The 144,179-nt window shown below is 35.8% G+C and overlaps 1 protein-coding gene across 1 annotated transcript; it reads right to left on the reverse strand.

The window, feature by feature from the left end:
• Nucleotides 1–12,771: 12,771 nt before the first annotated feature.
• Nucleotides 12,772–106,436, reverse strand: LOC149844800 (uncharacterized). The gene is made up of 27 exons (XM_089995288.1): nt 106,294–106,436; nt 99,496–99,654; nt 96,734–96,826; nt 84,260–84,374; nt 83,967–84,129; nt 75,842–76,013; nt 72,342–72,470; nt 71,637–72,245; nt 70,881–71,510; nt 68,862–68,930; nt 68,083–68,199; nt 67,734–67,985; nt 65,189–65,236; nt 64,850–64,984; nt 46,737–46,901; nt 46,564–46,626; nt 46,315–46,425; nt 46,028–46,111; nt 45,834–45,881; nt 38,430–38,504; nt 16,132–16,227; nt 15,964–16,044; nt 15,823–15,894; nt 15,474–15,518; nt 14,248–14,331; nt 14,065–14,168; nt 12,772–13,463 (listed from the first exon to the last, which is right to left on the reverse strand). The coding sequence occupies exons 2-27, from the start codon at nt 99,625–99,627 to the stop codon at nt 13,349–13,351; spliced, it is 3,807 nt and encodes a 1,268-aa protein (XP_089851414.1). The 5' UTR covers nt 99,628–99,654; nt 106,294–106,436; the 3' UTR covers nt 12,772–13,348.
• Nucleotides 106,437–144,179: the final 37,743 nt, after the last annotated feature.

Below are 144,179 nucleotides of genomic sequence, written 5' to 3' on the forward strand. Positions count from 1 at the left end.
GTTTCAACTTCTTCTTAAAGATTCATTTGCACCCAATAGTAGAACTACCATAAGGGAGGTCAACTAGTTCTCAAATGCCATTAGAGACAATGGAGTCCAATTCACTCTTTATGGCTTCTTTCCAATGCCTTGCTTCAGGTGAAGCCATAGCATCTCGAAAAGTGGGAGGATCATCCTCGATAAGGTAAGTGATAAAATCACTTTCCAAATCCTTGGTAATTTGTGGTCTCTTTCTCCTTCTAGGTTCAGCCACTTTCTCAGATTCAATGGGTCTAGGATAGGAACAAGATGGTTCTACCCTCACATTTATCATTCTTTCTACATGTTCAGGAATGGAACCAAAAGTTGAAAGTATATCTAAAAAAAGAAAGATTCTGAGGTACATAAACTTTCATGGGAAATACATCTTCAAAGAATGTAGCTTCTCAAAGCTCAACAATAGAGTTTACATCTATGCCAGATATCTTAGACTTAATTACTAAGAACTTATAGTCATAATTGTTCTCTACATAACCCAAAAAGACAACATCTACGATTTTAGGACCCAACTTCTTTTTGTTGTGCTCTGGGACAAGTACCTTTGCATGGCACCCCCACACTTTAAGGTATATCAAGCTAGATTTTCTATTTCTCTAGAGTTCAAAAATGCTACTATCCTTATGCTTCTGAGGAACTCTATTCAGAATATGGCAAGCCGTATTCAGAGCATCCCCCCCATATAGGTAGGTAATCAAGAACTTCCAAGTAGAGCATTAATCATGTCAGTTAGGGTTCTATTCTTTCTTTCAGCAATCCCATTAGATTGAGGAGAATATGGAGCAGTAAAATCATGAACTATGCCAACAGATTTGCAATATTCATCAAGTTTATTAGAGGTATATTCTCCCCCTCTATCAAACCTTAATCTTTTTAGTTTTTTACCAAATTGTGTTTCTACTTCATTCTTAAAAATAAAAAATTTATCAAAAGCTTCATCTTTTGATTTTAGCAGATACACATAACAATATTTAGTGTCATTATCTCTAAAAGTGATAAAATACTTTTTATGATTTCTAGTTAACACTCCGTTAAACTCACAGATATATGTATGCACCAGATCCAATATTTCAGAATCTCTAACAATCGTATAGAATGATTTTCTACATTTTTTGCTTACACACAAATTTCATATTTTTTTAGTTTTATCAATGGAATGCTCAGGAATCATTTTTAAGTTCATCATGCATTTTACAGAATTGAAATTCATATGACATAATCTATTATGCCATAAATCAGATGATTCTATGTTATATGCAACATTAGACAACGAATCAAAAGAAACATCATTTTCTAATTTATCACTGCAAACATGTTCAACACGAAGTTTAAACAAACTATCATCTAAATACCCCTTGTCAATGAATGTTTCAGAATGTAAAATAACAACTTTATTACATTTAAAGTTAAATTCATAACCCTCTCTAACAAGACATGAACCATTTAGAATGTTCCTTCTAACTACAGGCACATGGTGCACTCTGTGTAAAGACAAAACTCGTCCTGAAGAAAACTTCAGATCCACACGTCCAATCCCTAACACCTTTGCAACCGTTGAATTGCCATAGTCACGGATCTGCCTGCAGCAGCCTAGTATGAGACAAAGACAGACTTATCAGCACAAACATGCACATTAGCCCCAGTGTCAACCAACCACTCAGTTGACTCATAAACGTGATAGATTTGTGGGTTAACATAAACATATCCAGTACTGGTCCCCACGACCTCAGTCACCATGTTGACTTGAGGCGTTCCATCTGTGGTCCCATGAGCTTTGGCCTTCTTGGAAGGACATTCCTTAGCCTAGTGCTCAACCTGCCCATAGTTTCAGCATGGTTTGTTCTTTGCATTTTTCTTTATTTTGGCCTTAGGTTTAAATTGGTTTTTCATTGTAGATTTCAGTTTTTGTCCCTTGCCCTTAAAAGATCTGGTTATCATGTTCAGTTTAGGTTGTTCAGTTGGCATCACGACTTGTTTCTGGCTTCTATGCTCTTCTTTAATGGCAATGGCTACCATAAGATCATCCAGGGAAATCTTCCCTCTACGGTGCTTGACAGACACACTTAAGTCTACCCATGACTTAGGAAATTTCTCCACGATGGTCATAACTTGAAACTTCTCAGAAAGTTTCATTTTAGCCTCAGCCAAACTATGAAGCAACAACAGAAACTCGTGTGTCTGCTCAGTGGCCGGCTTACCCTCTACCATCTGATATTTCAAAAACTTGGCAACTGAGTATTTTTCAAGACCTTGGTCTTCGGTATTGTACTTTTGGTCAAGTTGATCTCATAGACCCTTAGTAGTGGAAGATGAGGAACAGTATACATCAAACAACGTATTGGACATAGCCAACAGAATGCAACCACGGCATATACTGTCATTTTCTTTTCACTCTATAGTCGCAGTGATCGTAGCAAGGTTAGGGTCAGTATCAGAAACTGAAGGGCAGTTGAGTTCCAGAACAGACAATAACCATATCGTAGTAAACCAGATCTTCATGTGTTGCTGCCAACGCTTGAAATTCTGACCGGCAAACTTTTTTGGCATACCAGACATGTCCACTTTTGGTACAAAAGCAGAAGACGACAACATGCTTCGAATCTTATCTAAGACTGATGGTTCATTTTTCAGATCACGCAGTTTCACAATCATCATCATGATATAAAACATGATATAAATCAAGAAATATAACAGTATGGATATCATGATTAACAGACGATCGAAACAATAACATGGAGCAAACATGTCAGGTTTCACCATATACCAAAATCCAGACATATGCAAATGAACAAACATATGCATAGAACATAATATAAACAACAGAAGCATGTTAAAATTATGTAAAAGGCTAAGGCGTACAAAAGTACTCCCCTTAGAGAAGATTTGCTCCCACATAGAGTGCAAACAGGGTCTGACATCCTTCCCCCAGGATACAATAGCCTCGACGATCAGAATCGGTGCACTCTGACGAATCGTCCTTCGAAGACAACTTCTATGAACCGAAGTTGCAGAAAAATCCCTTCAGGGAAAACTCAGGAGAGGGAGAGAGAGCAACAGGGAAAGAGAAAACCGCAGAGCCTTTCTTCAAAATTCTGTGCGTCTAGGATGTGAGTAACCCCAGCCCTAACCACGCTTTTATAACCCACGAATGGTTATGAAACATGGAAGGAGCCCGTTACGGAATCTAAAGCGTCAAGGCCCGTTAACGAACTTCGAAGAGTCGAGATCCGTTACGGAATCTGAAGAGACAAAACTCTTTAACAGACATGGACTACGAGGAGTCGTGACCCGTTATCATTTCTCTTAACCCATTAAAGAATTCAAATATCCACAGAAACTTTGGGCAAAAAGATACTTTGGTCTTGATTGGATATGGCCCTAAAAGGCCAATTACCCGAACCCGAGCCTGGCTCGGCTCAGCATGGCACGACACGACGGGCGTGTGTGTGTGTGTGTGTGTGGTAGTCATCCCAACCTCTTGTTCTCAGAAACAAGTGTAAGAGTTTACATGTGGGTTATAAAGCCCACAACAAACTCAAACACCATCAATATGGGACTATTCCACGTCACCAAGTCCAACCTTTTCCAAACAATCCATGTTTTCATATTTGAATTCTCTCACCTCTTCTTTTTACATCCAACAGCAGTGCCACCGGCAAGGTCTCTGTCATGGCGTAGGCCTTGAGCACAGGATCGCCAAAGGCCTCCTACAATCGCTCCAGCACAGACGATGCAAGTGAGGCATTGCAGCTACGGATGAACCTCAGTTTTAGGGAGGCAGGCTCAAGTTCTTCCCGAAAGGCCGAGGCACATAGGGAGGAGGAAGCAATGATGGTGGTGGTCTTCTGGTAAAGGACAGCGGAGTTGCAGAGTAGACAATGGAGACCCCTCCACCAGATGGGCGACCCCTGCGGCCCATTAGGCGGTTGTGCCAGAACTGATGGCAGAAGCCGCAGAGTAAACTACGAAGGAAGTAGAGAGAGAGAGACACACACCAAGAGTAGGGATGGCAGTGGACTGGGGCGGGGGCGGAGGACAAGGTCTTCGCCCCCGCCCTATTTCAAAATTCGAACCTCCAACCCGCACGGGGATGGATTTTAACCTCCATCCCCGTTTTATGTCCTCCATCCCCGATCCAAACGGGGGCGAGGCAGGGCGGGCCTCGTTTTTCCTTAGTCTATAGTCATTCCTTAAAGAATTGGGGATGGGGCGGGCAGGGTGGGGCTAAGCAGGGATTGGGGTGGGGCAGGGCGGAGAAAAGCGTAAGTCCATCCCTACCTCCATCCCCGCACGGGGATAGATTTTAAACTTCTTCCCCGCCTCTATCCCCATTTCGTGCCCTTCAGTGAAGCTTGGTGAGCAAGAAATAACGGTGGATGATTGTTTCAAATATTTGGGATCTATCATTCAAAAGTATGGAGAAATTGATGGAGATGTAAATCATAGGATAAAGGTTGGGTGGATGAAATAGAAAAGTGCAACTGGAGTGTTGTGCGATCGTAGAATGCCATTACTGTTGAAGGAAAAGTTTTATAGGATGACTATTAGGCCCGCTTTACTATATGGTACGGAATGTTGGGCTGCCAAGAGACATCATATTCAAAAAATAAGTGTAGCTGAGATGCGTATGCTTAGATGGATGTGTGAAAATACAATAAAAGATAAGATTCGAAACGAGGAGATACGTAAGAAGGTAGGCGTTGCACTCATTGAAAATAAGATGAGAGAGAATCGTTTACGATGGTTTGGACATATTCGACGAAGGCCTAATGATGCTTCAGTTAGAAGGATGGAGAAATGGGAAAATATATTAGTTAAAAGAGGTCAGGATAGGCCTAGGAAGACATGAATAGAGATGATAGGAAAGGATATGAATGCTTTTAACCTCACCGAGAACATGGCATTGGATAGAAATGATTGGAAGAGAAGGATTCATGTGGAAGACCCAGAATGATTTTCTTTTTTGGTTCATATCGCCGACCCCAATTGTTTTGAGATGAAGGCGTAGTAGTTGTTGTTGTTGTTGTATGTATCAATATTGGATCATGAATACTTTTTGTGATTGCATATTTTTTTTATATACTTTATGTTTTGTTCATGTATGGATCATATTATATATGGATTCAGAATCACCTAGTATTGGTCCAGTGTTGATAATGGATTTGAATAGATTCAGTGGAATGTTTTTGGATCCAAGAAACACAATTGAACATGCTTGTACACTTGAATGGGTATCTTATGAGTCTTGAGGTTATTTGATCAAAGAATAGAGATCCAGTTTTGAAACCGATTTTGACTTAAAACTTTTGGTGCAACATGTACCTAGTTATTGTTTGAATGAAATCTATACATGATGCAGGTGAGTTGGATCCATATTGACTCTATGAGATCTAAGAATATTTTATACGATTGCATGTTACTTTATGCATGTGTTTATGGGCAGCTCTTGTTTGGTCTTATTATATATATATATATATATATATATATATATATATATATATATATATATATATATATATATATATATATATTGTGGTTTCAAATTAATATAATGGTGTTCAAGTTTATTTAACTTGATTATGTAGAACTATGGGTTACTGCATGTATGCGTTGGGTAGTTCTTTATTTGGCCCTCTTATTGTATGAATCCAGTGATGGATTCAAAAAAGTATAATGCTAGATATAGGGTATAAATTTATTTGAATTTAGAATTTGAGGATATGTATTTGGACTACAGTCAAATCCTATAACTTCTAGTTTTGCTTAAACTTGAATGATATTCATTTTTTCTCTATAGAACATCTCAAGTTGATTTTATATAAACTCATACAAATCTAATAAATTTGGATATAGATTTTTTTTTATCCGGTAATGAATCTGAACTTGTATGTTGACATACTCGTAGTTTAAATTGTTAAGATTAAAGCGTTGGAATGAGCTTATCATGATTGACTTGTCTAAATGATTATGAGACAAGAAATATAACTCCCATTGAATATGGATATGAGGACTCATGCTTTACTTCTAATGCATATTGCTTTTAGTTTATGATGTCTTTATGCACATATTGCTTAATTGTAATACGTTAGAAAAGTGAAAGCTAAATTATAATTTTGCCTATGCATGTGGATATTTATTTGCATATGACGATAAATAATCATCATAAATCATGCACTTTATGGTTTGTTTGCATGAAAGCATTAAGTGATATTTTTATCTTTTTTAGGAGCATTATGCATGGTATGCAACATCATATTTATGTTTTTATATTTATTTGGATCTGGATATCGATCAGAAAATGATCAAGTGGTAGTTAACCCGATATGAGTTCAAGCATGTTGCATGTGACAATGATGCACATGAATAGCGATAATATTGTTTATGGTGAAATTTTTGAAAACTAACAATATTTGCTGTGTGGTAAATCATGATTTATCATGAATCTATGAGTTGATAAAAATTAATAGTACTCTACCATAATGATGTTTGATGGTATGATCACAGAAGAGTCATAAGAACTCTATGGCTAATTAAGAAAGTGAGATCCACAATATAATGTATTTGTTTGAATATAATATTGCACATTAAAAGTTATAATCTAAATTATGACATATGAAAAATTATATGGTTATGTGAAATGAGTGCATGCTAGGATGATATCATAATTAAACTCATACCATATATAGAAAAAATCATGATTCATATGATGATGGAAAGACTATGATTATGTGAGAAATAACTTATAGCATGTCTTAAAAACATTATACTTGAAAATAAAGGATGCTAAAATGAATGATGAAAAACCCACATGACTGTAAAAAAATAACCTATAGTATATCAGAAAAACATCGTACCTAGCTATTAATATAACCCAAGAAATTATGCAAGTTTATTTAATGCATGTTTTTTGTCATTAAGTACTATATATGATGCATCCGTTATAATCTAATATGCGTGTTCACCTCATATGGCTAAGTGAAAAATATTGAATTTCGATATCGGATCCAAATGTGACCATAGGATCTCATATTTGAGAATCCAAAAAGTCACAAAATGGTGGGCTCCTAACTCATGGAAACCCAAAATGTATGAAATTAAAACTATTAAAATAGGCATTCACATCAGGAAAACAGCTACCCAAATGTGTGTATTTAACCCTTTGCCCTGAAGAAATGAGGATTAGCCTAAACGAGATCCAATCCCCCTCGATTGCAAGACACTTCTCGAATCACCCTCTCTCTCTCTCTCCTCTTTCCTCTGTTGTTCTTATCCTTCCGTGCACACACCCCAATCCGGAAAATCTAATACTATCTGCAGCAAAGGTAAGGCAAAGCACATGGGCTGGCAATGGACTCGTGCCCATAGTCACAATCGTTGGCCACTTTTTGTAAATCTCACGATTTCATCATGGGATTTTTAAAAAACCGATATAATACCCAAAAATCTGACATTTTCAAAATAGTTAATGTGTTTTTATTGCAATAGTGTTGCATTATTAATGCAATATTCATATTATTTATGTATTTTTATAAAAAATAAAATGTTTTCCCTTGAAAAACAATATTTTAAGGCCCGTTTGGAAGCAGGAAAATGATAAGAAAATAGTAAGTTAAAATGATAACTTTTTTATCCATTCCAAATAAACTAAAATTTTCGAAATGATTTTGATAGAAAAATAATTTCCATCTTAGAGTTGAGAAAATTTTCGTATAAAAAAATAAATGATATTCATTAACTTCGGCGAGTGAATTTCCATCATCTAAATCATGTTTTCATGAGATTTTATAGGATCTTTACACAACAAACGGAAATAAGATAGCTTGGCCTTAAGTTCTAAATCCATGATGGTGGGTTCTGCTGCATGCATTAATTGCGATGCATATGTCAAGCCCATCCACAGGGATGCACTTCATTAGGTACCGTTTGGAAGACACCCAAAACTCAACTTTAAACTAGACTTTGATGTAAATTGGGTTTTGTGCCCAACCAGGTTTTCTTAAACCTGATTAAATAAAAAAAGGTACCCCCAAGTTTACAACCTGTTTTATCGCCTCTCCCTCCCTTGCACCACCCCACCCCCACACTCTCTTTCTCTCTCCCCAGTCCCCACCTCCCCGGACACTTCGTTTGAGTAAAGCCATTTTCCGGCCAGTCACTAGCTGGAAAATGGCCAGAAAGATTCAAGTATTTATTCCCCTTTTTTGGGGGGGTTTCCATGTAGTTAATGGATGGATGGCCATTTGGTAGGCTATTTTTTTCTTTTTTTTTTGGTTTTTTGTGACCAAGTTTTTGGTCACCCTAATAATCTAGTTAGGTTGGTTTTTGATTTGAAACAAAATCTGGTTTGCCAAAACTAGGTTTTGCTCCTGTCATCCAAACAGGGCCTTAGGTGACACTGTTTAGAACTTGTTCTTTTTTATGTATGCCTTTTCAAACCGAAAAACATATTGGGACTATGTCACAGGGGCGTGCCATTTTGGTTGCTCAGGCATTGGCACGTATGACATTACTATAATATTTTAATCTTACTTCAATAAAAACCCATTTTTTAATGTTAAAATATTTTTTATTGATTACTTTTTTTTTAAATCTGTTGTCCCATATTAAAAAAAAATCAAATTTTTGAGTGGAATCAGAATCCCACGTCCTCCGGTCCCTGAATCATTGTGACAGATTTGGAGAATGGTGGAGAGAGAGATAAAGAGTTTCAACTTCAATATTCTAATATTATGTCACACAAATAAAAAAATAGTTTTCTATATTGTTTCATGTCACTCAAACAAGAGAATTTTTTTGTCATTAAGGGTGTGTTTGATGATGCTGTAAATTTTTTTCACGAAAAACCTTTGGTTTTTTGTGGGCCAATGTGCACCATCAAACGTGTAAACAAAAGGGTCACTATCTCCTCCTCCCTCCCCCAGGTAGAGAGAGAGACTTCAATTTCAATTTTCTTATATTATGTCACACAAATAAGAAAAATAGTTTTCTGACATTTTTTTCATGTCAAACAAACAAGAGAAAATTTCTTTCATTGGGCACATTTGAAAGTGAGAAAAGTAGGAAAAGTGGAAGTGGAAGTGGAAAGAAAAAAAGTACACCCTTTCTGACGGTTCCAAATGAGAGAAAAAATTTCAAAAGAAAAGCTTTTATAAAATGTACAATTTTTTATAAGAAAAATTCCTCCACCCAAAAGTTCTCTCATATGGAACCGTCAATCTCCCCCAGCCCTCTGCTCATCTCGGCCATGGCTGACTAAGTCGAACCAGAGGCCGTAGATCATCAGTATGGCCATGTTAGGGCAACCTCTTCCTCCCATGCCAGATCCACGTTCGCTCACCAAGTGTTCGACGAAATGGTTGTTCTAAATGTTGTATCTTGTGATGCTGTACCTGATGGTGCTTGAAAAATCATGATTGAGTGGATTTATGAAAGCACATCTTGAATTATGCTTCAAGGTACACAAAAGCAAAGAAATTTTTTTTTAGTGCCACGGAAACTTGTTTATGTTGGGTACATATGCGGTGGAAATTCAGTTGAACTGACCGACATTAACAAAGGTGTGAGCTAGACCCAAGGGGTTTGGTGTAATGGGATGGGGCCTAGACTCTTTGACGGGCAGTCTAGGTTCAAATCTCATGGGCATCACCTCCCTAGGTAAGCCGAAGCTTGGCGACTCCTTAGAGTCGAAGGGTAAGCCCTCGGAGTTTTATGCTGACATGGACAGCGACTGTAGCAGGCTGAGCCAGTGCACCCCCCGTTGGTGCAAGCAGTTTGTTTCTTGGACCTTGATATCATCTCCATGATGTAGATCCAACATATGTGCTGCTTTTTAACTTTCCAATCAAGTTCACATATGTATGAGTCAATAGAATTATGCAGTTTATGTTATAATGTTTGAAGAACTATTGTTAGGTTGATCCTGAGGATCCATAGAATTTCATTGAAAAATTATACGATTTAGCTATTGGACGAAGTCCATAGAAAATATTTGAGAAAGAGAATGAAATATATTTTGAGGCGCCTATGACTGAAGTTGGTCTCAGCAGCCTATGAAAAATCAGAAGTGATGTGGAGATTAAGTAGAGAAAAGATACAGTTGAAAACTCTTGTTGATCACCACTTATTTATTGTTAAGTAAATTCCTTGTAGATTTGTCATCATCATTTCTTAGAAGTTGACATGCCATTGTTGACAAGTTTCTTCTCTGTTTAGTCATGAGCACCGAAATATGATGGTGCCCAAGAAACTACAAAGAACAGAAACAAGTGTAGGTTTGATAATGTGGTAATGGGGAGATACCATGGTTGGTAAAAGCTTCTACATATCCTTGAAAGCTCATTTATCTGGAGGCTGCTTCTGAAGACAGAAACTGGGAACTTCCAAAGCTTTCTTCGCATGTTCTGTTGTGAGAAGCATACTTCATCCAAAAGTAACATATTTACACAATTAAAGAATTGTGGTTCCTATAAGAAGGAATATTTAGTTGACTTATTTTAATTTAACCCTTTAATTTTTCTTCCTTCTCTTTGTGTCACTGTAGTATCTTCCAATGAGCTATGAGGATCGATCTGGCTGCAGTTCTGAACACCTCTAATATGTTGAGCCAACCTACTCAAACTCTAGCTAAGTTTTCCTACTTTTTCATTGCCAATGATATTTCATTTTTCTCTCAATACTCCCCAAAATATTAGTAGTAAGTGGGATCATTATTTTGAGTTTGTGGAGGCGTTGGTCGTATTTTATTCTGCTTCTTTCTAACATGAATTTTATCTCCAATTTCTTAGTTAAGATTATGTGGTGGACAGATTCATGCATTTTCTAACTCAGGTGTTCTCTGATAAACTTCATATTTTCACTTTAGAGGTGTGAACTTGCCACTGTCTGAAATCTTGCAAATTTTGGTTCTTCATTTTTCCCCTTTTCTTCATAATTTGAACGTGTTTCAGTGGAAAGGTTAGTGATGACAGTTAGCTGTTATCATGGCGACAAAAGTTTAAACCAAGGGCAAAATATTGGCAGCCAAAAACTTGCACGAAATAGATTTTTTTTGAAAAATATCGTGCTTTTTTCAGCAAAATATCAGCAATAATAAACAAATAAAAAAATTTAGAAAGTAGATTTTTATGAAGATATATACATAAAAAATATCTAGAAAATAAAAACATGATTTTTTGTGATAAATAGCTGTTAAAAACATAAATATTACATTAAAAATATGATATTTATGTTTTTTATAAAAAAAATCATGACATTTTGAAAATATCGCAAGAAATCACTGTTTAAAACTTTTAGGTAATTTCTGATGATATTTTCATAAATCCCGCGACATTTGTTACATTGGCTGTTATATAGGTTTTTTGTTCACTATGAAGCGCTGTATAGAAAGCTCTTAGAGGCATCTCTTCTGGTTGCTCACCGCTAGATTCACACAAACAAGGTTGCCAGACTAGGAAGCTGACTGCGAGAGAAATAATATAGGAAGTGAAAGCTAGAAGCGCTGCATTTTAAAATGTATAGGACACAGAAAGCAAAAAAAAATAATATAAGAATTGAATGAGAATCGAAATTGAATGCAAATAGAAACTAAAATAAAAGCAATTATTGTTAAATTTCATGATTTTTTTTAGTGTAAGAATTAAATTTTTAACAAATTCTAAAAATGATGACTGCCAATTTAGTGAGTGAGAAGCATGAGACATAAAAAAACATGAAAAAGTAGAGAGAACATATAAGAATAGATGAAGCATGTGAAACAGAAAAAACATAAAAAAAATCAAGATTCTCATAAGTTTTGAAAGCAAAGAGTCTCGTGTTTTAAAAGCAAGTTTTCAAGATGATGTTTTTCTCAAACCACTCGTCAAATCAAGGTCATCTTTAAGGAGTTGAAAAAATACACACCAATCTGTCTATCCTTTTTAATTTGTTTTCAAAATTCTGACATAGGTTGCACAAAAAATCACGTGAATCCTTAAATTTTTGGGTCAAAAATCAGTAGTAAAGTATGTTATAAAGGAAATTTGCATATCTCAAGGTTAAAATAATCATTTTAATACCCAACATTTACAGTTTTGAACATGATTTGGGCAAATTGTAAGGTTTTCAAGAAACGCATCATTTTTTATGTATAATACGATCATTTTTTGTTAAATTTATTTGATCACAAGCCAAGATTCGAGCAAGTCAGAGTCAAGCCGATTTTCTAGTGAATGTGATTAAACCAAGCGAACTGCTCTAACTGCCTTAAAAGCTAACAGTCTTCTAAATGTAAACATTATGTCAAGAAAAACCATCAGTGTGCCCTCTTAACACTACATTAATAAATAATAAGAGAGTAAATTCCCTTTTTTCCTTCTCTAGTTTTTATTTTTAGTTTTGTAAACTAGTTGGTTTATCCCTTCTCTGTAAGAAGAAACTGTCCAACCATACCATAAGAGGGTGTTTGACTGCTTGTTGCCTGTCCAAGCTTGGACAGAACACACTGTCCAGCACAGATATGACATTACTCGTCCCGGACACACTGTCCTGCAGGACATTGTTATTTATTTATTTAAATTTTTTTAATACTATTCCTCCCCCACCCCCTCGTCCACTTGATTTTTGTGAATTACTGTCCCTCCCATGGTGACGGTCGGAATGGAAAATCAACATCTCACTGGACATGCGGAACAGCTCATCCACTCGTCCCGTGGGACACAGTCAAACGTGGAGTGATGCCCAACTCATGTTCTCGTAAGAGCAGAAAAAGCCCTCCACATTATAACATGGAGATATATTCAATTTGTCACTTTCCAAAAAATGTTTAATGCCATCTTTTTTTTTCTTCTTTCCTTTCTCCCTTTATAATCTCAGGGTTATATCTCATTCACTAGGGGGGGAAATATCATGGTCTTTGGAGACCATATTTCACAAAATTACAGACTCGACCGTTTCTATTATGCAGTCAGCTCCAAACTGAACAGGTAAAGAAGCAAATGCAGGAAAAGAAAATAATAAGAGAAACAAGATGAACCTGCCTAGCTCAAGCTATGGATACAGCTACTGTACATTTGAGAGGATTTAAGAATGCTGGTGATTTTTTGCGGCCAAAGCCCTTCTGAAACAAATTCCCGTTGTAGACCCCATCTGTTCCATCTGGACCAAACACAAACATGCTAGAAGCATATTGTAGCACTGGAGTTACCTTTGAATGCTGCCACAAGCTGACCTAATTATCTGTCAGCCTCTGCAACTGGATGAGAGCACCTTTCACCCATGCTCTTATATATGGAGTTAATCCACCATATTAGGAATCTTTAACTGAGCGTTTTCAATCTCAAGTTGGAGTTGTACTCTGTACCGAAGAGCATGTCTCTGACGTGTGTGATGGCACTTGAATAAGTGTGGCTGGCAACTTTTCATTAACAAGTCCCAAGACAGCTAGCGTAGACCTGTTGGAAAAGTCTGAGAATCAACTCAAAGTACACTACTGCTAAGCAGTCTGGTTTAAGCAATCTATCAATATCAGAAAAAGAACTAACAAAAAGAAAGATGGAAAGAACAATTTGTTACAAGCATTTCACAAGAGGCATACCAAATAATCTTTTTTGATAATCCAGGCATACCAAATAATTCAACCAAAAATAGTAGCAGTGTTTCTCTGCTCCCCAAAAAGGAACACTGCTAATCTATGAAAGCTTGGGGAATGACTAAAAGTAATTTTTTCGCTCTGTTACAAATGCAGGTTTGCCTAGTTTGACAAATCAACGAGGTAATGCAAAAAAAGTTAGTGTATGACGAAAAAGCCATCAATGCCTATGGAGAAATGTACCACCTTGTTATCATTTTGTGAATACTAGCAAGGGTATGTCTTAACGAGGTTTCATTCCTGATATAAAATTCTTAGAGCTTCGAGACAAGCTAAACCTCCAATATATAGAAGTTCAGTAGAAAATTATGCTTTTTGACGGAAACAAAGGGAAGCATACCTTCAAGTTCCTCCTCCCCCTTCCCTCAGAACGTAAAAATGAAAACATTGACACAAGAATATACCTAGGCAATGATGTTTGGATACTTGGCTGATTGGCATATGCAGCAAGCGGAATTTTGAGCAAAGTGTGTCTATTCAAAGCACTCTCAAGTTGCGGTGCTGGTAACTGTAACAGGGGGAACAATGTTAGCCAATCAATAATAGAGGAAATCTTTATATGATTTTGGCTAAAAGAGAGTCAAAACCTGTAACAACACATTAAAAGAGTGTGGTTGCGTCTGAGCTACACACTTCAAAAATCCAACCCACAACTTCGGCATCTGCCAGATCTGTGAAAAATAATTTCAAGAAGCTCAGCATATACTTTGACAATGACCTCTGAATTAAATGAAAAGGTAATTAAGGAAAACAATATTTTGAGGTATTAGAAAAAAAAGTGAGATTCTTTATCTGATTTATGACATTCAACAAATGGAACCATTAGATGTAAGATGAGAACAGCTCAAAGCAAGAGGAATTATTTACATCAAATTCTGGTTGAAATTGAAGTCATAAGAATTGACAATTTAAAATCTTAAAATCATGTCCAATTAAAATCAAACTTCTTTCCGAATCATTCACCTTTGGTGGACAGTTTGCCTATAAAAAATAACACAAATCCTACTGCTAAAATCCATTTAGGGAAAGTTTGGTTTGCTGAGGCTGAGCCACGTGACTTTGGAGTCATATGAATAAGGATAAGCAAAGGCCCTTGTGATTCTGATTCATGTAAATGAGAAAACAACTCTCATTTGCCTTTGCAAATGAGAGTTGGTTTCTCACCACTCAGTTTCTGATGTTTGGTTAGCCAATGCTAATGGAATTCACTCTCTCATTTGCATGAGTCAGAATCTCATGAGACGTTACCAAACATGCCTTAATGTCAAGTTTACTGCTTATTTTCTGTCACGAGCAGTTCGAAGATGTAGTAATTGAGATCAATGATTTAAAGTCTTCTAAACCATGTCTACTTCATTTCAAATTCCATCTATCAATTACTCATTTCAATTCATTCCTTATGGAAAAAAATTTACTCATTTAATTGATATTTCGAAAGGTGGAATCCTAAGCATTACTCAACGTAAAACTATGCCACAAGGATATTCCATTTTTAGAGCCATACAACCCCTGTATACTAGTTGTATTGGAAAACTTCATGCAATATGGACCAAAATTTTAATAAGTTCATGGAAAATGGAGCTGTTACTAGTTCTTGCAGATCCTTTAGCCTCTTTCCAAAGTTCCATATGCTCTGTATACTGCCAGACTAGCATATAGTCTACTATGCTTACTAAACAGTTGACTACATGTAACCTAAAATTAAATTAATCAAGGAAAAAAATTCAAAGAACCAATGAACAAAAATTTGAAGCAAAAATAACACTGAATACATCTTAATAGAAGTAGAAACAATATTTTTTGCCTTACATACCTGCTTACTTATTAGTCTGGATAATATTCCCATTACAAAATCAACCTGCAAAAGATTTAAACATAATGTCTCAGGAACCCACAAGCATGCACGTGTGCGCGCACACACACAACCCATTCTCATCCAAGCGGTTGAGAAAAGAACAAAATGACTCCATGTAGCCTATGGTCTACTGACATAAAAATGTACTATTAGCTGTTACCTCCATTTCTCTGACGAGCAGAAGTCAGCAATTAGTAAAGATCAGTAGCTAAAAGCAGGACTCTATTATTCATGTTAGAGAGCCATTCTTATGTCCTCAATATATGACAACTGTCAAAAAAGGGAAAATATTGTGAAGGAAAGTTACCAGTGCAGGAAAAGCGTCAATTGCCTGAATAACAGTCCTCATGAATAGCAAAGGAAGTGGAATTTTCTCCACCTGAAAAAGGCAACAATCAGAGCCAACTTTTCTTCCCATTAACATGACAGATTTCTGCACAGAACTTACCAATTGATTCAATGCTTTGGCTAGAACTTGTTGAGTGAAAACAGTGCGTTGCACAAAACATGCTGTACATGCATCAGTTATCTGGAAATTTAACGAGCAACTTAATATATGAAATGCAGAAAACCTAAAACAGGAGTAATTACATAGCAAAAGTTTAATAAATGATGCCTTCTTAAGTGCAATTCCATCTTTTTCAGGATCAACCCCATGGATGGCAACCAATACTTCAACAGGTGTCAAGGCTGGGCCTGTATGAGCTGAACCCTGCAGGGAAATATCCAAGCGACTGAGCACATAGCCCATATTCAAGTCTTCTTTTGCATATCTAGAAATATTACAATTTTTTCAAAAATGTTAATTTCATTAATATTAACTTGATTAATCCAGTGATGTCCAAAGGTGTACAATAATACAAACAAATGATGTCCTAAAACACCCAGAAGAAAGAAAAGGAATAGAGGACGATTGGTTCCAAATGGCATTCTCTTTGGGATAAGGCAGCTGGGGACTTCCGCATGGAGTTGAGAGTTGCAGAAAACAAGGGACTCTATGGGGGCACTTTGTAATACCTCCCTTTTCAAGAGATGTGCAGCATGCCATTGACAGAAAGTGAACAAAAATCAAATCCATGTTCCTCAACCCAAATCCCTCCCAAATTCCGTTTCAGTTTGTGCACCAAGACAGGCTTTCATATGAATTTTGCTATTAAAACAAATACCAGATATGATCTGTTGATTTGTCCATAATATGTTGATAGTGCAAGACCTCGATTATTTTATTGGTGCCTTTGCTTTTACTGGTATCATAAATGTATTAGCAAAGAACCTTTCTGTCAATTGGCCTATAGGCTGTAGGCTGTATAATTGCCTAGAAGACATTTTGTTCTAAAAGGAATGCCAATGTGGTGAAGCTTGACCCATAAAATCATGAGTTAGTTATCCATTGGTGCAGCACTAATGCTTTTTCAGGTTTAGAAATAAAGATTCAAAAAAGTCCACATTGTTGTTGCAATAATCATACTAAAATTATCTACTTTATTTTTCTATTTTTATTTTTCTATTTTTTGTTTTTAGTGTTGTGCCCATTAGGGGCATATTGGTCATTGATGGGACCAGCTAGCCGTTAGAAAGCTCTAACGCTTGTGCATTCTTCTGACTAATAAAATATTTTATTTTTTTAGCATTGTGAGTGTGTGCACTTGTTGTCTATATGCCTTTGTGAGTGTATTCTTGCCCTAGTGGGCATCGTTACTTCTTGAGGTTTCATTATATGGCATAAGAGCCATTGGCTCTTGATTCTCTTTGCTTGTGTTCATGATCAAGATTGGGTGTCTCTTCATCTTCAAGTGTTTGTGGTGCTCAAGTGTTCGTGATACCATGTTTGTTTGTGCATCCTTCATCCTCCATTCTCTCTCTTTCTCATCTATTCTTTTCTCCACATTTTCCGTGGCCGAAAAGGAGGTTGTCACCATCATTCCCATCAAGTTCAATGGGAACAACTACTTCATGTGGGCCACCGCAATGAAGTGATTCCTTGTAGGAAAAGAACTATGGCATTTAGTTGATGGCTCCACTCTATAACATGAACTTGTTCTTACTAAGAATGTGAATGGAGTTGAAGCACTAAAAGATGGAGAAAAAGAAAAGACTATGTCTGATTATCAAAAAAACTTCAGGGAATGGGAAGTGGGTCACACTAAGGTTCTTTCATGGTTCATGAATAACATGGATGTGTTGGAGAAAAGAGAAAAGGGATAGAAGAAGAAAGGGGTTGCGGCTGTCACGATTTTAGTAAATGAAATCGTGACCTAAACATTGTATTAATATGCTTAAGTGTACAGTATGGGTTCAGGTCTGGTATAATGCCCAGACCCGAAGGAAATGAAATAAAAAAAACTGTACATACAATGGACTCGGGTCTTGATATCCAGACCCGTACGCCTAAACACACTTTCTCACCCCCCCACAAGTTGATCATGGTTTTGAACCATGAACAACTTGCCTTTAAACATCCAAAAACGATCTTTTGTCAAGCCCTTTGTAAATATGTCTGCAACTTGTCTTTCAGTATTGACAAACTCAGGCTCGATCTCTTTTTCTTCAACTTTTTGTCTTACAAAATGTTGGTTGATCTCAATATGCTTAGCACGACTGTGATGTACTGGATTGAATACCATGTTGAGAGCACTTTAATTGTCACACAGCGAGGTAGAGTGAGAGATCGTTTCTCCCACTTCAGTTAGTAGATGCCTGACCCACGTGGCTTCGGCAGTAGCTACAGCCATGGATCTATACTCAGCCTCAGTGCTTGATCTAGCGACAACCTTTTGTTTTCTACTACTCTAAGAGACTAAATTTCTTCCAATAAAGACACAATATCCTTATGTAGCTCTTCGTTCATCTGGATCCCCTACCCAGTCTGCATCACAATATACAGTAAGTTCGCGCTCATTCTTGCCAGACGACTGTGGTGAATATATCAACCCGTCCCCAATGGTCTCTTTCAGATATCTAAGAATCCTCTTAACTGCTTCCATATGTCCAGTACGTGGTGCATGCATAAACTGAGACACTTGATTGACTGAATAAACAATATCAAGACGAGTGAATGTGAGATACTGTAACATCCCTATTAGACTGCGATACCTGGTGGGGTCCTCATACAGATCTCCATCATGAGTGCTAAGTTTTTGGTGAAGCACACTTGGAGTTCCTAGAGGCTTGCAGTCTTTCATACCTGCCTTGCTGAGAACATCTATTGTATACTTGTGTTGAGTGAGGATTAAACCATAAGCCTGGTTATCAACTTCTACACCAAGAAAATAGCGCAAGGCACCAAGATCTTTCATTTTGAACCTCTGACCTAGTAGTTTTTTTACTTCTTTGATGTAAGCTTCAGAGTTTCCTGTGATGACAATATCGTCAACATAAATTAATAGTAGGGTGATCACATCCTGACTTCTGAAAATGAATAATGAGTGATCCAGTAGAGAACGTGAAAATCCATGCTTTTGAATCTCAAGCGAGAAGTTGTCAAACCAAGAACGAGATGCTTGTTTTAGACCATAGATAGCTCTTTTTAGCATGCACACATGGGTTTTACAATTTTGCTCTTGATATCCAGGGGGTTGTTCCATATAGACTTCCTCATTCAAATCCTCATGCAGAAATGCATTTTTTACATCAAGCTGACTCAACTTCCATCCATGTTCAACAGCCAAGGAAAGAATAATTTGAATCGTTCCCATTCTCACCATCGGGCTGAAGGTCTCATCATAGTCTTGCCCTGCTTCTTGGGTAAACCCTTTTGCCACCAGTCTTGTCTTGTATCGTTCAATAGTTTCATCTGGCTTATACTTTATTTTGTAGACTCATTTGCATCCAACAACATTTTTGTCAGGTGGTCTGGGAACAATTTCTCAGGTTCCACATTCATGTAAGGCTTGCATTTCATCATTCATGGCTTCTGCTCATTTGGTAGAAGTGGTTGCCTGATAGTACATAATAGGTTCATCTTCCTTATTGAAGGCAGTTAAAAAGAGCTGAAAATCCAAGGAGAAGTTGTTATAGCAGACCCACCTATCAACAGGATGTCGTATGTGATTTGATCTTCTGACATCAAGAGTGTGAGAGGAAGTAGGATTGGTTGCTGGGGAGCGATTTAGAAGGCTTGATGTTGTCGTTCTCTGTCTAGAATAGGAGATGCCCTTTATCTGCCCGGTACCGATGATGGTACTTCTTTCTCATTCTGTGATCACGATGTCCTAGTGGTCTCAAACATTTCTTCTTCTTGTTGCACACAATCTGAAGGACAAACTTCATTAGAACTAGCAAAAAGTTCTGAATTCAGCCAAGGATAACAAACTTCAGTTGTATTAGAGGGCATTTCCGTTGTGCCAACTCTGTGATCAAAATTTTGCTCATCAAAGACAACATTTCTTGAGATTCGGATGCATCTATTGATAGGATCATAACACCTATATCCTTTGTAGTCGTCTGCGTATCCCACAAATCTACACTTCTGAGCCTTGTCCTGAAACTTGTTTCTCAGGGACCGATCAATGTGCACATAACAAACACATACAAATCATGATAACTAGGATGAGCTCCAAAAAGGCAGTAATAAGGAGACTTATTTTCCAGAACAACCATAGGCAATCCATTTATCACATGTACGGCAGAATGAAAAGCTTTTGTCCACAGATTGATGGGAAGGTTACTGTCATGAAGCATACTCATGGCACTTTCAACGATATGCCTATGTTTTCGCTCAGCAATCTCATTTTGTTGAGGGGTGTGTGGACAAGACACCCTTCTTCCTATCCCATTATTTTGGAGAAAAGAAATAAAGTCACTAGACGAGAACTCCCCACCTCCATCACATTGGAAAAATTGGATGGACGCAGAGAATTGATTTTTTACTAAGGAAAGAAAATTTTGGAACAAAAGGAAAACTTTCAACTTATTTTTTATGAAATATATTCAGGTGTATCGAGAATAGCTATCAACAAGGATTAGGTAGTATTTGCTTCCAGATCCAGAGGCAACTGGGGCGGGTCCCCATACATCAAAACATATTATCTCAAAAGGTTTTGAAGCTCTTTTATTAATGGAATGAAAAGGCAATACATGACTTTTGCATAAAAGGCAACTGGAGCACTTCTGACTTTTCTCATCCCCATTGAGACTTTCTTTTAGAATGAGATTAATAGAAATAAGTTTCTCAATAAAATGACTCCCACAATGTCATAATCGACTATGCCATAAGAAAGGCTTATTACATTCAGAAATACTAAAAACATTTGCACAATAGTAGAAACAGGACTCTAATGAAGACTTTGAATCCAGATGGGCAGGGCGGACGGAATGACATAGAGCTTCTTCAAAGACATACATATTGCCTCATCTCTTTCCTTCAGCGAATGTTTCCCTCGTGCGAAGGTCCTTGACCTGCATAGAGAAGGGAGTGAATTCGACTGAAGCATGATTATCATTAACAAGTTTAGAAACAAAGACAATATTTTTCTTGATGTTGGGAGCATGAAGGACATCAGAAAGTTCAAGAGTAGAATGCGACATAGGAATGCCAGTTTTTCCAACATGAGAGACAGGATGGTGGGATCCATCGTCGGTGACAATTTTACTTTGGCCAAAATAAAGAATAGGGTTAGAAAGTTTACATGCATCACCAGTCACGTGAGTTGCTGCCCCTGAGTCAACAAACCAAGTGCCTTGATCATTCTGCTTTAATTTCAATTCTGACAAGACGGATATCAACAGATCTTTAATCTCTCCATTGTCTTTGATATTGGTGGACTTTCTTTTGGGTTCTGTTTATGGAGCCTTTCCTTTATTTTCTAGATTGTGTCAACAATTCGCCTTGATATGTCCCCTTTTATTACAAAGGAAACAAGTGAGAATGGATCTTTGTCCCTGTGTATGAGTTAACATATTTGGGGTGGGAAGCAATACACGTCCTCCGTGTCCACTTCGCCCTTGTCCCCCTCGTCCTCGATCGTAAGTCACTCCTATGGCAAAAACTTCTTGGGAATTTGTATGAACATGGTTTCTTCACAAAAAACCTTCAGAGTCATTTCGTACTGAATTAATTTAGCTCGCAACTCATCAAAAGTAGGAAAGGCAGGCAGACACAATAGTGAGGTGAAAATCATATTATAGTCGAGTCCCAATCTACTCAAAGTTTGTTGCACCATATCACTGTCACTCACGGCACATCCTATAACTGCAAGTTGATCTGTGACAGTCTTCATCTTGTTAAGATATTCCATAATGGTCATGGAATCTTTTCTCAGTAGCTGAAATTTCCTCTTGAGAAAAACCATCCTCGCTTGTGAAACTTGTGAATATGTCTGAACCAATCTCTCCCAAAGTTGTAGGGCAGTACAATTGTCAGGGATTGCAACAAAAACCTCTTGAGACAAGGTAGAAGTGATGTCTGCAACTACTGATTGATCTTTCCTTTCCCAGTTGAGATATTCTGCATTTTTGACATACACAATTGAACTCGCCCCTTTATCACCTTTCTCTTTTCTTATAACAAATTCTAGCGGGACTGGAGTGGTTTCATCCAGGTAACCTAAGAGACCTTGGCTCCTTATAAAAGGAATGATTTGTGTCTTCCAAATCAAGAAGTTTGAGGTGTTTAACTTTTCGGAAATGAGTTGATTGAGAAAGCTTGAAGAAAGACTCGATTGAGAAGAATAAGAATCCATGGAGAAAGTAAATTTAACAAGAGTGTTCACAAAGTGCTCAGTCTTCTGCCAGGGAAGTTTGTTGATCGCCTTTTTTTTTGCGACTGAGTAACCCTTAAAACTGGTGATCGGAGAGGGTCAGATTTAAGTTTTCCCTTGCACTTTTATAAGATTTGAGATTGACGTAATGAAAAAAAAATTTACACGTTGAATCAGAGTATTAATCTAAAAGTATTTTCAGTTGTGACAGCGAGACAACTGCAAGAGGAGACACTTGAAAAAAAATGAGAATCAGATTAAAAAAAACCGTTGTCACACAGCAAATACGAACAACAAAGAGGGATTAATATCTCAGATCTGACACAACTTCACCGTCAGATCTGGATACGCAGAGTAGATGCATAGAGGGGAATGTGCAAAAACAAACAGATCTGGTGCACCAGATCTGGAAATACCAAGCGAAAGGGAAAGATGAATCGGGGTTTCACGTGAATGGGTGAATCGACTTCAGCGATTCACGTGAAATAGAATTTCCCTTCGTTTTTTTCTATGCACAGGATTTACGTGAATAATGATTCACGTGAATATCAGACCCACGTGGATATCAGACCCACGTGAGACGTGAATTCACCAGAGAGGAATTAGAAAGGAGAAGGAGAAACGAGAGATAGAAAGAAGGTAAAAGAAACTGAAGAAGAGTAGAAGACAAGAGACAAAGGAGTCCTCAAACCTCTGATCGGTCGGTCGCACCTTTCGGAAGCCTCTTCAACCCTAGATGGATCTTCGCTCTGATACCATGTTAGAATCTTCTCTGGAACCTGTGGAGAAAAGAGAAAGGAGATAGAAGAAGAAAGGGGTTGCGACTGTCACGATTTCAGTAAATGAAATCATGACCTAAACATTGTATTAATATGCTTAAGTGTACAGTATGGGTCCGGGTCTGGAATAATGCCCAGACCCGAAGGAAATGAAATAAAAAAAAATTGTACATACAATGGACTCGGGTCTTGATATCTAGACTCGTACGCCTAAACACACTTTTTCAGGATGAAGACCCATGTGCTAATATTTTGAACTTTTAAAGGGCCAATGAAGCATGGACTTTACTAAAAAAAATGTACACAAAAAAGATGCCATTTATTTGTGGGAGCTTAGAGACAAAATACATTCATGCAAGCAAGGAGAGCAAACTGTTAGAGAGTATTATGGAAAACTAAAAAGATTGTGGGATGAGATGGCAAGACATGATCCTATATGGAACACGCATAATGACACAACACAATGGAAGAAGTGTGTTCAAGAACAATTCTTTCAATTCATGAAAGGATTGAGAACCAAATATGAGCAAGTCGTATTGCCTATAATGAAATTACAGACAAAAAATAGCACTCTTAATGTCACTAAGAGTATACAATAAAGTGCATAAGCACAAGCTCTCAAAGTCAAGAACACTAGCCACTAATGGGCAATTACACAAGGACACTAAGACACACTCACAATAGCACACGAGAACAAACACAAAATAAAAACATAATAATTTATTCACCAATAATGCTTAAGAAAAGCATACAAACAATGTGAGAGAGATCCCCTATTTATAGGAGATAGACTACATGAAGTGGCTAGCCCAACGGCTAGTTGGGCCAGTCCCAACAGGTAGAAGATTTAAAAAATGCAAAAAAATAAAGTTACAAAAGTGCCCCTAATGGGCACTACCTATTACATCAATAACAACAACAACAACAACAACAACAACTACGCCTTCATCCCAAAACAATTGGGGTCAGCGATATGAACCAAACAAGAAATTCATTTTGGGTCTTCCACATGAATCCTTTTCCTCCAATCATTTCTATCAAATGCCATGTCCTCGGTGAGGTTCAAAGCATTCATATCCTTTCCTATCATCTCCATCCAAGTCTTCCTAGGCCTACCCCGACCTCTTTTAACTAATATATTTTTCCATTTCTCCAACCTTCTAACTGGAGCATCATTAGGCCTTCGCCGAATATGTCCAAACCACCGTAAACGATTCTCTCGCATCTTATTTTCAATGGGTGCAACACCTACCTTCTTACGTATCTCCTCGTTCCGAATCTTATCTTTTATTGTATTTCCACACATCCATCTAAGCATCCGCATCTCAGCTACACTCATTTTTTGAATATGATGTCTCTTGGCAGCCCAACATTCCGTACCATATAGTAAAGCGGGTCTAATAATCGTCCTATAAAACTTTCCCTTCAACCGCAATGGCATTTTACGATCGCACAACACTCCAGTTGCACTTTTCCATTTCATCCACCCAACCTTTATCCTATGATTTACATCTCCATCAATTTCTCCATACTTTTGAATGATGGATCCCAAATATTTGAAATAATCATTCACCGGTATTTCTTGCTCACCAAGCTTCACTACACTCCCATCACTACTTCGTTGCTTACTAAACCGACATTCCATATATTCAGTCTTACTCTTACTCAACTTAAAACCTCTAGCTTCCAATGTCTGTCTCCATAATTCTAACTTAGCATTAACCCCAGCTCTAGACTCATCAATCAAAACAATATCATCAGCAAACAACATACACCACGGTACATTTTCTTGAATTGATCTCGTAAGCTCATCCATCACTATCGCAAATAGGAAAGGGCTTAAAGCAGATCCTTGATGTAACCCAACCGTTATCGGAAAATTGGTTGTCACCCCTCCACAAGTGCGGACATTGGTTACTACTCCTTCATACATATCTTTAATTATACTAATGTACTTTAGGGAAACACCTTTCTTCATCATTGTCCACCAGAGAACGTCCCTAGGTACTCTATCGTATGCCTTCTCTAAATCAATAAAAACCATATGCAAATCTTTGTTCCTCTCTCTATATCTTTCAATAAGTTGTCTAAGAAGATGTATAGCTTCCATAGTTGATCTTCCAGGCATAAAACCAAATTGATTCTCCGATATCATAACCTTCCTCAACCTAGACTCAATCACCCTCTCCCAAAGTTTCATAGTATGACTCATGAGTTTTATACCACGATAGTTTGTGCAATCTTGTATATCACCCTTATTCTTATATAAAGGCACCAAAGTACTCTTCCTCCACTCATTAGGCATCTTATTTGTTCGCCAAATCAAGTTAAAAAGATTTGTCAACCATTCTAAACCTTTCTCTCCCAAGCATTTCCAAGCCTCGATAGGTATACCATCTGGTCCAACTGCCCTTCTAGATTTCATTTTCTTCAAAGCCTCTGCAATTTCTTTCTTTTGAATCTTGCGCATGAAGTCACGATTTATCTCATGAAAAGGAATGGAGAAGTCTCCAAGATCTTGAGCATGACTATCATTAAATAGCTTATCAAAATAATCTTTCCATCTCTCCTTAATCTCCTCATCTTTAACTAAAACCCTTTGTGTTTCATCTTTGATACATCTAACTGTTAGAAAGTGACTTGGAATACCTTGGGTTCAATAATGAACCCATACTTATGCACGTAAAGTGCAAATCTACCCATTAAAGGGAAACAACACACGCACATAATGTGCCAATACATAAAACCCATAAAAAGGGAAAAATATGACTTAAAGTCATAAGTTACTGACTTGGAATACATTGGGTTCAATAATGAACTCATACTTATGCACGTAAAGTGCAAATATACCCATTAAAGGGAAACAACACACGCACATAATGTGCCAATACATAAAACCCATAAAAAGGGAAAAATATGACTTAAAGTCATAAGTTACATATCATTGAAGAATAATGGAGAAGGGGTGAAAACCCCATTACAATGGAGCATAAGCTCCCCCAAGAATGCAAAATACAAAGAGGAAATCCCCTAATTATAAGCATGAAAAGGGACCACCTTGGGGTCTCCCAAAGGGGACGTTGGAGATCCCCCAACGGTCACATTTGTGACCGTTGGGGGCTCCCAACGTCACTTTTGGGAGGCCCCCAATGTGGTACGAAACCCAAAAATATAAAAAACAAAAAATAAAAATAAAACAAAAATTACAATGCATATTCCAATTGGAATATGCGTAAAATGCTTATTTACAAGAATACCCTTGAGGGTATTTTAGGAAGATAAAATATATATATTTATATATATATAAATAGAGATATGTATACATATATATATATATATATATATATGTATACGTATCTTTATATATATATAAATGTATATATGTACATTTAAGGATCAACATATTTTAACACCCCCCCTCAATCTTTGCGGGGAAACAAAAAGATTGAACAAAGGGCAACACTCCAAGAGGCTCCGGCAAGGATGCAATAGAACTTGAAAAGGCCTTCCTCCTATTGTCTTCAAATTTCCCGAACTATCCAGGGTACTTCTCTTTGTCCTATCTCCAAGATCCTGTGAAATAACAAAGAAACAAGTAAAACAAATCTTTGTACTTTTATTTAAATGGAACATTTCTAACTAGCACAGGTTAGAAGAGATGCAAATTATACAAAAATGACCCTAAAGTTTCAAAATCATATATCATGTTTAAAACAGAATGAGCGGAAGCAAATTATGCAGAAATAAATTGCAAGAATGCATAATGCATTCATAAGGTCCAACGTTGGACAAATATAACCCTATAATGGGGAATAACAAAATGGTCCACTAAGGGACACCACAATAAGCCTACGAAGAGGCATGATATACATAAACATTATTGAATGAGGGCCCAAAAAGGCCATAAAGAGCATATGCATATACTTATCATGAAATGAATTAATACTCAAAGAACTCATTAATGAACATGCTTCAAACATGTAATGAAGTGTCAAACAAGAGAAACAAAGTCTCCAAGCATACTTTAGGCAAAATAAACCCAAGAGTTCACAAGGTTTTAAAATCATTTATGAAAGACATACTTAATACACATTTTGCATATAAGGGTGGCAAAAACCATAAGCACTTAATATATAGATTAAATGCTAAGAAATCAACTTGATATGCATATCAAAAATATGATTTGCTTGAAAAACACAAGTCATGAATGAAATTTTGCAAATTTCAACAATAGTTTATCCATTACAAACATCTTCTTCATTAGTCCTCCAAAACCCATAAATCAAGTGTATAAGCTACTAGATCAAGAATATAAAGCCATTAAAGGCCAAAGACACACACAAAGGTGTGTAAAAGAACCTCTTGTCTACATATAATAATACTTGAAATAAGTGCATCTACGACAAGAACAAGAGAATACATGCCAACATGGACTAAAAAGTATCTCTTGTCTACGTAAAAAGAATACACTTAAAACCAAGTATGTTCAGCTACTAGAACAAGAGTAATAAGCCAACCATGGGCTAAAACATAATACATCTCTTGTCTACATATGATAGCACTTGAAATGAGTGAAATAAGCCAACAATGGGCATACATCTTAAGCGACTAGAACAAGGACACAAACGCCAACATAGGCTAAAAATCACACACCATGGTGTGAATCAACGTGCCTTGTCTACATATAAAAACACTCAAGACAAGTGTGTTCAGCTACTAGACCAAGAGAGCAAAAGCCAACAAAGGGCTAAAAACACACGAAGGTGTAATAAAATTCTTGTCTACATATGATGACACTTAGATAATGGGCATAAAAGGAAAAGACTTTTGAGGCAATAAACTTGTAATGAAAATAAACCTCGAATGAAACAATATTCCTTTTAAAACATGAATACTCATAACAATAACATTTTGGAATAAATGCATGTAAAAGTATCTTCAACAAGATGATAAAATAATATTCTTTAGAACAAATGTGTGAACATACACACACCAAGAACACTTGTGAAAAAACACGAACACATGTGCACAATAAGCACAACATTCGGAATCACAAATGTGCAAATGCACTCATAAGATTCATAAATAAAAGGTTGGGTTATAATCCCAAAACACCTTGATTTTAAATATACCTTAAAGCATTTAAGGTTTCAAACACGATATGTCCATCACATTTACATAGAAGCATCCATAATATCAATGGCCACAAGAGAAAAAATGAGTGACACACTCATAATTAGAGATCAAATAACAACTCATTTTAGAGTCCCAAGGTGCCCATAACTCACCTCAACAACCATCTATAATATGGAAGGTGGACAATCTAAAATGATACAACACGAGGTGCCCATAACTCACCTCGACAAATATCTCTAATATGACAATAATAAGGCCAAATAAATGATGCATTAAATAACATGTGATGGGCAAATATAAATGCCACAAAAGGGCAAAAAACACATAAGGAATCATTTTCCAAAAAGTTTTTACAAAGATGACCGATTAACAAATTGAATCAAAGGTCCAATATAATCCATCAAAAACAATTTTGCATAAACACGAATTATGCCTAATCTTTAAAAGAAGTCTTGTATCAAAAAGACCACAACATAAAGAATTCATCAAGACAATCAAGCTTTTAATCAAAGAAATCATAAGAACCGTAATGGTTCCCAAAGAAGGCTTTAACACAATACTCAAGGAAAAAGTACTTGAAAATTTATAGATTTGGGATTAAATCCCATACAACAAGTTTTAAATATTCTTTGATTGAGATGAGATATGCGGAAACGTACAAAGTGCTATAAGCACTTACAATGATTTAAAAAGGACTCAATATCTAAATTCATTATGTTTTTCACAATAAGAAATGTGCATAAAGGCTCCATAATGCAAAAATGTCTACGAAGAGACAATATACATGTAAGCACACAAGGCTTTATAAAAGATGTGCACGAAAGCATTCATACAATACTTGAACAAATACACACCAAGGTGTAAACAAACATGCACTAAGGCATGTATATCATAAAAAAAAGGGAATGCATACAAGCGCAAATATTTTGAGAAGCAAATGTGCACAAAATACAAAAATACACAAAAGTGAGCAAGTATGCACTTTATAAGAAGAGCAATGCTTGAAATTCTCAAGTTTTAATTATGTAATTACATGCTTGACAAGTGCAATTGAGGACAACTAAAGCTATATTATGGCCAATGTAGGCATTTTTTAAAGATATTATTAAGAGATTTCAAAACCTTATGAAAAATACAAACCAACAAGTTTATAAGGATGAAAAATGAAATCATTTATACCAAAAAAGGATGCAATAGATGACCTATGCATTCTATGTGGGAAATTCCTTTTTTTAAAAACAATCTTTCCTAATGGTTTATCATAAATAATTTTTCAAAAAAAAAACATTGAAAAACTTTTTAGGAGTTCTTATAAGTTATCATTAACAAGAACTACTTTAGGATTCAACAAAGATTTTAGATGTGAGAGATTCTCATATAATGATTATATCAAATTTTTCAAAAATGCACTAAAATCCATAATCAAGAGAGGAACTCAAATCAAATTAGGGTTCATATGAGAATTAAGAAATTTTAAGCAAAGATCATTATTTTAGTAAGAGATCATATATAATTTTAAAAGTTAACTTATAGGTCAATCATGAAATACTTATTTAAGAACTATAAATCTCACATAATTGAAGGTAATTTTTAAAAACATAAATTACTATTATATGCTATGAGTAGTTCGATAAATAGAGACGAATTTTATATTTGGACAACAAACGATTTCACCAAATTTAGAAGGAGATATTTTCAAAATATATAAGCACACGAAATGTGAAAAGAAATAATTCAACTATCATGACCATCAAAACGAACAAACTATATGCAAGAAACATACTTTCAAATGCATAATACTTTTTGAGAAAAGGGATACATACCGAATAACTTCAAAAGCATAATACTTTAGGAAGAGCAATGAATACTTCACCATTTCTTGAACGACACGCTTTCCGTTGCACCAAGAGACAACCCCATCGTGACCTTGCTCTGATACCATGTTAGAAAGTGACTTGGAATACCTTGGGTTCAATAATGAACCCATACTTATGCACGTAAAGTGCAAATATACCCATTAAAGGGAAACAACACACGCACATAATGTGCCAATACATAAAACCCATAAAAAGGAAAAAATATGACTTAAAGTCATAAGTTACATATCATTGAAGAATAATGGAGAAGGGGTGAAAACCCCATTACAATGGAGCATAAGCTCCCCCAAGAATGCAAAATACAAAGGGGAAATCCCCTAATTATAAGCATGAAAAGGGACCACCTTGGGGGCTCCCAAAGGGGACGTTGGAGATCCCCCAACGGTCACATTTGTGACCGTTGGGGGCTCCCAACGTCACTTTTGGGAGGCCCCCAATGTGGTACGAAACCCAAAAATATAAAAAACAAAAAATAAAAATAAAACAAAAATTACAATGCATATTCCAATTGGAATATGCGTAAAATGCTTATTTACAAGAATACCCTTGAGGGTATTTTAGGAAGATAAAATATATATATTTATATATATATAAATAGAGATATGTATATATATATGTATACGTATCTTTATATATATATATATATAAATGTATATATGTACATTTAAGGATCAACATATTTTAACACTAACCATACTCAAATCCCTCGATTTCCTATCTCTCATCTTTGCAAGCCTATAAATATCCTTCTCGCCTTCTTTGGTATCCAACTTGTCATAAACCTCCTTATATACCTTAGCCCTCGCGTTTCGAACTACTTTTTTAGCTTCCTTCTTTGCTATCATATACTTCTCCAAATTCTCATTATCACGACTCTTACTTAGATTTCTATAACACTCTCTTTTAACCTTAATAGCTAATTTGACATCCTCGTTCCACCATGATGTATCCTTACCTAGTGGTGCACCGCCTTTAGACTCACCCAATATCTCCTTAGCCACTTTTCTCATGCCACCCGCTATCTTATTCCACATTGATTCTGAATCCTCCTCGAGACACCAATCAACTTCTTTAACTACTTGCTCTACAAACATTCCTTGTTTAGCTCCTTTCAGTGCCCACCACTTAATTCTAGGATCTATCCTATGTCTATCCCTTTTGCGGCATTGTCTAATTCTAAGATCTAAAATTAAGACTCTATGTTGTGTAGCTACACTTTCTCCCGGTATAACCTTACAATCGATGCAACAACCCCTATCTCTCTTTCTAAGTAGGAAAAAATCTATCTGACTCGTATTAACCCCACTTTAAATGTTACTAGGTGAGACTCCCTCTTCCTAAACCAAGTGTTTGCTAAGATCATATCATAGGACAAACAAAAATCTAAAATCCTTTCTCCACTTTCATTTCTTTCTCCTATACCATAGCCTCCATGGATACTCTCAAATCCATCTCTACTAATGCCTACATGTCCATTAAGGTCACCGCCGATGAAAAGCTTTTCTCCATAAGATATCCCTTGTACTACTCCATCTAAATCTTCCCAAAATTGATGCTTAATGGAATCATCTAAACCTACTTGAGGTGCATAAACACTAATAATATTAATAATATCCGTACCTAATACTAATTTAATAAGTAAAATTCTATCACCCTTCCTACGAACCTCAACTACATGATCTATAAACTGACGACTCATAACAATCCCTACTCCATTCCTATTCCTATTTATTCCTGTATACCAAATCTTATATCCCCAAGGTTCTATCACTTTTGCTTTCTCACCTACCCATTTGGTCTCTTGTAGACATAAAATATCAATCTTTCTCCTACACATAACATCTACTATACCAACTTACCAGTTAAAGACCCTATGTTCCAAGTGGCTAACCTAATTTTATGGTCTTGGACTAACTTCTTTACCCCCACCCGTCCAACAAAGTGAGGGAACCCTTGCCTATTTGACACCACACCCGGGCGCCGGTGTGACGCGTCGCTTCTGGGCGACGACCTAGCAACCCTTGCCCATTTATCACTGCCTCCGGGCCTAGAGAGTACAGCGCGTCGCTCAGTAGGGAACGCCCCAACGAAATTTTCATATTGGTTCATTTTCATAGGGTATGACTAAGTTTTTATGTTGGCTGTCACAGGCCTACCGCAACCCTCCTCCTTTATCCGGGCTTGGGACCGGCAGTGTATAACTAAACACAGGCGGACTACCTATTACATCAATATGAAAAGAAAAAAATGCCCTTAATTGGCATAGCCTATTATAAATAAAAATAAGTATATATATAGTATATACACTAATAAATATGTATATACAATGTTACAGCAGGGAATGTGTTAAATCCATTGCTCAAGGATCTAATTGCCACCTCACCAAGTCAAGAGGGATTCCTAAGTCAAAGTGGGGCCCAAGGAAATTATGTGGTTGCTGAAGTGGTACCTCTCCATGAGGAAAAGCCAAACGATACATGTCCACACCAGCTTGAACGAGAGAAAGCCAAGTGGGGCCCATAGGGTGTGGCGTCAAATTGGAAAGAGAAGAAAAAAGAAATGGAAAGTGGGGGGTGCTCCTACTTTCCAATATATGGCCCTTGTTCAGCTTGCATGCATAATTAACTGGAACTTTTTCACCATACCCTTGAGGTTTCTCTATGTATACTTCTTTGAGATCACCATGTAGGAACACATTTTTTACATCTAGCTGACTCAAGAACCAGCCATGATCTATTGCCAAAGGGAGAATAATTCTAATAGTTCTCATTTTCACCACTGTACTAAACGTTTCTTCATAATCGAGCCTTTGTTCCTGAGTAAATCCTTTTGCAACCAGCCTTGCTTTGTAGGTTGAACGAGAGAAAGCCAAGTGGGGCCCATAGGGTGTGGCGTCCAATTGGAAAGAGAAGAAAAAATAAATGGAAAGTGGGGGGTGCTCCTACTTTCCAATATATGGCCCTTGTTCAGCTTGCATACATAATTAACTGGAACTTTTTCACCATACCCTTGAGGTTTATCTATGTATACTTCTTTGAGATCACCATGTAGGAATGCATTTTTGACAACTAGCTGACTCAAGAACCAGCCATGATCTATTGCCAAAGGGAGAATAATTCTAATAGTTCTCATTTTCACCATTGTACTAAACGTTTCTTCATAATCGAGCCTTTGTTCCTGAGTAAATCCTTTTGCAACCAGCCTTGCTTTGTACCTCTCAATGCTGCCATCTGCTTTATGTTTTATCTTGAAAACCCACTTAGAACCTTACATTTCCTTGTTCATTGCCTAAATTTATCTGTTAGATTTTGCAGCTTAACTGTACGATTTTGGTTCCTCATTTTTTATGACAGCAATTATGAAAAGTTGTTGCTTAATACTGAAATTTTCATAACTTACCCAGCGATCAATGGGATGTCACACTCTTTCAGATCTTCTAGGTGTTTGAACACCTACGATGTCTGATGCAGCAGTGTTCCCTTGTTTCAGATTATTTTCTGTTATTGTCTAATCCCTGCACTCATACACAATACCTTTGAATCTTCTGTCCATCATGTCTAAATTGTCGGTTGGCTGATCTGATACATTATGCTTCTCTATTAGGCCTTCTGAGTCATCAAACTTATCATCATATCCATACAGAATAAACTGTCATCTAACCAAGGCTGATATGATTGATTGGATTGCAGTCTGACACCGCTTTGAATGTTGTCCCCATTTCTAAAATTTTGTTTATCAAAAATGATGTTTCTTGAAATGTGAATGCGTTTATTTTCAACATCATAGCATCCGTAGCCCTTGTAATCATTAGCACATCCAACTAACATGCAAATATATGCATTCTTGTCAAACTTAGTTCTCAAAGACGCATCAATATGAACATAACAAATACATCCATACACTTTTAAAAATCCATAGTCAGGGTGTTGTCCAAACAGTTAGTAGTATGGTGATTTGCGTTGAAGAACTTTCATAAGTAGCATATTAATTACACGGACTGTTGTATGGAATGCTTCAGTCCATAAATAGAAAGGGACACATCCTTCATGCATCATAGTGAGGGCACTTTCGACGATATGTTTATGCTTCCTCTCAGCAAGGCCATTTTGCTTAGGGGTCCGGGGACAAGAAATTGTTCGATTAATTCTATTTTCCTTAAGGTATTCAATAAAATCATTCGAAGAGTACTCGCCTCCACAATCACACTGGAAGTTACGAATGGACAATGAAAATTCATTGCGAACATATGCATGAAAGTTCTTGAATATTTTGAAAACTTCATGCTTATGTTTTATGAAATGTATCCAAGTATACCGAGAATAATTATCAATGAATATAACATAATAATGACTTCCAGAAGAAGAAACCTTGAGAGTTGGTCCCTATACACCAGAATGAACAATATCAAATAATTTAGAAGCTCTGGAATTAAAAGAAGTAAATAGAAGTATATGAGTCTTTGAAACTTGGCAACTAGGATATATCTTATTTGACTAGGAACTCAAACTGGACAAAGGAACTAAACCATCAAATACAAGCTTCTCAACAAAAACCTTATTACAATAAACTAGGCAACTATGCCAGACTCTTGGTTGTTTAGACTCAGACTCATTGACAAAACATGAAGATAAAAAACTTTTGAACTTTTCTACAGGATTGTCGAGGACTTAAAGTAGAGGATTCTCCATGAAGAGATACATATTCTCTCGTCTCTCTCATTCATTCAACGTCCTCTTCATGTGAAGATCCTTCACATAAACAGGAGCGAAACAACGCAAGAATTTGTATCATCAACAAGTTTAGAAACAGACAAGATTTTTTTATATTAGGAACTAGAAAGACATTTGACAAGCACATATTAGGATCAGACATAGGAATGACAACTTTTCCAGTGTGAGCGATGGGATGATGAGTCCCATCTCTACTAATGACTCTATCTCTATCAAAATAAGGACTGAAAACTTGAAATTTATTTTCATCTCTGGTTATATGATTGGCTGCCCCAGAATCAACGTACCACATTTTGCTTTATGTTCAGCCCTGCTATAGCAGCCAGAAGGAGTTGATTATCGATCGGTAACTGTACTTGATGCCCTGGTTTCCCATATGGACTTGATGCATTCTTTGCTCGAGAGTTTGCCTCCCTGAAATATCTCGAGTCTTCTTTGTACCAACAGTTAGCTTTGACATGTCCCGACTTCTTGCAGATATAACAAGTGGAAATCCTTTTATCTGCGTAAGAAATGAGAGTATTCGAGAGTGGGAGAAGTCTACGACCTCCCTGATTTTCTCCCCGGCCTCTGCCTCATCCTCCTCTCATACCTCCTCTTCCTCTTCTGAATTGGGTATTCGACATAAGCACCTGATGATTATTTGCAGAACCTGATGAACTTTCCGTTGTACCTGTCAAACTCATTTTAAATTGAAGAAGCTTTAGCAATAAGGCTTCAAATATAGGAAGAGCATTGAAACAAGATAAGGTGGTATAAAAAAACACTGTATTCAGGTCCTAATCCGTTTAGGGCCTGTTGTAACTTGTCCTTATCAGGAACCTCGTAACCTCATATCCGACCATGGCAAGTTGATTTGTAATCTCTTTCATCTTGTTAAGATACTCGATAATGGACATAGAGTCCTTAATATTCAAAAATTCTTTCTTCAAAAACATCACCCTTGCCTCTAAGACTTGGGAATATGTCTGCACAAGCCTACCCCATAATTCCATGGTTGTGCAGTCAGGAATGTTGTTCAAAATCTCTTGTGATAGCGTAGACGTGATATAAGCAACTAGTGCTTGATCATGTTTCATCCAAGAAACAAAATCTGAATTTCGAACGTGCCCAGTAGCAACCACAACCCTTTTTCATTCTTTTCTTTCCGCAAAATGAATTTTGTTGGAGTCTTGACTCATCCATCCAAGTGTCCAGAGAGATCTTGGCTATAAATAAAGAGAATTATTTGACGCTTCCACGTCAAAAAAAATCATATGCTTAACTTTTCAGAAACTAGCTGATTAAGAAAGCTAGCTGAGAGAACAGATGAAGATGAGGATTCCATGTCTGAACAATTCAAGATAGGAAATTTCTGCCGACACTTGCTGCTGACACCCACAAGTCTGACTACGTTTTTTGTTTTTTTTTTTGTTTTTGTTTTGGTATATCAGATCAGAAAAGATAACAAATAATCATTTTTATTAGCAGCAAACAGGTAAGACAATAATAAAACAAATATGAAAGAGTTTGTAATGGAAATAACTGAAGAAATCTTTGGGATAACGGAAATATTTGACTCAGATCTGAACCAAAGTGAAACAACAATGAAAAATATTTGATTCAGACCTGAACAGAGATTTGATTCAGATCTGAATGAAATTGAAACAGCAAAAAACAAGAATTAGATAATGAGAATATTAAAGGAATAGGTAGCCAGAAACTTTGGGATAAGGATGAGTATTTGATTCATATTTGAATAGGTAGCGAGAATACAAAAGAGGAAATTTTATTGAAGCAAAATACAACCCAAACGATAATGGGTTTTCTTCGCTCCCTTTTTTTTATTAACGTCAATAAAGAAGAAGAAAGAAATCTCTATTTTGGACTATCGGTGATCAGAGAGGATACAAGTAGAGATATTTTGGAATAGAGGATAAAAAAAACAAATAAAGAGATGAAAAATAGAAGGAAGAATGTATTAGGGAAGAAGGAATCGATAGAATGAAATAATAAGAAAGAAGTGAAAGCCAAGAAGACTTACTGAATAGAAGATCAAGATCCGATCGCACACTCTGATACCATGAAAGAATGCAACACTTCACCGTGTGAAAAAGACCAACAGAGGGAAGATAAGAGAAAGGAAAAATTAGGGCTGCAGGAATCAATCACACACCTCATTGTGGGTCATGGTTGCTATATATCAATAGTAATAAAAAGTTACAAAAGTACCCTTATTTAATATACTTGATAATACAATTAAGATGGGGGCATTAAAGTAAAGAGGAAAATAATAAAACACATGGCTATTACAAACATTATAAAACTGCCAACATGGGTTTGGATCCAGATTTTGATCCTGACCCGAAACCTCACGTCCCAATAGGAACTCCTATGGAGGATCTCACATCATATCATTAAATGGTTGGAGCTCTCATATATTTGTCTATCATCCAGCCTGATATCTCTCATGTAATTCATACAACGAGTCAATTTCAACACTCACCTACAACAATGCATATGAGTATTGTCATGAGGATAATTAGATATATTCAAAAAACTACTTCCAAAAAACTTTTATTATAATATCTTTCCTTTCTAGATTCAATTGTGTACTGATTGGGGAGGTGATCTTAATGATCGTCGCTTAACTACTGGTTTTTGTATTTTTTTAAGTGACTTTCACATCATAAAAGTGCAAAAAGTAGCAAAAAGCTTCTCTTTCATCAATGAAAGTTGAATACCGAGCAATGGCCACCACCATATCAGAGGTTGTATGGTTGAAGCGACTACTTGAAGATATGAAGGTGCACCTGATGATGCCCTCAAAGCTTTGTTATGGTAACAAGTATAATTTACATTGTTGACAATTATATGTTTCATGAGAGAACTAAACATATTGAGATGTATTGCTCCTATGTTCGAGAGGAGTACTCGAAGAAGACCATATCGTTGTCTTATGTGACTTCTAAATATCAATTGGCGGACTTCTTCACCAAGACACTACCTTATTCTAAGTTTTATTTTCTCCTTGACAAACTTTCAGTGATCTCATTGTAAGTTTGAGGGGGAGTGTTAACATTATATATATATATATATATATATATATATATATATATATATATTGTGTCTTTGAGTGTATTTAGGATATTTGTATATTTTTTATTTTTTCTATTTTTATTTGTAATTTTATATTTTATATTTTATATTTTATATTTTTTGTGGTGTGCCCATTAGGGCCATATTGGTCATTGATAGGACCAACTAGCTGTTAGAGCTACCTTAGCTGTTAGGAAGCTCTAACGGTTAGATGGGCTTCTTGTGTTGTGTATATATATGGGACTGATGTCCTTATTTTGTAAGCAAGTTTTGTGTGTTCTTGTGACTGATAAAATATTTTCTCTTTTAACATTATGGGTTGCTCTTGTTGTCTATATGCCTTTGTGAGTGTACTCTTGCACTAGTAGGCATTGCTGACTTCTTGAGGTATCATTTACAGTTTGGAGTCTGGATTTCTTTTTTTACTGCAGCATGCAGAATTTCCAGAGATGATTGAACAGGCAGACCATTCCCAATCAAGACACACCTAATCCAGACACAAATAAATGAAAGCCACCACCAACTATGTAAACAAATGACATTTTCTGGAGGAGTTTTTTAAAGTGCAGATTAACATGGAAAGATAAATAAAAGGTAGAGCATGTGAGGTGAACACCTGCAGTATATTATCCAGTGCAGCCTTGAACTTGTCCAGAGGAAGATCAACGAGCCTAGGAAAAATAGGAAGAACCTGAAATGGTACAGAGAACATCAGCATAAATTTTATTCATAAATGTATAACTTGTCCAAAAGCATTCTGACAAGCTTTTCCACAAGTATATGCTGCATTGGCTAGTAGACCATCATGCAGTACAATGGTGTAAGATTCATTACAGGGGCTTCAAGTTTGAACTTTAGCCATTTGCCACAAGGATAAAAGTCAGGGTTATGAACATTTAAAGTTTAAGTTCTTGAAGAGTAATTTTCTAGAATGTTAGAGTGGATCGAACACCTCATGAAGAAAGTGCACACTCAATGACTTAGAGATCCAAGTCATAAGGAAGTAAGGAACAATCAGTTCTACTGATAGAAAAATCACAGGTAAATGTGCTTGCCACCAGTACTTGTTAAATAGTTTCCCTTGTTCATCATAACGATACAAATCCGTTGTACCTTAAGGAAATGTTTATGAATAAACTGAAAAAATTTGCATCTGTATTAACATATATAACTGCAAATCACTTTATTCCGATCTTTAAATAATTTTACCACTAGTGCAAATTTTATAGAAAAAAAAATCAAGACTAGTGCAAATTTAAAGCTTTTCATCTTTTCTTAGTTACTATCACTTGAGATGCAATAGATTACTCATACATGCATCTGTTAAATGGGTTGGATCAGGTTGGCACTGTTAGTTTTGGATCATGGATCCGACCCGCACCACATTCCAAGGATCCATCTTCGGATGCGTGGCATGTTTGTAATTAGTTTTTACTTCTTGTGTAATGTCATACTATGTACAACACTTATAAATATTAAGTAAAAGAGGGAAAACCCTATTGCCGCCAACACCTCTCTTCTCTCTTTACCTCATCTCTAACCCTTGCAGGTGGATATTTCTGACATGGTATCAGAGCACAGGCGCAGAAATCAATCATCTAGAAGGCCTCTAAAGACCAACACATGCTGCTAAAGAACGTAGGTTTATTTTTGTCCCTTCTTAATCAGTTTTGCTTCTTTCCTCCTTTTTCTTATAAATCTTTCACGTCATTCCAGTTTTTCTTTTTTTGGTTCTTCTCATTCTCAATATTTCTGGTACGCACGTCTTAACATCTTGTTTCAGTATGCCGAGTTTTTGTTTTCTCCTCAAAATATTTCTGATTCTTTCCCTTTTTCTGGTTCACACGTTACTATTTTCTGTGTAACGTGTGTGCTGATATCTTTTTCAGCACACAGCAGCATTGTTGCTTCCTTTTCTCTGTGTAACGTGTGTGCTGGTATCATTTTCAGCACACAGCAGCATTGCTGTATCTTTTTTTTTCTCTGTGTAACGTGTGTGCTGGTATCATTTTCAGCACACAGCAGCATTGTTGTTTTCCTCTTTCTCTGAATAACGTGTGTGCTGATATTATTTTCAGCACACAGCATTGCTGTCTCCTCTTCAATACACTGTTATCCATGGATTCCATGTTGAACCCTAGTTTTCTTACTCACCTCATGACCCACAAGTTATCTCATGATAACTACTTACTTTGGAAACGTCAGATTGTGTCTTTTATTCGCAGTCATGGTCTTTATGGGCATCTAGATGGGCGATCACCCGCCCCACCTACACATATCATGCAAGAAATAACAGGTGAAGATGGGAAGGTGAGTCAACTTCGAACCACCAATCCTGCTTATGACATATGGGTACAACGGGATCAGACATTAGTTGCTTACATAACTTCCACACCTTCTGATTGTATTTTACAAACTATTTCTGATGATCAATCTGCTGCCGAGTTGTGGAATGGACTAGTTCATTCCTTTTCTCAGGTTTCTGAATCTCGAGCTTTGCAACTCAAGTGGCAATTCCAATCCATGCGAAAAGGAAACAAATCTATTACAGAGTTCATGGGGGATGTCAGGGTTATTACAGATCAGTTAGCTGCCATTGGAAGTCCTGTATCAGATAAGGACATGGTACAACAGGTATTAGGAAGCCTTGGACCTGAATATCGCATGTTTTGCACAACACTCCAGGTTATCTCAGTTCTTCCATATTTTGATGATCTTCAATCTAAGTTTTTGCAATATGAGGTCAGTTTAAATCAGGAACACGAGTCAGATGATACTCATCCTGTGATGATGGCACATACGCCTATTCAAACAGGAGCCTTATTTACTCCTCGTCCAAATGGAACAACTATAAACAAAGGAGGATTACTACCTACACCAGCTGGAGGAGGCCTTGGCTCAGCCAGTGTACCACGAGGGGGACATGTTCCTACTTGTTTTCTATGCAACAAGCGGGGACATGTTAAAGCAAATTGCTAGTACAATCCTCAGAACCGGAACAAAACAGGGAGGTCAGGGCAGAGGGCAACTCAGACGTTTGCACGCACTCCTCAGGGACAGGTTCTTCCACAGGACGTACAAAATATCCTTATGACTACTTTCAATCAGATGAACTTGCGTCAAAATGATGATAGTATATGGTATATTGATTCAGGGGCAGCAACACATGTTACTTCTGATGCAGGTAAATTTTCTCACTTGACTCCTTACACTGGAAATGGCACTATAGTCATAGGAGATGGATCTCACCACCCCATATCTCACACTGGAAATGTCTCCCTTTCTTTGCCTGAATCTCAATTACCCTTGTCAAATGTCTTACTCACACCTGCTATTCAAAAGAATATTCTATCTGTGTCTAAATTAGTTGATGAAACAAATTCTTCCGTTGAATTTACTCCTTCTGTTTATCTTAAGGATCTTCACACCAAGAAGACGCTCGCTAAAGGTGAACGGCGCGGGAACATGTACGTCTTTGAAGAATCTAATGTGCCTTTGAAGACGTCGTCTTCCGTAGTCGTGGCTTCTTCAGCTCCTTCCATTCCAACATTTTTGAGTCGATCCACAGATCATAGTTCCTCATCTAGAGTCTTGAAACTTAATAAGCCAGACTTATGGCATCTTCGTTTGGGTCATTGTAGTCAAGTTTTTCTTGACAAGTTGTCTGCTAAAGGTCTAATACCCGCAGTCAGTTTAGAGTCAAAATGTCCAAGTTGTCATTTATGCAAAAGTCATGTACTTCCTTTTCATAGTATCAATAAAAGAGCAACAAAACCTTTTGAGATTATATGCTCAGATGTTTGGGGTCCTGCGCCCACTGCCTCTCTTTCTGGATCTCGATACTATGTACTCTTTCTTGATTCTTACACTCGTTTTAGTTGGATTTACTTCATGAAAAACAAACATGAAGTTTTCAAGTTGTTCAAACAGTTTCATGCACTAGTCCAAAACCAATTCAATACCAATGTTGTATATTTCCAGTGTGATGGGGGGAGAATACATATCCCATGATTTTAGTGAATATTTGAAGAAGCATGGCATTACACGTAACATTTCTTGCCCTCATACCCCTCAACAAAATGGAGTAGCCGAGAGAAAACACAAGCATATTGTTGAGACAACCTTGAGCATGATGCACACTGTGGGTATTCCCTTCTCTCTTTGGACCGAGGCTTTCCATACAGTTGTTTATGTTATCAACAGGTTGCCCATGACCATCCTTGAAGATAATTCTCCATACTTTGTTCTTTATAATTGTCATCCATCATATGAAGAACTACATCCTTTGGTTGTGTATGTTATGTTCACATTGATCATTCATTGAGAAATAAGTTTCAAGACAGAGCTGTACAATGCAAGTTTCTTGGGTATGCAGATGAATATAAGGGTTTCAGGTGTTATGATCCTCATACAGGCAAAATTCGGGTATCTAGAAATGTTGTTTTTGATGATGAAAATTTTGACACTCTGGGTTCGTCTTCCACAGATACACAGGACAGTTATGATCCTTGGCTCAGTGACTCACTTTTATATGACTCGTTGCCTTATGAGGATTCATCTTTATTGACAGACAATGAACCCTATGCTTTCGATGTGGAACCGCATATGGAAGACATTCCTCCTACAACAACATCCTCACATTTTTCTGGTCTTATTTATTCTCGTAGAGCCCATCGAGTCAATGATGAGACTTCTCTACGACGTTCCACTCGGATTAGACATCCTATAGATCGTTGGGTAAGTTATAACAAATTTTCTTTGGATTTTCAAACATTTCTAACCAGAGTGTCCAAAGAAACAGAACCTTCATCTTTTCATGATGTTGTACATTCCCGTGCCTAGGTAGAGGCGATGAATGAGGAAATGAAAGCATTGCATGAATGCAATACATGGGAAATTGTACCAAGGCCAGATAACAAAAATGTTGTAGGGTCCAAATGGGTGTACAAGATCAAGCAGAAACCGGATGGCAGTGTTGAGCGCTATAAAGCTCGTCTGGTCGCACGAGGTTTCACACAGCAGTATGGGCAGGACTACGATGAAACGTTCAGCCCAGTCATAAAATTGGGCACCGTCAGGATTATCATTGCATTGGCATTACAACATGGATGGTCACTCAGTCAACTTGATCTTAAAAATGCCTTTTTGCATGGTGAACTAAAGGAAGAAGTTTACATGGAGCAGCCACCTGGTTATAGTATGCATGATTCATCCAATTGGGTATGTAAACTTCGACGCTCTCTTTATGGCTTGAAACAAGCTTCTCGATCTTGGTTTGAGAGTTTTTCCACGGAGATCCAGCATCATGGGTTCACTAAAAGTGTCCTAGATCATTCATTGTTCATATTCAAAAGTGATTCAGCTATTGTTTGGGTGCTTATATATGTTGATGACATCATTATTACCGGGAGTGATGAGGTTCACATATCTTGGGTTAAGTCTATGCTGATGGCTAAATTCAAGATGAAAGACTTGGGTCCTTTGCGATATTTTTTGGGTGTGGAAGTTGATAGTCGACATGAGACTATTACATTGAGCCAACATAAGTACACCATTGATATTTTACTTGCTACAGGGATGGAGAATTGTAAACCAATTAGCACATCTTGCCTTCTAAATCATAAGCTAAGTGCAAAAGAAGGCACTACTTATCATGATCCTACTTTGTATCGTCGAGTTGCAGGGATGTTACAATACTTAACATTCACTAGGCCTGACATAGCATACTTTGTCAATCAGGCTTCACAGTTTATGCATGCTCCTACAGATGTACATATGGAAGGAGTAAAAAGGATCCTTCGGTATTTAAAGGGTACGATTGGAGATGGCTTGATGTACACCAAGGACACAGCTTATATGTCAGGGCATCAACTATTCACCTACACAGACGCGGACTGGGCGGGTGATCCTGACGAGCGAAGATCAGTTTCGGGGTATTGCATTCTTATCGGCAATAATATTGTAACATGGAGTAGCAAGAAGCAAAAGGCAGTGGCGCGATCTAGTACTGAAGCAGAATATCGTGCAATGGCAGCAGAAACAGCCGATGTTACATGGGTGAGACATCTACTGCAAGAATTACAAGAACCAATCTCGTCCTCTATGCTTCTTTGCGATAATCAGAGTGCTATTAATATTGCCTTCAATCCCATCCTTCATTGTCGCACGAAGCATATCGAGATCGATCAACATTTTGTTAGGCAAAAGGTGGAAGAAAAAGAAATTGAACCTGCATATGTTCGGTCAGATATGCAAGTTGCTGACATCTTTACCAAGGGATTATCCACTCATTAGTTTTGGGCACTCAAAGGCAAGTTGAGCATGATCAAAGACCATACTCAACTTGAGGGAGGCTGTTAGTTTTGGATCATGGATCCGACCCGCACCACATTCCAAGGATCCATCTTGGGATGCGTGGGCGGTGGCATGTTTGTAATTAGTTTTTACTTCTTGTGTAATGTCATACTATGTACAACACTTATAAATATTAAGTAAAAGAGGGAAAACCTTCTCTCTCTTCTCTCTTTACCTCATCTCTAACCCTTGCAGGTGGATATTTCTGACAGGCACAGGTCAGTCTGAATCTTTCAGCTGAACCCCATAAGCATTATTTGGATTTAGATCTTGTTTTATGCTATTTTCAACATGCACAGTATCCATTCCTTGGAAGCATGAAAAACTATCAGATCCACGTCAAATAGGCCTTGACTGGGCATGTTTACCAATCTTGGTGGATAAAAGGTTGGACCTATATCTGGGTCCACATCCGATTAGCTTAACTGAATCTGAGATAAGGCCTGAGTGACTGATTAGCTCTATGATACTCAGTTTCCTTTTACTATTTATTAATGGTTGAAAAAGTAAACTCACAAACTATTGAAGAATATAATTTTAATTCTTTGTAAACATAACATGGAACAGATCAATTTAAACAGCATTATTTACCCAAATGCACAAGCACAACAAGGTAAGATCATGATAGAATATAATAGAAACTCATTAGGAAAAGTTTACAGAAAGGCGCAACTGATTTGTGTCCCCTTATTTCACTCACTAACAAGAAACCAATCCCCCGCTTCTTTTTTATAACCGGAAAATATTAAATCTGTGGTAACCAATATAATGAAATGGTTGGCAGCATGCAAGCATATAGATGACAGTAAAATAAAAAAATGCAAATTTCTAATAGAGAACACACTTGAAGCACATGATGAACGAGAAAGGGAGTCCATTTCCGTATCTAAATTATTTATCCATGTTACTGATCACTGTTGGATCTCTTAAACTTTATCAAAAGTTCTTTTTAAGAGCGCCATTTTTGTGCCATGCCTCTTTTAAGCTCTTGCTTTTGCTTCCATGTCCACATGTTATGGCATACAATCAGCTTTCAGGATTCCAATTTCTCCTCCTCCCCCCACCCCCCTAACCACATAGCAAAAAGAGACATGCAAGAATGCAGACAACTTTCTCTATATTAGCAATTACTGTAGAATCACTTACAATTCAATTATATAAAGATTTACTTTTAAGAGATTCACTTTTTGTGTGGTCTCTCAGCCCATCAAACATTGCTGAGGTTCTAGAATGTTCTAATACAGCATTTCTCCAAAAGCGGACAACTCAGAGCTAAAGAAATAAAGCCATTAGTTTTGTCATGTTTAGAAGATTAACAGTTCTCTGCTATTCATGTCAACTGCTCAATAGTGAGCATACAAGTTATACATGAAACTAGAAACTCAGCTAATGCCTTACATGCATCCAAATTCACAGACACAGACCATTATGCATAGTACGCTTCACAAGTGCACACTGAGTCATATAGAAGAGAAAACTTGAGCTGTCAGTAGGTTGATGCAAAACTGTAAAGAACCAACCTTGGAGTTACAGCCAGCAAGGAGAAAATACTTTCTTGCATGAAGGAAAGCATTCTATAAACTAGAAATATTAGATAATAAATGTGGATAGAAATTTTTACAAGGGTAAAATACAAGAAACAAGTAACAGGATTGTAGATGTGAACCTCATCTTTAGAAAGCAAAGAAAGTATGGGGATAAGAATAGCTGCGTCCTGCAAAAGCAACACAAGCAAATGGACTTATATAAAAGGTTAAAAAGAAAGGCTGAGTAACTGTATGTCAAGAGAGAGGACAGTGAGTAGCTGTCTTTATTTTAACAAAATCGAAAAAATGAGCAAGTATCTTAAAAGAAAGGAACCTTCAGTTTGGTCTCATATAATTGTTTGACCGTAGCAATCAGATCGGGAGAAGATGTGCATTCAGCAGTCAGCGTTTGCAATACCTAACAGAGATAGATAGCATCAATATTCCAAGAAAAGGAAGAGATGGTTAGGAAAAAAGTTGACAGATCTGGTTGATCTCATTGAATGAAGGATAAAGACTGTTAGCAATATTAATAGATTTCAAGTACAGGAAAAGGAAGAGACAGTTAGGAAAAGTAACAGATCTGGTTGATCGCATTGAATGAAGGATAAAGAATATTACCACTATTAATAGATTTTCACTCCCTTGTGGTGGTTCAGAAATTATATGTAATAACACAGAATATGATAACCCAATGTTTCTCACAAGAATAGGGATATGCCTATGAATCACCTGCACCATAGAAATCACTATAGCAAATTAGAATTAGCTAGTCCAAAAACTCCAGATAGAGATTAACTAATGCACATCCAAACAAAGGTATACTTCTGAATTACAAAAGAGCCAAAGGAGGAAAAAAAAACAAAGGACCTGCTTGACAGCTTTTTGAGCCCGTCCATAAATACCAAAGACAAGTTGGAGAAGGCTTGGTTTCTACAAAGACAATATCTGCTGTTAACAAGATAAAGAAATGTACAAGAAGAAAGAAAAGGTTTTCTCATCTACACAATGGACGAAGCAGAAGGAAAATATCACATACAAACCTTAGTACACAAGGCAAAGTAAAGGGACATGCAACGTTGAGCTTGTGACAAGGACACATGTCGGACATTATCCACAAACTTCTTGTCACCTTTGACTGAATCACTGTCAGTAGCTCCAGGTTCTGAGCTTTGGGAACTGCCAGCGGATGTTTCATGGGTTTCATACTGAAGGAGACAACATGAAATTATATGTTAGAAACATATCCAAATTCACCAAACAAGGTAAAGACTTACAAAAGACTTCAAGTGAACAAATGCAACCAGAAAAGAGTTCATCCAAATCTAAGGAGAAAATCACTTAATCATACAAATATTTTAAGCATTTCCAGTCTTGGTTGGACCATAACCCAGCTTCAATAAAATTATTGCACAAATTTCATTGAGACAATAAAAATATCCATCAAATTTGATCAGAAATCAAATAAAAGAAAGATGACTAGCTGCTGAAAAGTCAATCTTCTAGTAAGCCTAGCCCAACCCATTATATGCTAGCGGTCATAAATTTACTGTATATAGATCAAAAGGAAACGTAGGTCATCATGTTAAGGTAAAATGCATAGGTACAACATCCTAACCAACATTTTCTTATGAAGAAGAGAAAGTGTCCCAGTTCATGCATATGGATTTAAAATTCATATCACACCTTTGATCTTATTTTTTCTGCTAATACATGATATGATCACACGACTAACTCCCCTTCATAATTTGTCTCATCTACTTTTGACCATAAGGGAAATCCTTTACTAGATAGCTATTGTGTCTCACATATCTGAACAAACCTGCACAAATGACAAAAGGCATTCATCTTACTTGTATATTATATGTATTATCTACCCATTAATAGATTTTGGATGGGCTTGCCACCTATTTGATCTGATTCTAATACTTCAGTCAAATTTTAATTTTAGTTTTCTTTTCACACATAAACTAGTCTTATTAACCTGTGTCATACATGTATTATCTACCAATTAATAGATGACAGATGTTTTCTCCTCCCATTTGATATGCTTCTAATGCTTTACTCATTTGTTATTTAATCCCTTTATATAAAATCAAATTTTGATGCATGTGTACAGAGTCTGTGTTGCCTGTACCATGACAATTCTTCTTTCTTCCCCTTTCAGAAGAATGAAAACTGTCGAACTTTGTTTTCTAGGAAGCTATTACTGCAATTATGACATTATCATCTTTGATTTATTCCAAAGCTTATGGACTATTTCAATTAGTTTCACATAGAATGCTAGAGAAATCACCTTTCTGCCAGGAAATTAATTTAGCACATAATAGTTCTATAAAACCTGGTAAAACAGGTAATTTTAATGCCGTAAACAAGAACCAAAAAGAAACTAAATGGAAACTTTATTTCAGAAATAGATTGTTAAACTTCTATCAGAGTCCTAAATAGTTAAATTTAAAAATTTAACTAATAATGGTAAGGTTTTGCAGGTTGTCAGAAACATTGCTCGAGCATTTGGGAATGTAGGAACCAATTTTTATTACATACAACCTGGAATATGATCTATACTTATTTTTCCCCCTTGATAACAAAATTTACTTTGTCCTCCTGCCAAACACCATCACCACCAGTATAGAAAGAAACACTGGCTCTGGAAGATCTCCTGTATCTGTCAACCTTCATTTGAACAACTATTCATGCCAAGCTGAATTTATCATTAATAATTCTAACATCAGTTTTCAGAGGCAGCTTATAACTTTTTCCTTTTAGTCTCATTTGAATTTGCTAATAAACAAAGTAGCTAGTGCTGCTTCAAACTTCAAAATAAGGTTGGTTTAAGTGGTCTTAGAAATCTTTTTCTCAAAAAAAATAATTTTTTCATGTTTTCTTTTTTTTCTGAAAGACGTAAAATTTTTATTAAAATCATGAAGGTTACAGTATGTTGGTTGACAAGTTGGCACCCACCTAAAAGAGGAATGACACTAATTAACATTGAACATATATTTCAACCAAGATAAATCAGTCCCTCTCCATTTGTCTATGGCAGAAGTAAACATGTCACCCATGATGTCTTTGTCGTTTACACAAATAATGAGAGAGCATTTCCTGAAAGTTGACTGTTTCTCCTTCCAAGTAGCCCACCATGCTGACAGCAGCCAGCACCTCCATATAACCCTTCATTTTTTGTTTTTCATTAGATTAACTTAACCTAGTAAAAGGTCACGTATATTGATAAAGACTTCTGCCTCTAACCAAAAATTCTATCATGCCAGTTTCTAAAGCTGATGGAAGAATTTGCAGCTCCAAAACAGATGTAAAGTTGATTCTTCCTCTTTGAAACATAAAGTGCATCTACTAGGCCTTAGAATCCCTTCTTAGTTTTGTTTGGGTTAGTACCTTACCCATCACAATTAACCAAGCAAAAGTCCTCGTTCTAGCTGAAGGGTAAGGACCAAGGTTTCCAGACTAGGAAGTGGAAGCAAGAAACGAAAGCGGAAGCTAGGAATAAAAAAAATCAATATCAGAATTGAATGTGAATCAAAATGGAACACAAATAAAAACTATAATAAAAGTTACTATTCTTAAATTTCATGATATTTTAGTATAAGAATTAAATTTTTAACAAAATCTAAAAATGATGACTGCCAAATTAGAGAAATCACGTAGAAGTGAGTGAGAAGCGTGAGATGAAACACAAAAAACAAGAAAAGTAGAGTGAGAGAACATATAAGAAGAATAGATCAAACGTGTGGAAAGTATAGGAGAAGCATGGGAGAATAGAGATTCTCATCAAGTTTCGGAAGCAAGAAGTATCGCGCTTCCAAAGCGAGTTTCTAGGAAGTGGGCTTCCCACCTATCTAAGAAGCTTCCAGTAACTCTGGCAAGGACACCATTTGCACTGCATCACCCAAGTGCACCATCTTGCTTATTCTCCTCGGGTTTAGAATTTTCTAGCTTTTTCATACACCATTTGCATTGCAGCACCCTAGTGCACCATCTGGCTTATTCTCCTCAGGTTTAGAACTTTCCAGCTTCTTCGTTACTTCCAGCCAGTCAATAAACTCATTATCCTTAAGCATTCCTTTAGAAAGAAGGCTCCATCCCTGGCCATGCTCCCAAAAGTCTTTCACCAAGCAATCTAGCTGTTTTGCTATACCAAATAAGGCTAGATAAACCTCAGCTAAGTTAGAGTAATCCAATCCAAAACCAAATAGTGTTCCCATTGCCTAGTTGGGGTTTTATTCAACACTAGAAGTAATCTAGGAATCCCATCCAATCTGGCTATAGTCCAGATCCCCTTTTTCATATACTGTTAATCTCCCATATCCAAGGGCCTTCTCTTCAACAGTATTCTCCTTTAAGATGTCGAGACCATGGATTTGTTAAAATGTAATGGTCTTTATATATATATATATATATATATATATATATATATATATAGAGAGAGAGAGAGAGAGAGATACATATACATATATATAGTATATATGTATATGTATCTATCTAAGTATATATATACATATATGTTGGATCCCCCCTCCACCGGTTATATTTATAACCGTTGGAGGGACTACAACGTATATGTTGGAGCCCCCCCCCCCACCCCCCCCACACACACACACACTTCTCCAAGTGTATATATAGGGGTGATCCCCCTCTAGCCTGATATGCTTTTTGTAAAAAACCCTTTGGGATTCAATATATTGAAAGTCATATTTTTTATGCCCTTGTGCATGTGTATCCTTGCCTTTGTGCGCTTGTGAGAGTTCTCCTTGTGCCTTTGTGCACACTCCTTGTTTCTAAATTTGTGTTTGCACACAAATTCTCCTTTTTTATAGAGATTTTCACATGGTATCAAAGCAAGGTTGTCTGGAGAAAGAAAACCTTGTGGTTCTTTACAACATCGAGTGTCTCGAAAAGTGTGCCTTCAACTTTTTGGTGATTGGCTTGAAGACTCTTCTCCATCCAATATTTTAGATGATTACTACAGCAAATAAGATTTAAAATCTTATTGTGGTGCGTATCATTTTCTTGCATCTTACCTCTCTTATGGGTGCAAAAGACTCCCATTTCTCTCTTGGCTTTAAGTTTAATGACTCCAATTATCACGTATGGGCCGGAAATATGGAAGCCCATATTAAAGGAAAAGGGCTTTGGGGTTACGTTCAAGGCTCGATTCTAAAACCGGAGCCTAAAATCACCTTGGTTGAAATAGGAGAGATCAAAATTCTTGAGGGAGATGAAAGAACTAAGGCTCTTGAAGAATATAGCAAAAAACATGAGGAGTGGGAAATAAAAAACTTCAAAATCTTGTCATGAATCTTCTATTCCATTAAGACAAGAATCAACGTCAATATTATAAAGTTCAAAAAGGCATCTCAAGAATGGGATTACCTTGAAAAGATGTACACTTCTAGGGACTTGTCTCATAAGTATTATCTCCAAAAGAGAGCCTTAACTCTTCTCCAAGGGGAAATGACTATAAAGGAGTATTTTGCCGAACTCTCTTCCATTTGGGATGAGCTTGCTATGCTCGAACCAAAATGGAGTGGAGAAGCCATAGAGCTTCGTCATAAACAATTAGAAGAAGATCGGTTTTTTAATTTTTTGAATGAGCTAAGGCCCGAGTTTGAGCAAATTAGATCTTCTCTTCTATCCTCCTTCACCTCTCTCTCTCTCTTGAAGACGTCATTACAAAATTAAGTGAAGAGAAAACTCGTATGGGCATTAGCAAGCAAAATCCAAGTGTTCTTGCAATGACTACAAATCAAGAAGAATGTAATAGAGTGAATGTCGTTTCTAGGCCCGAAAACAACTTGAAGACATATAAACCTCCTTATTTTAAAAATCAAAATCAAGGATCCAATGGTGAACAAGGCGGAAGAAGGGATTATAGCAAATTTGTGTGTCACTTTTGCAAGGAATCAGGACACATCAAACCGGTTTGTCCCAAATGGAAGAAATTATTGGCTATGGCAACCACATCCCAACCACAAAAAAAAAGAAAATACATCTACTTCCACAAATAGAGCTCTCTCTCTCTAAATCAAATTATGAAAGCTCTTCAGCCTCTTCTTAAGGGAGCCATTTCCGGTGCCGTCGTATTTACTCTTTCCCCTATAGGTAAAACCTCTTGGCTTTTGGACTCGGGTGCTTCATTTCATATGTCTCCAAACATTTCTTCTCTTTCTGAATATTCTAAAAATTTGTCACTTTCTTTTGTTTCAAACGCGGATGACACTTCTCTTGAAATTAAGGGGATCAAAAACTTTGAAACCCAAAATTTCTTTATTTCCAAAATTAGATTTATATAAAAAATAAATTTGAACTTACTTTCCGTCTCTCAACTCTTGGACCTTGGATGTGACATTCAATTCTCATCTAATAAGTGTTTAATACAGGATCACCGGCCCGGGAATTTGATTGGGGAAGGCTCTAGGAAGGGAGACTTGTACTATGTGGACTCTCCTCAAATCCCTAAAACTATTTTTTGTAATGTGACCCAACATAAAGACATAAATGATTGGCACAAAAGACTTGGTCATCCCAACATCACCAAGTTATTCTATTTGCATTTTATTAAAAATCTTTGTAAAAATACTTTCTCTTGTAATGATTGTATTCTTGAAAAAATGAGAAGTATGCCTTTTGAACAAAGATCTATGTTTACCACAAAACCTTTTCAAATTATTCATTCGGATGTTTGGGGATTGGCACCCATCATATCCAAGGGAGGCTTTGCCTATTATGTGATTTTAATGGATGATTTTTCTCGATATTGTTGGATATATTTTCTTAAACATAAGCATGAAGTTTTTTCATGTTTTAAATCATATCATATGATAATAAAGAATAAATTTAATAGTAATTTAAAGATATTTAGGACCAATTACAGAGGCAAATATCTTTCCAATGAATTTAAGAAATATTTTGAAGACTATGGTATTGTCCATCAAAGATCGTGTCCTAAGACCCCAAAAAAAAATGGGTTGGCCGAAAGGAAGCATAGACATATCATTAAAACCACTAGAACTCTTCTTATATCCCAAGGCATTCTAAAAAAAATTTGGGCCGAGGCAGCTCTTGCATCCGTTTATCTTATTAATCGTCTTCCATCCAAAAATTTAGATAAAATTTCGTCTTTTGAGACTCTATATGGAAAAGAACCCGATTATAATAGATTGAGAATTTTTTGTTGTAAGTGCTTTGTTCTTACAGACAAAAATGATAAACACTCACCAAAAGTCATTCCTTGTGCATTTCTTGGCTATTCTGAAACCCAAAAAGGATTTCGATCTTATGATACTAAAAATGATAAGTTATATGTCTCAAGAAATGTAACGTTTTTGAAAAATGATAGTGGTTTTGAAAAGAATGAATCACACTTAGATAATGCTGACTATTTCTTTCTATTTGATTTATTATCTAAAGATGATGATATCTCTAGTGACGATGAATTAACATATGATAGTGACAAAGAATTGGTTGAAAACAACAATGATTTTAACTCTCCTCCCTCAAGAAAAAAATATAACTAGAGACCCTATCACCTATAATCATAGAGATAGAAGTATCTTTAGAAGTGCTATTGAACAATATAGTGAACCTAGCAAATTTATCTCCACACATGATATAATTCCTAAAAGAACCGAAAGAACTAGAAAAACTCCTTCTAGATTTGTACCCTTTGATTCTTTCTCTCCTAAATATCGGGCTTGTTTAAGTGTCATTCACTCATATTTTGAACAAAAAAACTTTAAAGAGGCCAAAAGATGTGTCGAATGGAGAGAAGCCATGGAGAGTGAACTCAAAACGCTTAGAAAAGCTGACACTTGGGAATTTCAAACGCTTCCCAATGGAAAGAAAACTATAGGATGCCGATGAGTGTTCAAAGTCAAAACCAAGAGTGATGGATCTCTTGAGAAGTATAAAGCTCGCTTAGTAGCTAAAGGGTATAGAAAAGAATATGGGATTGACTATGAAGAGACATTTGCTCCAATAGCATGTATGGTTACTGTCAAATGTCTCATCACCATTGCTTCAATTAGAAAATGAAATATTTTTCAAATGAACGTCAAAAATGTTTTTTTAAATGAAGATCTTAACGAAGAAGTCTATATGGATGCTCCACCTGGTATGGAAATCCCTAAAAATAAAGTTTTTCGTCTTCATAAAGCTCTCTATAGCTTGAAACAAGCCTCCAAAGCTTGACACGATAGATTTAATAATGTAATGATAGAAAATGGCTTCACTTCATGCTATATTGATATTGCATTGTTTGTTAAGAAATCTGATGCAGGGATTGTTATATTACTGTTATATGTTGATGATATGTCAATAACAAGTGATGATATATACCAAAGGAATCAAAAACATTAAAACTATCTTGACTTCAAATTTTGAAATGTCGGACTTAGGATTTATGACATATTTTTTGGGAATTGAGGTTGCATATTCTCATAGAGGCTATTTTTTGTCTCAAACTAAACTTGATTGTGAGATTCTTGACAGATCAAGAATCACATATGATAAGGTCTGTGAAACTCCTAAAATAGTAGGTTCAAAGAAGAAGATTGATGATGGGATTCTCCTAAAAGATCCCACACCTTACAGGAAACTGGTTGGATCTTTAACGTATCTCAGCATAATGAGGCCTAATATCTCTCATGCAGTACATGTTATTAGTCAATTTCAACATGCATCTACTACAGTTCATATGAGCGTCATTCTCCGCATCATCAGATACATAAAGGGTACAGTAAACAAGGGGGTATTTCTATCTTCTTCTTCTTAATTGAATTTAATTGCTTATATTGACACTGATTGGGGAGGTGACCTGAATAATCGTCACTCCACCACTGTTTTTTGCATCTTTTTAGGAGAATCTTTAATTTCTTGGAGATGCAAGAAACAACAGAAGGTCTCACTCTCATCCACAGAAGCCGAATATAGAGTCATAGCATCTACTACCATGGAGATTGTTTGGATTCGCAGCTTGCTGAAAGATATGAATATTCAAGTTCAAGAGCCCACAAAACTATGTTATGATAATAAAAGTACAATTTACATTGCCAAAAATCACACATTTCATGAGCGCACGAAGCATATTGAGATAGACTGCCACTATGTTCGTGAAGAGTACTTAAGAAGAACCATAGACCTCCTATATGTAACATCATAATATCAACTGGCAGACTTCTTCACCAAAGCGTTGTGCTCTTCAAGATTTAACTTCCTTCTTGGCAAACTTTCGGTTGTGTCACCCTAAGTTTGAGGGTGGGTGTTAAAATGTAATGGTCTTTTATATATATATATATTCATATATATAGAGAGATACATATACATATATATATATATTTCAAATCTAATAGGGGTATATCGGTCATTTCCTATATTTTACGCATATTCTCATTTGAGAATATGATTATATTTTCTTTCCTTTTTATTTCTTTTTTTGTCTTTCTTTTTATTTTTGTTTTTTATTCAATGTTGTGCATTGGGGGGGGGGGCACAACATATACGTCGGAGCCCCCATCCAACGGTTATATTTATAATCGTTGGAGGGACTCCAACGTATATGTTGGAGCCCCCCTACTTCTCCAAGTGTATATATAGGGGTGATCCCCCTCTAGCCTAATATGTTTTTTGTAAAAAACCCTTTGGGATTCAATATATTGAAAGTCATATTTTTTATGCCCTTGTGCATGTGTATCTGTGCCTTTGTGCACTTGTGAGAGTTCTCCTTGTGCCTTTGTGCACACTTCTTGTTTCTAAATTTGTGTTTGCACACAAATTCTCCTTTTATATAGAGATTTTCACAGGCTTGTCTCCCATATACAAGCCCCACCACTATATTAACCATTAGGGCTATATTTATAACTCAAATGTTGGGTCCCCAGTGCTCCAAATTCAGTTGGTAAGGTTACCATGTTCAACTGACCAATTCAGTATCCTTTCATTTCTCACTCTTCTGACATAAAAATGCCAAAAAATGGTACCCTGTGTCCTTTTTGCTGTGACTTTGTGACACAGGTTCAGATGAATACCGATGAACATTCAGTTAATTCCCCTGCATGTATCAACCTCCATGTGCATTATTCTACTCCATCAACAGATAAACAGATTCAGAATATAACAGTGCTAATCAGCTGTTGTTAATCGAAAAAATTTCATGAGATATTTTATTCAATTTAAATATATAATATGTCACATAGACACTTCACTTAGCATGTGGATCCTGTGTCAACACATCAAGTCACTCGGACATTTCATGTACACTCCAGGGCACTTCATGGGCAAACCAGTTTTGAATACAAGTCAACATTATGTCATAAACTTTATCTACTTCCTTTTATGATCTTATTTACATATTTTGTACACTTATGTTATTTTTCTTTTAAAATTTGTCATCAATTACATTATATTCCAATTTTAACTAATTGATGTTCCTAATTATAGTGAATTAAAAAGTGTTTTTTTATACGTGCATACAGACATGCATGCATCTATTTGTGTGTGCAGTCGTGTCCCATGTCATCAATTACATTAGATTCCAATTTTAACTAATTGATGTTCCTAATTATAGTGATTTAAAAAGTGTTATTTTATAGGTGCATACACACATACATGCATCTATTTGTGTGTGCAGCCATGCCCCATGTCCTAATTGTTTAGAGTTGTAGTATTGTACCAAGCATATCTGCATAGTGTCTTGTTCCCGCCTCCGTATCCATGTGACATAGACTTTATATATATATATATATATAGAGAGAGAGAGAGAGAGAGAGAGACATACACACATGCACATGCATAGATACATCTATGCATATATGCATGCCTTTTCTGAAAAATATATACATAAATACATACATAATTACATATATATATATGCACATGCATATATAGCTGTACCTGTATCGATACTTTTATATTTTTAATGTCTTATAATCCAAGGCAGATGGTTAAATTCCCCACAAAATTTTAGTACTCGCACAAGATGGTTAAAACAACTACAACACTTTGCTCTACCAAGTTTGTTATTGAGAATGGGATTCACATCACCTAAGATTCATGGCCCACATGCCTACCCAAAATGGTAGACCTGACATGGAACCTGTGTTACATGCATACAGCCAATGCAGATATTCAGCATGTGATATTTTATGAAAATTAATTTTCATAGAGGTGTAAACTTTAGAACTGATGCAAGTTAAAAGCGAAAATTTCCCTCAGAATACAAAGGAAAAAGAAGAATCTTGTGCTGCTCTGAAGAATCAAACCACTTATACCAATATTTTTACTATGATCACTCTTAACTGTTTACAAGCAAGAAACATACGAAGCCCATGTTGGTGCAACAACCTTCATGCACCCATACATCAAATGCACAGAAAAATAATAAGACATATTGAAGACCTGTCAAATCAGAGCAGAGTGCACCAGTGAAGTTTTACGAACAAAAAGAACAGTAACATAGTTTGCTCTTAAATACAAAGCTAGTATCTTGCAGCAAATTGCAGACTTATTTCACTGTACACCATCTTAATCGAACTACATTGCATGGATTAGTACAAGAGAAACAAGAGAGAGCTATAGAGAGGAACACTCAAAGGAGAAGCTTACAACATATAGAAGTCCCTTTTTGGATACACTACAACTGTTGACTTTCTACTGCCTGACTAAGTACATAAATGCCCTTCTAAATAATTATATATACAAGACTAGAAGGGTAGCATCAATAATAGTAATGCATATATTACAGCCAACACAAGAGTTACACTATTCAACACTCCCCCTCAAACTTAAGATGATGCAAGCGGAATCATCCCAAGTGTGGAAAGAAATAACTGAAAGTATAGCCCACATGCTTCAGGGAAATGATCCGTTCTTTCGTGACAATCATATGCATTCCTAGTAAAGTGACAATCTATTTCAATATGCTTTGTTCTTTCGTGAGATTCAGGATTTTTTGCAATGTAAATGGCACTCATATTGTCACAATACAAAGAGGTTCTCCTAGATACTGAAACACCAAGCTATCCCAAAAACCAGCTTATCCAAATTTCAGTTGTAACTTGTGTCATAACTCTATATTTTGCCTCAATTATGGATAAAGTAACTCGTTTTTGCTTTTTCTCTTCCAAGAGATCAAAGAGCTCCGAAGAAAAACACAAAACCCGGTAGTAGAGAAAGATGATCGACCAAAGCCTAAATCACAAAAAGTTCTACGGTTTGTAGAAAAAGACGAAGAAAAGAACATCTCAAAATTCATGGTGTCTCTCATATACACCGAATGATCCTGAGCACAACGAGGTAAACCGAAGTTGGAAAGCTCATAAACTGATAGACAACATGAACTGTATACATGATATTAGGTATATCAAACTGCTTACTAATTGTCTGTATATCACTGGATCCTCAAGCTTTTCTCCATCAGTAGCGCCCAGCTTAACATTTGCCTCCAAAGAAGCAATTCTTTTAGAGTCATCTGTCAGTCTAGTCTTTACCACAAGATCAAGTACATACTTATGTTGCGATAAGTAAAGGCCTCTCCTTGAGTATGCAACTTCTAGACCAAGGAAATATTTCAAATTTTTCAGATCCTTCATTTCAAAGAAGCCACTCAATTTGTTTTTGGTGTCTTTAATTTTCTGCACATCATCTCTCATGATAAGCATATCATCAACATACAAGAGTAATATACACTTCCCATGAATAGAAAAGGATACAAACAAAGCAAAATCATGATAACTTTGCTTAAATCCGAGCAGTACTAAATTTTTTAAACCACGCTCATGGTGCTTGTTTGAGCCAGAGTTACCAGAAGCGCCTAAGTAAAAGGGGAAGAGCGCTTCGGAAGCGCGAAACGTCGTGCTTCCAAAGCGTGTGGGGAAGCGCCACTTTTAAATGGGAAGCGCTTCACTTTAATGGGAAGCGCGCTTCCCCCATTTTTTCCAATTTTTTTGTATTTTTATTTTTTCGCTTCCCCCTCGCTTCCTAGGTCGCTTCCGAGACGATTTCTGAATCGCTCCTAAGTGGTCCCACGCTTCCCGCTTCCTAAAATTTTGAAAGTGCCTCGCTTCCCGTATCGCTTCCCATTCCCGCTTCCTCAATTGGCAACCATGGTTTGAGCCCATACAAAGCTCTCCTCAATTTACACACTCTACCTTGAGAATCTGAGTATCCTTGTGGCAACTCCATGTATACTTCCTCATCTAAATCCCTATTTAAGAATGCATTCTCCATATCTAACTGCCATAGATTTCACTGCCTCACTACAGCAACAACAAGCAAAATCCTTGTGATAGTCATGTGAGCAACTGGGGTAAATGTCTCAGCAACATCAATTTCAAACTGTTGGTTATATCCTTCGGCAACCAATTTGGCCTTGTAAATCTCAATTGACCCATCTTCCTTAGTTTTAATCTTGTAGACACACTTACACCTAACCACATTTTTACCATGTAAGAGTTCTACAAGATGCCAAGCATCCATTCTCTCCAGTGCACTCAACTTCTCAGCTATTGTCAGTTTTCACTCTTTAGAAGTTGCCTCTGCATAAAAATTAAGCTCAACATAAGAGTGAATCAGTACCAAAAATGCATGATGTTGAGGAGAAAATGAATCATAGAACACAAAACGAGTAGGAGTAACAAAGATTCTATAACTTCAACGTACCTGAGGAGGTGAAGAGGAAGAAGGAGATTATAGACTTGTGTGCTCTGAATCAGCTAGAAGGGGATCAAAATTGGCCTCTAAATTACTTGTCTCCATCTCTATTTGGTCCAACAATGGCATCTCAACTACATTCTCTTGCCTCCTCACACGTATGTTTACCCAAATCTAATATCTCTCCCCTGAGTTACCTCCCCTTGAACCTCCACACTCTTATCAATTCTCTCATCCACAAGAAAAGATATTAAGAAAAAAAAATCAACCATATTTTTCTCTTTAACCTCCAACTTATCAAAATAAGGTGTGTCCTCATGAAATGCTGCATGCTTAGATAGTAGATATCCAAATTTTCTTTTCGATTGGGTCATAACACTTATAGCCTTTCTGACCATTAGAAAATCCCAAGAAACAACATTTAATTGCACGTTTGTCTCTATTACTACTAGGCAAAAGCACAAAACAGCTGTACTAAAAAACTTTCATCATCTTATAATTTGGGACAATACCATATAATTTCTGAAATAGAGATATACCTTTAAGGGGTCTTGATGAAATGCAATTGATTTGATAGATGGCCATACACACCACATATGCTCAATAATCCTTAGGTACACACCCACCAAAGAGCAAGTCTTGAGTAGTTTCCAAAACTCTTAGCCACACTATTATGCTCAAGGGCTTCCAAACATGATTTTTATGAACAATCCCTTTCTTTTGCAGAAAACTTTGAAACACATGACTAGCTATGTCACATGGGTGCTGGTGCGGGTGCGGAGGTGCAGCACTTTCAAAAAACCTGGGTGCGGGGGTGCGGCAAAAATATAAAAATTATATATATATATATATATATATAGTCCAAAAAGTTGGACATAAATGACCCTGGGTGCATTGACTGCACCCAGGGTCAGGTTAACCGCACCGGGTGCGGGTGTGGGTGCAGGTGCGACACGAGTGCAGCGCCTAGTTGGAGAATCCCTGTGACATATAGGGCAAAAAAAAATCTTGGCAATTTTTTTTTAAGTTCGAGAATTGGACCAAAATGACCCTGGGTGCATTGACCGCACCCGCGTCGAGTCGCGTCAATGCAGGTGCGGCTCCCTGCTAGCCGAATCCCTGTGACATAGATGACTAGTATATTTTTTCCCAAAATCCGAGTGAAAGGTTCTAATCTTAGTGGAAAATTGAGTCTTAATCATAGCATAAAATTTATGAAAGATTTCAAACAACTCATTCATGTTCTTCATAAAGTAGATCTAAGTGAATCGTGTGTATCAATAAAGGTAACAAAATAGCTAGAACTACCCTTAGACAAAACTGGTGGACTCCAAACATCCGAATAAGCAAGATCATAAGCTCTATTTGACTTTATCTCCCTCGACCCAAAAGGTAAGACAAGACTCTTTGCTGTCTACAACTCTCACATTCCTTTACATGATCTAACACAGAAATTTTAGGTCCATCCAAGTTGTTTGAAGACGCAAGATACTGCAATCTAGAACTGAAAATATGACCAAGTCGTTGATACCACAACATAGACTCATCCAAAATTGCTTCTCCTAAATCACCTCTAAGTCCCTTCTGACAACTCAAATCTAATGAGTCTGAGTAATACAAGTCCCCTGGCCTATGGCTAATCCTAATCCTCTTTCGTGAAAGTTGATCATGAATAATACAATCAACAGAAGAGAAGATTACATTATAATTATATTTAGTAATTTGACTAACAGAAATAAGATTCATAGCTAAAGAAAGGACATGAAACATTTAAGAGATATACAAGTTGCTCCCAGGACAAGATATGAGAGTAACATATCTAACCTTTGAAACTGCAGTGTGAAATGACCCATTGCAAGGATAACAATTGACTAAAATAGACTCTTGTGCAAGAGGTAGCACTCGAGTCTGACATGATGCATTTGAGTCTTAGCCAACCTGAGGTAGCACTCGAAGAATCAATAAAAGCAACACCAAAGGAGATAGACGAAGAAGAAGAAACTGAGTCAATAGGAAGATGTTGAATAGGATCAAAGGTATTTGACTTGGCAGCATGCACAGGGTCTGAAGAGCCTCTTGTGGAAGGAATACAATGCACATTGGTCATAGGAGGCAAACTATCCTTAGACTTTTCAGTCACTCCGGCACAAGGAACTATGAAGGCCTTATACTTCTTTTTCTTCAAAGCAAGACATGATTTCTTCATGTGACCAGGCTTTTTACAATCCTAGCAACCAATGAAACTCATATCCCTTCTAAACCTATCAAATCCATCTTCTCTAAGTGCATTAGTCCTTCCAATTGTCTGTCTCAAAGTCGTACAATCCTCACTAAGGTGATATTGTTGAGCCCAATTTGACTGTTCGAAGACTTTCTTCATATAGGTCCATGCATCTTTAACAGCTTCACACTTCAGAATATTCACAACCAATTTTTTTTCAACAGAGCCTAAATGCCATGATTTCACCCTTGCATTTTCCTTCTCCTATTCTTCCACATTTATGTCATAATTGGGATCACCTTTCTTTGGTTTCACTTTAGTGTGATCCAAGTATCCTTCGCAACCAAAACCCATCACCACCATCTTCACAGATTCAGGCCAACATGCATAGTCCTATCAAACTTGACAGGAATAACATTAATGGTCTCCTCTTCCATATTAAACCGAACCCCCAACTCCAATTTCAAGTCTGCACAAGACAATACAACAGTAATAGATTGTACACACTGCTACTTGAACAATCAACAATCAAAAAAAGTCTATCGATTCTAAAAGAGGCCTATTCTTCACACTAGACCCCAACTCGGAAGCTGCACACACAAATTTCACAGCATAAACAGGATAAACACACAATGCACCATCCCAAAACTCTCAAAATATCACCAACTCCCAGATGCACTGCACAATGAAACTGAGTAACAGCACACCAACAGAGTCCAGCAAAAGAATATCACATGCCAAACTATTAAGTATTAACTATCGGAACAAACCCACCATGTTAATGCTCATTTCAACATGAATTTGAACGAAAATTCCCAACTGGTTCACAAAACACAGCCAAACCACACTAATATCGTTTATTAAATCTGAATTGACGAAAACTCCACTGACCCAAACCAATTGGCTGACTAAATACAGCAGAAATACTCAAAAACTAGTTTACTATCTGCTAGTAAGCCACCGAAAAATCAATAAAAACTCTCAACCAATTTGTATCTTATCATTAACCAGTTTTCCTCACACTTAAGAATAAAAAGTGACCTGTCTGATTGTAATCTTGCACATCGAAACTCAGAAATCTGACCAGATTGGACAGATTTCTCAATTCTGGTCGGAAGTAATTTCTCTCAGAATAAAATTCAGATCACATAAAATAGGGTTAGGATATGAACAGTTTAGAGAAGGTCTGATTAAAATTTGGGAGTCTGGCTCAGTCTGGTTTGGGAATTAAAAATAGGCAAAGTCAGGACACGAGTTTGGATCAGGACTGTTTCAGGTCTGGATTTGGTCAAAACAGGTTTCAGTGAAGAAAGAATGAGGTTGTGATCTGGAGATGAAGGGGAGCTGCATTCTTTGAAGGTCTGTCCTGGGAGTTGCACAAACCATTGCTGACCTCATCAATCATCTGACACCTGGTCAGATTTGGTTAGTTTTGCTTTGATTGATTTTGTTACAGATAGTATTTAAGGGGATAAAATACAGGTGTAAAAAGTGGAGTATCAATCGTCATAGGAATCAAGCCATGCATCATCATTAATAAACATGGCTACAGGGAAATTGCAGCACCTCCTTCAGCAGAGCCACAGAGTATGCCCAAATACAGCCACAACTACCAATTAATAAAGAGAACAAGTTCTAGTTCCCACCATCCTCGGTACATATTTACAAGTGATGCAGACCATGAAATGTATTTTAATGTCTACAGATTAGCAACCAAATATGAAGGATATGGATTGAATGTTATAAAGTGATTCACTGATGAAATCAAGGCACTGGAAGTATCGTTTTTTCTTGGGTGTGATATTTAGGTTGGAGCTCTGGATGACCTTCAAGAATGTTTCTTTTAAAAAGTGGATCTTGCATCAGTTGGATGAAACAAATATTTTTATCCACAATGGGTCGTGTGGAGCAGCATGTTGCATTTGTATTGGATGGTTGCAAACAGAAAAAGTTTATGACGAGGACATTCATCAACCAATACTCTCTCATGTCTCAAAAGGTTTTACTAGAATTGTCTGACAAACTTAACCAAATTCTACTTGATTATTTTTTAATTACTCATTATCCACAAGTCTTCTGGCATTATTCTAGTTGTTCAATGCAAATGATAAGATTACAGTAAGGAATTTAGGTGATCATATCGCACACATCAAACAACCTGTACATGACGAGATTCAGATGGACTAGTCCTCTTGAGTGAAATAAAAAATGTAGATTGGATTGCTTAAAAATGATGTGACATAATCAAGCCTGATTTGATTCGGAATTTGGTCATGAGTGAAATTAACAGTTTTTGCATTCTTGCAGCCTCAAGTTCTAAAATGATAATAATACACTTCAACAAACTGACCACTGCAACCATGAAACCATTTTTTCCCCAATATATGGATGCTCCTTCTGATAGTCGAGACAAAAGGTTTGTGCAGCGTTGAAATATATCTGAAGGAAACCTGATCGATAGCCTATCCACAAAAGGTGCTTTCCACAAAATGCACTTCTGAACATTGATGAATATGGCCCACATTGTAAATGTTTTGAAATATTGTGTATATTATCACACCTCATTTCTTGTAGTAAAGATAAAAGAGGTTTAGTTCAAGTTAGCACAAAATCCAGGAATTGATCCATGAGAGATGTTACATCAGAGGTTATATAGATAAAATACAACAGTATAAGCTTTATTAGAACATCACTCTTAATCCATCATGCATTGTGATAATCCTAGCGTTACTTATATATATATATATATATATATATATATATATATATACACAGTTCACTATAACAGAAATTAAACATGTTGCATGATAACACTTCACAAGTGAAGAGATCAATCACAATTTCTAAGCAGCAGCTACCAGCTTGAAAGTTAATTGATCATGCACTCACTTGCCAACTGCAGGTCTTTGATGGCCAAATCATGCATAAACTAAATCCTTGCTGAGTTTGAAGGACCTTATCCTTGTATGGTTTTTCCATCATACATGCTAAGACTTATGATACACAAGCCTTCTTCCCATACCCAACATAACAAACACAAAGTGCTGGCACTCAAAGTGCATTATCAAGTACTCACGATCCATCAAGGAACCATGTACTTTCTCGTGACCACTTGACTTCCCTCTCCCACTCTTATGTGAACAAAAAAATCAATGATAAATGACATTTTCTAAACAAATGATCAAAATTCAAAAGGTCAATCTTCATCCAAGCAACTTTTACAACCATACAACAATTGATCATGACAAACAGCTGGCAAGAAAATAGTACATTTGATAGCATTCTTTGTTTAATGCAGTCTGCATTTGGAGATGGCTTGCCATCAACAACCAGCATCAACATTTTTGTTGCAAACTGCTCAATTGTTTCTGATAAATAACCAAGATGATATAGTTTATTTGCTACCTGCATTAGAAAAGAAGAACATATCAGAATAACATGACAAATAGAATTTAGTTGAAGCAATGAGAATATTAAGTAATTTGAAGCATTGTTTCAGAAGTGGCATGAGTAACTAGATAGGCCAACGTTTAGATTGTACATCATAAAGAATAATGATAATGGAAGAGTATAAAAAAAGTGCAATTCTCCAATGCAACTACCACATACCAGACGAATTGCTTTGGCTCGCACATCATCTTCCACATGGACAGCACACTGCAAGTTATACAATGCCAATCAACTTTTTGTATAAGCATCCATCAATATCATTATAATTTATAAATGTATGAAAGACCATTTATGCACACAAAACTTGGTGTCATAGTAACAATGTTAGATGGAGAAGCCATACCCTCCATTTAAACTCAGTCGGGTATGATGTGTGCATGCACATCCCCTATATCTCTCACTCAGTATCATTGATATTGCGATATTTTCAAAATATTGGCAAAAAATACATATCACGATATATATCACTACAGGAAGCATTGCTTATTTTTTCTCTTTTTGATTCTGAAAAAAAAATCAAATTTTTTAGAGATAAAATTTTAGAAAAATAACTAAACTTTTTGGAAAATTATCCAAATCAAATAGAAGGATTTTATAAGATTTGGGTGTTTTTTGCAAAACTTTCTGTTTTCAAAAAATATCAAAATAAAGGATTTAAAAATGAAAAAATACTATTATTCTCTATTAATAAAAACAGAATAATTTACAAAGAAACACTAACTTTGGGTGAGATTTGAAAAAAATCCCCAAGTTGAGTGTCGTTATGGATGGGTTTATGAAGGGCAATTTCGAGTTTTTCCAAAACTTTGAAAATGTGGGTTTCAAAAAGTTTTAAGGGTAAAAAAAGAAAGATGAAAACCAATGTTTGGCACATGGGTTTTAAAAACATTTGAAGGGTAAATATGGAACTTAAAAAGTTAAGAGTCCTTTCAGGGCTCATAAAGGCAGATGAGAAGGGGGGGTGGGGGTGAGTCGATTGCAGCCTATCACGGACAGATACATGAATCGTATACGTGACACAAATTCGTTAATTTTGTAAAAATTATGATACGACGACACGTGTGTGTATGTATATATATCAGTGTCACCAATATCACCGATATCTTTAAAATATTGGCTATTTCAAGGTGCTTGATAATGTCATGAATATATCGCGATATTTTAAAACTATTGGCAATATATATATATATATATATATATATATATATATATATATATATATATATATATATATATATATATATATATATATCACGGTATTATCGCAATAAATATTTCTACAGTGAACACCGATTGTTTTCCCCATTTTGATTTTGAAAAAAAAAAACAGAATTGTCAAAAGTGTTGTCTCGTTTCTGTGAACAGAGGGTCGACTGCAGCAAGGGAAGAAAAGAGGAAAGAAGGAAAGGAAGGAAGGAAGGAAAGGAAGGAAGGGAGGAACTGAAGGAAGGGGAGGAAAGGAAGTTTTCTTTCATTTTTCTATTTTCTGTATTTTTACCTATGTTTTAGATTTTTTTAAATATTGCCAAGATATTCCCGAGATTTATCAGCTTCTGAAAATCAACCAAAGAAATACCCTTGCTGAGAAATTACCTCGAACAATACAAGTGACTATGATATAATACCAAGAAGAGAGAAAATCTTGGTCCAGAAAGGCTAGATGATTTGGTGTTTATTAGAATGAATATGCATATGAAGAAGAAAGTTCCAGAAATAGAGAAGAAGAATGCAATTCTAATCTACATTGATCACGTAGATCCATTTTCTAATGATGAGATGGAGGAAAATACACCTTGAAAAGATAGTAAAGAAGAAGATACTCATGGAAGTTGTATATAGCAAGGGCACAAAGAAATTGATTCTGCTTCTGCATGACCAGAAGATGAACGATCTCTTTTTTATTTTTTTGAGAAACTATGATGTTGAAGCTTGAAGACTTTATTTTGGGGTTGTATAACTTTGTGGTTTTCATTTTGAATATGACACCATGACATATGGAGTCATGGGATATGACTTTTCTTTGGAAGAGTTTACTTGTTACTTGTTAACTATTAGTCATTTCACATTTACTCCTAAATTGTTCGCTTTTTCTTATTATTAGATGGATGCTATGATTATTTGTTATGTTGTTACGTATTAGTTATTTAGTTATAGTTAGTTGTTAGTTGTTAACTTAGTTGCTAACTTATCATTTTATCTTTTCTATTTTGAGGTCTTTATCTTAGTTTTTTTGTTCATTTTTTTATTTTTTGTAGTTTTACTTATTTTTTTAGAATTTCTATTTAATCTTTTAAATATTGCTGAGATGTTCCTGAGAAAGCCCACTTTTTGAAAATCTCTTTGAGAAAAACCCTCGCCAAGAAATTACCTTGAACGATACAAGTGACTATGCTCTCACTATATCTTTTAGAACTTAAAACCTTTAAAATGTGCATCATTCAATCATTTCTGCACGCAGATGATTACAAGCAAAGATGCACCTAAAAAATCTGCAAATTAAACATGTTATGGTTAAACCTAGATTTGTGCAACCTGATAATTACACCTGTACTCAAAGATCAGTGTAATTAAGAAAGCCAAATATCTAAGAATAATAGATCCATGCACAACTCTGCAATCATACAATTTACTCTATACAAACAAAGATGTTGAGAAAGTACTATGCAACCAGTGCATTTCTAACTAAAAAGCTGAACCATATTACCTTTAAAACAATGTCCAAGCAGGACTGACGAACAAGTGGACGTCCTAAGATTAAGCTCCAAAGAGCACCAAGACCCTGGGTGACACGTTCAACTTCTACATTGTATGTTTCTTCTCCATTGTGTTCAACCGACTCTGGGTGGCAAAGTTCCTCTAGCAGTTGCAGTGCTGAATTAGGCAAAAGAGGAGCCTCACCAAGAAGCCTACTAAAAGATTTATCTGAAGCTGGCAGGTTATCACGCAGAGCCTTAGCCTGAAAAAAACAGGCACAAAAGAGACCTTGCAATCAACAAGACCATATACATGGAAAAAGATAAGTCAGAATCAGATAAAGTTTCTGCAGTAGCTACCACAGAGAGAAGAAACTTTTCATAAATTGTCTCATAAGACAATAAGCTTTGTCCTCCAGATTGGGATACCATGGCAGCATGCAAGTGGTACAGTATATGCATTAATAGTTCATGTCCCTGACAAAAAAAGTGTCCCCAACATCAGTTAAAATTGTGAAATTTTCATAAGCTTTATGAAACTGAATATCCCAAAAGCTGCTGAGACAAGTTGCAAACAAATTTGTTCTTGCCAGTTTATTAGAGATGCATGTGCATATGTAGCACATGAAATATTGTTAGCCTGTCATTAGTTAATGATGCAAACAAATATCCCCAGAACTTTATATTGAATTATTGTAGAATGTCATCTTTGAGGCAGTTTTATAAATAAAATGCAATATTTGCCCTGAGGTACTACATATAAATATGCCACCATCTACTTGAGCGAAAACCCCGACCGGTTGGTAATATAATCAAAGTGTGAACCAGTTTCTCATCTATGAGAGTGAGAATACAAAGCAAAAGAAAAGAACCAACAGGCCTCAAAAAGCTGCCATAAGGACTAAACTAGCATGATCATAGTTCAAATAATAAGAAACTAGCCATTTGAATATAATAGCAAACAGTTTTTTATCCTTCAGCAGGCAATCAAGTTTAAAAATGCAAGCACATTTATCAATAAGAGAATCTGAAACCAGATAGTTGCAATAACAGAATTAAAACCTACATGACAACGTTGTTCTATATTTGAGAGAGAGAGAGAGAAGGTATTGTAAACTGGAAACGTTCAATAGGCATACCTTCTGATGTTGGTAATCTGCAACTATGTGACTTTGTAACATCATAACAATGTCGTTGTTGGCATCAATCTGTTAAATTTCATATCAAAATAATGATCAGCAAATTTGATCTAAATTTTGACAAGTCAAAATATCCATATAACAAAGAAAAGAAAGCACTCAAGATCCCTATAGCAGTACTACCCAAAAAGACAAAAAAAGAGAAGGTGGTGCCTGTATGCCTTGAACTTCAAGAAAACTCAAAAGCAAAATATTTTCTTCAGATAATTCTCCCCCTCCCTCTTTTGAGATTTTAGAAGCTAAAAAATCAGTTCTGCATGATATAATGGTAACAACATACGACAATCATGGTACCCCACAGCTAACCTAACTTCCTAAACTTTTGGGGAGAGGCAATAGCATACAAATTTTTCTCTTGAAGCAAGCAAAAGAAAATGTTTACAAGATAATACAAGCATGGTACCACACAGCCAACCAAGCTTTCCAAACTCTTGGAAAAAGGTGATAGCATATAGATTTTTCCCTTGAATCAGCAATAGAAAATGTCTGATTAATACAAAAATACAAAATGAACAAAATATTTGGTGTTACAAGTCGGATACATAGTTCGATTAAACATTCAACTTGAAACCTAGGCATTGACCTAGTTATGGCAAAGAACTGGTATTACACACTATCCCATTATTGTTTCCACGACTTTTTAGGAGTATATATGACAGGGAAATTGGCACAAATGAGAAACTTATCTCATGTGTATGTGATATCACTACCAATAATTTTAAGAAAGGTGAAGAGGAAACACAGATGGAATATCAACATGTCACTGAAATCAGCAAAAGCACTTCTCTATGCTTTAAGGACTTGTCCACAAAATCTCATCCCCAACCCATTCAACTGAAAAAAAAAATGAAAAAAACATGCACACAGATGCATGCACAAAATCACAGATGGAATATCAACATGTCACTGAAAGCAGCAAATGCACTTCTCTATGTTTTAGGACAACACTTGTACCCAAAATCTGCTCCCTCAACCCACCCAATTGAAAAAAAACAAGCACACAGATGCATGCACAAAATCACACACCATCAAAAACAATTACTGCAGTCCTAGCCTGCATTTTGTATTCAACGCTTGAAAACAAACCGAACTAACCATGACAGGTTGCAGATGATGCACTGAGTCAGTTCTGCTTAAAACATTTCATCCACTTGAAGATTGAAACAACTATACATGAATTCGTGCACATCCATGCTGTGAAGGATGATTAACTGATAGCTATATTCATGGATATGATGGAATGGATAACTATTTCCCCAAATACAAACTGAGGCAACAGGTTACACTTCTGTGACACTTTCTTGAGCTTTAAAGTATCGCTCCATATTAAAATTGGATAAGTGAAGCTCAAAGAAAATGTTGCAGAACAATGAAGCACAAGATGAGATACCAATTTTGGATGATGAAAGAAATGACTTGATATACAAAACAATAGGTGGAAACCAGAAAAAACTTCAGTTGACTGTGCAAATAGATCAGTTACTAAATAATTTTTTATTTTGATATGTTTGACACATTCTTCTCTTTAAAGGTAGAAATAGTTCCATTATCAGTTCAGCTACTATGGTCAGATGCTGAAGTGGACATTGGCAGCCTTTTCTGGCATGGAAAATTTTTAGGCTACTTTATTGCTGCTGTAGCATTTCTAATTTGCGTGCATGCCAAGCAATAGGAGAAGAGGTTCTTGAAAATGGACCAAAATAGAGATCCAAATCACAGCCAATTAGGAAAACCATAATGTGTCCAATTATCATCATCAAGCAAGAGGTTGTGAACAAGTACCAGACATGACATAACAGGTATTATTTTACAAATGAACAAATAGTTTCTGCATACTGATGTGAAATATATTTGAACATCCATGTGGCCTACAACAAGCCACAAGTTTAGGACTTCATCTAGAATAAGACAACATGAAAAAATTTTAGGTCAAGATCTTGATTGACAAAGTGTCCTTACTTCAGCGACCAAGCGAGCAAGCAATGCAAGACGAACATGATTACCCCCTGCAGCACGGATTTGGCTGTAAGCCTCGATAATTCGTGTAACTGCTGATTTTCCCAATGATTCCTGTTCTCCATTAGATAACTCCACAAATGGGGGTATTATCAAATTGCTAATGGTATCTTCTGATGTGGTGGAGCTTGAGACTGCTGAAGAATACTGATCAGATTCATGAGCACAAGAAGCATCAACAGTCTCTAACGTTGTAGTCTCCATTGTTGATGATGTTTGCTCCTCAAGCTCAACAAGGGGCTCAGAAGGAACATCATTATCTTGTGGCATGTGAATTTCAGCTGTTTTCTCTGTGTCAGAAGATTCTTCTAGTGCCTCAGATATTTCAGTGCTAACTGTGCTAGCAGCAGGTATCACATTGCTTTCTGACACTACAGCCCCTGTCTTATACGTCATTGGAACTGCTGCCTCTTCGACCTTTGCAGTAACAAGATGCAAATAAGGTCTAGTAGTAGCAGATGAATCAAAATCATCAGAACCACTTTGTACGCCACCAGCATCCTCCACCTTGATTGGTGCCAATTGGGCACCAGTAGGTGTTGCAGCACGTCTTGGGTCCAGGCGACGAGGGTCCTAAACACGTCAATTGTGTCCCATGTTCAGTTTTTACCAAAGAAATTTGAAATATGACAAATGTACACATAAAATTATATGTGAAAGCTATTATAAATGTGGCACAGGGATCTCAAATCAGTCTACCCTTCTTGGGTCACGCTTGAAATCTGTAAGAATGCTAGCAGCTGGTAAGTCATCCAATGTAGACAAATTAATGCCGTTTGGAGGAGACAATGAAGATGTGATCTGAGATGGAAAACCTGAACTCTGATCCAACACTGTTGCAGCAGTAGAAGGTGGAACCTGTTGCGGTATACCAGACGGAGAGCTCTGTGAAGTTGTTGAAGTGGGTCCAAGCTTCCCAGATAAGGGAGGAGGGCTCTTTGGAAGGTACTTCATATTAGTCATAACTATGTCAGCTAAGAGGTCAGGATGAAAATTTGAGATTAGAATTTCCAATGATTTTGCACCCCTGTCCCCTTCAGCCAACAAAGCACCTATCAGAGCAATCATTTGTTCAACTGGTGTCATATCACTGTCGAGCAAAGAAGATTTTGCACGTCTCTCTGTTGAACCAACATCTGGTGCTAAACCACTAGTTGATTGGACAGGCTCAACCAAAGACATGACAGGATTTAGGCGTGCTCGCTTGGGAAAAGTATCCTCAGGAATAGCCGCTCTTCCATTGTCATGAATTATAGATCGCTTCCGACTAAAATCCCCAGAAACTATCTGGTTAGACAGTTGCTCCTCCTAAAGTAATAAACATGCAGGCTTCAAGGTATGACTAATACCATCCAATAAAACAAACATGAAATCCATAGTAGACACAGAAACAAACTAAATTACCTTAGTGTATCGAGCATCACCAAAGACTCGTTCACTATTTCTTGTCATTTTCTCAATGTGCCGAATAACTTGATCAGCTGCTTCCCCAGCATTCATTCCACGTAAAACTCCAAGGAGCCGATCACGTGACTAGACAAAAAAAGTCACACACACACGCACACACACACAATAGGTATTTAAGCAAGTCAGTGAAGTCACTCCTTGCAAGCACCAAACAAACGGGAAAAGAAAAAGTCATATTTAATAACGTTATTGACATAGGAAAATGATAGGAAGAACAGGATGTAAGTTGTCCAGAGAAAAGAAAGGAACCTAAACAAAACAAGGAAAAAGATGAAAACAAATATCCAAAGGATGAAGAAAAGGTTAAAGTAAAATATAGAAACCCACATGATAACCATAACATATTACAAAGACCAAAGGTCAATAATGAACCCAAATATGAAATACAATGCAAGCACATTATCAAGAATAATAGCATTCACAATACATAAGACTGAAAATGCAACTGAATCTACAATAAATCCTAAAAGGTTAAAGCCATCATATGACAAAAGGATTCACATGGAATACCTCTTTGTCTATCAAAAAAATGTACTTTGCACATATGTTACTCCTACTTAGAAAGGATAAAAAGCTACAAAGATTACTAAGTGTGTATCACAGGACAAATCTGAAGTTGGGAAGGTGAGAAACATGATATAAAAGACAAAAGTAAAAAAGTAAAACAAAGAGCAGTATAGCATACTTACCCTTATAATTACGGACAAAAAAATGCTTCAAATTATGTAGTACACCTGAATAGTCACACTTAACTCTTTCTTTCAAAAAGTACATCTCGCTTAAACATGTAAAACTTGAATGTGAAAATTTGGTCTCTTCCATTTTTTTAAGTCCTTTCAGAAAGACGCCTATAACAGAATCTTTAGTCCCAACAAATTTGCAGCCAACATCTTATATATCGCTTTCTTGAAAAGAGTCATATCTGAAAATGCTTGGATCGGTCATGCAAAACTACATATAAAGCTTGTCAATGATTTCCTGTTATCGCTTTTGAAAAAATGATCTCCTGTCATCACAATAAGCTCTAGAACGATGGATCTTCATTCTTAAGTCATTAATTAAGCCTCATATCTATATAATTGTTTAAAGTGCTTTTACAAATCATATATTCAACCTGAATAACCAATCTCACTATTTTTTTTCTTCTTGTTTCTCAATGAAATTAAATTTCTTCTCAAAAATATACAATAATGTGTAGGTTTTCCTGCATCCAAATTACTAAATCAAGTGATCAATATTGAGATGTGAGGCTGTACTGGATATGCAAATGGAGCTGTTGGTCCAGATCCAAATGCTTATTGCCTCTAGTATTTTATGTTGAAAGTTTTGTCATTATTATTTGTATTTGTTTGTATACCATTATCAGGGGCAATATCAGCATTTTTCAGCCCCATATGAGTTATAACAGTTCTGAATATAAATAGGAAGATATACCATGCATCCCACATTGGAAATTCCGATCGACTGTGGTGTGATCAAACCACACTAGTTGATAGATTTCCAAGTTTATTTCATTTAGAGAAGGAACCTAGTTGATGGATTAGAGAATGTAGGGTGGAATGTGACTTTTAGAAGAGATTTTAGAGAAAATGAAGTTTTGCACTAGTTAGACCTCCTCAAATTACTTGATTATGCAGTAATACTGTGTTAAATCTCAGTTTTGTTTTTCTACCTCACTATAATAGAGCCAAATATGCAGTGGTTTCCTAAATTTTCTATTTGGAGTATAAGCCTATACTGAGAACAAGAGTCTTTGCAAGGCTAGTCTCTTTGGACAAGGTAAATACCCAAAATAATTTAAAAAAGAAAGGCTTCTATTTAGCTAGATGTTGCATAATGTGTTTGAGGGAGAATGGATACACTACTCACCTATGTGGTTCAAAATCAGTGACTAGGCATGGACTAGGTGACTAGTCGCCCTGGGCACAGGTCCAATGCCCAGTCCAGGGCGTTTTAGTGCCTTAGTCTTAAAAGGGCCCAAAAATGCTGACTAGTCCCTGCTGAAGCCGACTAGGTGTCGACTTAGCTGTCAAAAGTTGTACCTAGGTGAGCTAGGCGTAGGGCCACCACCTAGGCTTATGGTTATGGGTCTAGACGATAGGCCCTGTTTTTTGACCTAGGTTGTCTAGGTGGTGCCTAGGATGTTCCCGCCTAGGTCACAGGGACATGGTTGTCATTACTTCATAGGACTTCTCCTCCTCCTCTTCATGAAGCTCTTGCCGAGCTTTGTCAAGAAGAAACTCGCTTTGCTATAGGCAAAGATAGTGATGAAGTACATGTGGTTTCTAGACCAGGAAATAATATGAGAACATATAAACCTCATTTTGTGAAAAATAACTATAATGGAAGAAGGAAAATTGTATCACTTTTGCAATGAGTCGAGATATATCAATCAAAGAGGGATGGAGACATTAAAGCATCCACTGCTCAACTTACGAAAACTCTCCAACAATTTATGAAGAACAACTCATTTATTCCATCTACACAAGGAGTCGCGATCTCATCACCTTCCGGTATGTCTTCTTGGATCCTTGATTCGGGTGCATCCTTTCAAATGACTCTGAATGCATCTCTTTTATCCGAACAAAATACCAACTTTTTCAAATATTTTGTTTCTACCGCCGATGGGACATTCTTAGATGTTAAGGGTATAGGAAACCTTAAAAAAGTTTTATTCAAAAGCAAATAATTTTTTGTTCCAAAAATTAGAATCTTTCCTAAACTCAACTTAAATCTTTTTTTGGTTTCTCAAATATTGCATCATGGTTATAAGGTCCTTTTTTTCATCTACGGATTGCTATGTGCAGGATCAATCCCCATGTCCTAATTTTTTAAAATTGTTGTGTAGTACTGAGTGTATCTACATTGTGTCCCATATCTGCATATGTATCCATGTGACAGGTTTTTTCAGTTGTGTATCATGTCTTTGACCCAAAGCCAAGCCAACATCAAAAGGTCTAAGGAGATATTTTAATTTCTATATTAATGAACGCATTTAAGGTTGATGTTTACCACATCTCATTCCTGCTATATTTATCAAAGTTCCATTTTTGGAGATATATTAAAAAAGAAGAAAATCATAATGAAACAGCTTAGATTTCCCTTAGTTGATCCCATTAACATAGTTGTGTATTAAGGAATGCAAATAATGAAAAGATTTCAGTTATCATACAATCGTAGATAACTTAAGAAAACTACACCCCTAGGCTGAAATCCAGAATAAATGCAAGCAAAAGAATCTTCATAAACCATGAGAAGTTAATGTTCAACTACATAACGAAATGATTTCAGTAATCTACAGTAGCATTACCAACATGTACTAAGAATGAAGACAAATAATGCAAAAAAAATGATTAATAACATTAAGAATGAGAACACATTCTATCCAAAACAAAAATTCACAATAAGATCTTATTTTGAAAGGGAAAGAACTAAACTGCAATCATGGTCACATCTGTGCACTTCAAGAAGCTCAAGAAGGCAGTTCTTAGTGAATACTGGATACTGGCGACATGATTTCCATCAGACTCAAAATTAGGATTGAAACTGACCAATGCAGAGAGAATGCGATTATAATATAAAGGCCTTTTTCTTGCAATGGCTGCAAGGCTGAAACGAAAAAGGAACAGTGTTACAGAAAAAATGAAAAAAAAAAGTTCTCTAGATATTTTAAAAAAAATTAAGAGGGAACTAATGATGTAATAACAATCTTCCTTACTACACTGAGCAAAAACCATCAACAGTTATACAAACTAGAGATAAGTCTAGATTACTGAACACTTTTGAACATTCTCATATAAGAAGAGTGAATCCTGATAAAAAAGCAAACGCACAGAAAGAGACATCTCAAAATTTCATGGACAGATAAATGGCATGTCATATACTGCCAACCAAAATGAACTACTTCAGATTTTTCCTCACCAGGCTTACAGACTTGTACAATCACAAAACAAAGTTGTGTATGATTAAGCTACCATATCACAACAATCCTGTGATTGACTGCTACTGTAAGTTTCATCAGCAAGTAAACTCAGACAAAATCTGGATAATGTGGGGAAAATCAGATATCATTGATAAATTGTGGGCGAACCCGAACCCAACACGCATACAAACTACCCTTGACTGCACAAATTTGTGAGAACAATTTTAAAAAAGTTAACACAAAAATAGGATCATCCCAACGTGACATGAATTTGCAAGTGGAAAGCCACATTTAGTGAACTATCTGTAACCACAAAGCATTGATAACAAATCAAAACAATATTAGAAGAGGAATGTAAAGTGATTTCACAATAATGACTGATAGTTTCTCTGATATTGGAGTTCTATCAGCATTCCTATTTCATTATATTGTGATAGTAAGATTGTTTTTTATTCAGGATGCAATTTACTCTGTCTTTGATGAGCAAACTAAACTTATAAAGGCGCTAAGCGAGAGCATCCTGCTTCTTGCTTTTAGAGAAGATCAAAGAATTATTAGGCCAACAAAATAAAAAATATTGATATTTTAAGTAAAAGAGGTGATTTTAAACATCCCTAACCTTAAATGCACCTCTGTTAATTCTGCTCATGGTCTCTCCCCAAAGAGTAAAAGATCCAAGATTCGCAACCAGAACAAACGGTCAATGTCATAGTTTTACATATCACACACAACCAACAAGATGAATTATGACCAGTACTGAAACCTTCCAATCCACACTGCAAATCGCAGCATTAAGCTTTCTCAAGGTATATAGGAATATTCCTTTGGCAAACATTGTTAACAAAAAATATACGCACATGGCGGGGAAGTCAAAGTCCATTTTTAAAGCTAAAGGAAGAATTGTTTCTATATGGATGCAATACCAGAACGTGTGTAAAGTGTGCAACACAAAGATCGTGAGATAAGCAATACAACTTACGAGTTTAATATTACAAAAATATGGTGAAATCCTCCAAGCAAGGCATTTCAAGAAAATAATGTATTGGAGTGTAAATTGATGGACAATGCTTGAAGAATTACAAGAGCATTCATGTTGAAGATATCTTTCCTGAAAAACACAATAATACACGCATCATTCACATGTATCCCATGTCACCCCAAGTATCAACTCTACTTCCGACCATTTCCCTAAGCAGTCATTCCTAAAAGATAAAGATAACTCCACAGAAACAGCCACAACAGACACACCCATGGCCCAAATCATACTGAGAGAATACTTGGCAAAACATTCTTTACCTCTTACGACCGCTAGAATCCCCGACTAGGTGCCTAGTCGCGCTAGTCATAAAAAAAAACTAGGAATTGGTATTCCCGACTAGGCACTTAGTCGGCGCTTAACCTTCCCTCGACTAGGCATGAGGGCAGTTGCATTTAATTTTTTTTATTTATTTTACGATAAAAGGGGGAGGTTTATAAACCCTTCTCTCTCTATTAAGATATGTACATATATATATGTATATTTATATGTATATATATATATATTTGTATTATATATAAATATATTATATACTCAAGTCAACACTAGATTGGTTCCCCTTTTCCCTTCTTTAATCTCTCTCTTCTCCCACTTGTTCTCTATATAAAGGGTGGGTGTGTGCCTTTGTAAGTGAGAGAGTGATGGGTAGTTTTAGGATTACGTGTGTGATTTGAGTGTATTGTAGTGAGGATTATGCTAATGGACTGGGCCAACAGGGCTGTTGACCGGGCCGGCCTGTTGGGAAAACCTTGGCCCTCGGCCCGCCCGTTAGCCCATGGGCCTAATCGGGTCGGGCCTATTATATAATATATATAATATATATTATATTATATATTATGTACATATATTTTATATATATATATTATGTTATATATATAATATATAATAATGGGCTGAATCGGGCCGATCGAGCCAACCCATGTCGGCCCGCTTTAGGCTGGGCCAGGCCAAAGGCCCGGTTCAGGCTGAGCCAAGGCCAATTATACTGGCCCCAGCCAGGCCCATGGCGGGCTGGGCTGGGATGGGATGGGCCGGCCCGCAGGCTGCTCGGCCCAGTGCCCACCTCTAGTGAGGATTCTTTGTAATTCTTATTTCTTTTGTATTACTTGAATTTCATCCTTAATGAAATTGTTTAATTTTAAATTGTGTGTTCTATGAGCATTTCTATTGTGAATGTTTGTTTAACTACATTGTATTCTTGGGTCATGGGACGCATTCCAGAGTGCATTGGGATTTGTGACTCTCTCTCTCTCTCAAGCTCAAGCACCCTTGCCCTGTGCTCTCCGTCATCACTCCAGGTACGCCTCCACCTCTTCTTCTCTCTCCCTTCCTCCGCCTCCGCCTCTTCTTTTTCTTCTCTCCCTCTTCCTCTGCCTCTTCTTCTTTTCTCTTTGTCTTTCTTTCTCTCTCCCCCTTCCTCTGCCTCTTCTTCTTCTTCTCTCTCCCTTCTTTCTTCTTCTTCTCCTTCTTCTCTGTCTCTGTCTAGAACAGAAAATTTTTTTTCTTTTTGTGTATGTTTTTTTTTTATTTCAGCAATTCCCTGTGTACAGTATCAAAAGAGGAATTTAAAATTTTGTTAAGTTTTATAATTGATCTGAGCAAATTACTCTTAATCAGATTTTGCTGCTGCTGATTCTTTTTTGTTGCTATAAGCAAGTCACTGTTTGTATATGAAAGCATGTTTATATATTTCTTTAAGAGATTGAAAGCATGTGTAGTCTATCTAGTGATTGTGTGTTGAACTGTTATTACTTATTAGTATCCATGTATATGTTTCTTTGATTTTTTCCAATAAATTGTGTATTTTTTATTAACTTTTAACTGAGAGGAAGGTTTAGTATTACTCATTATATTTCCTTCAAAAAAGTATCTCACTATATATATTAGTTATGTGTATATATGTAAATTATGTAATTGTGTACTTGTTTGATTCTTTTATTGTATATGTATGTATAATTGTTAATTGCATATCATATACAAATACAATACATATATATGTGATTCTTTAATTCTAATATATTTTTGGTTCTTTGATTATTCGATTTATATACAATATATACATTTTATTCTTTCGTTCTTTCATTTATATACATTTGATTTTTTTTATTCTTTCATTTATATACATTTGTTTGTTACTAATTTTAGCAGTTCATTTGCATATTTTTTATTTTTTAAATTAAGGTACTGCCTAGTCTCCGACTAGTCTTTTTAGGGGTCCACCGACTAAGCACCGCCTAGCGCTTTTGACTACATAGCTTATCATAAGTTCTTGGATATTTTGATTATGAATTTTATAAAAAATTATGAATATTTTTAAAAATATTGAAGCAAAAATATCAACTGATGTCAAGATTGCCTGCAGAATGAGATAGCTAAGCTGAAATTCTACAAAAACCCATAAATAAACATGATCAGCTGAATGAATGGGTTAACAATTGAAACCTCAATAAATTACTAGAAAGATATGATCCACATTGAGTTCCAGACCAGAACACTTGACAACTTCCCACAGAAAATCAGCAGAAATACAGCAATGACTAATCACATGGAAGAGAAGCAAAGTTATCTACTTTGCCAACTAAGAAATCCATTGAAAAGCTCGGGACCATTTCTATTTCATTTGGGAAAAGCTCAAGCGTGACCTGGTAACACACCAAACTCTATTTCATTTAGAAAAAGCTCAAGCATGGACTTGGTAACAAACCAAACTACCCCAATTACTAAAACATCATTTTGAGGCCAACATAATAGAAAAGCAGGCATTCAGTTGCCTATAGCTTTACATTGCCAATATGTTGAAGTAGAAGAATCTTCATCCCATAGTTTATCAAAAGTAAAGTGATTTGTATGTGTTCTCATGTTTTTATTTTTCCTTTCTTTTGGCTAGGCCAAGGGAACACTCGTCTGGTTGGTAAATCCCTTCAAGTCCTCCGCTTGAGGAGTATACCCAGCCTTGACCTTGCGGCAAAGGATGGCCGCCCTAGGTTTCAAACAGCGGTCGTCCCATCTCAGGTGTCAAACCAAAGTTGCCCTTAACCAGGAAGGCAGAGCCCTCATGGGCTTCAACGTGTGTTCTCCGATGAAACCTTGGTGAGGAAAACCAAACCACATTTATACTGTCAACAAGTAGAAGTAAAACAATAAATGCTTCTACCCTAAGCACAGAAAATCCACCAAAAGACATCAAGGCAAGTGGAAGACATGGCATGGTATTCAGCTTCATAGCCAAGATCTTAAATGGATCCAATATAGCGTGATCAGAAAGTTGCAGAAATAATTCACAAGGCACTAAGTAACATGGGTACCAAGGCAGTTAACATTTCCATATCAAATAGCTTCCAAGTAAAAGGATAGCAAGTAACATACCTTAACAAAATCTCAGCATGGTATCTCTGAGATCCATCGATATTTAGGCAAGGAGAGGATCTAACTATTGACTTAGGCTAAAGGATAAGGAATAGTAATATCTAGTCTCTATGTAGACCATAAGTAGTCAGCCTATCCTCAAGGTTTGGAGCATTCATTTCTTTTTTCCTTCTTTCCACCGAAATTTTCAAGGTTTGGAACATTTAACATTATCTATTGTAAAGAGATCAAGCATTGTACGTGCATAATGAGCTCAGCATTCAGATCCTTTGCATCATTTGAAATAGCTTGTAAGAGATTGCATTACTACGAAATTCCATTCAACATTTATGGTCCTAAAGTATTTCTCTTGCAACTTTATATCAGAAAAACTCATAGATCGCATGTGCCAGTTGTACTTTTTGGTTCCAATTATTTTTTCTTCCTCAGCATTGTCTCGGATTACTAGTGATACTGAAGAGGGTTCAATAAATCATTATATTATTTGCAGCTTCAGTGCCTCAAAGTCATTTGATCCCAATTTCCAGCATAAACTATTCATTCTTAGTTCTCCCTTGGACCTAGCAAGAATATGTCCTGTTTAGTTACACGAGCGGAGTAGAATCTTTGAAATCTTACTCCCCATTGGTACAGAATGAACAACCACTGAGTCGGATGACAGGACTCATAAAATTTTATTTTGTAATTGCAAAGAACATCATTCTTTATATGAATGTTTTAATGAACCATTCATCCACAGAGGGCCAGACTTGATTGTGCATTGAATGGCTGCACCAGCATGTCCTGATGTAGACAGCAAGGCTGAATGAAACTGAGAGGGTTGATGGGAGAAAAATGAGAGCACACAACCGTGACAGAGGGGGGAGGGGATGACAAAAAAATAAGAAAATAAAGATGTTCATAACCCCAATAAAACGGATAGATCCAACAAATATCAGGTTTCATAATCTATTGTTCAGCCTCCACACATTAAAGGAATGAAGATACTAACAAAGGATAGCTTTTTATGTTCCTAGCAGCAATTGGGCACAAGGGGAAAGCAGAGCATCTTGACAATGGATTCACAATTGACTGATTCAATAATCAATCCATGTGATCAAGTAACCAAATCAACCACGTTTTGCCATTCTAGCGAAAGATGTCATGGTTATCACAAGACGACATTATTTACATGCAAAGCATTTGGAACACAAGGCAAGAAGCAGACTTAGCCATAGACGCATAGGTAAGATGGAACTTTCTTGATGCAGAACTATTATTGCTACAATATACTAACAAAACATTTACATATTTTGGCTGCTATTTTAGGTGAGAATCAATCCCAACTTGAGTAGGTGAAAATGAAAATGAGTATGTTGCACCTTAGATGAGAAACTAAGTTGTTATATATGTATCACCAAACATTAGACCTCCATTAGACATGCAGTTGTGTGCATGCAGGTGTTAAATGATAAATTTTAAGGGTCCTCATGGAGGACCAATCATATGCTCTTCCATGTCCTTTGTAGCATGAATCTCTTTTCAAGGTTGTGCACTGGCAGGCATGACAGCACTAAAATGGGATGTGCCATGGCAGTTTCTAGCATTAACACTTGCACTAACAGTTGAACAATGGTCATTGAAACCCTAACCGTGGCCCAGGTAAGACTGCATTGTCAAGCACCAGAATCTCTAACACCCTACTACACCCCAAACCATTGCTTCACTGCCCTTTTTTGGTGCAATCAGCACCAGAAGTGACTCGAAAACCAAGGCTGAAAACCACAACCATCAAGCAACATTTAGTAGAGTACATAGGTCAGTTTCTCATTCCTTTAAATTTAAAGCCTCAGTTTCACATCATAGTTTCATATCTCAACTTACGATCTCCCTCAAAGTTCTTACAGGCCTACACCTTCACAATTTGTCATCTCACCCTTTCACACTGATGTTTTAGGTTTCTTCATGACAAAACCAAACTAAAAGTATCCCAAATGACCACTTAATTTTGCACATAATACATAAAGGCACATATACATGTTTATATAATTATATGTATGAATGTATCTATATGTGTAAGTACGGACATATGTGTGTTTATGTATGGGTGCCGTACCCGTGTTGTCACACGTTGACATGGGTAGGGTACCACGTGCAATGCGGATACGCCATGGGTCGGGTCCTGCACTGTGCCAGGTCGGGTCTATATCAGACTGAAACTAAAAAAACAAAAAGAAAACTCGCCCCCCCCCCCCCAAACCCTCGACGCTCTCATCTCATTTTTTTTCATTAATTCACCCGCCGCCAATTTTCAAAACCCTTTCCACCTTGGATTGCACGAGAAGAAGAAGAAGGGGGGAGAGAGAGATCATGAAGGAAAATGAGGAGGAGAGAGAAATATACCAACATCTCCCCTCCTCGTTCTCGTTCTCGTTCTCGTTCTCCTCCTCCTCCTCGATTTTCCTTCATCTTCTTCTTCACCTCCTCCTCGTGCAGTCGTGCTCCTTGTTTAGGGATCACGAAAAGAGAGAGAGAGAGAGGATGGGGGTCTCTTTTCTTTTTATTATAAAAAGAAAATAAGAAATATCTCAATAGCCCCTCCTCTTTTTCAAAAATTTCATTTTGACTTCTTTTATATTCAAAATATCAAATTCTTCCTCTTTTTCAAAAATTTCATTTAACTTTCTTTTATATTCAAAATATCAAATTCTCTTCTTAATATACATATATATATAGAGAGAGAGAGAGACGTATCCCCGTACCCACATTTTTTGGAATTGCTGTGTCATACCTTCTATACCTGTACCTGCACCCGTACCCATACCCGTACCTAGGTGAAATAGCATCTAACACAGAATGGTTGTGACTATATGAATTGACAATCGCACTAAAGGCCAACAAGGCTAACTGAATATCAAGCTCTCAACATAAAAAAAGCAAAAAGACAATGAGTTTGAAGTTAGGCATTCCACAATCAACCTATCAATGCCAATTTCCTAGCATGTTTTTGCACTCTTATAATGCAGATAAAACTGTTTTTGTTTCTTTTAAAACAGAAGGAACAGAAAATATTGGAGTATTTGAATAGCTTACAAACAAGAGTTCTCTATTCCATGCACACAGTCATACATCTTCTCATAAGCTTGTTCATATGCTCATAAGACACCAAACAATGCAATGTCAAAATACAAAATCTCAAAAAAACAGGGGACAAGCACAATTCATATTTTAATAGTTTTTTTTGGAATTTCATACTCACCAGTTAATAAGAGCAATTATGGCAGAACCACGAAGCAAATTAGGTGACCGAAGCTGGTCCAACAGAAGAGTCAACTGTTTCTCTGCTTCTTGAGTTAAAATATCAACATTAAGAACCAGATGCTCTCCATTTAACCATGAAATATTGAAGCTTTGTGATTTCCCTGTAAGTAAAAAATGACACTGATAAGAGGATTATATTTCTTTTTAAAATTTAAAGAGCTCCAAAATATTAATAACTGAAAACAATAGGTGAAATCTGTTTCGCACACATCAAAATTATCAAATTGATACCTTCTCGTATTTGAAGTGGAGATGGTGCCTCAGAACCATTTGTGTCAGGTGAGAAAAGTAAAATAAAAATCTCAATAAATTTCATAGCTACCAATCTTATCCCGATTGAACCAGGCTGCATGGCAACAATCCAGAATAAACAATACATGTAAGTTATGAAGTACACTTGTAGTCTTTGTTGAAAAAGTATAGATAATCAAGCAGCCAAGTCAATTCAAAACATGGAGGAATTATTATAATTGCAACAATGAATAAGACCGAGAAACCCCAGAATGCAAAGGACACAGCATTAATTGTTCAAGAAAATAAATTTATACAGTAAAGACCCATGACATTTAACCTCCTATTTCAAAACTTAAAAAGAAAAGTATCATAACAGCTGTATGCACATTACATGCCCAACTTCTCGCATTATAGTGGAAAACAGACGTAAGAAACAAGTGGAAGAAAATTGAAATGAGTAACATAATATGATTCCCAAAACAACATCCAGAAATTCTTTTAACACCTAAACAAATGAAAACACTCAAGAAAACTGGAAGAGCTGTCCCACGAGAATAGATCAATTCAAATCTTCAAAGAATTTGGAACTTATGAAAGATGTATCGACAGCAAGTGACAAGGCAATCTAAACGATTCAGCTTTCAATGTTGCAGTAGCCCGTATACAAGTTTTGTATTGGCAGCCAGTTTAACTTATGAACCACCAAAACAAAGATAGAGCCTTACACAATAAAACAAAGTTGACCTCAGTATAAGTATGTTTAATTTGAAAGGAAATTTTCTAACGTAAGTTGCAACCTGTAACAGTAATATAAGAGGATAAAGCCCCATTTCAATGACTTTATTTTATGTTTATAAATAACAATAGAAGCAGTGTTAGCAAATATAAATATATATAACACAAACAAATTATTATTATTTGGCTGTCAAGCTTCCCAAAACATTTCATATAGAAAGTGACTGGATGTGTATAGAATGCATTCGTGTTAGATCCATTTAAGTTAAATGAGTTTATTGGGTCCAAAAATTGGCACTAGGGATCCTAAACCATAGGATTCAAGTTAAGAATAAGTAGGTTCGTGTTTGGCTTTATTTGGGCTCAACATAACTCATGAATTCAACCACATATCCGGTGTAATGAAACATAAGTGCACAAGCACAAAACAGTCCACTAAGGGACTATACAAGAGCCAAGAAGCAATGCACAAGAAAAGCACAAAAGTGCTAGTAAGGCTTACAAAGAGCCAAATACAAGAAAATAAGCACAGAAGTGCTAATAAAGCTAAGCCAAACACAAGAAGGCGACAAATGCATAAAGACAATAGCCTTTATACATAAGAATATAAGCACAAAAGTGCTAATATGGCTAAGCCAAACACAAGACAAACATAAAAAACAATAGTCTTTATTTAGATAGCTTGAGAAAAAGCAATAATATAAAGAGGGTCAAATCCCTTCTATTTGTACACAAAAGGGAGACCAAAGGGGGCTCCCATAGAGCTGTTGGGAGCCCCCAACGGTCATATTTGTCACCGTTGGGGTGGCTCCCAAGGGCTCTCTGAGTTGCCCAAAAAGACCTTGGTCAAACCAAAAAGAAAAGAAAAGAAAAAAATTAAAAAGACAATTGCAATATAGTCCTTAGTGGGCTATTCTATTTACGTATCCAATAAAAAGACCAAAATACCCTTATGGATTATAACTAATTACAAAGGTATACATATATATATTTTATTATATATGTATACAATATATATATATAAATACATTTTAATTATTTATTTTAACATCCTCCATCAAACTTACGATGAGACCACCGAAAGTTAAGTTTGTTGGGGAGAAAGAGAAATCGAGGTGTAGGAAGAGCTTTGGTAAAAAAGTCTACAAGCTGATACTCCGTGGTGACGTACGGCAACTCAATAATTTCTTTCAAATACTCATCATGTACATAGTGGTAGTCCATCTTAATATGCTTTGTTCTTTCATAGAAAGTGTGATTCCTTGCAATATAAATGGCACTTTTGTCACGACACATCTTCGAAGATTTGGAGATAGAAATTCTCATGTCTTGAAGCAGAGCCCTTTGTCATACCAAGTTACCAACTTCATTGTAGTTGTAGTCATTGCTCGATATTTTGCCTCAGTTGAAGATAATGAGACATGTTGTTTCTTGCACCTCCAAGAAATTAACGAATTTTCTAAGAAAACATAAAAATCAATAGTTAAGATTTTATCATTTGAGTTACCACACCAATCTGTATCAGTATAAGCAGTTAAATCTAAGGATGGGAAGAGGATAAGAAAAGTTCTTTCGTAATATAACAAGCAATCCTCATAACTATAGCCATGTGCACTGAGGTAGGAGCATGTTGAAACTGACTTGCTAGGTGGACCGCATGGGTGATAAATAGGTAAAAGATCCAATCAATTGGCGATATGAAGTAGGATCTTCGAGCAACACACCATCTTCAAGTCTTAATTTGGTATTAATGACTTTCGGGGTCTTCACCTTCTTTTCATCAGAAACTCCTGACCTACCACATACGTCAACAGCCAATTTCATCTGAAATAGAATATACCTTCTAGGTGAATAAGCAACCTCAATTCCTAAAAAAATATCTTAAAAACCCCAAGTCGGACATATCAAAATTTTTCTTTAAAACATATTTAATTTCAATAATTCCTTTGTCATTTCCTATGATGATCATATCATCAACATATAAAAGAAGAATTACAATTTTTGTATATGTTTTCTTGACAAAAAGACCAGTGTCAGTATAACAAGAAGTAAATCCCAAATTAATCAAAACATCATTAATTTTATCATACCAAGCCTTTGGAGCTTGTTTAATACCATACAAGGCATTTTTTAGTTTTAAAATTTTTTCATTTATATTAAACCTAAGAGGAGGGTCCATGTATATTTCCTCACCAAGTTCTTCATTTAAAAATGCATTTTTAACATCTAATTGATAGATGGGTCATTTTGGATAAAAGCAATGGCAATTACGATGCGAACACTAGTCATTCTTGCGACGGGAGCAAAGGTTTCATCATAAACTATTACATATTATTGGGCATATCATTTAGCAACTAATATTTCTTTATACCTTTTTAATGATCTGTCACTTTTAATTTTGACTTCAAACACCCATCTACGTCCTATAGGTTTCTTGCCTAGAGACAAATCAAACTATTTTCCATGTATTTGCTATCCTAAGATCATTAAGTTCTAATTTCATTGCATCAATCCAATGAGAACATTGTTTGGTGCCATGATAATTAGATGGTTCATAATAAGAATGGAGGGTTATTAAACATGCTCTAAAATCTGAAGAAAAAGAGTCATATGATACAAATCTACTAGGAGCATTAGAGATTGGATTAGATCTCCAAAGTTGGAATTCCACTAGGGGTATGTTTTGGGAGAACTTGTCAAAAGCACATTGATGGTCACCGTGACCACCCCGAGTATATACATGCATATCATTAGATGCATTTTCATTTAAACTTTCATTTTGATGACTAACTTCATCCACAACCGAATGTTCAATACTAGAGTTATCAACCAAACAAGAGTCAATCACATCAACAGAGTTAGACTCATCATGCCTTGGCAATAGATCTATGTCACATGGGTGCGGGTGCGACACGGGTGCGGTGCAATTCCAAAAAATTTGGACACGGGGACTCGGCTATATATATATATATATATATATATATATATATATATATATATATATATATATATATATATATATATATATATATATATATATATATATATATATATATATATATATATATATATATATATATATAATAAATTAACACATAAAGATTGTAAATTTTAAAGCAAAAATAAAAAAGCAATTCTTAACAACACAAACTTACCAAAATATAACACATAAAGAAGCTTGTGAGTGTGATAAACAACAAAACTTATCATAAATCTGCCTCATCGTCTGAATTAGAGGGAAGAACAGGATCAAGGTAGTCCATGTTGAGAGTATGCAAATTATGTTCTCCCTCCAAGTCAAAATCTTCTGGAATTACATCCTAATTCTTGGATGGTCCACAACTGCATCAAAAAATGACTATATTAATATCTAACTTAAAACTTTGAATATAAATATTTAAATGCAAACTTTGAATACAAAGAAAAAAAAGTACTTATACTCTTCTTTGGTGCGGCGAGAAATTTATCGTAGATTTGAGTGAACATAAACCAAATCCTCTGCTCTTTTACTAGTGAGTTTGTTTCTTTTAATGTTGTGAATTTGAGCATATGTACTCCAATTTCATTTACAACAAGATGATGTAGCAGGTTGTGATAACAACTTCATTGCAAGACGTTGCAGATTTGGTGTCTCTGATCCATATGTTGCCCACCAATTAAGGGGATCTTCCTCGTCCCTTGCCACGAGTGCTGCTAAAAAATCAAATCTCCCACTAGAAAACTTGTCAAACTCACTATTTACAACCTTAAACATGTGAGGATCATTAAAAAGTCTTCCCAAACATATCATTCTATTTCTTGATATCTCAGGATCTTCATTTGGAGAAACACGACCAACACCTGCTGTCAATCATTTTTTCGCATAGTATTTTGGATTGAGAGAGTGTGTCATGCAATGCAAAGGTGTATTGCTTTTATCACATCTTCTCACTAAAATTGAATGTACATGATTGTAAAATTCTGAATCATCAAGTGCAATATTTTTCTTCTCATGTTTAAAAATGATACTTTGAACTTTTTCAATCATATTGTCTCACATTTCATAAATTCTATGAAGCATTGGTACATCTCTGTCAACTTCTCTCAACATTTCCCAAATAGGCTTTGTAAATTCAACAAAATGTGTAATTTTATCCCACCAAAAATCATCACAGATGCATTTTTTGATAACTTGAGCCTTGACATCATCTTCAGTACGATAAAAATTCTAATCTTGATCAGCCACCATCATCATCAATGCATTCTTGAGTTGCTTAATTTTTTTTATCATAACAATGAGAGAAGCAAAACGAGTTTCAGCAACTTTCAGTAACTTGAGATCAGAATGCCTATTAAATATAGAAAGGGCATGATGATGGTTTACAACAAAATTTCTAATATTTCGATCATGCTCTATTTCCTCAATTCATAAGCACATTTCATGTGCATGTGCATCATCTTTTGATGGATTACATATACTCTTAAGTGTCAAATTTAAACGGTGTGTTGCACAAGGAGTCCAAAAAATATGTGAATATGTATCTTCACTTGCCAAATTCATTCTTGCACGACTGCAAACTAGAGCATTGTCGGTAATGATTTGCACCGCACTTTCTTCACCCACTTCTTTTATCACTTCGACAAATAATCTCTTTAAATATTCAGCATCTTTATACTCTCCAGATGCATCAACAGTCTTCAAAAAGATTGACTCATTAAGTGAGTAAGCAATGGTGTTTATCAGTGGTCGCCTTTGTATATCAGTCCACCCATCAGAAACAATCGACACTCCATGTTGTTTTCATGCAAATTTTTTGGTCTCTAACAAGTCTTCAATTCTATTTTTTTCCTCTGCAAGAATGACTGTTCTTAATTTTTCTGAACTAGGAGGCACATAACCACTCAAATTACAATTAGCCAAAGATGTAATCATATTTTTCCAGTATGGACTTCTAGCTACATTAAAAGGAATTGAGCTTGAGTAAAAGATTAGACCAATCTTTTTATCAATTTCTGCTCTTGCCATGTTTTTGAATAACGCTTGTATTGTTTTATTGTTTTCCATCTTTCTTTTCTTTAAAAGCTCTTCTTGTATATCACTAGCAATAGGAAAAGACAAATTAATCGAATCGCTTCTCATCTTTGCAATTTTCTTCTTTTCAGCTTCCTCTTGTTCTTTTTTTAATTGCTTTAACATGTCTTTGTCAACCCCAGAACATGCCCTAATTCCTTGACCACGAATATGCAAAAGATGTGCTTTCACACGCGTATAAGAACCTGTGAAAACAGTCTTACATAGATTACAATAAAACTGCATATTCCCACCACCACCACTACTAGCTTTTACTCCTTTTGTCATAAGCCTCCAAAGTGGTTGAGAAACTTCTAATTCAGGGTTAGAACTTGAATCAAATGTATTGACACTACCGCTAGAACTCGTCATTATATGACGAAAAGTGAAAACTAAAAAGAAAATAAGTAAATAAAATAAAGTTAATAAACACTTCAAAATAATAGTAATAGGAGCTCCAGGTTCGTTCCCCATGTTCAAACCAGGCCCTCCTCTGCAAACCAGGTTCGAAATAGGGGGCCTACCCCCTATCTGACGAAAAAATGAGGGGCAGGGCAAACCCTTGCTGAACCTTATCAGTGGCAGGGGCTTCGCCCTTGCCAAAAAGCCAAAGGCAGCAGAGGAAACGAGGAGGGGATGAGCCCCTCGTCATTTCCCTTTTGTTCCGCAGGGGTAAGGAGTGGGGGAAGGAGGGGGCTCGGCTGACAGGCCGAGCCTTGCCCCTGCCAGACATAAGTGAAACGAGGAGGGGCCAAGCCCCTCCTTTGTGAATAGGAGGCACAAAGAGGGGTCGAGCCCCTCTTTTTCGAGCAGAGGGTGCAAGGAGGGAGGCTGCGAGCAGAGGGTGCAGGAGGGTTGACATACCTGTTGAGTGTTGACGGGGGGGGGGGGGGGAAACGGTGGCTGGCACCTGTGCGTACCGTCGCCGGAGTCTGGATCGCCGGCGTGGGTGTAGGAGAAAGCTGCAGCGACTGAGGGGGAGAGGCAAAATCGAGAGGGTAAGCCCCTCCCCATGTCGATAAACCCCTTTTAGGGTTCGGCTGCAGATGAAATTTGGATCTGGGTCGGGTCTGAACCCGATCCGATCCAGATCCAAAACGTATTTTAAAAATCAAAACGGACATTTTTAGACTCAGTCAAAGTTGACCAGTCCAAAATGTGGACGGACTCGGCCTCGACTCGTTGACCGAGTCCGACTCTGCGTTGAACGAGTTCGAGCCGAGTCCCAAGCCGCACCTGTGTCCGCACCCGTGTCGGGGCGTGTCGACTCGGGTGCGGCGCCTCGTTAACCGAGTTCATGTGACTTAGCAATAGATCAAATAAAAAGGAACAATCAATTTCTTCTTTTTGTTATTAAATCTATTTTCATTTTCAAGAAAGGTGATATCTTTAGAAACATAGAGTTTGTTGTTTATTGGGTCAAAACAACGATACCTTTTTTATTTTTCCCATATCCCAAGAAAACACATTCAATGGCTTTTTGGAGAAAGTTTATCATTTTTATAAGTAAGTACATAACACTTGCAACCAAAAAATCTTAGCCTTTAAGAATCGGGAGTCATTTTTAAAAGTTTTTCAAATGGAGAGACATTTTTTAAATAAGTTGAAGGGGTTTTATTTATTAAGTTGACGTTTAAATGGCTTCGGCCTAAAAAAATTTGGAATGTCCCTAGATATAAGAAGAGTTCTAGTGGTTTCTACTATATGTCTATGTTTTTTTTTGCCAATCCATTTTGTTAAAGAGTTCTAGGGCAAGAGCTTTGATGACAAATTCATTTTGTTTTAAGTAATTTTGAAAGTCATTTGACATATACTCCCCTCTCGAATCTGACCTAAGTATAGATATTTACTAAGAAATTATTTTTTAATCATTATATGAAACTCTTTAAAGAAGAGAACACATCGGATTTGAGATTTAGAAAATACACCTATTTGTATCTAGGGAAATCATCCATAAAAATAACATAATAAGAGTAACCCCTTTTTGATATGACCGGTGAAGGACCTCATACATCCGAATGCACTAATTCAAAAGGTCGAGTAAAAACAAAAGATCTATGAGGAAAGGGAATAACTTTTATTTTTCTAAAAATACAATCGTTATAAGATATATCTTTTTCATTACAAATATTTTTGAAAAAAGAAAAGAGTTGCATCTTCGAAAAACTAGGATACCCAAGTCTCTTATGCCAAGTATCAATATCTTTGTCATGTACATAGTTACAAAATAACTTGGGTGGAAGTATCAAAAAATCCATAAGGTAAAGATCGCATCTCTTATGGCCTTGCCCAATCAGCTTTCCTGACTGGAGATCTTGCACGATGCAATCTTTAGATGAAAAAGAAATTTGCAACCATGATTAAAAATTTGAGAGACGGAAAATAGATTTAAATTTAATTTTAGAACCCTTATTTTTTGAATAAGAAATTTTTGAGAATTTTAAGAATTTTTAGAATCAAGAATTTCAATACTATTTATTTTTAAAGAAGTTTCATCGACGATTGAAACATAAGATGAAGTAGAATTAGTGCAAACTACAAAAAAGATATTCTTATGAGGGGTCATATGAAAGGAGGCATCTGAGTCAATAATCCACATACCTAGAGGAGAGAAAGAAGATGAAATGGCGGCACCCGAAGTAGAAGATGATTTGAGAAGTTGTTGAAGTGTCTCTGATATTTGAGTATGAGTGTCTTTGATATCTCCTCTATTCTTGTTAGATTCTTCTTTCTTGAGTATGATTTATCTAACATAAGTGATTTTGGCTTTAGGCTTTAGGCAAACCGGTCTAATATGTCCCGGTTCATTACAATAGTGACAAATGGCACCCTTCCTATATCAATTATTATTGTTGGATGCACTATTATAATTATGTTTTACAAAGTGGGGGGACTTATAAGCCCTTACATTGGTATCCGGTCTTGTAACGGCCAAAACATCATCACTCTTATTAGTCATGCCAAGACGAGTTTCTTATTAGCATACCTCAGCAAGAGCTTCTTCAAGAAATATAGTTTTAGTCCTATGAAGAATATAATACCTCACTTATTCAAATTTTGATCTTAAACCATAGAGAAATTGAAAAAAGTGTTTTTTTCAATTTGTTCTTTTCAAAGCTCAACATCTTCGGGAGCCACCCATTTTGGCTCAAGTAGTGTGAATTCATCCCAAACAAGAGACAAAGCACTAAAATAGTCATGGACACACATGTCCCCTTGTTTAATGGTTCTAATCTTGTCTTGACAAAATATTGTCTAGCAAGAACTTTTTGGGTATACATACCCTTAATAAAAAACCAAACTTCATTAGCTCTTCTAAACTTAGCAATGTTGGCACATATTTTTAAGTCAACATTGTTCATGAACCATGCCAAAAAAATTTGATGATTGTTTTTCCAATGTTCTACCTCTATTTGGTGTTCATGGATAGTTTTATCTCGATCATCTCCTATAAGGGTCTTCTCAACACCTTCTTCGATTTGTGTAAGCTTTAGAGAGGGTTCAAGAGTAGTACCCATTACGAACCCCCCAGGTTTCTTATCCTTGAGATGATTCTCCATGTTGGAAGCCCATATCATATAATTGGTTCAATTGAGTTTGTAGGAGAGCTCTACTCTTGCTTCATGCTCCATAACTAAAAAGAGTTGAATAAAGAAGAAGAGTAAGCAATACACTTTAATCGCGAGCACCCGATCTTCAATCACCACGAACAAGGGCACCAAGATCAAATGAACTCAATGGGCTTTGATACCATGTAATGAAACATAAGTGGACAAGCACAAAACAGTCCACTAAGAGACTCTACAAGAGCCAAGAGGCAATACACAAGAAGACAAGCACAAAAGTATGAAACATAAGTGCACAAGCACAAAACAGTCCACTAAGAGACTGTTCAAGAGCCAAGAGGCAATACACAAGAAGACAAGCACAAAAGTGCTAGTAAGACTAAGCCAAACACGAAGACAAACACATAAAGACAATAGCCTTTATACATAAAAAGATAAGCACAAAAGTGCTAATAAGGCTAAGCCAAACACAAGACAAACATAAAAAACAATAGTTTTTATCAAGGTTGCCAAACTAGGAAGCGGAAGCGGGAAACGATACAGGAAGCGAAAGCGAGAAGCGAGGCATTTTAAATTTTATAGGAAGTAGGAAGCGAAGTATCAATTTGAAAGCGAAATATGAATAAAAAATGAAGCAATATGGTAACTGAATCGAACAAGAAACAAATAAAAACTAAAATAAAATTGATCATTCTCATATTTCATGATTTTTCACTAAAAGAATTAAATTTTCGTTTAAATCTAACAATGATGGTTACCAATTTAGAGAAAGTACATGAGAAGTGAGAGAAAATACATGAAAACCATGAAAAAAAAATGTGAGAAAAAAATATAGGAAGCATAAAAGAAGCGTGTGGGAATCGAGATTCCCATGAAGTTTCGGAAGCGAGGAGTATCACGCTTCCGAAGCGAGTTTACGGGAAGCGAGCTTCCCACCTACCTAAGAAGCTTCTGGTAACGCTGGTTTTTATTGAGATAGCTTGAGAAAAAGCAATAATATAAAGAGGGCTATGTCACATGGGTGCAGGGGTGCGGCAAATATATATATATATATATATATATATATATATATATATATATATATATATATATATATATATAGATAGATAGATAGATAGATAGATAGATAGATAGATAGTCCAAAAGTTAGACATAAATGACCCTGGGTCCGGTCAACGCACCCAGGGTCAGGTTGACAGCACCGGTTGCAGCACCCGCGTCGCGTTGACGCAGGTGTGGCACCCGGTTGGCCGAGTCCCTGTGACATAGAAAGAGGGTTTAATCCCCTCTATTTATACACAAAAAAGGGAGACCAAGGGGGGCCCCCATAGAGCGGTTGGGAGCCCCCCAACAGTCATATTTGTGATCGTTGGGGTGGCTCTCAAGGACTCTGAGTTGCCCAAAAAGGCCTTGGTCAAACCAAAAAGAAAAGAAAATAAAAAAATTAAAAAGACAATTACAATATAGTCCCTAGTGGACTATCTATTTACAGATCCAACAAAAAGACCAAAACACCCTTATGGGTTATGACTAATTACAAAGGTATATATATACATATATACATTTTAATTATTTATTTTAACATCGGATTCGTTGGATCCTGTTTAATTCAGTTCTGGAACTAAATGTGTCAAGATTGGGTCAAAAGCTAAGTTACATGGCCCAGATTAGACATATGAGTTGGATCTGGTTCATTTAGAATCGAACCTAAATGGTTTTTCGTTAACCCATGTTAGTTTCTGCCCTTGGAGGCTTTATTGAACCAAACTAAGGTGAATTTATAATGATAATACCATTTCAACAAAAATATAAACTTAAAGGCAAAAGCAAGTGCCAAGAACTCCCCTCCATTCACAAAAAATTGAGTATTTATTTATTTTCTTTTTATATTTCTTGAACAAAAATAATAAACAGCACATCCGAACAAATATCATGTTTAAAATAAACATTCACATAAACGAATGAAAATCAAATATAATCAAACACTTTTGGAAGCCGTCCCTCGCGGTGAAAAAATACTGAGGGCAATTATCTTGGCCTTCTTAATGCATCAAGAATAGGTCCATAAAATTTTCTAACAGCAACAAAAAAGGACAGGCTCTCATGATTTAAGCTGCCATTTAGTAACTGCCAATATCCAACAAATCTTGGTCCAATACACAACTATCCATTTTTTTATGATAACTAGCAAAGTGTACATCAACATGCTGGCGAGAAAAGTTGCATACAAAACCAATTAAATAGTTTAATCTGAGGGAAAAAGAAAAGGAAGAAACACCAAAATTCCACTACAATTTTCAAAAGGGCCAAAAGATAACATGATGCTCAATCATTTTAATTATATTACTTCGGATTTCCAAAAACCAGTTCATTGAAACCAAATTGTCATTGCCATGAACTGGAAACCCGTGATTATGGGTTTTAACAACCAGCTCTTTTTGCTCATATATCTTCCTCAGTTAGGATAGTTTATCATACTAAGGAAACCCATCAACCCTTCCTCTCTATCGTGTTTGCAAGAAGAAATGACATTCATGTATGTCAAAATCTCAAAAGCATGAAAATAGCAGGTTGAGACCACCTATCTCTAGCCACGGTAAACAAGGAAAATGGAAATACAGAAAAACTGCTAACATAGAAGATCCCGATAAATTGGCCAAGCAGAATTTACTAACTGATGTGATACAAGGGAGTGCTTAAAACATGTTTTTCTAACAATTATACATTATCGGTCATTGTTAAAAGATCCTCCTGCCCTCACAAGAATGTGTTATCATCGTTGAAGGGAAACAGTGTTCAGAAACCGAATCCCCAGAAAGTGTCTTGTGTGAATTACAACTCAAAGATTTTTTTTGTACATATTGAACATTTGCCACAATCTGTGCCATGTGTTCGGCTTTTATCTTAGACTCACAAAGTGGTCACCAACTAAATTCAAAACAGAGAGTAAGATGAACACTGTGTACAGTCTCCGCCTATATATTAAACAAATTGATGATACAAGAAAGCAGACACCAGCAACATACCATAACCTCATCATAGAACCAACTATTAAACCAAATAATCTGAAAAAAAAAAAGAGGAAATAACTGAAAAAGAAATGACAAAAAAGGAGCATACTTCCAAAAAAATATGAAAAACAGCATCCTTGAACTTGGAAATCCCCAGCCAGAGTTCTTGAAGATATTTCTCAACTTCACCAGATTGAAGAAACTAGCATTTATTAAAATAAACAGAATTAGTATAAGCTAGAGAATGTATCAAAAACAAATTAACAGTTGTACCAAAAGCAATAAAAGGTTGATATATACTGCACCTAGCAACTACAGAAGTAAAAAAAATAATTTCATTCAACCACGAGTAATGTAATTAGCAAGAAACCTCTAGTCATCTAATATTCTTGTATAATTCAGTGAAAGGAGACCAAGATTAGTTCCAGTACCAAAATTAGGACATACATTATTAGCATCAATAGTATTTTACAACTAAGGTGAAAATACACACAAAAAAATGGTTCTAGCTTACATAATCAATGAATAAGCGAATTACACTGCACCAAAATTCAATACCCACGCATACATACATTTAAATATAACTACACAATAAAGGCACAAAAAAACATGAAAATTGTGCTTGGCTGACATACATACATGTTGACTTTCACTATGTTTTTTTCTTATCTACAAATGATTTGACTGACACTATTATCTTTATTTTCCCAACTAATCATGGTTCTCCACTTGGCATTGAAATTATGCAATAAGAATTTGCAGTATATATATATATGCAAGAACGCATACATGTCTATGCACGTTAAGCCCCATCAAGAAATCATAATTGCAGCAGTTATTTGCGTAGTATGAACCTCTAGACAAGTTTTTTCAAACTTATTTACTAAAAACATGCTTCGGATCGAATTGATTTAAAGAAAAAAGTGAATCTTTATAATCATGTTTTACTGCAATGAGCCTTTGCTTTTTTATCTCTCTAAAAAACATGGTTGAACATGAAAAATACCTAATCTATTACCTGTTTTCAATTACGATAAACACATCTAGAGGATCAGATGAAAGCAAAAAAACACTTGCATCCATGACTTTTACAATTTTTGAAGGTAGGCAATGGAATCTAAAATAATGAAGTCACAAGAAAGCCAAAACTAACCCGTGGATCAGGTTTGGCACAGCCAAATTACTATTTTAATATTCTGACTTGACTGAAAAAATAATGATTTGGACTATTTCCAAGAGATGCTTATCTTTGTGAAATATTGGTTGTTGATCTTTCACCGTTTTGAAGAAGAATCTTACTCTGGTGTATATATATATATATATAATAGTTTTGAACCAAGAGTCTGTGACATCAAGTTTCTTTCATGATCTTGATCTTGGTTACTTTGTTTTATATGTTTTATATGTTTTATAGTCTAACATTGATACAATTATAATTGTATTCCTTAATGATATTGAACTTTGGACTTGGTTGTGCAACAAGAAGTGGGAGTTATAAACAGTGTATACATATAGATACACGTATCGGTAACACACGTGCACACACACACATCATCTGAGAACATAATCATGCTCATGTAAGATATCCATGTCATTTTTGTGCCCATGTGAGATAGCAATATACAAAGATTTATATTAATGATCATTAAGCCACTTAATTTTTAAAGCAATGACAATTACCTCAGATTATACATGTTCACATAGGTCGCATGGTGCAAGAAATCAGAGTATTTTGGCAGAGTGGTGATAAATCAAGGGAAGGTCAGTAGATAGAGCACAAATTTATCATAGGTTTCATCAAGCACAAAACTAACTCCCTAAAATTTATGTTTAAAGTTGATGTTGCATGTTATAGAAGTCTTTCAATATTAAGATCTTTCTGTAATATTCATCTACATAAGATGGATGATCAACAAAGTTTTACCAACTTGCAGATCCTTGTAAACTGTTTATTAGGAACAAAAATACAACCCGGATTAAATTTAATTATTCAGATGAAGATTCAAAAGATTTTCTTTAATACTTTTCCTCTACTTTGCTTTTTCTGTTCTTTTCTCATAGTGAAAAACGATGCCAACAAGTAACAGCTTAACAACTTTAAACAAGGCTTGACAAAAAAAATTATTACTTATGGGGCTTTGATGATTGATCATGATTTGCTTGGATTAAACTAAATGAACCCAGTGAAACAAAAGCCAAACACCAGCCAAAAGTTGAAAGAACAGGGAGGCATGGATTGGTGGTCTATACTTGAATGAATGACAGATTCATCATAAAATGAACAAGACAGTTTTTACCCCCGTTAATTTCAGGAAGCAATTGCAAATATTTGCAGTCTGATTCTAACTAAATCCTTTCAAACTTGTGATGGTATTCATAAGCCCTTTTAAGACCGTGATATAAGCATTTTGTTTTACCCTGTTAATAATGACTGGAAAGCTATAGTAGAAAGTAAAAGAACATTGTGATCCCTTAAACTCTTTGAACAAATGACTGTTGCGCCTTATCAACTCTAACAGTCACACTCGTGCAACAACCATTGGTTAAAAAACAATATGCAAGGATAGTACGCACAATTTGGTTAATTCTTCATTCCAAACTGCAAACTGTGTCATATTTCTTATGCCAACAATTAGAACCAGAGATTTTAGAAATGCCAAAAATTAATATTAGTTTTGCAGTTTCCCAATTTATTTCCCTAATTTACCAAGATTCTGAGCATTAATTATCTATGCCACCTACGTCTTCTGTATAAACCATAAGGACGGGTAACATGAAACCAGAAGTAACTCAAGCTGGTGGAAACTGCCAAGTTTCTTAAAGAACCAATTTTCATTTCAAATATAAAAATGTCAAAGATTACAAATCAACCTGCAGTGCAATCTCTTCCAGGGCACTGCAAAACAAATGTGTGCCACTAACAATAGATCGTTTTACAACAGTAGGATCCTCATTTTTCAAAGAGACTAACAAGTCAGCTACAAATGCAGAAGTCTGCTCCATATCCTCAAGCTTAGCTCCACAATTAACCTGCCATGAACAAAGTCAATGCTTTCCTCACAAAAACAGACAAGAAGCCGGTCCAAAATCTTTATAATGCAATTAATACAGTCAAATCAACTGGAGGAACTATGGAGATTAGGGGAAGAAAATGGAAAGCCTCTTTAGAAAAACAAAAGGACGTGCCAAAAATGATACGCAATTAGAAATCTTCCCTGAAAAGGGCAAGATAACTTTCTCAAAAAATGGGACAATGAAAAAGGCAACACATGCATTCTAAACAAATGCAGAGGTAGAATTATACAGTAATTCCTTCATATATGAACACTCAGTGTCGGATCCTCCACCCCAGAGGAGACATGCACACGCACAAAGCAATTTCACACATGCACGCATGCACACACACACAAGAATACAGCCATAAGCACATACACATGTCCACACAGAGAGAACATAGGCACAAGCATATAGCACATGCTCCAACATGATTTTGACTTTTACCAACGTCCATTGACACACACACATGCATGCACGCACATATACGCACCAAAAGCTTTTAAGGCATCCTATAAATGCATGTAATTTATAATGAAGGCTAGTACAAAAAGAATTCAACTGACCATGAAGGGTTTTCCATTCTCGCTCATAATCCATGAGAGTACATGCTTCTACATAGAGGCAATTTGCAACATTCAATTGTAAATAGTGAAGATCAAGAAAGCTCTCACATAAACTTGAATATATCAATTCAAATTCCCAGAGCAGATCACAATCAAACATATGTCGGTACATAAACTGATACGATATACACCTTTATCATATTTATTAAGATTATTGGTCTATATCGAACCGTATCGTATGATACAAGAGTGCGTTGTATTGTATCATACAAGTCAACTCTTTTTTTTACTTTTCTGATGGTGAGAAAATGGCGAGCGGCCACTTGTGAGGGCCATTTTTAAGGCCCCAGGGATCATATTTTTACCCCATTTTTGGGCCTTCTCCCTTCTTCAACCTCATTTTCAAGCTGCTTTTTGTTTTCTAAGATCGAATCAACCTCAAAAACTAGAATTTTTGCGAGTATTTTACCCTAAATCTACAAATTTCCATTTTAAACGACCTTTTTTATTACCTCTAACCTCCAAAATTGAGCCTTAAGATTTTGATTTGTCTATGTAGTCAAAGGCCCCAGGCCCCCAACTAGTCGGTCTAGGCTAAGTAAAAAGCCTAGGCTTTGCCATTCCTAGGTGGGTACCTTAAAAGGTACCAATTTTGCAGACTAGGCACCGACTAAGGCGCCTAGTCGGTGACTAAGCTGCCTCCGCCTAGGCATGAGGGCAGTTTAATTATTTATTATTTATTAATCATATATATATATATATATATTGTTATTTTTTGTATATATAATTATATGTATGTGTGTGCTTGTGTGATTTGTTCTGTGAAATCATGAAAACATGGCTAATTATTATATTTGTGTGTTTCTGCTTCTTTGTTTTGGGATTTTTTTATGAAACATTGAAAGCATGCACAATTAATTTTAATTGATTATGCTTTTTATATATGTGTGTGTTTGTTTCTAATGATTTTTTCTATAAAAGCTTGAAAGCATGTTGAGCATTATGAATTATGTAATATGTTATTTATATATAAATATGTTATTGTGCTTTTGTGAAAGGTCGAAAGCATATTTTGTTGATTATAATGAATATGTTATGAATAATTATATATATATATATATATATGTATATTCTGGTTATGTATATTAATATATTTTGTGAAAGCATGTGTAATTTTGTACTTGTGTGATGAAATCATCTTATTAGCAAAAAGAATTAAACATATTTTTATGTGTATTTTGTGTACTTTTTTTATATTGAATTGGGGTATCGACTAGTCCAACTAGCCTCGCCTAGTCGATTAGTCTTTTTAGGGGTCTACCGACTAGGCACCGCCTAGCGCTTTTGACTACATAGTGATTTGTACAATATTGAAGTTGGAGGAAGGCTTAAAACACAAAACCAAGTGTATAGCGCTGGTTTTATATTTTTACAAAATATTTCTTTATTTTGACCCCCAACCTTTCTTTTTTGTTTTGAGCCCTAGGTGTGTTACTAAGTTTAGTTCTACCATTTTCACCCTAAATGACATTTTTGTGTGCTCTTAAACCTCAAAATTATGCTTTAAGAGGCCAATGGAGGGTGGAGGATGCCTCTCGATCAATCTAGCCGGGGAATATTGCAAATCAATGGACTTGAGAACGAGTTGAGAGGAATAGTAAAGTGTGACTTTTGTGGTTTTGTAATTCACATTGGATTGTATAAATTTAAAGGACGTGTTATAAATAATAGCAACTCCATCGTATGATTATGCAACCATCATATTCCATTTGATATTTGTGTTGAGCATCTTGCAAACCTTACAGAAGATTATAAAAGAAATGTGCAAGCACATGCAGCATTTGTCAGGGAAAAATTACCAGAGGTCATCCCTGGTTCAGAAGATAAAGATGACTCATCACCATGTCAGGCTATTGGATGCCATAGTAAAGGGATAAAATATTGAAGATGACTATATATATATATATATATATATATATATATATATATATATATATATATATATATATATATATATATATATATATATATATATATATATATATATATATAAAATGTGTGTGTGTGTTTTTTTGAGTGCTAGCTTTTATGGACTTTGGTCCTAGCATTTGTTCTATAGAATTGTAATTGTAACTTCTGTAATGAATATGGAAACCTTTCTGCTTGTATATTTAGTGATACTTTATTTTAACTAATTGTATTTATGGTGATTAGATTTAACAATGGCCTTATGTCGTCTAATTGCTAATGACACAGCATGGAATACTATGAAGTTTCTGAGTGCAAAAGGGGGTATGCGACTCTGAGATGTAGGTTATGAGGTTTATTGATTCAGTAGGGCTTGCATCACATAAAGAAACACATTGCACAGAAGCTTGATCCATCAATGTGAGCATGCAACAAGGCTCCATATAAACACAGGATGAGTTACGAACAGATTTGAATGAAAGAAATAGAAGAAACGAATGGGCATTACAAGCATTGGCATGCGCCCAAGTCCTCCATGCACTACTAAATGATGAAGATGAAGAGGAACGACAACAGATGGAAGAAAGTTGAATGTTTGATGATAAAGACGAGTGATGAGTTTTGTTGTTTTGACTTGTCTCAAAACTTTTATGCAATGAAATTTCATAACATCTATGTTAATGACTTTATGTCTATGTCTATGTCACATGGGTACACCCATATACCCCAAGTACCAGTGTTGACATGGGGATAGAGGTACTGGGTGTGTGTTGGTGCAATTTGGCTGGGTCGGCTCGGACCTAAATCAGACAATATCCAAACTCCCCTTTTTTCTTAATAAAGTTTGTGTCTGGTCAAAGGGGCAGGCCCATACCCCTCTCCCTCTCCCTCTCCCTCTCCCTCTCCAGACAGAAGAAACAAGAGAAGGAGAAGCAGGAGAGAGAGAGAGAGAGACAAACCTTCAAGGCTCCTCCTCCTCCATCACCATCATCATCTTCTTCTCCTCGGTTTGCACGAGACAGAGAGAGAGAGAGAAGGAACAAAATAAGGTTTTTTTCCCCTCTCATCCACTTAAATAGCCTACACCCCCTCTTTTAAGTTTTAACCAAAAAAAAATTGTTTAAATTACCAAAGTACGCTATCTTTTTCTTCTACTAAAAGATAGCTTAAATTACAAAAAAATTTGTTTATTTATAATTTTATATTATACATAATGCTAGTAAAATGGTTTATAGTTGCAGATCTTGATCCGATCCATATATATATATATATATTGTCGTACCCCTATACCCATACTTTTTAAAATCCTTGTGTCATACATTTGTACACATACCTGAACATGCACCTGTACCTAAGTGACAAGCTTTATGTAGTCAACCTGATGTCAATGGTGCACATTTATGTTAGTAATCTTTTTATTTTTCAATCATTTCTGATTTTTTGTGATAATTTATTTTTTGCAAATTTTTAAGTGTCCTTTTTTTGTGTATCCTACGAGAAGATATGCTACAATATGTCCGCATCTCTGACCCTTCCAATATGTTTTTTAGAACATTGAAATACACTTACGGCATGTTTCAAAGCAAGAAAAACTCTCATAGGAAATAAATGTTTTGCCTATGAGAAGTTTTGATATGATAATTTTTCTAAAATGAAAAATTTTCACTTGTTTGGGTAGCATGAGAAAAATAAAATGGAAAATCTTGAAAAATGAGAGAGAGGAGGTGGGGGGAGCTTCTCTGGCATGGTTTTCGGGGAGGTGGGTGATGGTGGGTGGTGAGATGGATGTCTTTTTAGGGGTCTACCCACTAGGCACCGCCTAGCGCTTTTGACTATATAGATCGCAATATAATCATTGAAAAATCAAAAACTTTTTCTAAAGGAAAATATGAAGGCATTTTAAAAATGTTGGAAAATTTATATATATTGTGATAATATCACAATATCATCACGATATAATAGGTGAGGTCTCGCCTCTTTTGGTCCAGATACAGCAGAAAAAAAAAGAGCAGATAAGAAGGAAGGAAAGGAGTAAAGAAGGAAGATGAGAAAAAGGAATGAAGCTTGTCCAATTTTTTTGTTTTATGCTATTTTTTCAATTTTTCATTTTATACTGATATTTTTTTATTTATTGAAAATTATATAATATCCCAAAATTTTCCCTCAACAAGAAATAATCAAGACCAATATTCCTTATAGACGTTATCTACATCTTTTGCTTAGAGGGAATCAGCTATTTAATCATTTGATTAAGACATGTAAGTGTATTTTTTATAATGCTTCAAAAATCAATGGCCTACAATGTGCAATATTGCCTGCGGTAATAAATAAATTGGGCTTTTTCATCGAAAAAAAACATGATTCAAAAGCTGGTTCCTACTATTTGGAACATGTTGAACACATCTATGAGTTTCGATTGGATCCAAAGAACATGGACCTAGGACTTTCAGAGACAACATGATGTAGTGGTGCCATTAACTATGTATTCAAAATCGACAACCAGGCGCCTAGATGCCCTAGGCATCGAGTCAGTGTGTAATCTAGAGCACTTAGGCGCTTTGGACTTAAAAGGTTTTGATTAATCCAAGTAGTCCCCTCCTAGGCCAACTAGGCGCTGAGTAGCCCCTGTCTAATCCCAAACTTGTCTTTTTGTTACCTATATATATATATATATATATATATATATATATATATATATATATATATATATATATATATATATATATATATATATACTGTTTTTAAAGGGTAGATATATAAATTAATCTCTCTTTTTTTAAATATATGTATATATATATATATATGTGTGTGTGTGTGTGTGTGTAGATTCTATTAAGTCTTCTACAAATATATGTTATTGTAAATTATGCATTTTCTTAATCTTTTTCTGTTTCGACATCTACTGCCTAGGCATCGACTAACACTCTTAAGCCATTACCGAATGTTTTTCTATAAATATATATACATATATATAAAGCATAAAAGCATATACAGACTAAAAGTTTTACTTGTAAAACTCTACCCACCTGAACCTTGTATAGTTGCCTCATTCAGATGTTTCTACTTAAGCAACTTACTTACGTGTATAATATTCATATCTGACCCATTTTTTAATAATAAGTAGCTAAAATAGAGCAGTGTGGTGTTTACACTTCAAACAACTTATGCAACATGCACATTGTATGATACCCATTACTGCACTTTCTGAGCACAAATGATTTAATTTCTTTAAATTAGAAAAAAAAAAGATCAAGAATAAACCAAGAAACACCGAGCAATCATGTAAGGTAGTTTACTAAGATATCCTTTTTGCTTATGACAATTCATGAAAGACCTAACATTTTTGAAAAATACCAAGTTGTCTTCACCAAGGTCTTAGATTTATCAGAACGGAACATAGCAAGCTCAAGATAGCTAATTGCCATGGCATCCTCGATGCGTCCTCACGCGCTCAGCCACTAAGAGTGAACTTAGGATTCCACTTGAGTAAAAAAATAGCAATAACAGGGTAAAAAACAGGAACAAAAAGTATACGATTCGATTCCTCTCAAAAAATAGATATATGAATCGGAAAAGAAAAATCAAAGAGAAAAGAGGTAAAACACGAAGAAAACCTAAAAGGTAACCATTTTATCAATCATGCACGAACTCAAATTCCAGTCAACAAATACAAAATAGGGTTTTTCAAACCGTTTTAGACAAGAACCCGAAAAAAACAGAAATATAACACCAACAATTCCGCCAAAAAAACAACAAAATAACCAAAAATAACACGAAAAAGGGAATCTTTATGTGAAAAAACAAAACCCCGAACATTACGAAACAACCGCAACGTAGGACGAACTCCTATTCGGGAAACGGAAACCGAGAATCGACGAAAACAAGGTACATGAAACAACGACGAGTCGAGTTGGAAACGGAGATGAACCCAAAGAGTGAAAAAGATCAACATAAACCAGATTTCCCCTCAATCCCCATCCAGCGATTGCGGTCTTCGACGCGACGAACCGTTACGATTCTCGAAGGAAAGTCACGAGATGATTAGAAAAGAAGCGAGAGAGTGAGAGGTGAAAGATCGTACCTTGAAGGAAGCGTTGCAGAGAAACCCTAGGCGTTCCCACGCAGCGTCGGAGGAGGAAAAAGGACAAGAGACGCGCGAGCGAAGGAGAAAACGAGTCCGTTCGCTCCGCTCGAATCCGTTGTTTGTGCTGCGTTAGGTTCCCTTCCTATTATGTCGAACCCTTCGCTATCAGGGGTGGGCAACCGGTCGGGCAGCCCGGTCAGCCAAGCCAACCCTGCACACCATGTGCCGGTTTTGGGTCAGGGTTAGCTATAGTCCGAAACCAATGGACCGGGCTCGGTCGGCCCAGGGGCCATTGAGCCGACCTCATGAGCGTGAGCTACGGAATTAATTGCTTAAGATGTAAGATGGTAACTATTATTAATTATAATTAGTTGCATTAACTTTAAGAAAGCATTGTAGGCATTTTTAAGAAAGCAGACTACCTTAGGTGATGTAGGTGCAATGAGAAACAGAGCGAGATAGGAGGAAGACGGCAACCTCGCCTACTAATGTAGATCTGCCACCAGAGTTTGGTGATGGCGACAGCCACATTGGAACCATGAGGAACCCAGTTGACTCCATCACAAACACGATATTAAACCACCAGATGCTTGTAATGGTAATTATTGTGAGCACATTATATTAAGGTCAAACTTTTGGTACATCTTTCATTGTAATACCAATTAGTATACTAGTAAATATGCATATATTGACTCAAAATCATGATTTGTCAAACAAGGTTTTTGTTAATATTGTTTTTTGAGATATATTCATAATTATTGTGTTTGTTAATGTTTGTTTTTTGTATCCCTAAATCTCTATAACTTTTAGAGCCTTATTTTAATTAAAAATATTAGCTAAACAGGGATGACTTTGTTAATTAAGAAAGTGGTTATCTTCCTTTTATTTTTATTTATTTGAAATAATCATAGTAATTAAAGAAGCTATACATGTATATACATGTTTCATATAACATCAATTTAAATATATAAATGAAATCTGTATGACCAAGTCAATGTTCTAAATTAATAAATATGACCATAAATAATCAATTGAAAGATCTAAGCTTATCTAGATAGATCAAATTTCAAATAATAAATACTTGTAATTATAAATAGGATTAAGCTTATTTAAATGAGCAATTGAATCCGTCAAAACAGAAACTGTTTGATTGTCATACAATTTCTGATATATGAGAAATTTGCTTCTAGCTTAAAAATACAAAATGTAGATAATTGAATAAACTTTTCAACACATCAAAAATCACTTAATTCTTATGGCTTTCGCAGGCTGACTATATTAAATGCTTTCACTAGCCAAAGCTCTCAAATCCATGTTAATTAAAAAAAAAGACATAAGGTTAGATCAACCTTATCTTAAATCACCATCAAAAGAGAACCATTCTCAAGCTTTTGTGTGCACTCAGGGCTTCTGAGCACACCAAATGGGGTGGACCTTTATTGGCTAGATAACATAAGGCTACCCAAAATTATTTATCCATTGCTTCTCTCTGGGGTAAGACCTTCTATTTTTAGAGTATCGAGACTCCAATATCCTATTAAGAAAAAGAGTCACATTTGATTCATCTATCTTTTTCTTCCTTCCTTACAAGGAGCCTCCATTAATGTTTTTGTAGAGGTGTGTTGTGGAAGTGTTGTGGAAGAGGACAAGTATCCTAACCATAATCTATTAATTTAGGTATCAACCAGATATGAGTATGGAGTTAGATCAGATGTTTCATATACTTGTAGTCTTTGCTTAATCGTGTGCAATTTTCGCAAGTCGTTTCAGACGTGTGAAGCTATAGAACTTGGATTTTTATGAAAAACGTATGAAAATCTATATAAATAGGTTTAGATCTAGGATTAATTCATGTGAATCCTGATCTTGATTCAGGATCATGCTTTAGAACCATGGACTGAATCTATGTATGGGTTTTGCATCATTTTTTATGAAACTATGCAAAACAGTACCGTGTAGATATGAGTTTGAGATTTTGGATGATCCCAAATTTGAATATGGTTTTCTTTGATGTGTTTAGTATGATGAAAATGTTTATACTTTGTTTGAATATGCTTTTGATAGATTACAATTCTTGTTGGAGGTTTTCATAAACCCAAAATCTTTCTCGAAAATCCGTTTTGAGAAAAAACGTGTTTTTTTATATATACGTGTTGGATCTTATATTTGATTTATGACATGGATTAGATCTCTGTGTTTTTATCATGCTTCGTTGTGTATATACATGTATATGATGTTTTTATGTTGAATCAAAATCATTAAATACATATTATTGGTGTTTTCTTTATAAAAATCACAAAGTTCTTTATGTGTTTCTTAAAAATACATGTTGTCATGTTATTTTATTTCAACCAGTCTTAAAAAAAAAAATTGGTTCTCCGAAATGGTAAACTCATAAATCTTAAACATTTAGAAGAATATTTCAGACAAATGAAAATAAATCCACAAAAAATTTGCGCTCAATTGAGTTCTTGGTTAAAAAATATAACTTCTGCAAGTTGACATAGATTTTATATTCTCACAAAAAATTTGTTTAGCTGCACATTTTTTATAAACTTTATAACTCTCAATATATCCAGGATTTATGATTAAAAATTTTATATATGTTAGTTTGTATATTGAATAACAAACAAACAAAATATTTTATAGTGATTCATTATGGTTTGGAAATTAAAAATCTTAAAAATTGGTCCAAAATCTAAAATTTTTGAAATATAGTCTTTCCAAGAACAAAAATAGATTATAGTGCATGAATTTTAATTATCTACCGAAATAGAGTTAGACCGAATTTCTTTTGGATCTTATGTCAAACATACTAAGCTAACCACAGTAAAAATTCCATAATTTATTTCATTCTGTAATTTCATTGGTTGATGTTTATTTAGAAAGACTGATCTAGACAAGACTATTATGTAAACAAAAAATAGTTTTTAATTAGAGAATTATTATTTTCTGATCTGAAATGAGTTTAGACCAAATTTTTTGTCTTTAAACAATAAAAATTTACAGACATACACATGCATGTGCATCTACAAAAAAAAAAATTATATTTAAATTCACTGTATACAGGTTATGACAGAATTTCAACTGACTGAAAAATTTCGTCCATACTGTTTCAAATTTGGAACTAGTGTTTAAGTGGGTATCATGGGTCCAAAAGTGTACAAGTTGGATATGACTTGGTTCCGAAGCTAAATAAGATGGACACATAACTTGTTAGTGTATAGTGTATAGGCCTAATGAGGCTACATAAGTGTATTATCACTTGTGAGTATATTTTGATTTGTTATGTTGTAGTTTCTGCTTTAATACTAAAATAGACTGCATAATGTTATGATATGATGATATGCTCGCATGATATTATGATATGCAATATGATGACATGATTACATTCAACATGGCATGATATATATGAAGCCTGATGATATGCTTATGTATACTGAATGCATGATTGAATGAATGTTATAATGCATACGCGGTGTGACTTACATGCCAATGCGATGTTTATTGCATGTGTAAAAAATTGTTGTTTGGCCTATTTGAGAATGAAAATGCATGTGTGGATTGCATTTATGAGAATCCCGTTGGACTTGATTAACAGATGAATGAAGCCTAATTGAACTTATGCATAATTGAGCCTTTAAGATAGCTTTGCCTGTACCCAAATTAGTAGTCATTAACCCTAAGTGGTTAAATGTGATAAGGTATGATTTACAAGAGAATTAACTGAATAAAAAGTGAATTGTGCACTAAATTATCTTGTGACTTATAAGAAGAGTGTAAGTAGTACTTTTGAATTCATGAAATTTTTTTATAGCATGAAATATCATTTTTTCCAACTATAGAGAGAGGGGACTAGGTTACCACTGCAGCCATAGGGTGGTATGTATGTACTTCAACTAAACAAATATTGATATATCAGGTTGGAGGGTATGGTCTCTTCTAACATTGTATCACCCCACTCAAGGACCCGAGGAGTCATGAAAGTCTAGGTTAAAAAGTCACAAATTGTTTGAATATATACCCTAGGTCATATAGTACCCACAAGTAATTGTGATAGAGAAATAATTTTGTGTTGTGCATATAGATAGAGCTGTGCGTGCATCATTTAAGAGGAAAAGGATAGTAAGAAAGATAAAAGCTACTCATGTATTAAATAAATGTTTAATGATTTTGGTAAGTTTATGCATTGATTAACTATTCTTACATAAAAGGTGATATAAATGTGTGAATTGTTGAATGTTACGTAAATGACATAGGGGTAGGCAAGGGTCGGGCAACTCGATGGGCCAAGCTGACCCGACCTACCATGGGCCAGGTTTGGGCCATAATTTTAGGCTCGAGCCCATTAGGTACCAGCCTGAAACCCAGCCCATTATATACATGGGCCAAACCCGAACTAGTACGCAAGCTACAGTGCTGGTTCGATGGGCTTGAGTTATTTATTAAATTTTTTAATAATATAAAAAATTAAAAATTAATTATTAAATAATAACTCAGATAACTATTACTATTTACCTAATTAGTTGCATGGGAACTTGCTATTTGTTAATTATTACTATTTGCCTTATATACATGGTGTAACATCATATCATAATACAATTGATAATATATTAACACAATGCATGGTGCTTGGTCCTTTGCAGGAATTTTTGGGCATCATAATAACATGGGTGGATATAAATTTTGCATTCATAACATAAAACCCATGATTGAATCCATTTTAAGTTGTATATCTTTTATTTTTGAAATATCATACCATGATAAAAAAAAGGCGTTTAAATGTTTTATGTTATTTTAAAATTTATATTTTTTCATTTAATTCATGTTTTTTGTATTCTAAGAATTAACGTATTAATTTTATTAAAAAATAACCAATAAATGAGTTTGGGCCAAGCCAGGCAAAACCCGACCCTCTTCACATTGGCCTAGGCCAATGGGTCAAGCCATGGGCTTCTCTTTAAACTCGAGCCCATTAAGAACCAGGCCAAAACCCAACCCGTTAGTAAATGGGCTGGGCTGGCCCGATGCCCACCCCTAGATGTACATGTGTTAATTGTTACAATTGTATCCAGTTTAGATTAATGCATATTATAATAGATATATTAAATCACTAGAATTATTTGATGATATCTTAGTTTATGCAATGTTTATGTGATTTTTTTATACTTAGAGATGTTGTTCTCATCCCATAGAATTTTAACATTTTAGGTGATGATGCATAGCAGATTAATTTCTTTTCAGACTTAGATGAATAAATTGTGATAGGGCTTTGTTTTGGGTTACTATGGGGGATTTTGGCACTAGACTCTAAGATTGACTCATTGGTTCCAAATCTAGCCTATTATGAATGTTTTAATTTAAATCAGTATGAATAATGATTTTTAAATTTATAAAATTTATTTGATTAGTTGATGATTTGATATGATGACTATAATATTCTAGATTTCACATTTTTTGTTTTCTCGATAAGAGGTTCTTGTTCTTAGATGTCTCATCGAACTTTGTTCTATGGGGTTATTAAACGCCATTGTTTGCACACAAGCTGACTCCCTGAAGCTTAGTCCAGTTTGAGCAATGTCATTGATAAGTCTTTGCATAAAAAAAAATCTCTAAAATTGAGTAATAAAATGGGGGTGTTACAAAAACTGATTGGATATGGCTTGGGTCAGGTTAGCCTAGCACTAGACCTTTCTTTAAAGAGTAATCTAGATTTGATTCATACTCAACTTGGATATTATAGTAAAATTCTTGATCTGATTATGATCCAAGCTTTTGTGGTACTCAATTTGCCAAAAGTAAGTAAACATATTAACCCTGATGTAGAAAGAAATAATAAATGGGTCGAGTTAAGCGTGCTTTCATCAAATCCAATTCTATTGGCATACTTGACTTTGACCCATGTTCAAATAAGCCCATTTTCATCATGCATTCAACCCAAATTCTCATGGGGCTTCAATATTATGGGTCCAAACCTCAGTCAAACCTTTGACTCATTTGCATCTCGAGTTGGGGATGTTAGTGGATTATATCCAAGTTAAACAAACTGGATCCAAATATTAGATAACACCATGTATGTGTTCAGATCCAACTGCCAGACACAAATCTTATCACACACAAGTTAATTGGGAAAGATCCTTGATGTTTATAATATTGACATACAAAAATAGGTGGAACCTGACAGTGCCTCAGGTCAAATCCAAGTCTGGTTTATAAACATTGCAAATCTCATTATAGAGATTTTCTCAGCAAAGGAAATCTTGTGAAAAAGGGCATGTTCAAAAGTAAGAAATAAAAGGAAAAAATGTAACTTATCTAGCAAGTTAAATTTTTTGATTTTTTTTTTCTAAAAAGTCTGATTTTGATAGAAAAAATATCCACTAGGGAGAGGTAGAGGATCACCCACAAAACATCTCATTCCATGGGTTGTCATAAGAAAAGTCTACTCCATCTTCATCTTCATCTTCATTTACCCACCACCATTTTCAAGTCTCTCACACACATTTTTTCACTTTGTTTTTTTCATGCTACACAAACAAGTGAATTTTTTTCATTTGGATAAATTATCATATCAAAACTTCTCAAAGGCAAAATTTTATTTTCCCGTGAGAAGTTTTCTTGCTTTTAAACATGCTTAAATAGTTTGTTTTTCATGGGAAATAACAATCTATTCAAATATAAAAAACATAACTCAAAATGTCTACAAATATAAGAAAACATAAAAATAAAATCATCTCATTAATAACATGATTATATTGCAACAAGAACACAATGTTGGCAAAATTAGGTGATATTTTCAAATATCATGTTTTTTTATTACATTAGTTTTTGAAAATCTTGTGATAAAATGGCAGGATTTTCAAAAAATGGTTGATATTTGTAACAATGCACATCATGCTCACAAATATCAGCCATTTTTTTAGAAGTCTCGTGTCTTTCAAAAATAATATAATCTTGAAAAATATGTTATTTCAAAATATGACCTATTTTAAAAGAATCATGTTGATACCTAAATTTTTTTGGGTTCCCAACCAACATAAATGTTGGCCCCAACACAATAGAGTCATCTCGATGACTCATAGAAAATGGGATGGTATGTTCACATGCCAAAGAATATGGGTGTAAACTTGAAGTATTCTCGCATGCAAAGAGAGAAATACTTCATGAAGGACCTTTTGCATAAGGGAAACAATTTCATTAAACAAACTAAACAAAAATCACTTTGATCTGATATCATAGAGAAAAGTTATAAGCTAAACAAGTTTAATTTTTGAAAAAAAATGTTTTAAAAATAAGGCCCACCTGAAGTCCAATTTTGACCAACCAAATGATTTGACTATGAACACAAAAAGAGTTTTATAGGGGAGAATGTTAGCTTTTCAATCCACAAACCATGTATCGATACGACATACAATTTGAGAGATACAACCAAAACACCACAACCACGCAAGATAGGGTTGTTGCCAGCTTTGTTGGCGGCAATGCATGGTATTGCTTCCTACACTTGGTGACAATACATGTATTGCCACTAAGTGCTGTCAGCAATACCCAGCTAACAACAATAATCAGTAGTGCCGCCAACCTCTTTTTAACAATGGCGGCAATACCCCCATGGGTAGTGTGTGACGCCATTTTAATAGCAGGGGGGATGATCAACCTATCTCCAACATTCTTGAGATCCAACCAATCTCTAGCATTCTTGAGATCTTAGGGTCCCTTGTCCCTTCGAAATTCATGGGTTTTTTAGACTTTAGGTGGAAAATTTTCCTCAGTTCGCAAAATCTCTCTCTCTCTCTCTCTACTTTGAGGTGTTGCTCAATCAAGATCAACCTATGCAACCTTCATAATCCGGGGGGGGGAGGGGAAAGCTAATTTCAATTTAGTTTTTATTTCAATACATCATTTCCTTATTTTATTTGAATCTTTTTCCAAGATTCCACCTTTCTCGGAAACTTTTTACCCAAGAATCTATCTTTCTTGGAATCAAGATTCCAAGAATTCATTTTCTTATGGGAATGCTCCTTTTCCATAAGATTTGCATTGACTAGAGACCAAAAATTCTATCAGAATCATCATGGATCAAGCCCGAGATGTTGTCACACTAACAAATTTCCACCAAGGAGCTAGGGTTTCTTAGGAAACCTAAGTTCTCTCTCCCTTTCTTTCCATTTCTTATACTTTTCATATTTATTATTTTTCTTGAAAAATTTGGTTGTTTGCATACTTTCTCTAATTTGAACACAGTAAATTGCATTGGGTTCTGTTTGGGTGGGTCCACTATCCAAACTTACCTCAAAAGTGCACTCTAAGGATTCAAGAAAGCTAAAAAATAAACTTTTTTTAGGTTAACGATCTCAACCATGATTGAGTTATCTCTTGTCATTTAGAAGGAAATGACTTGATCTCGTACCAAGTGGGTGGATCCTATTACTTTTTAAACGGATGCAAATTTTACAAAAATCTTTTATAAAATCTTTAAAATCCCTTTTTTGGTGAAATTTTTCATCAACAAATTTTTGGTGATACTCTCTTTCATTGTTGAGATCTTTTGCAAGTTCTTTCTCAAAGATTCTTGAACCCTAAGCACCTCACACACTCACATTGCTAGGGATCTACTTGACACATAGATCTGAAGAATTGAATTTCTCATCCCTAGCAATCTAAAAAAAAGTTATGTGGAAAACAATGCTTGCTTTTTGTGTGCTCTCTTTCTCTTTTATACTCTCTCTCTCTAGGACTAGAGCTACTTGATTTTTTTTGTGCAAAAGTTTTTGAACTCACTTGTCCCATTCTTTGGATTGCAAGATCCCCCTACCACGTACGGAAAGCCCTTAGCTTGGGTATATCGGTACGTAACCGCGGATTGTCAATATCCTTGTTCGCACGTACCAGAAACCCTTAGCTTGGGTATATCTTAAAAGGTCTGAAAGGGAATCCTAACCCTAGAACCTTGAAGAGACTTGATGAAATAACCCTTGATTAGGACACCCATATTTTTGAAAATTATGTGCAAGTTGCTCTTATGTGTCACCTTGTTTGTTATCCTAAGCCACATGTAGATCTAGGAAAGGATGAGTGACATGGATAGGGAGTATGAACTAGAAGGGGAAGTTCGAGATCCAAACACATATGAACTACTCACATGGATTTAGAATACTTGGATGCTCAGATCCAAGGTCCTCGATGAGGACGTTCTGAACCATCAAGAAAGAGAGGAAAGTGAGAAAGAGGTACACAGAAAAACCAAAACCCATGAAAACAAGAGGAGAGGAGAAATAAAAGGAAAGAGACTAGTTGAATAAGAAGCCATGGGAAGGAAATTTTCAATTGGTTGAGAAAAGAATATCTGATGAAGGAAATGAAAAGATTCCAGAAAAGAATGAAGGACAAGAGTAGAGAAACCAATGATGATGAAGGATATTACCCTAAGAAATCAAAATCCCTAGAAAGAAAAGCTAACGAAATTGAACCTAAAACCAGGGCATACAACAAATATCATGAGTCGTCTAGTGATGCGGAAGTGTACCGCCTCGGAAAACCCAAAACCACAAGAAAAGAAGTAGGATAAGAGAAGCCAAACTAAAATCAAGGGAACAAAGAAATATTGATTATTCATCCGATGATTAGGAAAAATAGTATCCTAAGAAGTTCATATCATGTGGATCCCCAAAATTTGAAAATCAAAAATTTGTTTTTTATTAAAAAAAAATTGGATTCAATAAATCAGTTTTGAATATTAGAAACAAGAGATGTGGGGTCACTTTTCAAGTTGTGTGCATTGAGCAAGAATCAATCACACCAAAAGCTTAAAATCCTTAATGCTAGGCTTTAGCTTAAGAGTAGTTGTACCTCGTATGTGAGTTATAAAAGAAAAAAGTTTGATGGTATGAGCCACCACCAAGGCTCAGGAAAAACATGAGCAAGCATGCAAAAAGTTAGGAAAAATCACACTTATAATGATAGAATAAATGAAATAAATATACGTAGGGAACCAAATCTCACCTTGAGCTTGGTAGTCCTTTCCTATGACAATGGCGAGCATGGTAAAACTTGAGCATCACTCCTGCTAGGCGCGGGCTCCAGTGGGCTAAGTGAGACAAGGGATCTAGGTCCTTAACTAGGTTAGACAAGCTTAGTTGGGCTAGACCTACCTAAGTAGGGTTATGATTAGGGATGGCAGTGGGGCGGGGAGGGGGACAAGGTTTCCACCCCCGCCCCGCTTCAAAATTTTATCCTCCACCCCCGCCCCGCCTCCGCGGCGGGGATGGATTTTATCCTCCACCCCCGCCTCCATCCCCGTTTCATACCCTTTATCCCCGGTCCAAACGGGGATGAGGCGGGTCAAGGCGGGGATATTTGCGGGGAAAAGTGGTCGGGGCGGGGATCGTGGTGGGGGACGGGGCGGGGCGGGGAAAAGTGCACGTCCACCCCCGCCCCGCCTCCGCGGCGGGGATGGATTTTATCCTCCACCCCCGCCTCCATCCTCGTTTCATACCCTTCATCCCCGGTCCAAACGGGGTGAGGCGGGGCAGGGCCCTGCTTTCCCCCGGTCCACTGCCATCCCTAGTTATGATGTTAGCCTCTAGACAGATAAGATGAGTAGGGATTTTTTCAGAGTATGGGTGCTTTTAGATCTCAAATACCAGATGTTGGGTTAAGGAGATCATGTCCTTATATGTAGATTTTCTGGTTAGACAAAGTAAAGAGATCCTATTGGTTGATGGTTAGATTGATTTCTTCTGGTTGGCTAGAGGTTTCCTGAGTTGGGAGTTAAGGAAGGGATAAGCTGAAGGGTTATCTATGACTCTAAGGATCAGACTAGTTTCAATAAATCTTATCTCATAACTTGAAGAGATGATGATCGAATTTTCTAGAGGTTTATCTTCATTTGGCACATGTTTTTAGATCAAGTGAACCGCTAACCACATATGTTGCTAATAACAATCCAAATCTTCTAACAACAATTCATGTATCATTAAAGAAATGCTTACGACACATCCAAGTTTGGGCTAGTTGTTAACAACAATTCTAAGTTACTGACTACAATTCATATGTTCTTAACGGAATGCTGACAACAATATGAGTATAGGTCAACTGTTAATGCCAATTTATCATTGCTAATGACACTTCAAAGCCTGCTAATGACAATTCATGCATCATTAATAGTTGAGACAGGACTAACCAACCAAATTGACTTATTTTGGTCATAACTTTTGACCTTTATATTAGATTGACCTAATATTTGGCTTGTTTAAAAGCTAAGATCCACTAATTTAGTTCACATTTGGGTAAAAATCTTGAGGATGTTGTTCTAAAGGCAAAAAATAAAGTTGAAATTAGAATAACTCTAAAATGATCCAAAATATTGGATTTTGGCGTACGCTCCTAACGTGAAATGACTCGGTCAAAATTAAGGTGTCTACAGATCCCTAGGAACGATGGGCAAGATAAAGAAAGTCAAGGAAAAGTCTATGGAATATCATCTAATGATGAGGAAGAATACTATCCCAAGAAATATAAACTCTACTCATCCCACAAGGAAGAAATTTTGGAAATAAAGAGAAGGCCAATGAAGGTTGTTGACCCATCCTTTAATGAAGAATGTCCCCATAAGACCAAAATATATGGAAAATTCATACAAGAAAAGTTATAATAGGGGCATAAAAAAAAAAGGTCAAGAAGGTATAATGATGACTCATCTGAAGAAGATGATATCCCTGGAAAAGGAAGATACTAGGGTAAGAAAGATGAGTTAGACAGGGATTCAAGAAGTACAAAAGGAAGAAAAGTATCCATGTACTATTCATCCTTAGCTTCATAGCCAAAATATGTTCCCAAAAGAAGAAAGGCTTCAGAACCCAAGGAAGAATATGAAAGAATGTGAGGGAAGTCTCATAGAAAAGAAGAGAAGAGGTAGGAAAAGAAAAAAGGAGGGAGTTTTTTAGAAAAAGAAAGACAAACAAGAACAAAGAAAAGAGGAAATTTTAGAATGAGATCAATAAATCATGGAATTGTAAGACTTTATAAGGCAACTGACTCTCCAAATCAAGAATCAAGATGCCAAGAAAGAGTTTGATCCAAAAGATTTTCTTTAGCCTGGAGAGGATGAGCCAATACAAGCTCTAAAAAAGCTTGTAAAATTCAAGAGAGTCGGGATACATATATGACACTATTCATTAGTGAATGCTCCAAATATTATGAAAATGATTGACCAATAATCATAATCAGATGGTTCTCACAAAGTCTGGAAGGTGATGATTTAGCATGGACCTTCAAAGGATTAGGACTTTTAAAGAATTGATCAATGTATTGTCGGATAGGTTCCGATATAATGTGAAAGCACTCCCGACAATTAATCATCTTCATGAAATCAAGCAGAAGGAAAATAAGGTTGCAACTAACTTCATTTACCAATAGAGAATTGTTTCCATACGATGGCAAGACCAATTTTAGTAAAGAATGCTCTGATAATTATTTTAGAAAACTTCACTCAACCTCTCAAAAGTTTAAAAACTATGATTCAATAGAGAGCTTCGAAGAATTTATTAAAAGGGTAGAGTAGATAGAGGTTGGCATCAAGAGAAAGTTAAATAAAAGGATTATTATTTCAAGTGGGGCAAGCCAAGATATGGGTTATTCCTTAGGAGAACAAGTAAACATTGTATGGCTAATAGATAACAAACCTGAATATGTCCAGCTTTGAAGAAAGCCCAAAGCACAAAATGCTTTAGAATTAGTAAAACAACCTGCAACTCATAGGCCAAGACAATATAATCCTTGATGAACTAGGGACAAAGAATTTGCTAAATTATGTTGTTCTACGAAGAAGTCATGGATAAATTATTAAAGGGAGGATTAATTAAGTTGCTTCCAAATCCACTAGTAATAAAGGGAAGAGATCCAACAAAATTACGTAAGTATCATCGCTAAATAGGGCATGATACTAAAGAATGTACTACTGTGAAGAATCTGGTCCATGATAACCTCAAAGAAGGAAGGTTGGTCCTAGCCGAGTGTAATCAATCTTCCACATCAAACCAAGACCTAGATGACTATTTGGATGCCTTTCCCAATTATCAAACCAAACACCAAAAGGCAACTCGACAAACCTCTCACTGGCCTAATGTTAAGATCTTGCCATATTTGAGTGTTGTAGAAATCTCTCCAGGGCTTTTTCAAAATTGAATTTCTACCTCAATGAGAATTCCTTATGCTTCCTTTGCAAGCCAAAAAGAAGATTTTTTCTCACCTCATATCTTTGCTTTTTTAAATAATGGTTCAAAAGAAATTCCAGTTTTCCTAGCGGAAAAAAAATCAAAATCAATTAAAAAATATTCTTTATAAACATTAAACCAAAATGAGGATTTTTCAAATATGGTTGAAAACTCTAAGCGAGTTTAAACAACCCTTCTTGAAATTCCAACCTACTAGTTCAAGATAAAACAATACCCTCTAAAGAAGATTTTTTGATGAATTAGCTTATTATGAAACCTTTGAATTTTCAGAACCAATTCAACAAGAAGCTTCCCATGAACTTTTTATTTTTCCTAACCAAGCCACTACCATCAAAATTTTTGGACATAGGAATTCTACCCATGATACAATTTCCATGAAACTACCCATTACCCAAGATGACCAAGAACAACTTTCTCCAAAAGGGACCCAAATTTCTAACCCTCAACCTATATTTTCAAGTGCTCCCAATACCAAGCCCACTCCCAGTAGCAAGCAAGAAAAATTAGAACACAATGAAGAATTAGAAAAAGTAGACTGTTGGAAGGAGCCAGAGTTTCTTAGAAATAATGATCAAGATGAGGGTTCAGATCCTGAAGGATCTTTAGTGAGTTCAAGCCAAGGGGCCACTGACTGAAGAAAGGTCCAAATTTTAGAAGGACATTATATAGAAGAAGATAATAGGCATGCTAGGGGCAGGGAAGAAGAGAGGATTTCAACTGGACAACATTCCAAAACAGGTGGGGGAGGAGACTTGCAGGTGGCAGTGTTAGGAAAGATAAGTAATTTGGAGAATCTTGAGACCTCTGAAAAAGAAAAGTGAATGGAAAATCTAAGCTCAAAGGAATCATCACCATGCGACATCAAAGCACCTCCCAAGCTAGGGGTAGAGTGCCTCAAAATTATCAGGTCAATCACAAGAAAGAAGAAGTTCAAGATGCCAATTTGGTATGCAAAAGAAAAAGAAGAGATGTTTAGAAAAAACCAAGCCAAAGCCAGACAGAAGTCAGAGCATGATGAAAAGAGAAAAAGAATTTAGGAAATCAGAAAACTCATCCTAAGAGAAGAAGGAACACAAATTCTCAAGATTTGGATTCAAAATTCTTGTAGGTAAGTAGGTAAAGAATTGTACTTTTCGTCTTCTTTGGAAACAAAAATGCGGAACCCTAGCAAATGTTGCTTACTTCATGAATGTTGCATGCTTGATAATGAATATTGTTTCCTTGGTGAACATTGTGCATAATGATTTTTTATTCAATAGATATTCCCTGCTTGATGGATTCACTTTTCCTTTTGATCCAAGAGGACACATCATGGCCATTACTTGACTTCTTTTCCCTAATCGGGAAAGGGATGCAAATATGTAAATAGCCTAATCCAAAAATCCCCCCCCCCCCCAAAAAAAAAAATGAAAAACTTGAAAACACCAAAAAACATTAGGAAAAATAAAAACCCAAAACTATTTCTTTTCAGATCATTTGAAAATCCCAAAAATACTTTCATTTTGTATTGTTCAAAAAACCAAAAAAATGAAAAATTCAAAAAAAAATCGAATGTTTAAAAATCCCTTTTCAAAATGAGAAAGGTTTTGAAATTCTTTAAAAAGGAATTGGTTTTTCTAAATGTTTTTTAAAAAATTCTTGCTCACCACCTCTATCAAGAAAGGCCTATAGATTAAAGAGTTGACTCAAAATCATTAGTCTTGGAATAAGATTTCCTAACCTAGAAAAAGGGCACCCCTAAACTAGGGGCAAGAAGGATTTTTCATAAATTCTTTTTGAAAATAATCTCAAACTCTTAATGAAGATGTGACTTTCTATCATTTCAAGAATATTTATCTTCAAGATTCTATTAATCTTTCCCAAAAAATTGAATCGATGAAATCATGGTGGGAAAAGAATACCCTCTGTGAGGTAGATAATCCAAATTCATTTGGACCACTTTGAGGTTAGAAATGCTGGATTGGTGGGAAAACAAATGAAGTTTCCGGATATTGGTCCAGGCCCACTAAGTAGGGGTGTCAATGGGTCGAGTTTGACCAAAACTTGACTCGTACAAAACCCTATAGTGTTGGGGTTTTGGTGATAAATAAGGTCAGATTAAAATTTGGGTCAGACCTAAAGGGTTTGATTAATATATAGCGCTGGGTATGGTTTCTGAAATTTCACTCCAGACCTGGAGCAGATCCAAATTTTGACAAAGATTCGCTAATTTTCAATGTAAAAAGGATCAAAAATTTATTTTATGAGGTATGGTTCTCCTTTGGTTCATGTAATCCTTATAGGATGCAGGTATGGTTTCTCTTTTGGTGAGTCCGATTGGACTAGAGTCCTACTAAAATTTTGTCTAAAGCAACCCCACCAACATATTTCTATCTTGGGATTCTTCTCTCATGGAGAGAATCTCCAGCTTTGATAGGATCAAATTTTGGGCATGCCAATTTCTTTGTTATCAACCGAACTTTACACACACGATAGCAAATAGGGTCATCTAATGACACCCAATAATTTTTGGGTTCCTAATCAACATAAATGTTGGTATCGACACAATAGAGTAAGCTTGATGACTTGTCAGAAGCGGGATGGTTTGTTCACATACCAAAGAATCTGAGTATGAACTTGAAGTATTCTTATATGCAATGAGTGAAGTACTTTACCATATTTTTGCTTTAAATTTCATTATTATAGAATAGATCCACCTACTTAATAATTTAACATTATATACAAACATAATTGAAATTTATGACTAAAATTCATCCACAAACATAACAAAATAACTATAAATTTTGTTAACCTAACATGCAAAATTATAACAAAGTTTTTAAATACAATCATAAATGAACTTTACATCCAAATGACATCAAAGTTTTGACATTTTTTATTGTTAAAATAGAATATACATAACTATTAATGTATACTCCCTAGGATTGTCTAGAGCTCAGCTAATTTATCCTCGCCATTTGATACCTCATCGTTTGATGCCCTCTCTTCCTGTCCCTCAACCATCTCTTTGACCCATTGCAAATAGACTTTCTTCCTTTCATGTTTATGCAATTTCATCATATTCTTATTGTAAATAGATACATCATTATGAAAAAAAGATTATTAATAAATAATTAACAATAAATTACATAAAAAATAAAATAAAATATGACATACAACATACGTGAAATTTAATTTTTCTTGTTTAACTTCACAAATAATGACTTTTCGATTACCTTTACTAATGCATATAACTTTACTAGCAACTAAGTAAACATCACCACCATATAACATTGATTCTACATCATTATCGTCTAAAATATGTATCAATATATGTTGGCCATCTAATTTTGAAGAACACTTATACCAGAAGATCATTGACTCTTCAGTATATCTAGTTTTATGAGACATCAATGCTATAAATTCTTTATAGCTTTTATTTTTAAAGACTAATATAGATTTCCAAATAGGTTGATCAGTGCTATAATAAAATATGCCTACCCTTTCATAAACCAACTTAACTGCCTACACCAACTATACAATGTATCATTCCATTAACAACTAGTTAGAAGATCAACAACCTACAATAATCCTTCTAACCTCTATTTAATGTTTGTGCACAGTCAACCCAACCACATCTATCCAAAGAAAAATAACCAAGATTTGCAATGATCAGCCCTCCCAAACTGGCACCCCTTGACATAAGGTTGATTTTTTGTATACAAATCACAAGTATTGAACCAATGAACATGTAAGGGTCTGCCTAGCCCCAACTTAACTATAAAAAACAACAGCGCGCACACACACACACACACACATATATATATATATATATATATATATATATATATATATATATATATATATATATATATATATTATATAAAGAGAGTGAGAGAGAACTGAACATATTAGGCTCCATTTCTTGTTTTGCCCCATAGATTTTAAGTGTTTTATGATAGATTTGAACCCTTAGATGTGTTCAACATACTTGATTTAGTGGAAATTGACTCATGGATCATGTCTTTTCAACGAAAAAAACATGTTTTTTTGAGCCGAGAAAAAATGGTATCTTCATAGCCATTGATTTTGGATCACCAAAAAAACCTATATACATGTCAGATTTTGACGATCCAAAAGTTGGTTCCCACTAAAAAAAACCTATAGATCATATCTACGGTATTAGATGTAAGAAAAAATACTTAGAACTATTATTTTTGAAAGGGCCTAATGAGACCTGATGAAAATGAGGCTTAAGCAATGCATTATATATATATATATATGAAAAAAATTCTTAACGGTAAATCCTGTGCTAAATATTGAATAAAACATAAGGTTACATAAATAAAACATCAACAACAACCAAACAAAAACACCACAAGGCTATTAATTGTTCATATATACAGAAAAAAAAAGTTCAAAAACAACGGTAATCACTTGAATGGAGTTGCCAAAAACATCGTCTTATGAATGTTGTGAACTTCGTCTCAAATGCAGGCTGCTCGAACAATAGATGGTGTCAGGGAAACTGCAATGCACTACTCTCAAACAGCAGAGGTTGAGCAAAACTGAAACCTGCTTTCAATTAAGGCTCCAAAGTTAGCGCAAATTACCTCACTCTTAAGTATTTTGAGAATAGTTACTTGCAAGAGAGAAAACATGGTAGCATTTTTAATTTTTTTTTTTTATATATTTCATTTAATTTAAAAGAGTAATGTCACACTGACTTCAAGGTAGAAGTTACATAACCATTATTATTTTGAGATGTATGTAATGCCATAAGGAAATAAAGAAAACAAACAAAAGGTTGAGGTAGTTTTTTTTTTATTACCTGAAAAAACCGTGTTTGGGATTGAAGACTTAGTCACGCTGGCTCAGCCTACCATACCTACGATCATCCCCAAAAAAGTATAAAACTCCAAGGCAAGAACTCTTGTCTTCATGGACTATGCTGGGCGTCATCTTATGCAAGGATTTGAACGTAGACCACCCGTCTAACAGTCGAGGCCCCATCCCACTACCCTTATGCATATAATAAGCTACAACTTTAGAACTTGGAGAATTTTCAAGCTCCTTGTCAATTTGGTTTTATGTCACACGGATATTCTAATTTAACTTTCTTATTGTGCTCTTAAATATTAGTTATATTGAAATCTTTATAAAAATATTCATGTACCTGTATCTGCCACCGTAATCATATGGCATAAACTATCAGTAATTTTTTTCATTGTAATTTTGTGCACAAGGCAATGTTATATTTATAGCCGCAAATTAAGTTCATCAGCATTATGTCAATACTCAATATTTATGAAAAATGTTCTCATGACCAGGCATTTGAGTTTACATTGAATATCTCCTCCTTACCCTCCAACTAGGGGTGGGCATTGGCCTGGCCCGGGCCTGTTTAGAGCTCAGCTCGTTGGGCTTTAAGTGTGGTTCAGCTTGAAGATGACCCGGTTCTTAACCGGCTCGGGTTTAAAGAGCATCCCATGGCCCGGCCCATTGGCCCAACGGGCCAATGTAAAGCAGGCCGGATCAGGTCTAGCCTGAGCCAAATTCATTTGTAAATAGTAGTAATTAACAAGTTCCCAACTTTACTTGCACCCAACTAATTATATATCTTTCTAGTTTCTATAAAATTAATGCAACTAATTAAGTAAATAGTAATAATTATCAAGTTATTTTACAATAGTTGTTTTTTTTATTTTTTATAGTAATAAAAAATTGATAAAGAACTCAGGCCCATCCGGCCAGCCCGAACCCAACACACATATATAACAGGCCAAGGGTTTCGGCCCAATACCTAACAGGCCTGGGCCTAAAATCTTGGCCCAAACCCGGCCTATGGCAGGCCGGGTCGGCTTGGCCCATTGGGCCGCCCGTCCCGTTGCCCACCCCTAGCTCCAACTAGGTGTGGGCAACGGGTCAGCCCAATGGGAAAACTCTGGCCAACAGTCTGCCCGTTAGGCCTGTGGGCCTATTATATAATATATATTATATTATTTATAATATAATATAGATTATATATAATATTATGTTATATATATAATATACATTATTTATATAATGTATTATACTATATATTATGTTATATGTAATGTATTATAATATATACTATGTTATATATAATGTATCCTTGCAAAGGGCCATTTGATCTTATCCTTAATTATTTTCAAAATCTCTCTTTAAGAAGACTGGTAGTTTGTTCCTATCATGCACCAAGCCTGACTCAACTGCCATATTCATCAAAAACTGACCAAACTGAAGAGGGTAGGATTCTCAAATTCTGCATTTATATAATTGTCAAATTTAGTTTGCCGCTGAAGGACCACCTCTCAATCGATCTTCCAGTGGGTTCTTTCGCCAATTCCATTCTATCGTTCAAGAGAGAGGTGCAGATACTTATCTACATGGAGCAATTACACCTCGTATAGGTTGGCTAAGATGGCTTCCTCGGGTGTTAATAGGATTTGGAAGGACAAATTACGACAGTGGTTTTGTCAATTTTGGATCTGTATTAGTTTTCGTTTCCTTTATACCTGGTCGGGGTCTGCATAACCCCAGCTTGTTGGATTAACCACCACGATTGATGTGGTGGTTATCCACGATGTGGATACATCCCCACATTAGGGATGATCCATCCAATAAACCAACATAAGATAAGGTGGAACAATTACGCAAACTGTTCCCACCCTATGCTTTATAAATACAGGGTATCATGAGCAACCCTGTGTGTGAAAAACTAAGGATACGGGGAGGAGATAGGTCTACTCACTGGCTGCCTAAGGAAGCCTGCGCTTGTGGTGGCTGCAACCCCGCTAAGCAGAGAACCTCCGACGACCTCCATCTCCGATAATCACAACCTAACAATGGCGAGATCAGGTATGCACCACCCCGTGTAATTTTACTGTTTTAAATAACAGTCTGCTCTGGTTTTGCCCTGTCACAGTGAGCCGATGCCGGAAGGGGACCAATTCAACAATGGGTTATGGGCTCACACCCCGCTTTCACTGCGAGCTCAATGGATTTTTTTCCGACAACTATCGCTGTTGGGCGACAGTGTTTTTCGGCGACTGTCGCCATGAGGTGACATAGCTTTTTTGGCAGAGCAGTGTCACCGTGGGGCGACATTGCAGGCTGACGACATCAGGTCATCGTGGGACAACATGGTGTCGGCGGCAGTCAGCGACTGTCGCCGTAGGGTGACAGAGTAAAAAAAAATTTGTTTTTTTTACTGACTTACCTCCAGATTTTTTGGGGGTTTCAGTCGGGAAGCAAGTCGTCGACTGTTTCCCTTCTTCCTTCATCTCTGTCAGGGCGCTGCAGAGTCGCCGGAGCCGTCGCCGGCGACTGTCGAGTCGTCAAACCTATGCATTTTTTGCCACGGTTGTTGTCGCCTCACCGTCGAAAGCCAGTGACCATTGGGCCACTGACGGTGGTGGCTGTCGCCTCCTTGCCGCCAGGATCACTGACAATCATCTGATTGCCGGACCGCCAGAGCCGATGGCACCAATCTGCATCAGGGGAGAGAGAAGGAAAGAGGCGAAATAGGGTTTCAGAAACCCTATTTTGCGTCTTAAGATTTCGTTTTAACTGTCTTCGGGTCAGGTCTATTTTTGGATCTGGACCCGCCCCACTCGAACTGATCCATAAGGCTCCTCTGGATTGGATCCGGGATTCAGGTGGGTGACCCGTTTCTGTTTCGACCCATGATCCACAGACTTTTGGATCTGGATCAGGTCAAAGTTATGATCTGATCCATATTACCTGATTGATCCATAAAAGTTTCTTTGGATCGGATCCGGTTCTCAGGTAATGGATCCAAAGCTCATTTAACCCTGACCCAATATGATGATTGGATTCAGGTCGGGTCAAAGAGATCCATTTTGGATCTCTCTCTGAAATTGTAACCGATCCGTTAAGAACTTTTGGATCGGATTACAGTTCATACCTAGATCTGATGACCTGTACCGACCCATGAAGATAAACCAGGTCGGGTCCGGATTCAGATCTTCGGGTCTTAGATCCCGAATCCGAAAACATCCTCTGAATCAGATCCTGGTAAGCCGTACCCGGTTCTTTCAGTGACTGATCCAAAATCCGATTAAAATCAGATTATATGGTTCTGGCAGTCTGACAGAACCGGATCCAGATAAACTGTAACTGGGTATGAGTCAGTTCAGCCGGTTTGACATGTTTCTGAACCGATCTGAATATCTCTGGAACTGGTTCTCAGACAACTGAGTCCGGTTCACTGCTGCAGAGATCGGTTCAGAGTATTACAAACCTGGTTTGGTACATTCTGAACTGATTCAGAGCTTGATTCAACCGGTTCATACGGTTTTAGGACCGGTTCGTGGGTCATTTAACGAATTCATGCAGTTTTAAAACCGGTTCATGGGTCATTATAACCGGTTCATGGGTTATTTAACCGGTTCATCCAGTTTTTAGATCAGTTTGTGGATCATTTGATTGATTCATCCAGTTTTAGAATCAGTTCATGGGTCATTATAACCGGTTCATCCAGTTTTCAGACCGGTTCATGGGTTATTTAACTGGTTCATCTAGTTTTTGGACCGGTTTGTGGATCATTTGATCGGTTCATTCAATTTTTGAATCATTTTGAGGGTCATATGACTGGTCCATTAAGTTTTTGGACCATTTCAAGGTGTTATTGACATTAAAGATAGTTAGATGACTTAGTGTGTTTATGTCACCAAAGTAACTGAATACACGTATGTCATCAAAGAATTTCTATGCTATCATACAGTTTAAGCCGATATCCACATTGTACTTAGATTCATGAAACGATAAATAACCCAAATGTAGTTTTATTGTGTTTGGAATTTAAGTAGGGTAGAATAAGGTAAATGTGTCGAGATACATCACACATGTGTATCCAAAGATACCTTGTGTTGATGATCTAACTTCATAAGAACCTTAGTTTTACCGAATATGGTCGGTAGGCGAAGTAGTTTTGCGTGTCAGAGCTCTTACTAAAGTAGGACTCTCATGACCCTCTTCACTCGCTTGAAAATAAGCATATTAAGAGCCTTTATTCTTTTGCTTTTTCCATTAAAGTTTTATTCTCGTACGAATGTTTCTTGATACGTGTCTTTTGTCGTGCAGTTTCTAGTTCTGTGATTTTAGATGACTCAAACTCTATACCTTTTCTTGATGGATCTAACTTTAGTGATTGAAAAGAAACTGTTCTTTTTATATTAGGGTATATGGATTTAGATTTAGTCCTAAGGATAGATGAACCCATTGCCCTCACTGATCAAAACACTACTGATCAAAAGATTGCTTTTGAGAAGTGGGAGCGCTCAAATAGGCTTAGCTTGTTGCTTTTTAATCTAAAGTAGCTAAGAATATTCGTAGTGCTATCCCACAATGCAAAACAGTGAGGGAATTCCTGAATGCCATTGAGACACAATTTGTGAGTTCAAACAAAGCCAGAGTCAGTACCTTAATGTCAAAACTTATAACTATGAAATATTCTGGAGGAAAAAATATTCGCCAGCACATTTTGGAAATGAGGAACATAGTGTCTCAGTTGAATGACATGAAGCTCACAATCTCTGATTCTTTTCTAGTGCATTTAGTTCTAACGTCCTTACTCTTGAAATATGAACCTTTCAAAATCTCTTACAATACACATAATGATGAATGGACATTTAATGAACTTATGTCCAAGTGTGTTGAAGAAGAAAAGAGGTTGAAAGGAGAGAAAGTGCAAAGTGCACATATAGTTTCTCATACATCAAAGGTAGGATCAAGAAAGAATGCATTTAAGAAAAATGCTAGGAAGAAGCCAACTATGGATAAGTTATCCCAAGGCAAGCAATCCGACTCTGGTCCCATAAAGTACTTCTTTTGCAAGAAGAAGGGACACATAAAGGCAGATTGCATAAAGTACAAGAAGTGGTTGGAAAAGAGAGGTAATTTGTCATTTATTTATCATGAATGTAATTTATTACATATTTCTGAAAATAGTTGATGGATTAAATCTTACATGCTTTGGCACCGAAGGATGGGTCATATATCTGAAAAGAGAATAAAGAGGCTCATAAATGAAGGGATCTTAAAATCTCTGGATTTTATCGACAATGACCCATGTGTTGATTGCATAAAGGCTAAGCATGTAAACACATATAAAGAGGGTGCCAAATGCAACAGTGAGATATTGAAGATAGTCCATATGGATGTATGTAGACCATTTTCTCCCTATTACACTGGCAAAAAATATTTTGTCACATTTATTGATGACTATTCTCGGTATATGTATCTCTACTTGATCTTTAAAAAATCTGATGTTTTTCAAATGTTTAAGGAATTTAAGAAAGAAGTAGAGAAACAAACTGATAAAATTATTAAGATAGTCAGGTCTGATAGAGGTGGTAAATATTATGGTAGATTTATTGAGATGGGGCAAAGGGAATGACCATTAGCACGATTTCTCAAAGAGAAAGGCATTGTGCCTCAATATGCCATGCAGGGTAGTGCCTATCAGAATGGTGTAGCTGAAAGGAGAAATCGTACGCTTAAGGAAATGGTCAAAGCTATGTTGAATTATTCAACACTTCCCATAAAGTTGTGGGGTGACGCCTTAAGAACTGTTGTGCATATTTTGAATAAGGTTCCTACGAAATCTGTGCCTAAAACTCCTTATGAGTTATGGACAGGTAGGAAACCATCAAAATCTTATATGCACATATAGGGATGTCCTGTAGAGGCTAAGTTGTATAACCCCTACATTAAAGCCTTTGATCCAAGAACAACCAGTGAATATTTCATTGGTTATCCAGAAAGATAAAAAGGGTACAGGTTTTATTGCCCATCTCACTCACCAAAGATTGTTGAAACAGATAAGGCAAATTTTTTAGAAGATGGTTCAATAGGATTAAGTAAACTTCAAAGCCTTGGTTTTGAGGAAGTACAAGATTCAGTTTCATCACCTGTTAAGGAAAACATCGAAAGATACCACATTATTATTCCTAATGATGATGTGGTTGATCATTCAGTTGCTAATGCACAAATCCAAAGTGAACCTATTGTGGACAATGCAGAAGAGTACAAACATAATAATCAGGTTCAATCTGAGCTTGAAGTACGACCTGTTTGGAGATCCACAAGGATTAAGATATCTGCCATACATCCTGATTATGTGGTGTACCTTTACGAGCCTGGTGTTTTCATAGATATGGATGATGATCCGTTGGCTTTTATAGAAGCTGTTGAAAGTAAACAATCTTCGCACTGGATAGAAGTCATGAAAGAAGAGTTAGACTCTATGACTAAAAATCAAGTATGAAATCTTGTCACGCTACCTAAAAGAGTAAAACCCGTAGGGTGTAAATGGGTCTTTAAGACCAAGAAGGACTCCAAAGGTAACATAGAGAGACATAAAGCAAAATTGGTTGCTAAAGGATTCACCCATATTGGAGGGCATTGATTATAATGAGACATTTTCTCCTTTCTCAACTAAGGAGTCAATGAGGATAATTTTGGCCCTCATAGCTCATTATGACTTAGAGCTACATCAGATGGATGTGAAAACAACATTTCTCAACGGGGATCTGAATGAAGAGGTATACATAAAACAACCTCTTGGTTTCTCTGAAAATGATCGTTTGGTTTGCAAGCTTAACAAATCAATATACAAACTTAAACAGGCCTCCTGACAGTGGTATATTAAATTTTCCCAAGTCATTGTGACTTTCAGGTTTACAAAAAATATTATTGATCAATGTATATACCTTAAGGAAAGTGGGAGTAAGTTTATTATATTAATGTTGTATGTAGATGGCATTTTACTTGCAACCAACGATATAAAGTTGCTTTCATAGACAAACCGGTTTCTTGCATCACATTTTGATATGAAAGATATGGGTGAGGCTGCTTATGTTATTGTCATTGAGATTCGTCGAGATAGAGCAAAAGGTTTTCTAGGTCTCTCCCAGAGATCCTATATAGAAAAGGTGTTAAAGCGATATGGGATGGAGAATTGTTCTCCTAGTTCAACACCCATATCAAAAGGTGATAAGCTGAGCCTAAAGGATTGTCCACAGAACGATATTGACAAAGTACATATGAGTGCTTATCCATATGCATCAGTTGTTGGTAGCTTGCAGTACGCGCAGACATGTTCTCGACAAGATATTTCTTTTGCAGTAGGGGTGCTTGGCAGATTTTAGTCTAACCCAGGTTTACCTCATTGGAAGGCTGCCAAGAAAGTCTTGCAGTAATTGCAAGGAACAAAAGACTATATGTTGACGTATTATAAAGTTGATCACTTTGAGGTCATTGGCTACTCAGATGCGGATTTAGGAGGATGCCTTGATAGTAGAAAGTCTACTACTAGGTACGTCTTCTTACTTGCTGGGGGCACGATCTCTTGGAGGAGTGGAAAGCAGACGACCACTGCTACCCACACCATGGAGCCAGAATTCATAGCATTGTGCGAGACTACTTCGCAGACTATATAGTTAAAGAACTTCATATCACAGTTAAAGGTGGTCAATTTTATTGAGAAGTCATTGAAGGTCTACTGTGACAATGAAGCTGCAATGTCATTTTTTAAAAACAACAAAAGTAATATGTCGTACATGCATATAGAATTGAAGTATTTTGTTGTTAAAGAAAGGACGGAGAATCATTTAGTGCATATTATTAATATTGGTACCAAAGAGATGATCACTGATCCTCTTACTACTGAGATTATATTCCGAATATGTAATGAGGATGAGATTGTTAAACTCTTTTTGACATATGCATATAAATAAAGTGATCACTTTCTGTTCTTAATTCTCATTATGGTTATTGTTAATCTCATAAGGATTAGAGATTTAACTAAGGACCTATAGAATAGATTATAAAGGCCAATTTATTCATCAAATTATTCCCATAAGGTTTTCTGGTTAAAAGGTTTATCATCGGATCAAGTGGAAGAATGTTGGATTAACCACCATGATTGACTTGGTGGTTATCTACGATGTGGATACATCCTCACATTAGGGATGATTCATCCGATAAACCAGTATAGGATAAGGGGGAACAGTTACGCAAACCGTTCCCACCCTATGCTTTATAAATACAAGGTATCATGAGCGACTCTGTGTGTGAAAAACTAAGGATACAGGGAGGAGATAGGTCTACTCATCGGCTGCCTAAGGAAATCTGCGCTTGTGGTGGCTGCAGCCCGATTGAGCAGAGAACCTCCAGCGATCTTCGGTAACCACAACCTAACAATGGCTGGATTAGGTATGCACCACCCCCTGTAATTTTACTGTTTTAAATAACAGTCTGCTCTGGTTTTGCCCTATCACAGTGAGCCGATGCCGAAAGGGGACCAATCCAATTTATCAAAAAAAAATAAATATCAAATTTAGTTGGTTTTTATCTATATCCAGATCTATCTCCTGATTTTTTCATTCCCATCTCATTTCATATACAGACAGATGTCCGAAACAAGGGTTCAGTATGGTTATCTGCACCAAGCTGCATCAGATTTGGTGACCAAGGGTCTTGCAATATCCAAATCTGTCATAGATTTGATGGATGTGCTGTAAATGCGATCCATTCTTAGCCACTTGTTAGAATAATAGGTTTAGAGCATTTACAAAGTCACACTGAGGTGCTTCAGACAGACCAGCAAAGTCAGAGGGTCTTTGATAGCTTTCTCCTGATATACTGATCACCTGTTGATGAAGGTGGTTGTCATCATTTACGGCAAGTCAGAGAGCAGTTTGCTTGCTTTAAAGGCCTTTCACTTTTTGACTGTATAACTTGCACCAACTTTGAGTCACATCTAGGTTTGGGGTCAAATAAATTTGAGGGCAATTTATGTAAAGCATTTAACTTATGGTAAAAATTTTGTTTAACTTTTTTTTTTTAAACTTTTCAAATAGCTACTTATCTTTTAAAAAAATTGCTCATATGTCTGCTTAAGTGACCTTTTTTAATGACTTCACTCTGTCGACTCTTTAGACAGACGCTTTTAGCTATTTCTTGTCTTTAAATGACTGAATGTCAACTGCTGCAGTTGACATGCAGTTAGGGGTGGGCATCGGGCCCGCTCGGCCTATTAATGGACCGGACCGGGCCGGGCCGGGCCGGATTTTGGCCCAGTTCTTAACAGGCTCGGGTTTAAAGAGAAGCCCATGGCACAGCTCATTGGCTCAATGGACCAATGTGAAGCGGGCCGGCTCCGGTTCCCCCCAAGCCCAAAGCCATTTTTTTCGTGATACAACACGAAAACCCCTTTCTTAATTAGGGCAACTAATTAGGTAAATAGTAATAATTAACAAATAGCAAGTTTCATGCAACTAATTAGGTAAATAGTAATAGTTAACCAAGTTACTATGGAATAATTAATTTTTAAAAAAATTATATTATTAAAAATTAATAAATAACTCAAGCCCATCGGGCCGGCCTGGTAGCCCGTGGGCTGGCTTGAGCCTGGCCCACGTATATAACGGGCTGGGTTTCAGCCCTGTACCTAACGAGCTTGGGCCTAAAATCATTGCCCAAACCCAGCCCAGCGCGGGACGGGTAGGCTTGGCCCATCGGGCCTTTACCCACCCCTACATGTAGTTAAGGTCAAATAAGTAACTTTAGCAAGAGTTTGATTCTTTTAAAGGATGCTTTAACCATTTCTTTTCTTGAAATAACAGTGTCATTTTGTGTAGTTCTCGTACAATTAAGGCCAAATAAATATTTTTATTAAGAAAAATGATAGGCAACCTATTTGAGCAATTTGTTAAAAAGATAAGTGTCTGCTGAAAAAAAGGTGGTTAAACATATTTTTTTTTGTAAATTAGATACTTATATGTAAAAATCTCTTAAATTTAATTTGCACACATAGTTAAACTGTAATATTTTTAATTTTAATTTTAAAATTTTTTTGCGCATTTGACCCTCTAGATATGATTTACATGTCTGGGTTAGTAGAAATCAATGCTTGAATCATGTTATTTTAATGCGTATGCAAGATTTTGCAGGAATTAAAGAATCAACGGCCAACAATATACCAAATTTTCAATTCTCACAAAATCACATTTTTAAATTGAAAGAATATTGTTCAAGATAATTAAATTTGGTCAAAACAATCTCCCACGATGAGTTCCAACTAGGAAGTTCCTTACCAACTAGAGTACCAAATACTTTCTTTTATATACATGGAGCACAAGATTGACCACCTTCCTGTATTCCAAACCCCTTAATTGAATCTTATAGTGGAAGGTGTTTTGACCAAATTTGAAGCCATATTCAAGATAGTCAAAGAATCAACCCTTGGATTATACATTTCGACATAAAATATATTTTTTTAAAGGTTAAAAGTTTGGTAAGTTGTAAGCGTTTGATTTTTAACCTTGGCAAAATCCCCATACATGTCAAAAAAACATTATTCAACTGAAGGGGTTAAATATGCATTAAAAAAAGTAAAAAAATGTAGTTTCTTACTAGGGGCTTGGAACCCACTAGTAGAGGTGGGCACCAGCCTGGTAGGCCCAGTACAGACCACTATGGACTGGTTTTGGGCCTTCATTTTAGACCCAACCTCAGCTTGAACAGGGCTTTTGGCCTGGTCCAACACAAATATTTATGAAAAAATACACATTAATTTCATAACATATATTCATGCTTACATAATTATATTTATACTATATAGTTATATATATATAACATATGTGTAAATATTAGCAGTCTATCCCGACCCAATTAGGCTCATGGGCTTAATGCGAGGACCGTGGACCCGACATTCGGCAATGGGTTGACACAAATTAGGCCTAGGCTGGGCCCATCAATTGATGAGCCAGGCTTGTACGGGCCCAGCCTAGTCGATGGCCCCGATTTATTAGCGGGCCAGGCCGGCCAGTTACCCACTCCTACCCACTGGATTTCAAACTATATGCGCGCGCACACGCACACACATACCCTTGGTTGACTTTCAAAGTTTGTAGGGCTCAGTTTGAACAATGGTAATTGAGCAAATTTCACCAAAAGGAAAGAATTGGAGGAACGCATCTTGTTTGGCTGTTTCTACAAAATTTTCAAGGATTCATACTACATAATTTTTTTTTTATATTGTTTAGAAACAACTCTTTATTCATATAAAATGAAAGAATATATATATATATATATATATATATATATATATATATGTATATATATATTAGAACTGAAGGCCCCATTTCTCATTCTGCCCTGTTCTGCCCTATAGTTTTTAAGTGTTTAATGATACATCTGAACCCTTGGATGTGTTTAGCATGATCAATTTAGTGGGAATAGACTCTTGGATCATGTTTTTTCAATGAAAAAACATTATTTTATGAGTCGGGAAAAGCTGGTACCTTCATAGCCATTGATTTTGGATTACCGAAAAAACCTGTATAAAGGTCATGGCGATCCAAAAGCTGGTTCCCACTAAAAAAACCTATAGATCACATCTATGGTGTTAGAAGTGAGAAAAAATACATAAAACTACAATATTTGAAGGAGCATAACCATACCTAACAAAAAAAAGGAACCTAAGGAATATATATATATATATATATATATATAGTGGCACATATTTTCAAACTCATAAGCTGTCGGATGCTAACCGGATGAACAAGCACTGCTGATCTTGCGTGAGATCAGCGGCACTTAGGGTTTTGCCCTGACCTTTACTGGCAGTTCAGGACTGCCATTAAAAGTAAAAAAACCTGAAAAAACACATATGCATACACACTGGGCGCATCCGACCTCGTTCGCCACCCACTGCATTCGACAATCTGTGTTTTCCTATATATATATATATGTGTGTAGCAAATAAGGCAAAATGAGAGTTGATAAATAGCAAGATTTACTATCCTTGCCTCAAGGGGGTTTGGCGCAGTGGGATGGGTTCTTGCTTATAGACGGGCAGTCAAGGTTCAATTTTCATGGGTGTCGCCCTTCTGTACAAGCCAATGCGTAGCATAGGTTCCGGGGCCAAGGGTTCTATCCTCGGAGTTTTACACTGCCGGCACGACGATGTAGTAGGTATGGCAGGCTGAGCCAGTGCAGCCAGGTCTTTGTGCTGGGTGTGGGTTATTAATTAAAAAAAAGATTTACTGTCCTTATTTATTGATGGAAAGTTTCCCATTCCAACTAGAATCCTATAAAAATAAAGATTTGAAAAATATATCCTCTCTGGGAGTAAACCACAGTAGAGAAAACTAAAGAAATGACAGAGGTGGACTGCCTCCCTGTTTTCACGAATCTACCATTTCCACCTTCCCAAACAAGTTAGATGCATTCCTCGTCAGCCATTTCTCTCGGGTAGGTATCATTCCTCTCAGATTGCCTCTTTCCAAACAGACCCTAAGTATGTTCATGGATCAGATTCACCATTTGGAGGTTATAAGATGAGATTTGTACCAAAATTAACATATTTTGAATGATAAATAGGACCCATGCAAGTGTGACTTTATCTAGCTTGGATCCAACTGACAATCAATAACATAAAAGAATGGTTGTAGATTGATACAGCTTATACCTAGTAGTGGGTTTTGCCTTACCCAAACTGAAAATAATTCCAAAAAGGAGCTTATCCTGACATATTTAATTGTTAATTTTGTGTCCATATATCCACGATTGAATGGGCTTGGCAAGTTTCAAGGATGGATCACCTATGTCACATGGACAAACTTAAGAGGACAAGAGACACGCCATTTTTTTCTGTAGCTTAAGAGGACTAACTTAGAAATGATAATTGAGACACAGCAGACGGGTAAGTTGGAGTATCCTTGGGACATAGAACAATTGAAAAGGAAAATAAATCATAAAATAATCCTGTTGTACCAATAATTTGACCCGATTCTCTAAAATCCTTACAATTTTTTATATTCTTCTGATGTCCAAAATCATAAATATCCAATATTGTTAGGACCTTTTTACCATTTACAACTACGAATTTAAGCTTTATTGTGATAAAATTGTACCCCCTGTCGGATCAGTCCAACTCCTATTTAAATCCAGAATTGTAGGTTTTTTTATACGAACCTCACAAACTCACATAAAATTATTTGTAAAATTTTGGTAAAACTCAAACCACCAAAATCATAAATATCCTACTCTTTCACATATATGTCAATATTTCACATAAATATATTTGTGAAACACCACTCATAAATATCTTACTTTTTTTGCATATACTTTCCAAAATCACACAAATTTATGTGCAAAACCACTTACCAATAAATTCGTAAATACATTACTTATTCGCATATATTGCACGATCTCATATAAAGTTATTTGTAAATCTCCTTATATCGGAAATATTGTACTTAAATATTTATAAAATTATGACAAATATGCAATCTTTCTTAGTTTTTGCAGATTTTTCAAATCATATATAAACCCGTTATGGTCCCCAACCTGCTTATTTTGACATAATGCAAGACTCTTTTTTTTGTCTTTTGTCCCCAATCAGTTGTTCCCAACTTGCTTCCCTTTCGACAACTACTTATGGCAACTAATTGCAACAACTATTTCCAATTCATTTGCATATATCATACTTTTTCGTATATACGTTTCAAAATCTCATGAACTATATTTGTGAAAATCCTATTTATTGACAAAAATAAGATAATTTTGCAAATCTATTTTTTCTAAGTATAAACAAGTCAATATGATTAACATAGAACTAAATACAGTTGATTTGCAAAAAATTAGATAACTTAAAGTTTAACAATTACAAATTACATTCAATATATGAGCTTCATTACAAAGTTACAGTTGAAGTTTAACTTGATCCATCCAATTAGAAATGTAAGTTTAACTTGATTTGTCATAAAAGTTCATAATTGACCACAACTCAACTAGCTGGACAGACTCTTCCAACACCTCTCTAACTGATGTCTCTACATTTTCATTGCCTTTCACACCTTTAAAAGTCATTTTCTTCATGTGCTTGTAGAACTTGATCATACAATTCCTTATATATATGGCACACATCTTGCAGAAAATAACCCTTTTATTAGTAATAACTAACTAAAATGAACATCTCAAACTCGTGAACAACTGATATATAACACATACTTGTGTGAAGTTCAATCTCCAATTTCTTCCTAAGTACTATATGATAAATATACTATAATCATATATGTAAAACGAAGAAATACCAAGTGGAAAACATGTACATGTATGAAATAGGTTAATAAACAAATACAAAATAATTTGTCATTCTCTTACTGAGGAATACCCTTCATGATTTGCACCGTCCAATATTAATTTGTAGCAATCAAACACAAATTGTGCTACAAAAAAATTAACCTGCAACACATATGCAGGAAAAAGAGGATAACAAACATACAAAAAAAAAAGATAACAAACATACACAAAAAAATGAGTACGTTATTGAGTAATGTTATCATACTATTTGTTTGAGGTTTTTATCTCGTAAATATGTGTTCGACATTGAATTGTATAACATGAAGTCATTTTTTTCAAAATCTAGTGCTCATTACCTCAGTTGAAAGGAAGTAAGAGCTGCAAGATAAATCTAATATAATGTTGTTATGCACGTAAAAATGTATTTGTAAGTATATAAAGTTATGTAAAAACATACCTTGTCAGCAACAAGAAGATGATACAACAAGTTGTTGCTCTCTAAGCAGTCAGTTGCCCTATCTTGCTGCCCTTTAATTGCGACTATTTGCTGTGAACATACAAAGTTTACCAGTTAGTTTGTATTAATCAGCAATAAAATGATATAAACATCATTTTTCAGACTCACAAAGAAATACGAGGTAAGGTAAAGGGTCTTCTGCAAGTTGTCTATTTTTCTATCCTAGTTGTGGGCCAGTTCGAGTCTTTTTATGAATTTTGCTAGATGCTATATAGTAAATCCAATGTGATAACAAAAAAACAAACAAAATAATGTGCAAACGTAAAAAAAATAAACAAAAAAACATGCAAAACTAACACTTTTGTCACTTATGATTCAACTGTAAAGAACTTGTAGTAATCCTCTGATAAGTTGCCCTCATATAAAATGCATGTGATTGCATATTCGCAAGGAATCCCTCTAACCTGCCACTCTTTACAAGAGTACAAGCACCTTTGAAGATCAATATTATAACCGTGAGATCGATCATGGGCTTCGTACCGTTGTTGAAGGTAATGCACTACTTGCACACATATTTATGCATTTTTCTTTAGTTCTTCTAACTTTTCTTTTATCTTTGGCACCACAATACTTATCATATGTTGCCCCACAATCTTTCTTTTCTAAAAAAATTTAATCGACATTAGATACAACTTTTCAATAAGTAGAATTAGGGGCTTGTTACAGATGAGAATAAAGGAATTGAAGCTCTCTACTATATTAAATGTTAAACAACTATATCTTTTCACTGAAAAATGACAATTTAAACCTATAGGCCTATTTGAGATAACTACCAATACTCTTCTCTCTTTAAACTAATCAAAGTGTATGATTTTGTGTTTTAGATGCTCTAAAAATTATGCCCATGAATTATTGAACTCCTTATCAACAACTGCATATGCTACCGAAAATATCTCACTACAAGGATCAATAGTATGAACTAACAACAATATATCCATGTATCTTCCTTTGAGGGACGTGACATCTACCATAAGAACTGGATGACATCTTTTCAAAAACCTATCGATGCTTGGATGAAAGGATAAGAACATATACTGAAATCGATATTTTCGATCGGTCTTAATATACCCTAGCGATCCTCGGTTAACCTTCTTATAATGATCCAAATAATCAAAAAACATCTTAAAGGACTTTTCGAATGAACCATATAATGCAGCCTTAGTGTGTTCTCATTTACGCTATGCATGTTTGTAAGCAACCTTCAAATCTTCCTCACAATTGATATCATTCATGATTTCTCTTTGAGTTATCTTTGGGTTATCATGTATATGTTTGTGAATAACACCTGAAATTCACTTGAAAAACATTTTTCCTACTACAAGGTTGTCCAATGATCCACCACATGTATGCTCGTTATCATACCTCTTCACTTGAAAGAAACTTGTTCTACGTACCTTTGTTCAATAAATCTTCCAAGGGCAATCAACCATCATATGAGCATTCTTTCTTGTACATATGAAAATGACTCTGATATTGCAACTCTTTAAAAAAATTGCTTTATAGTCATTCCTTAGAACATGATCTTTCAAAAACTTACGACAGTACTGGAGATCATTAAACTTTTTGCCCAAAGCAATTTCTCGATCGTTTGAGTGTGTTGATAGCCATTGAAATTGTTCATAATCATTAAGCCTTTCATTACATAATTGTTCATACAAATCAAATGTCTCCACTTCAATGATTTCAATTGCTCTTCATTATATGAGAACCCATTAAATGAAAACCAAGGGTTTGCATTCTCAAATGCCATTGGTGCATCATTTTCACCCCCCTTATTTATCCCATGTTATCACTGTCTTCATCCTCTCTTATTGATATGGTATACTCACCATCATCGATATCATCTGATTGTTCACTGCCAACATAGTCATTGTTATTAATAATTGATTGTTCAGTTACAATAACTAAATCAAAATTCATTATATATATATATATCACTTTATTTGCTTTTATGCATGCATCATTCCTGCATTTTCAACATTCAAGATTAACCATTAACATAACACATTCATCATCACACTTATATCTTAACCATAAATTACATCAAAATTATAACTTGTACCTAGCATTGTCGTATGCCTGAAAAGGCTACATGTCATTCAAATTATTACGATGAAGATCACAAACACTTCTTTGCCCACATGGTTCCATATCCTTTGCAGTAATTTATTGATCATGTACAACATCAATATCATTTACTGTTTGGGACAATTGAATAATCAACAAAGGATTCAACTCGATAGATGGTGCATGAGATACATGCACTGTAATATTCACATCATTTCATTGATCAACTACTCCTTGTTTAACTGCTTATTCATTAACTTTGCATACTTTCAAGTAAATATCACCACTAAATAACATTGATTCTATATCCTCCTCCTCCTCAATATCTATCAATATTTTTTAATTGTTTAAGTTTAGAGAAAAACTATATCGAAGGCACAATAAGTTTACTACATATTTAGTTTTACGAGATATTAAAGCAGTAAATTCCTTAAAGCTAATATTTTTTGAGACCACTATAGATTTTTAATTAGTGTAATCAGACCTACGATAGTGTATTTTATCCCTTTCAAATGTCATCATTGCCTGCCTACAACAACCACGATAGTGTACTTTAGCCTTTTTAATACATCTATTCATTCACAATAAAAAAATCAATTACAATTTGTATATACATCCACACATCCACAATATATACATTCAAACATTGACAAATTCATAGTATAAAAAAATATGTAAGAAAAACTTATAGTTTATATATACATCCATATATTCACGCATTAACAGTAAAAAAAACAATTACAATTTATATATGCATCTACACATTCATAATATATACATTCAAACAATGAAACAAAAGTTTATACAAAGAAAGGTATATACAAATTATAACTATTTGTGAATGTATCTATAAAAAAATCTATTTGTGAATCTAATCGCAATTACAAGAAAAACAAGGCTTGCGACTCTTGTGGATGCTGCATATCTGCCTTCATGCTCTAAGCTCCTCAAGCTCTCTATCCTTGTTAGAGAGCAACACTGCCTGAGTCCGCAAAGAACTCTTATTGCTTATGTATAATGATGTTATTTGCTTCAAGCAGAGCCTACAACCTATGAATTTAAGCTCTTACAAGAGATAACTATGTATCCACTACACTTGCAGTCTTTCTAAGCTTCTGTCTTCTAGCCCCAAATTGTTCTTCCTCCTTTAGTAATCAAAGTATATATATGTACGAGGTAATAAATTTGTAATGAAAGTAAATTTATAAATATAGTTAGTATATACATAAGTGCATTACCACCACAATGCCCCTCTTTGCATTAGAACTATTTGGCAAGTGCTGATTGTCAGTAGCTATATTCTTCTGACGATGATGTACCATGAAATACAAGTCGATGTCATAGTCGTCGTCATGCCAATTTATAAGTTCATAGAAGAATAACGTGGGGGTAATCATTCGACTAATCTTTCAAACAGACTGACACACTTTTGCTTATTGAGCATACTCAAACCGCTAGACCACTCACCCGACTATTTGGTATTCAACTTTATTCATGTTGTGTAACCAAATATCATTTCTTGTGAGGTTTATGGTTTGGATAAGCATATTCTCTACTACATCTTCTCTGTAGGAGCACCACATCACTTACAAAATAAAGTTTTATTTATAATTAGCATTCTATATTGCATTATTTATAAAAATATAACCACTTCTTTCATGTATACTTATATGTGCTTTGGTCAACATGCATAACTTTGTGGTGCAAATGACTCTTTTCAACTGAGGATCAATCCTTCTTCCATCATTCTCCTCCTCCTTTTTCTCTATGTCTAAGTTTTCTTCAGCATGTGACCTACTCCACATAGCATGTGACCTACTCCACATAGCAATACGTAGAAATTGAGAGACTGAGTCACGTCCAAAGAATCTTTCATTGGATATGTTCTTCCATATAAAAACCTATAATGATCAATATATGGATCAATACACAAATTAGTACATAAAGATAAAAAAATTATGCTTTCATATCAATCAAATTAAATTAATATTCGTACTTCCAACAACACCAACAAGCCATCCAAGTTTTTTTTTGATGACTCACTTGACTGAAATTTTCATACAGGTGTGCAAGTGAAGTTGCTCCTCATTCATATTCATCAACGTGATTCAAGTCTTGCACTAGTTGCACATCTGATGCATGAATTGACTTTCCATTAGTATTGATGAAAACACAGGTGACAAAAAAGTAGAGCAAAAATGCCCTTAAGTCCTTGTCTACGCTATAACTGGCCTTCCTTCTAATACAAGCTGACTTCCCTTTCATCTTTCTTTTCTTGATGTTGTCATGATTGTACCTCAACTATGACAAACCTTTCACTTTCGAACGAAGCGTCAATTGCTCCCAAATAAATTTGACATAGGCATTTTAACTCTCTAAAGCACGATGCATTTACTAGCTTCCCCATGTCACTTCAGTCTAGTGATGGGTGCCAGTCTTTCAAGGTAATGGCATCTCAAAATTATAGAACTTAAATGTGTTGATTGTCGGATTTCATAACTATACTATGAAATTTATGAGACTATGATCAAATTTTTATGGTGTGAGCTTCAAAAATTTTTAAAAATGCACTCGATCTAGCCAATCATTCACTTCCTCCAATAGTATTAAGAATCACTCATGTACTTGGAACTAGTAAAACTGATGCATAAGTCTTGTTATATCTTCTATTTTTTGAGGTTGTGGGTCCTATAATCACAATAAAATTTGCATAGAATCAGTCAAATATTATAATTTAATTATTGACTATAATATTCAAATTCAATTCATATACATATATGATAAATTAATTATTTAAATTTTAATATTCAAACTACTTGTCTTACAAACATGCTTCATATATACATATATAACAAATTAATTATTGATTTATAATATTCAAACTAGTTATCCTAAAAACATGCTTCATACATATATGAAAAATCAATCAATGAATTACGATATTC

The sequence above is a fragment of the Nuphar pumila genome, chromosome 2 (assembly GCF_984573655.1).
Source record: "Nuphar pumila chromosome 2, dmNupPumi1.hap1.1, whole genome shotgun sequence".
In the NCBI taxonomy this organism is placed as follows: Eukaryota; Viridiplantae; Streptophyta; class Magnoliopsida; order Nymphaeales; family Nymphaeaceae; genus Nuphar; species Nuphar pumila.

Coding starts and splice junctions, on each gene's coding strand:
- LOC149844800 (XM_089995288.1), bottom strand. CDS start 99,627: ATGGAGCAGACTTCTGCATTTGTAGCTGACTTGTTAGTCTCTTTGAAA. Junction 84,130..84,259: donor TCCACTTCAAATACGAGAAG/GTATCAATTTGA, acceptor TTTTACTTACAG/GGAAATCACAAAGCTTCAAT. Junction 45,882..46,027: donor TATATGAGACCAAACTGAAG/GTTCCTTTCTTT, acceptor TTGCTTTTGCAG/GACGCAGCTATTCTTATCCC.